Raw genomic sequence first — 120286 nt, forward strand, 5'->3', positions numbered from 1 at the left:
CCGTGAGCTCCAGACCCTACAAGGCAGCATCCCAATCCATCGGTTACAAGAGCAGAAAACACCAGGACTGGTTCAATGACAACACAGGCACAATAACTTCCATACTCAAAGGCATGCATAAAGCACACAGTGCTGTCCTCAACAATCCCACATCAGCTACACTCCGGCAACAATGGCAAGCATCCAGGAGAGAGGTGCAGTCAAAACTGCGTGCCCTGCAGAATGAGTGGTGGATATCGAAGGCAAATGAAATACAATCCCATGCCGATAGAAATGATATGCACAACTTTTATGATGCAGTGAAAACCATCTACGGCCCAAGAAACTGCTCTGTCTCCCCCCTGAAGTCTGATGATGGTACCACCCTCATAAAGGACCAGAAACTCATCACAAAAAGATGGGCAGAACATTTTGAGACTCTTTTGAACCAGCCCTCCCCAACAGATCCCTCGATCTTGGATGAACTACCTGTCCGCCCCACCAACCAAGACCTTGACCTTCCACCAACCTTTGAAGAGGTTCATTGTGCAGTTAGGTCGCTGAAAAATAACAAGACCCCCGGCCCTGACAGTATCCCTGCAGAGATTTTTAAACAGGGAGGCTACCTCTGCACCCGTGCACTTTTCCTGTTCATCTCACACGTATGGAAGAACGAAACTGTCCCTCAGCAGTGGAGGGATGCTAACATCATCTCCATATACAAAGGCAAAGGAGACAAGTCCCTCTGTGGCAACAGCCGTGGCATTTCACTACTGGCTGTTGCTGGAAAAGTCCTGGCCAAACTCATGTTACACAGGCTGGTAAAACACATCTCAGAGGAGCTGTTGCCTGAGTCACAGTGTGGGTTTAGGAGGAATAGGAGTACTGTGGACATGGTGTTCACAGCACGGCAACTCCAAGAGAAGTGCAGGGAGCAACATCAGAACCTCTTCATAGCCATCATCGACCTGTCAAAGTCTTTCGACACAGTCAACAGGGACATCCTATGGAACATCCTCCTGAAGTTTGGCTGTCCACGAAAGTTTGTCAACATCCTTCAAAGATTTCACGTGGGGATGATGGCACGTGTGACCATTGGAGGCCAGGAATCCTCTCTGACGACTGCAGCATCGACAGGGAGATGCAAAACCGGATTAAACAAGCGTCAACCTCTTTTGGCAGACTTAGGAGAAGGGTCTTTCAAAACAAAGACCTCAACCTCCACACCAAAATATCTGTCTACTTGGCAGTTGTCATCACGACTCTCCTCTACAGCTGTGAGGCGTGGACCCTGTACAGCCACCACCTCAGGATGCTTGAGGCCTTCCACATCAGATGCCTACAATGCATCCTGAGGATAACCTGGCGTGACCGAGTGCCCCATACTGAAATACTCCGCAAGACCAACTGCATCAGCATGGAGGCTACCGTCACCCAGCACCAACTTCGATGGCTCGGTCACGTCATCAGGATGCCAAAGGAGCGCTTACCGCGTAAAGTGCTGTATGGCCAGCTACATCTTGGCCGCCGCTTGGCAGGGGGCCAGAAAAAACGGTACAAAGACCAGCTGAAGACCATCATAAAGAAGTGCGGCCTGAACCCGAGCCAGCTGGAAGACACTGCCGCCCAACGCTCCATCTGGCGGCAGCTCTGTCAACAAGGGGTGCAAAACCTCGAGAAGGACCGCGGTGATCGACGGACCAGAAGACGTCTGAAGAGACATGAAGCCAGTACCACACCTACATCCCCAGTCAGTGATTTCACCTGTTCTGTCTGCGGCAGAAATTGTGGATCGCGGATAGGGCTTTACAGCCATAAGAAGACTCACAAGTGACAGAGGCAGGATTGTCATCATCGGACACGACGGACAACCTAAAGCAAGCAAAGTGCATGTGCGCGTGCATGCGCTCATGTGTATTAACAATATGCAAATGTAACTTCTGTTCCATTTATTTCCACAATCTGTGAATGAAAAGATTAGATTTCTGGCCCGACGCTGGAGAAATAACTACATTAACCATTATATGAATATAAGAACCTCTAATTTCATGTATACACCAGATTTGACAGTCATCCCTTTGTATGGCTAACAAATCCATCCAATTGTTTACTGTGAAAGTCCCGCAGACAATATTGACTTTCTTGTTAACCTTTTTGGCAGGAGTAAAAGTTAATAAAATGTAGAACGTAAATCTGTTGCTGCCAGACACATTTAAGCATCACTTATTCGGTTTTATGTCGTTTTATTTTGGTACTATCCGCTCATGTCATCTCTGAGACAGTAGCCATTGTATTTAGTTCTGTAGCATAAGGGATGGAGGATTGCAAAGAGGCCTCTGGGGTTTAATTAGACACTTTGAAGCGTTTACTAGAAAATGCATAAAGATGAATTCTTAACTTTTGCATGTGATTGAACAAACCCGATTCAGTGTGCCGTACACCGAGCGCTGCACAATGATCGTAGTGAGGTAATGACCATAGATGGTTCGGCCTCGAGCAGCTGGAGTGATACATTAGCTTTTTCTATACAAAGAAACTCATCATAAGCTATTTTTGATATTTCTTAAAAAGGTTCATCACTGAAAATTGGGAGGACAGTATTAAATATCACATACTAGTTTGCACCTTTTGAATGTTTGTTTTTCCATAACTGTCCTAAAAGGTTATGGGGGACAATGATGGTAACTTTTAACACGCCAGTTACTTTAATGCGTTCCAATTCATCTTGGATGAAGTCAGCTACAAACGGAAATTCAAAACCTTTGTGTAGTAGTTCAGAGGACCAAGAAAAAAGTGCCTTATGAGATTTTCCGCTGTGCAGACCTCTCACTCACTTAACAGTTATTTTTTAGTTTACTATGAATTTAACCCTTGATAGGACCAGCATAAGAAAATAACTATGCAAGAGTATGGGGATGAATTCCCAGAACCTCCCCCCCCGCAACCCCCCCCAAAAAAACTGGTGATATGTGTGATTTGGTTTTTGCTAAGTTTTTAAATTGTACAGTGAAACTGATTTTACACGCATCTCTGTCACGTGGCTCAGTTCAGTTCAGTCAGTCATTTTCCTTTTTACAACGTCTCCTAGTTTCGTTCAGTCAGTTATTTTCGGCAGCCATTGTCTCCCACAGCCTGTCATATCAGCCCCAGTTCACGTCAATAATTCTGTTGTGTTTTCCGTTTTATTTTGAAGTCCTCGCTTGTCGTCATTTCCTGTTGTTCCTGTTTTATTCTGAAGTCCACGCCTGTCATCGTTGCCTGTGTTTCCAGTTTTATTTCGAAGTCAACACCTGTCTTAGCGTGTCAGTTCCTGCCCTTGGTTTTGTTATCGGCGTACCCGTGTATCCATCACCTTTACCGCATTCCCTCATTTTCTCTCTGCTAACATGGTGCCAAGCAAGCTGAAGAGGCACTTGGAAACCAAACACCCCGTCTACACTGAGGGAGACTTGGCGTACTTCTGAAGAGCGCGGGATCTGAACCAGAAGCAGCAAGACCGTTTGATGGATTGTGTGAAAGTGTCTGTTAAGGCGACGGAGGCAAGTTATATGCTAGTGGAGTTTATTGCAAAGCAGAAGAAACCTCACACAATAGCGGAGACACTCATCATCCCCGCTTGCAAAAAAAAAAAAATTGCGGGTGTCATGCTAGGTCCAGATGCCGCAAGTGCGGTATCAAACGTGCCTTCGTCTGACAATACAACCAAAAGAAGGATCGGCGACATGTCAGATGACACTGAGCAACGATTGACCGAGAAACTGCAGATGAGCAGCAAATGTTCTCTACAAATAGACGAATCCACTGACATCAGTGGGGCTGCCCAACTTCCGGCAAACGTCAGGTATGTTGATGGTGACGCTATTAAAGACACTTTTCTCTTCTGCAAAGAAATGGAAAGCCATACAACGGGAGGAGAAATATTCAGGGTAACTGATAACTATTTAAAAGAATAGTCTGACCCGGGATATGTGCGTCAGTCTGCACAGATGGTGCGGCATGCATGATTGGGAGAGCGAGAGGATTTATTGCCAAGGTGAAAGCACAAAACTCAGATATTGGGACAAACCACTGTATTTTGCATCGAGAGGCATTAGCTGCCAAAACCATGCCCTCGGAGTCGGCTGATCTGGATTAGGCTGTACAGATGGCGAACTACATCAAATCAAGGCTCCTGATGTCTCGCCTCTTCTCCAAACTGCGCTGAGACGGGGGCTGATCACCAAAGCCTTATCCTCCACATAGAGGTGCGTCGGCTGTCCCGGGGGAAAGTCCTGTCCCGTCATTATGAGCTTCGAGAAGAGCTTTCGGAGTTTTCAAGTGAACACAGCGTCCCACATAAGGACAAGCTTGCGGATGAGAGGTGGTGCGCCAAGCTGGCTTACCTTGCAGACATATTTGGGCAATCTTAACGAGTTAAACGCCAAGCTTCAGGGCAGGAATGAAAACCTTCTGTCATCCACAGAAAAGATTCGGGGGTTTATGGGCACGCTTACCCTGTGGCACGAGGCTGTGGAGCAAGGCTCCATGGACATCTTCCCACTGGCATCAGCCGCGCCAGAGGCAGCCAGGGGGCGCGCTGTATTTACCGCACATCTTCAGACATTGAGAGGTTTGAGCGCTATTTTCCACGTGTGGCCGACATCGAGGACTATGACTGAATTCGAGACCCATTCAATCAGGAATCCTCAACAGAAAAGCCCATTTTGAGAGAGAGAGAGAGAGGAGGGGGGGGATCTGTCTGGTTTAAATGGTTGTGTTGCTGCTCTTTTTGATGAAATGTTACAAAGTTCAAAATTAATTATTTTGTTAATATTTCACGAGTAATGTAGTTATCAAATTTTATTTGGCATTAGTAAATAAAACGTTTAGAGTGATAAGAGTGATAAGGATTACAGAGGCTATTTGCACGGATATGAATACAGGTGTGCCATGAGATTGTGGCTTGCCCCTTTGGTGTGTTTTGGGCAGAAAGTCTGAAAACCACTGCCCTAGTGCTTTTTGCCCTGCCGCCCCCCCAGTGCTGGTTCGTCTGGTCTGTATTTATTTGTGTAACCCGTGTTAAACTACCCAACTTGGTTTTCCAAGTATCGAGTTTCCAGTGGTTTTGTTCCTAGCTTTATTTTTCCCTGACCTTGCCTTTGTCTTTCCGTATTTTGTCTGTCTCATCTTTTTGACTTGTATCTTGTGGCAAGTATAAGGTTGTTTTACTAAGTGTTACTGAATCTCCTTGTCTGAGTCATGCGTTTGGGTTCTCACCTGTCTGTTTACCCCAAGGACACGTACACATAATACGATTTATTCTGCAAATGTGTACATATCCTCTCATCTCCACTATGTCCTTAATTAATGTTAAGTATTGCTCAAGTGTAATGGAGCCATTCCCCTTTATCTGTTGGATGTAATGACGATCATCAGAACAGACCATTTCCTCAGGTATTTTCGACATGTGGACATCAGCTTTACTGCCAACAATTTGATCAACCACCCCAAGTCAAAGACCCATCAAACCACAAAACTGTCAATAGGGGAGCCTCTGGACATTGCCAAAGTGAATAACAAACCTTGACCCAAAGAGGGCAAAGATGTCCCTCGCCTAGGTTAATTCTTGTGACAAATGTAAAAACTAGCCTGACATTTATTTAAACTTCATCGCAACTTGGGTGTTTGACTTCACACATAGCACAATGTAAGGCAAGCAAATCAGAATGTCAGCAGGATTCATTTTCTTATATGTAGTGATAGTAATTAATTGACTCATGTCTGTGATTATTGGGGAGAATCTATGTAAACCCTTTGATACAGCCTGAAATAAATACGCCATAAGTCACAACATCATTCAGTTCCGAGCAGGACCAAGACCAGTGTTACCATTTCATGGTTATGTTGTACCACACAGAGGTCACGGTGACAGTGGGCAAGTTAGTTAAGAGGATCCATACTGCTCTGCACGGCATTCCTTCACTTATTAGTGCAAATATGTTTGGCAATGACGCAACAAAACAAGTGCTTTAAAGCCCACTTCATGTTTAGAGACGTAGTGTAAGCATATTTCACACAGTGTAAGCATATTTCACACAGACACTTTAATTAGTACAATTACAACATATGGAACAGAATAGCCCTTTTAAGCAACATTTGACTTGTGCGTTACATTTGTTTTTAGGAGTTATACTGACAGCCTTTGGAGAAGTCCCCTCACCCCTGCTTCATACTACAGTAATTCCACATTGATAATGCATACAATTACTTTTTCAGTGAAATACCAAATCTTTTCAACTAGTTACCATATCATTCAGTGTAACCTCCAACTGCAGAGCAAACTTTTGTTTGCTTTTGTGCATGCTCTGACAAATAGTGAAGTATGCAGATGGAGCCTTAATGCAGCAGTGGTGCAGCAAGCCTACAGTAAACAGTGGGACTTCTATATTGTTCCTATCTGTAAATTTGAACTTGGTTTATATAAAACAACTTACATAAATGTCAAAAGTAAAGGTGCTCACAAGTGTAGGACTGACTCTTCTCAGGTTGAGCCCAGGAGAAGTATTTAAAAATGAAATTTAGAATGAAATGAAGACTACAGCATTTAAAAATTAATTTTCAGGCTGTCGAGCACATTGCACATTCTTAACTAACCCCTAAACCTATTCTTGGTCTCTCATCAGTAGCAAACATGTCATGTACAATTCATGACCTCTGACAGACTTATTGCAATGATAAAAGATTTCACCATTTCCTTTCTATTTAGCCTGCAGTATGGTCTTTTTAGGTTTAATTTTAAAAAAGAAAATGGTCAAATCGCAATATTGCCCACATGTCTAAAAACCAGTGGGCTGCAGTGTTTCCATAGTGTGAGAGGTGTTTCAGCCTGCCTCCTCGGGTTAAAAAGTTTCATTTTTTTCAAATTGAGAAAGTCCTGAGCCATAACTTCGTATCCCACACATATATTCTTCTAAACATTTTCACAGCACTGACTCCAAAGTTGTGTCCATATGAATAACACATAACAATCCCAATATTCAGTGAAATAATCACGTAACCTTTTCACAAAGTATGCAACAGTACTGCCAAGTCAGGTGCTGCTGTGTTGTAGACTGAGATATTTGCACTGTTTGTTTTGAAATAGCCATCAGCCTGCATGCGTTAGTTGTTTATACACACACATTTCATAACAACATGGAGTATGGCGATATTTAAATTAATATGCTAATTGGAAATGTTGCAGTCCCATTACCCTGGGCCCTTTAAACTGCACTATGCAGTTACAGCAATGCAGATTCGAACAAGTGGAAAGGCATCAAGTTCGCTGCCTGGTTTTAACTTCCACACTACCAGCCAACAAGTACACATTAGTCAAACATCTAAGTTCCCACACGTCTTCTTTAAAACTCCAGGTATTTTATAGTTTCTGGATTTGCACGCTTTGCTTGATGTTTCAATACATATGCAGACATTGTCTGAGCAACATGGATGTCGACATATCACCCTAACTTAATACTATTTTGTGCAACAACAAAAAAAGAATCTTAAAGCATGTGAAATGAAGATGAATGATACTGTGAAATGTTTCGTAACGTGTATATCTGGACTCTCTCAGCATTGTCACAAGTCTGATTTAGTGATTACCACATTTAGAGAAATTATCAAATTTGTCCTTATTTGCAAATTGTTTCGAAATTGCATAAAATAGGATCCCTGAACACTAATAAAACCAAAAACGCAGGCTAACAAAACCCTGGTCTACTGGGAGCTTAAAGCTGATCTCCGAAGACCAGTCTGGACTTTCCAATTCTGTAAGGATCTCCCAGTCTTTCATAAGCAGAGAGGTTCTTTCTGCTTTTAAGTGCTTTCTGTTGTCTCTTCAATAACATATTTTGTGATTTGTGTTACTAAAAAAACATGGCTAGGGCATCTGGGTGGTGTGGCGATCTATTCCGTTGCCTACCAACATGGGGATCGCCGGTCCGAATCCCCATATTGCTTCTGGCTTGGTCGAGCGTCCCTACAGACACAATTGGCCGTGTCTGCGGGTGGGAAGCCGGATGTGGGTATGTGTTCTGGTCGCTGCACTAGTTGGTCGGTCGGGGCGCCTGTTCGGTGGGGGGGGGGACTGGGGGGAATAGCGTGATCCTCCCCATGCTATGTCCCCCTGGCGAAATTCCTCAGTCAGATGAAAAGAAGCGGCTGGTGACTCCACATGGATCAGAGGAAGCTTGTGGTAGTCTGCAGCCCTCCCCGGATCAGCAGAGGGGGTGGAGCAGTGACCGCGACAGCTTGGACGAGTGGGGTAATTGACTGGATACAATTGGGGAGAACGGGAGGATAAAAAAAAAAAAAAGGCTAATGAATGGAGTCAGTACCTTTAAACTGAAAGAGTTAACGCTAAATAAAATTGTTACAGATGAGAAACCACAAGAACTGGAAGCCAAGTACAAAAATATGTGGTACTCAAAACAGAAGATTTTGTACACACCATCCATACAAAAATACATAGCTTTATTTCATGTCTTACTCAACACCTTTATCTTTACAGTGACATCCAGACAGACAGGGGTCAGATCTGTTGGGGGCAGACAGATTAAATCCACACCACTGATACAGATGTAGGCTCGAACAGGTGACATTCCTCTGAAGTGTGTGGTCACAGCCTCTTTTTCTTAAGAGAGCTGTTGTACAATCTGCCTCTATATCTACAATATGCCAAATATTGCCTTCACACACACACAAACACACACACACAAAACACAGTCGCTTTGACAAAAACCATCAAAAACATAAATAATGGGAAAGATTACCACATTTTAGTGTGTTACAGGATCATCACACTCAAGATAATGTGATTGCCTCAGAAGAGCAGGGAGTTGGAGACAAGGACTAACCAAACTAATGGTCATTCTTGGGACTTGGTAATTAATAGATATGTCTTGTAAAAAGTGATGGCCCTGGTTGAGACAGTCAGCCCTGAGGAGGCTCTCTGCCCATCACTGTGGATGTGGAGTGTTTAAAAAAAAGAAGCACTGGAGACCATGATAAACTATATCGGATCACCTAAATGACTGTACATCTCAAAATCTCACATTTCCAGACGTGACTTTCTTGACTGGATGTGAAAATTGTTTTCAGGCTCTGATATGACGTATATGCTGATAATAGCTGGAAAGGTGCCCAAATTATGCAAGTCTGCTCTGTAACTGGACATAATCCTCAAACAATAAACATAATGTGTGAAATAAAGGTGGGGCATTAACTATACAGGTGTATAGTGTTTTTTATTAGGAATATGTGTTTTGAGGGACTGAACAACATTTTCCCCAGTGTGTTAGAAACCTGATGGGGTATGGACTTGTCACTAGAAGGCTGAAAGTTTTGAAAACTTCAACTAACACTAAAACCACAATGAAATTGAAACAGCCCCCCACTTCCTTGACAGCTAGTGTTGCCCTTAAAAAAGGCACTTAACTCCCACTGTTCTATTAAGGAGCCCAGTGCAAAACAGCAGATTGTGGCTATGCTGGGCAGCTCCCAGAGACTGTGAAAATTATGAAGTTTGGGTTGAAACAGGCCATACACGTCAATCAACTGTTCAGTATAAACACAGGTTGTTTTTTTTTTGTTTGTTGTTGTTTTTTTTTTTTAATGTCTACAGCTATCTTTTTATGGGGTTTAGTTTAACCCTGATCAGGGAAAAGCTCTAAAGGCGACATAGATGTAGAATTTGGCATTTCGTATATATTGCACTTTTAAAAGGGGGGAGATGGGATTTTGCAGTTGAATACTAGAAAAAAGAAATAGGATTGAAGACTGATTGTGCATACAGCCCAATGCTCAGCACCTAGAAATGGAGAGACGGGTTGGCACTGGGTGGTAAAAGAAGATACATGAGCAGAGGAGGGAACAGGTTAGGTGCAGGAGTGGATTTGGTAAAAGCGGAGTAACCTCACTTCCCATTGAGGGTACTTAGCTCCAGGTCGTCCTTGCGGCGTTTCTGTTGGGTGAAGAGGGAACTGAAGGGGTAGAGCTTGGCTTTGGCTGGGTAGCGCTGGCCAGCAATGTCTACCTCATAATCCCCACGGTTGATGAAGTCTGCGGTAATGGGAGTGGGGAGCCCATCAGGGCCTGGTGGTGGAGACACGAAGCCGAGGCAGACGTGGCGCTCCAGAGTGTAGCTGTAGGCGCTGCTGGTGGTGGTGCCTGCCAACTCACCATTGCGATAGATGGGCTCTCCCCACCAGGGCCACAGGTCTAGCTCAGTGTCATGGTCCTCCAGAACCAGCATGACGAAGCGCCGAGACACACCATCCTGACGCTGCTGCAGCAAGGCCTCACGACCCAGGAAGTCTGTGTCCTGATTGGGGAGAGCAGCATTGGAGGTGAGGTGGTAAAGAAATAGAGCGGGAGGGAGGGGTTGAGAAGAAAGAAACAGAGAATAGGGAGGTGTGGCAGAGGAGCAAGGAAAAGGAAAGAAGGGGGGAGAGAAAATAAAGGATGTTACCTCAGTCACACTTTATTCATCATCTTGATAAATTCAAATAAAATAACAAACGGCGTTCTTTTCACTGCTTATTAGAGTGACCGTTCAATTTTAATCTTTAGATCTGGGTGGGTCATCCTCTGTGTGGAGTTTGCATGTTCTCCCCGCGTCTGCGTGAGTTTCCTCCCACAGTCCAAAGACATGTAGGTCAAGTGAATTGGCCATACTAAATTGTCCCTAGGTGTGAATGTGTGTGTGTCGGCCCTGCGATGGCCTGGCGGCCTGTCCAGGGTGTCTCCTCGCCTGTCGCCCAATGACTGCTGTGATAGGCTCCAGCATCCCCGTGACACTGAGAGCAGGATAAGCGGTTTGGATAATGGATGGATGGAGATCTGGGTGGTGACTTTTAGACAACACAATTTTAACTGACGTCCAAAAAAGTCTGGGTTAGCATGAAGGGTCTAACACTACATTGATTCAGCTCAGATCACTCAGAAAACTTTCTGTCTCAATATGCTTTTTTCCATCCACTCATTACATGATCAGCTCTTCAAAGTTCAGTTTTAGGTTCCATACCATTTTCCTATATACAGTTAGGTCCATAAGTATTTGGACAGTGACACAATATTTGTAATTTTGCCCCTGTACACCACCACAGTGGATTTGAAATGAAGTAACCAATATGTGATTGAAGTGTGGACTTTCAGCTTTAATTTAAGGGGTTGAACAAAAATATTGCATTAACTGTTCAGGAATTACAGCCAGTTCTATTATCGCTACTCCGTAGTGCTATATTTACATATTGCCCTCTGACCTCGCCTCTGGCGACGCTAGGCTCTGAAATTCACCGCTCATGCGACAGCATCCCCTAAGCCCCGCCCACAACTGCACTTGACATGCGTCACCACATCACTCGTCAGTTCGACTAGAGCCTCCTTCAAGGGAAGATGTGTCGCGCTGAGCTCTGTTGCGGGTTTTTTCTTCATTGCTAGCTAGCTTAGCTATTTTCTCTATTTTGACAATAGTGCGGTTTTCTCCGTCACTATGGCTGGTGTTAACGTCGACGTCGATGTTCTTTTCACCGAGTTTTATAGTTGTTGCCACAGGAAGAAGGATGCTGGCGATTTCCATCCCTTTTGCAGTGACCATCCTAGCATGGCTCATGTTCGGGAGACTGCAGCTAGCCTAGAGGCGCCACCATGCATGGTGTGCGCTTCATGGCCGCTCAGTCGACGGATGAGCTGGGTTTCACACGCCTTTTCCACTCAGGTTGGTGGCGGTGTGATCGAGATCCCTCCCCGGCCGGGCTCGTTGGTTTCTGCTGTGCTACCTGGGAGCCAGGACCACATGTGCCTGCTGGCGGTTCCGCAGGCTGCTACTCAAGATGGCGGATCTTGCTCCTACAAAGTCCCTGAGGAAGGGTCCGCGGAGGAGGCAAAGTTCGACGACTTTTTCCCTTTTTTTCCTCGAGAGGGCCTTGGCTTCGACGGGGACCACAGGGATTGCCCCAGTCCATGCCTCGGTGACGCCCGGAATTGATCAGGCGTTCTCTGCCTCGGTGGAGGTGCGCAAAGACCCGAAGCACATTCCGCCCTTCACCCCCATCACGGAGTCCATCAAAGCCACATGGCCGGAACCAGAGAAGGTGTGCTCCACTGTTAAAGTGAACACCAAGAGCCACCTGATGGTTGCCGGCTGGTCTCCTGCTTCTATGCCGCCCCCCACTGTGGAGAAATTTCTTTTTCCCCGGCTCTACCCTGGTAAGCTACGCGAACCGGAGAGCAAGGAGGCGGCGATGAAGCTCAAACATCCCTCGCCAGACATAGCGTCCATGGATGACCACGCGCGCCAAATCTGGTTCAGTGTTCTCCACTGTGCAGCGGCCATCTCCACAGCTGGTCTGGCAGCTGGTCATCTGGCGCGGGCAGTGGACAGAGAACCAGGGGGATGACGACACCGATGCCTCACGCCTGGACGAGGCTTGGAGGGCTTCTCAGAACATCGGCACATTCCTCCGTGATGCCGCGGTGAACCTGGGTGTGGCTCTGTCCTCCTCAGTCCTGCTGAGGCACGAGTTCTGGACGAAAGACTGTCGCTTGGAGGATGGGGTCGTTAAGATGATCCGCAAGCTCCCCATCAACACGGACGGCCTTTTCGGTGTGGATGAGCCAGCACTGGAAAAGATCCGTCATGACCTGGCTAACGCGGAGCTGCTGGCTAAGACCTTCAAAGAGAAGGGTTCCGCACAGCCTCCGGCACGCGCTCAAGGCTCTCCGAAGCCCCAGCCGCAGGGGGGGCAAGGTCGAGCCTCGAAGCGCCGCAAGAACTACGACAAGAGCCAGTCGGCTGGCCCCGCGCCAGCCCCTGGGGCTCACAGTCAGTCCCACCACGCTGGCCGAGGCGGCGCGGGGGGTCCTCAGCCTGACGTGAAGCGGAAGTACGAGCACCAGACCAGGGGTGCCAGCTCGGGAGATCCGCGCCGCCGCTGACGGTGCGCGACAGACCCCCACACCCCCTGTTCGAACATTGCAGGTATTGATGTTATGGCTACTGGTGGCAAGGTTGTACCATGCAATGAGGGGAACATGTTGATGAATAAAGATTTCAGTTCTGCATTTTATCCTTCGTGTTCCTCGTCTGTAGATTATTCTACGGTGGGTGGTCTGTCATATAATGTTGGTGATGTCGATGCTACTTTTATTCCACACGCACATGGTGTAGTGAGTAATGTTGTGTCACATGCCACCGGACTCTGCAAGCAAGTCAGAAGAAACGAAGATGTTCCAGATATGGCAACGGGTTCACTAGCTTCACAGGGTGTAGGCTATGTGAATTATACCGCTGAGATCAGTTCTGCTTCAAACCGTACACAAGGTTATGGGTTGTTGAACTCTGTATCTATGCCTGTCTCGGATAATCATGAGCTGTCAGATGGGAATGAAATTAGTTTATCCCATCAGACAGGCGTCCAGAGTTACGCGCTGGGTTTTCCCGTGCGTAAAGCAGGGTTACCGGACCGCATGACTCGCTGTCTGTGGCCAGTCGGAGAAGGTGCTGGGCGCGCGCATGCTGATGCTGATTTTTCCGCGCTCCCACCTTCTGTTGGGCAAAATCCTGCACATATTCGGTCCCCATATGGGATGCGGTCCGCCGTGGGAGCCTCTCAACACTTCCGTGGAGAGCTCGGAGGTTGGACCGGAATGGCAGCGATACAGCCTATTTCTCGACAGCCAGACACAACGTGTCACGCGCCCTCTGTCTCCTCATTTCGCACGCTGGCAGGCGCTGCCGGGTGTACCAGAGTGGATCCTCCGGACGGTCAGGCATGGGCACGAGATTCGGTTCGAGCAGTGTCCTCCCCCTTACACGGGCATACGTCAGACGCTGATCCATTCACCTGCCGAAGCAGAGGTGTTGCGGCAGGAAATATTGGAGATGCTGTCCAAAGACGTGATACAGGTGATGGAGAGAGGCACAGAGGAAATAGGGGTTTATTCGAGATATTTCCTCGTGCCCAAGATATCGGGGGGCATGCGGCCGATTCTAGATCTGAAATGGTTCAATACTTGGGTGCGCAAAGAATCATTCCACATGCTGACGGTCCCCCAGCTCCTAGCCATGATATCGAGCGGAGCCTGGTTCACATCTGTGGACCTCAAGGACGCATATTTCCATGTCCCGATAGTGGGTCACCACTGGAAATATCTCAGGTTCGCGTTTCAGGGAACGTGTTACGAGTACAAAGTCCTCCCGTTCGGCTACAGTTTAGCCCCACGGGTCTTTTCGATGTGCGTCAAGGCGGCTCTCACTCCGCTATTCGCCCAGGGTTACGTTATAGCCTACTACTTGGACGATCTGCTTCTGATAGCCCCAGATCACCGGCTGGCTATGGAACGCACGAGTCGCCTGATCTCGCACCTGTCAGACCTGCGTCTCACGGTAAACTGGAAGAAGAGCGCTCCCTGGCCGTCACGCAAAACCACCTATCTGTGACTAGCGTTGGACTCAGGGAGGATGCTGGCTTCCGTCTCGGAGGAGCAGTGGCAGGGGTTAGAGGACCTTCTTGCCAGTTTTTGCCCCGGGCCGGTCGGTGACAGTAGGACAGTAGGCTCCTGGGCATCATGTCCTCTGCTCACCAGGTGGTGCCTCTGGGTCTGCTTTTTATGAGGAGACTCCAGTGTTGGCTTATTCGAGAAGGCTGGTTCCGCTGGCTGCGCCAACGGCACAGGTTAGTGGTCCCGGAGGGGGTGAGCTTGGACCTGGATCACTGGGCAGAGGCCTGCAGATCCAGGGTTGGGGTTCCCCTCGGACCCAGATCGGAGGAGGTGATTCTATTCATGGACGCATCCCTGGGAGGTTGGGGTGCGATCTGTGGCCACGGCACAATCAGAGGAGTATGGCCCGTGAGTCACAATGCGCACATCAACGCGCTGGAGCTGGAGGCAGTGCTGTTGGCAGTGCGTCATTTCGCTCCTCTCCTACGACATCGACACATTCTGGTCAGGTCGGACAGTACCACTACGGTGGCGTATATCAACAGGCAGGGCGGGATGCGGTCGGCTGCGTGCCGTGCGTTAGTCTACGACCTGTGGAGTTGGGTGCATCAGAACGCGCAGTCCATTCGGGCAGTTCATGTGCCTGGCGGGCCCAGCTGGGACAACTGGTCCCTCAATCCTCTTATCGTGGAGATGATCTGGGCGAGGTTCGGAGTGGCGCAGGTGGACTTGTTTGCGTCCAAGAGGAACGCCAAATGCGCACGATGGTATTCGCTCTGCCCGAGCGACAACCCGCCTATGGGGGTGAATGCGCTGGGCATCGAGCCGTGGCCACGCGAGCTGCTCTATGCTTTTCCCCCTCTGGGTCTGATACCGGCGGTGGTGGAACGGATCAGATGCACGGGTGCGTCGGTGATCCTGGTGGCTCCCAACAACCCAGGCGCGCCGTGGTTTCCGAACATGGTTTCCATGGTGCGCGCGCCACAGTTCCTCCTCCCGATGTGGCTGGACGCTCTGACACAGGCAGATGGGATTATCCAACAGGAGCCCCTTCTAGGGGGGTTCCAACTGGCGGCCTGGCTTCTGAGAGGGCCAGGCTGAGAGAGGAGGGCTTTGATGAGGCCACGGTGGCCACTATACAAGCTGCGCGCGTTCCGAGCACATCGGCGCAATACGACTCCAAGTGGAGAGTTTTTGCTAGGTGGTGCGTGGGAGAGGGCGTGGAACCTCTGTCTGCATCCTTGGCCCACGTTGCAGGGTTCTTGGAATACAAGAGATCGACTGACAATTTAGCCTACGAAACGATCAAGGGGTACTTGGCAGCGATCTCAGCCTTTATGCCTAGGCTGGGTGGCGACACTGTCTTCTCTCACCCCCGGCGTTCCTCAAGGGGGTGAGGAACAGGCAGGGTGTTCGGAACGACCACAAGGCCACTTGGGATTTATCCCTGGTTCTGTCGGCGTTGTGTTCTGCGCCATTCGAGCCTTTGGAATCGGCTGACGTTAAGTGGCTGTCGGCCAAGGTGGCGCTCCTACTGGCCCTGGTGTCTTTGGGTAGGGTCAGCGAACTGTGCACGCTTTCCACGGAGGGCATCGAATTTGCCGCGGACAGTTCAAAGGTGATAGTCTACCCGAATCCGTCGTTTTGTCCGAAACATGTCACCGCACGTTACCAGCGGGTGCCATTGGTGTTGTCGGCCTTTTATCTCTCTCCCTCTTCGGAGGAGGAGAGGAGGCTCCATCTCCTCTGCCCGGTTCGTGCACTACGGGTTTACCTGGAGCGCACTGGTCCTTTCAGAAAGACTAAACAGGTCCTTGTCTGCTACGGGGCAACGGGCAGGAAAGGAGAGGCGCTGTCTAGCCAGAGGCTTTCTCATTGGATTTGCTCCGGGATCTCCCAAGCCTATGTGGGGGCTGGTAGAGAAGTACCCAGGTTTAAAGCGCACTCCACGAGGGGCACAGCCGCTTCGGTGGCTCTCTATGCTGGTGTGGCGATGGAGTCTATTATGTCAACGGCAATGTGGTCTTCGCCACATTCGTTCATTAATCATTACTTAACTGACCAGTCTGCTATGACAATGACTGGTGCTGTGCTTGGCACAGCGAGGCACACTGATGCGTAATGCGCTCCGGCCATACGCAAGTGTCTCCCGTCGGGAGCGCGGACGTTTGCACATAGTTCATTTAAAAAAAAAAAAATTATATATAGGCTATAGCCTATGTGTATATGTATATGGAAAGTTGGAACGGTTACGTTCCCTTTTCTCTTTTTTCCCGCCCCCTTATGCGAGCCTCCCCTCTACGATATACTAGCCGGCCAAAGGGGGGATTTGAGTACTGGGTGTGAGGTGTTGTTCCCCTTATTGTCCTCAGCGCGGGTGGCAGGCGAGGGGCATTAGTCCGCCGCTACTCCGTAGTTGGGGCAATATGTAAATATAGCACTACAGAGTAGCGATAATAGAACTCCTGGTTCTGTAGAGAACCTAGGTTCTATGAGCTATGGAGTAGTGCTATATTTTCCTGCTCGCCTGCTGAGGTCCCTTGAAGGAGGCTTTGGTGGGTCGAACTGACGAGTGATGTGGTGACGCATGTCAAGTGCAGTTGTGGGCGGGGCTTAGGGGATGCTGTCACATGAGCGGTGAATTTCAGAGCCTAGCGTCGCCAGAGGCGAGGTCAGAGGGCAATATGTAAATATAGCACTACTCCGTAGCTCATAGAACCTAGGTTCTCTACAGAACCAGGAGTTTTATATATGGTCACCCCATTTTCAGAGGATCAAAAGTAATTGGAAACTTGACTAACTAGTGGTTTCATGGGCAGGTAAGACCTTTTCCATCATTATTCCATGACAAATTAAGCAGATAAAAGGTCTGGAGTTCATTCCAAGTATTTACATTTGGTAGCTGTTCATCAGAACTCTCAACATGAAGTCTATAGAGGTGTCAATACAAATGATGGAGGCCATCATTAGGCTGAAAAAGCAAAGGAAATCTATCAGATGGATAGTAAACACTTCAGGAGTGGCCAAATCAACATTTTGGTACATTCTTAAAAAGAAAGAATGCACTGGCAAGCTCAGCGACACCAAAAGGCTTGGAAGACCACGGAACACATCTACAGTGGATGATTGCAGAATTCTTTGCCTAGTGAAGACAAACACATTCACAACATCTAGTGAAGTCAAAAACACTCTTGAGAGGCAGGGGTATCACTGTCCAAGTCTACAATCAAGAGACACCTCCATGAAAATAAATACAGAGGGTTTACAACAAAGTGAAAACGACTGGTGTCACTTAAGAACAGGAAGGCCAGATTAGACTGTGTTTAAAAACATCTAAAAACCTACCCAGTTCTGGAACAAGGTTCTTTTTACAGATGAAGCAATGATTAACTTGTACCAGAAGGATGGGAAGAGGAAAAGCGTGGAGAACAAAAGGAACAGCTCATGATTCTCAGCATACCATATCATCTGTCAGACATGGTGGAGGTAGTGTTATGAAATGGGCATGTATGGTTGCCAGTGGAACTTGGTCATTGGTGTTTATTGATGATGTGACTACTGACAGAAGTAGCAGGATGGATTGTGATGTTTATAAGGATATACCATTTGCTCAGATTTAGCCAAATGTTACAAAACTGAGAGGATGGTGCTTCACACTGCAGATGGATAATGACAAAACAAGCTGAGAAAGCAACCCAAGAGTCTCAAGGCAGAAAAGTGGACTATTCATCAGTGACCACGTCACTCACTTGACCTCAACCCAATTGAGCATGCTTTTCACTTGCCGAAGATCAAACTAATGGCCAAAAGACCCACAATCAACCAGCAACTGAAGGCAGCTGCCGTTAAGTCTTGGCAGAGCATTTCAAAGGAGGAAACTCAGAATTTGAAGATGTCGATGGGTTCCAGACTTCAGACAGTCATTGACTGCAAAAGATTTTCCTCCAAACATTAAATATAATTGTTATAATCATAGTTATGTTTGTTTTTCCAATTACTTTTGAGCCTCTGAGAATGGGGTGACTCTATATCCATGGCTGTAATTCCTGAACAGTTAATGCCATATTTTTATCCAACCGCTTAAATTAAAGCTGAAATTCTACTCTTCCATCACATCTCAAATACTTCATGTCAAATCCACTGTGGTGGTGTACAGGGGCAAAATTACAAATATTGTGTCACTGTCCAAATACTTATAGACCTAACTGTATATGCTAACACTTGACAAATTGTATTGTACATATTATAGCAGAGCAGAGTGAAATTAGCACTGTGTATGAACACATAAATAGAGTCAATTCCCTTAATCAATCTCATGATAGTCATGAATAACACCTGTAACCATAGCCATGTTTAGTACACACCAAAGACGGCAACTTCAGCAGCTTTGGAAAATGTTTTCATCTCACTTGATCATTGTACAAAAGAGAGTGGCTGTCACATTGTGGCATTTGGGTGCACTTGTTGAGTACCAAGTCAAGTCAAGAGTACCAGACCTATTCTTTCTGTGTGCTTATGTTATAGGTATAATGATGTGGCCAACTACTAGTTGTCCAATGCCATTCTGGTACTTAAGGTAGAAATCAACTGAAATGCAGTTGTCATTCTCTTTCAAAATGAAACTGTGTCTGAACTTGATTGGATTTAGCACTTCCGTGAGGGTTGACAACCATAAAACTGCTGTGTCAATGTAGCCAAGTTAATTCTATTTGTACAGCCCAATATCACAAATTACAAATGTTTCTGAAGATTTCTCTCTCTGAGAAGATGTGACATGTATGGCTATGGCCAAGCAACTAATAAAAACACCTTGTGGAGTTAAAATAACTGGTGTCACTTTTTTTGCAGCCAATAATATTATTTTTCAGCTACTGGCAATTTGTTTCACAATGAACTTAGCACTTGTGGCTGCAAACATTTACAAAGCATTCGAGTGCTAAGAGTTTTGCCAAGCAGTGAAATTCCAAGAGAATTATTTGACTCAACATTTCTAAGGAGGTATTCCAAATGATAAGGCTAAATCCATACCAATGTTACATTAAGGGGGTAAATAATACAGTGTGAATGTGACAAAGCAAGTGGGCTGCAGTGAACTGGAAGACTCATTGGTATTTGTTAATATAATGATGTGCTGTAGTCATACATTTTTTACAACAGACCTTGTCAAACTTGACCCTGAACTCTCGCCCACACTCAAGTGGAGTGGTGAAGGCATCCAGGTCTTGACCCCAGAAGGCAAAGAACTTCTCAATGCGGAGGCTGCGCAGGGCATAATAGCCTGCATTACGGATCCCATACTTCTGACCCACCGACATCACCTCATTGTACACATGCAGTGCATACTGGTGGCGGTAGAGAGAAAAATAGTTAAGCCATGAGGTCATATGGGAAGGAACAGCCATAGTTACTAAGGTTATCCTTACTTTGGTTTCCATAATAACGCTAACTCCTTGTTTATGAAGGCTACTGTGAGGAGAAATACACGTTTATAATGAAAGGTCAAAGTAAGAACATTAAGATTAATTTGATCTTAGAATGCCAGTGGATAAGTGAATGCTTGCTGTTGTGTGACCATGTCAATCAAGCTCAATGAATAAAACAAATCATACTGATACTCTTAGTTTCAGGAAAAACTGAACAGCATACCTCTAGGACTTATCCCTGAATATTTGGACAATCTATAATTTCTATATGAAACCACCGACTTAAATGTTTTATTTTTTGTGCAAGTAATTTTTATGTACTATTTTGAGCTTTACTTGGACTTAAAAGCCTACATCCACCAACTTCTATGGTTTGTGTTCATTATGTTATGTAAGCTAAACAAGGAGATGATTAATCAGCAATGGTCCAGATTTTCCATCTCCAGACTATCATGCAGTTTATTTCCACATCTAATTTTAGGGCAGTAGGTACATTCAGTTTTCTGAAGTAAAGCAGTTGTGACCTAACCTCACAAACAAAACACAAGCAAAAAAAAAAAAAAGAAGAGGAAAAAAAGTGAGATCCAACCTCTATAGGAATGTATAGCATGAAGCCTGGCTCCCCAGTGTGAGTCATGCTCATCACTCGTATCCCGTTGGCATAACCCACGCTCATCTCCTGTTGATACAAACACACACATGTGCATACACACAAATACAAAAAAATGGACAGGGCTTATATTCTATTCACTGACGGTATTTTGTGCCCCCTGTTGGTAGAACAGCCATGGTGTTCCTTTTGCTGGTGGTTTCTGTTTTAAACAGGTTTTTACACCTGCAAACTTGATTATGGTCTAACTTCCTACCTTACAGAACATTGAGGGGAAGTGGTCAGGTGTCATGGACACATAGGACAGCTCAGCAAGGACATCCATGGAACGAGGGCCAATCAGATTCAAAGCTGTAAGTGGGTTGAAGACAAGGATTAAAAACTCCACCAAAAGACCTTCAGACTGCCAAAGTTATAGCAGATAAAATCACCGTAATGCCAAGAATCTTTCCTTTCCTACCCAACAATCACTATATACAAGGTCTACAGGTACATGAGTAATTTTAGCTGGTTAGAAAAAAAAACCCAACAACACTCAAGCAGGTTACCTACTATCATTTGGAGGTTGTATTGTATCTTAAAAATATAGTTAGCTGGTAGAATAGTGAAAGGGATTGAGTTTGAGAGGTACCAGCCATTGTGACTATTGGACCAAAGGATGGTCAGCTAAGTAATAATAATTATCATACTACTTGGTGTCAAAACACACAGAATGTGCATACTCTCTTGTATATTTTTACCTTTGAAGATATTGGTCACAAAAAATATCTGTACTTCCACATATGGTGCAGAAAAGTGACTTTCTCCGAAATACTGGGGTTCATTTTAATGCTATCTGTTAGTTACACATTTAGCTACACATTTTGCTTGACTGCGGTCAAAGGATGACGATGAATGATGATGATAGTTACACAGGCTTTCCACACTGAGGACTTGAATTCTAAAGAAGACGTGCTAAACCCTAAACTCTCAAGATGTATCAGTGGGGCCTGGCTTCACGGGAACCTGTGTACTAACAGCTTCCCTCTGCTGAAGACTACATTACACACCAAACAAGAGGCATCAAATATCTAGAAAATCACCGGTAATGGTTTTGCACAAAATTGTTTTTTTTTTTTTTAATCTGGTTAGCAAGATAATAGATCAGTTAGGATTCAAGTATGTTTTCTAATGGTTTATAAATGAGCACCACAGTGTATAAAAGCTAGACAAAAGGGATCAGGATAGGTTTCCATTTATGAACCCTTGGACAAGGGCCAAGTTGGTCTTGCGTAGTCAAAGTAATGTTAATACTGATTCTTACGGTAATGTTATAGTAAAATTAAGTAGTTTGTGTGGTTATAGAGAAATATTGACGGTAACATGAGTAAAATGAATAGCAATCGTATCGTTTGTGCTATAATAATAGCAAAAGTCACAAATTTGTGCTAGTGTTGGTTTGTACTGTAATAGTAAAATAACAGTAAGACTAATGTCAACATTAATGGTAATAACGTTTACTTGTATTACTGAAGTAACAGAAGCAAAAATGTGGCATTGCTCTGTGTTCTACAAGTAATAACAACGTTAACAGTGTAAAATTAGGCATTGATAGTAATAGTGACTATTTTTTCTGACCTGTGTATTTCCAACTGACATCCTCTAGGTGAAGGTGCGGGTCATCGGGCATGTATTTCTTGATCCAGGACCAACAGTGAACCTGCTGATCAGTAGGAGAAATAATGAAGAAACTAGAGGGGGAAAAAAAGGAAAAGGGAGAGTGGAGGACAGAAAGAGTGAGAGAGCAGAGGGGAAGGGCAGATAAAGCAGAGGATAAATGATGTGACCATGTGATGTTCTGTGAATCACGTGTTTGCTCTGAATAAACAAAATTACAATGTAAAATTTTTTTGTTTCTGCTATAGGTAGCTACTACCCCCTAACATTCTATGATGGGGGTTTACTTTTATTTTTCAAGATGACTGTTGGTACATCAATTACTTCATACAGTAAGTGATGGCAGAGGGCTGCAGACAGACCTGTTCTTACTGAGTCGGACAACGCTGCAGTCATTCTCATAACCACCCCTCTCATTCAGCATGCCTGTGTGGACGATGTGTCCCACCGGAACGTCCAGGTCATTGGCACACAGGTGCTGTAGCAGCTCCAATGCCTGGTCTCCCATCGACTGAGACAGAAGAACAGGGAGGTCAGACAGGACTTGGGGAGCAGGCCAGAAAATATTTTGTCTGCAACGGGGGCTGACATACCCTACAAGCCACCAGGCTATATTGTGTTATTTTACTAACTGTAACTTCAAAATACATAAAGAGACTTCCACACAATGTTTGACAGAGTAGCAAGAAATTATTATCACTTAGTTTTTGGCTGGTGGTACATGAAACTCAGGGTTCATACACTCTTTCACCAATGATTTTCAATGACTTCTCCACAACCTTTAACTGAGTTTCCATGACCAAAAAAATGACTTCATTGTTCACGGAAAATTATTTATTGTAGAACCAAATAAAATTAGGTTTGCTTTTCAAACACGTGGTGCCTCTCTAAAACAAATCTTTGCAGTGTATTTCCTTGTATTCCCTTTAACAAAATAAATACATAATACTTATATCTACAATGAAATAAAACAATTCTCCCAAAAACTAGAGATGGAATATGTGTCACTCAATAATGTGAAATAAATTGTAAACAGTTTCACAGCAAATATAAAAAAATGAATAAAACACACTAAATAAATCTCTCTTGCGATGCTGTTGAAGATCATCACTTTTGGGACAAACAGAAGATCATCACTTTTGGGATGAACTGAGGATCCTTGGAACTGTTCTTCACGGCCTCAAAAGACTTAACCTTAGGATCCGGTAGATCACCCTTACGCACCATCTCCACGTAGGTTGTCATGTGGGGCCAAAGCTTCAATGCTTGGTCAGACACCAACATTTTCAAGCCAACGGTGTCTGCAGAACTTGAGCATCACAGTGCTGCATCCAGTGGTGGTGACCAAGTCCTCATGATGAGCGGGACAATCACGGAGAAGCCAGTATCGCCTCAGGAGTGTATGCTCAATGTCCCAGCCGGTAGCTTTGCATTCATCTCTGAAAACGTTGTGCACGATATGCAAATCGCAAGATCCAATGTTGAGAAGTGATTTGTTCACCTGCTTCTGCACCTCTTTCTGTATTAGTTCAGATGCTTTTCAGTTCACATTTGGCCCATCCATAGACAGCTGGATGAGGTTATGAACGCCTGTCTCAGACAGCACTTCGCTTATATTTTTGACGATATCAACTGCAGTGGAATGTCCCAAAAATTCTAAGCCAATGTATTTAGTCTTAACCTGTGCTCCTTCCCACAGCCTCACATGTAAATCCATTTGTTTAGACTGAAAGTTGTGGTTTAGACTCTCATCAAATAGCACTACATATGCCATTTGTTGGGACACTTCTGCTAGTAAAAGACTCTTAAAATACGGAGCAAGCCCAAATGTGCAGACATCTGGCTGTCCGGGAACATGGCTGCGAAAAGACAGCTTGTGTCCTTGGATGACTTGAATGAGTAGTGCGAATTCATGATTTTTAATGCCTACATTATCTCTGCTTTGAGGACTTTGTTTTTTGTTGAAACATCCAAAGTTGTCTATTTGTTCATTGTTGAAGCTGCAGCAGCTTTGCTGGATGTATTTGATACAACAGCGTTCATAAACTCACTGATGGGAATTGCGGTGCCAGCAGTAGTGGCCGTTGTCTCATGCTTTTCCCCTTCATATAGCTAACAGGCACAGCCTCACCCATAGTCGAAATATCAAATGTTTTACAGCACACCTTACATTTAGCACGTTTTAGGTCAATGTCTTTTGCCAGCCACAATTGGTACTTATCCTTATAAAGCCACGCATTATTGAAGCTGCACTTCCCTGGCATGTTGGCAGAGCAGGTTTACCACCTGCTACCTTAGCGCACCGGAGGGCTAGTGGGCGGGCCTGTAAGCACAGACTGAAATAACTTCTAACACGCCACCGAAATACCATGATGGTTATGTGCCAATCAAGTTTTATTTTTTTATGCTTGGATTAATTAGTAATTACATTTGATACAAATTTAGCTATATTTCCATGACTTTTCCAAAACTTTAAAGAAAAATATATATTCCGTAACTTTTCCAGGACCTTGAAATTGCATTTCAGATTTCCGTGACTTTTCCAGGTTTTTCATGACCGTACACTGCATTTTGGTGTTTTTTCTTAAAAATTATATTCCAGTACTGGAATAGAGGCCTGCACAAATTTGCACAAGACTGATGACAATTGATGCTGATGAGGCATCATCATCTTCATAGTAAATCTTGACAATTACTTTGTAATGCTGAAAGAGGGTTTGCGCTGGGACAAAATGTTGGTAGATCTGGCCCTTAATGTCTTGTGGGTCCCCTGATGCCCAGAGTCGGATATTTTTCTTTTTCCTTTTGAGCTGAGTTATATTAAAGCTTCTTGAGGCTTCTCCATCTTACTTGCGTAGTATGCATCACATCTATGCAACTCATCCATCCATCCATTATCCAAACCGTTTATCCTGCTCTTAGGGTCGCGTGGATGCTGGAGCCTATCCTAGCAGTAATTGGGCGGCAGGAGGGGAGACACCCTAGACAGGCCGCCAGTCCATCACAGAGCAATTCATAATGTTGTGTATTCTATCAGATATACATATTTCCTCTGGTGTTGACTGAATACATACTCCCAACAGATGTACTTTAGCTTGAAATGCCTTGAAGTTGGGCTTTTGATGACTATAACTAGGCCGTAAAATAAACTCCGATCAAAAAGCCTAATACTGGTACAGCAGCTTAATACATTATTCAACAAACTTGGCCAGTGAACTGAGCAGGAGAGAAAAATCACATAACATCACCCATCTAACCATTCCTAGTGAGAGGCATGCTGCTGGCAGCATTATGTTGCTGTTTTCAGCAGCAGGGACTGGGAGAGAAATTAGGATAGATTGAAGAATGAATGGAGCCAAATTCAAGTGAGTTCTTGAGGAGAACCTGCCTCAAATTGCAAATGCAGGTTTTGGGTGAGCGTTTAACCTCGTGAGGACAAGTATCCTATGTCTAGTAAATTAGTCTACTTTAACAGCCACTTCGGTAGGTAAGCAACCATCATTTGGAGGTTATTTTTCTTTTCATTAAGTTATATTTAGTTGGTGTATTAAAGTAGTTGATTAATCTAACAAGCTATCTACCACCATGGAGACAATGACGTTAGTTCACTACCTTAGACAGTTCTGTATTGGAAAACTAACCATAATAATGTAAAAATATGCCTGTTGATGGTGAACATGGCATGTGAAAGCCAACTATAATTTCACCTATTGAAATAGTGCCATATCACTCACACTCAGCTCAAATTTGGTGAAGGAGGACATGTCGATCACACAGACGGCCTCCTTGCAGCACTTCACCTCCGCTCCGACGATGTCAAACCAGTCAGGCTTATAGAAGGTCTTACTCTGGTCCAAAGACAGCAGATCTAAACCCCCCACACACACGCACACACAAACAAAAATGATTTTGGTTAAAAAACCTAAATGCCCCAAAATGTTTTTACATGTGCTTGAGGTGGAAAAGTTAGCATTCTGATAAAAAGAGCATGCGATGAAAGGTGATGGAAACTAAATTTTCAAATAAATGATAACGTTATATGGCCATAGTAAATTGTCCCTAGGTATGAATGTGTGTGTGTGTGTATGTCGGCCCTATGTGATAGTCTGGTGGCCTGTCCAGGGTGTCTCCCTGCCTGCTGCCCAATTACTGCTGGGATAGGTTTCAGCATCCCCGTAACCCTGACAGCAGGATTAGCGGTTCGGAAAATGAATGAATGATAACGTTATAGGGGATGGCATGCAAGTCTTAAACTCTCCATTTCTCTCCCTTGGGAGTTAGAACTTGTTAGCTGTTGTCCTAGTTGTTATTGAACAACCATTGTCACCACTCTATTGATGATTTAGTCTTGTTGCACACAATCATGCTGTTCGCACAACACTAGTTGATGGAAATTCACACCGATTTACATTGTCTTTTGTTGACTTTTCAAGAAGGTGCTTAAAATTTGCCCAACATTTAGATGGGAACATAGCTAGTAGCTCTAAGCTTTAGTTCAGTCATAAGACATTACAGTCATTCTCATAGTCACAGCGAAGGGGACCTTCTTTGATATTATTGCCATAAAGAGCAGTGGACTGTTTGGATAAGATGTATGGGGTCAGGTACCTTTCCCAGCAGGGACAAAGTATTTTGCCCTCTCAAAGCCGTGTTTCTCCATCCAGCGAGCTCCCTGGGTGTCCAGCCGGTCATAAAGAGGACTGGTCCTTAACTGACGCCCCGTCTGAAAATCCCAGCGAGGAACCTTCAGCTCATACAGCAGAGCTGGATGAGGCAGACAGACACACAAACACACTTTCACAAAAAGCGGCACTTATTCAAGCTGTTTACAAAATGAAACCTTTTTCAGTTTCTTGAAAAACTCACATTCAAAATATTTTTGATTTACACCTCCGAATAACATTTGATTATTGGCTAAAGTCTTGTTTTGTAAACTCCTGAAGTTTGCTAAAGTCTTGTTTGGATAAACTCCTGAAGTTTGCAGATGAACCTGCATACCTCTTTTTAAACCAGATGTGCAATACAAATGTACAATTGTAAAGACACATACAACTGCTATATAATGGTTACAAATTATTATTGTTATTGTTATAACACAAGTATATCTTATAGTATAATTATATAATACATAATCGATAAATAGTATTTATTTTAGTATATATTATTAACCAAACCACTGAGGATGCACAAGCCAGTGCATTCTTAGTGCCAGTCCCAAGCCTGGATAAATGAGAGGGCTGCGTCAGGAAGGGAATCCCGCATAAAATCTTTGCCAAATCAAATATGCGGATCATAAATAAGATTTCCATACCGGATCAGTCGAAGCCCAGGTTATCAACAACTGCAACCAGTACTGTTAGCCAGCAGGGTGCCAGTGGAAACTATGCTACTGTTGGGTGAAGGAAAAGCAGAGGGGGAAGGCATGTCTAGAGGCAGTGAGAGAGGAGGAAGGGTAGGAGTGTGGAGGTGAGAGTTGGAACTTTGAATGTTGGCACTGTGACTGGTAAAGGGAGAGAGCTGGCTGATAAGATGGAGGAAAGAAAGGTACATATACTGTGTGTGCAAGAGACCAGGTGGAAGGGGAGTAAGGCCAGGAGCACCGGAGGTGGGTTCAAACTCTTCTACCATGGTGCGAATGGGAGGAGAAATGGGGTAGGGGTAATTAACTCAGTTTCCCCTCAGGGATAAATAAAGTATTCTGATTCTGATTATTCTGATTCTGAAGGAAGAGTATGTCAAGAGTGTGCTGGAGGTGAAGAGAGTGTCAGACAGAGTGATGAGTATGAAGCTAGAAATCGAAGGTGTACTGATGAATGTTATCAGCGCATATGCCTCGCAAGTTGGGTGAGATGGAAGAGAAAGAAGAATTCTAGAGTGAGTTGGATGAAGTGGTGGAGAGTGTACCCAAGGGGGAGAGAGTGGTGATTGGAGCGGAGTTCAATGGGCATGTTGGTGAAGGGAACAGAGGTGATGAGGTGATGGGTAGGTATGGTGTCAAGGAGAGAAAGGTGGAAAGACAGATGGTGGTGGATTTTGCGAAAAGGATGGAAATGGCTGTGGTGAATACATATTTCAAGAAGAGGGAGGAACGCAGGGTGACGTACAAGAGTGGAGGAAAGTGCACAAAGGTGGACTATATCTTATATTTTAAGGTGTGATTTGAAAGGGACTGGAGACTGCAAGGTGGTGACAGGGGAGAATGTAGCTAGGCAGCATCGGATGGTGGTCTGTAGGATGACTTTGGAGACCAAGAACAGGAAGCAAGTGAAGGCAGAGCCAAAGATCAAATGGTGGAAATTGAAGAAGGAAGACTGTTGTGTGGCATTCAGGGAGGAGTTAAGACAGGCACTGGGTGGTAGTGAAGAGTTGCTGAATGGCTGGGTAAGCACTGCAGAAATAGTGAGGGAGACAGCTAGGAAGGTACTTGGTGTGTCATCAGGACAGAGGAAGGAAGACAAGGAGACTTGGTGGTGGAATGAGGAAGTACAGCAAAGTATACAGAGGAAGAGGTTGGCAAAGAAGAAGTGGGATAGTCAGAGAGATGAAGAAAGTAGATAGGAGTACAAGGAGATGCAGCGTAAAGCAAAGAGAGAGGTGGCAAAGGCAAGGAAAAGGTGTATGATGAGTTATATGAGAGGTTAGACACTAAGGAAGGAAAAAAGGACTTGTAACGATTGGCTAGACAGAGGGACCGAGCTGGGAAGGTTGTGTAGCAAGTTAGGGCGATCAAGGAGAGATGGAAATGTGCTGACAAGCAAGGAGAGTGTGCTGAGAAGGTGGAAGGAGTACTTTGAGGGGCTGATGAATGAAGAAAATGAGAGAAAGAGAAGGTTGGATGATGTAGGGATAGTGAATCAGGAAGTGCAGTGGATTAGCAAGGAGGAAGTGAGGGCAGCTATGAAGAGGATGAAGAGTGGAAAGGCAGTTGGCAGTTAATGACATACCTGCGGAGGCATGGAGATGTTTAGGAGAGATGGCAGTGGAGTTTTTAACTATACTGTTTAACACAATCTTGGAAAGTGAGAGGATGCTTGGGGAGTGGAGTAGAAGCATACTGGTACTGATTTGCAAGAACAAGGGTGATGTGTAGAACTGTAGCAACTACAGAGGTATAAAGTTGATCAGCCACAGCATGAAGCTATGGGAAAGAGTAATAGAAGGTAGATAAGAGGACTGGTGACGATTAGCGCACAGCAGTATGGTTTCATGCCATGAAAGAGCATCACAGATGCGACGTTTGCCATGAGAATGTTGATTGAGAAGTACAGAGAAGGCCAGAAGGAGTTACATTGTGTCTTTGTGGATTTAGAGAAAGCATATGAAAGGGTGCTGAGAGAGGAGGTGTGGTATTGTATGAGGGAGTCAGGAGTTGCAGAGAAGTATGTAGGAGTGGTGCAGGATATGTATGAGGGAAGCATGACAATGGTGAGGTGTGTGGTTGGAATGACAGATGGGTTCAAGGTGGAGGTGGGATTACATCAAGGATCAGCTCTGAGCCCTTTCTTGTGTGCAATGGTGACAGACAGTTTGACGGACGAGATCAGGCAGGAGTCTCTGTGGACTAGGATGTTTGCGGATGACACTGTGATTTGTAGCAAGAGTAGGCTGCAGGTGGAGGAGAGCCTGGAGAGGTGGAGGTATGCACTGGAGAGAAAAGGAATGAAAGTCAGTAGAAGCAAGACAGAATACATATGCGTGAATGAGAGGGAGGGCAGTAGAATGGTGAGGATGCAAGGAGTAAATGTGACAAAGGTGTATGAGTTTAAATACTTGGGGTCAACTGTAAAAAGTAACGGGGAGTGCAGGAGAGAGCTGAAGAAGAGAGTGCAGGCAGGGTGGAGTGGGTGGAGAAGAGTATCAGGAGTGATTTGCGACAGAAGGGTACCACCGAGAGTTAAAGGGAGGGTTTACAAAGGTTGTGAGACCAGCTATGTTATATGGTCTGGAGACAGTGGCAATGATGAAAAGACAGGAGGCGGAGCTGGAGGTGGCAGAGTTGAAGATGCTAAGATTTTCATTGGGAGTGATGAAGAAGGAAAGGATTATGAACGATTATATTAGAGGGACCGCTCAGGTTGGACTGTTTGGAGACAAAGCAAGAGAGGCAAGATTGAGATGGCTTGGACATGTGTGGAAGAGAGATGCTGGGTATATTGGGAGAAGGATGCTGAATATGGAGCTGCCAGGGAAGAGGAAAAGAGGAAGGCCAAAAAGGAGGTTTATGGATGTGGTGAGGGAAGACATGCAGGTGGCTGGTGTGACAGAGGAAGATGCAGAGGACAGGAAGAGATGGAAACGGATGATCCGCTGTGGTGACCCCTAACGGGAGCAGCCGAAAGTAGTAGTAGCAGTTAGTATATATTATATTAGTATATAATATATAAGCATAATAAAGTTATAGATATATAACATAATATATAAACAATATAATATATAAGCAATATAATATATTAGCATAAGTTATTAATTATTCAGCCATAACAAAACTGTATAGCTGTGACATACCTGTTGTGCATACATACATAACTCCCGTATTCTATTTACTATTTCATTTATATATTTATTTTTCTTTGTGAGTGATCTATGCAAGTACTAGAAGTTGCTGTAAACCAGAGTCAAATTCCTCATATGCATAAGCAAACTTGGCCAATAAAATTGATTGTAATTCTAATTGTACTGCAACAGACCACACAGACAAGGTCTGGCTGGTAGTATTTTGTATCTCATTAGTATTCTTTATTAGCATTCTTTATTATTATTTAATTCTTTATTAGTATTCTTTGAGTGGTCGGTAGACTAGAAAAGCGCTATATAAAATGCTATCCATTTACCATTTATTCTCAAATAAAGAGGAGTAATCCGCATCAACTAATGTAAAACAAGGTAGTATTGATCTCCACAAGAACCATCATGTCCACTGACAAAGTGCCTTTGTGTGAGGCATCCTTACCTGCTCATTATAAATTGTTCTAGATTACAAAGTCCATGCAAACTTATAGTACGTACGCATGACTTCCATCACACGGTGTCTAAGGAAGGTGCGGCTGCTCTGCAGGTTACCAAAGCGTTTGATGTCCAGTGGCCAGACGTTGGCTGTGGGGTAGCCATAGGTCATCCATTCTGCCAAGTACCTGCACACAAAAACATATACCAGGTGAGGTTACACAAGTAATCCAAAAATATCAAAACACCAATATCTGCAACTGTGAAATCAAGGACTTTTCACTCCTTGGTAAAGAAGTTTTATATGACTGCCAAATAAGGTGCTGTAATGCTGGGGAAAATCCCTGAGCTACTTTTTGTAGTGGAACAAAAACATCTCCAACTCCCAAGCCTACCAGTGCAGAGCAGGTTGGTGTATCTTCCTCCATCCAATTCTTAGCTGAGCAATCACAAATTATTCTGTTTTGTTTAAACATGGGCTGGGTTTTGGGGAAGTCACTATGTCGACTGTTAATATTTCTCTTACAATTAAGTGACTTAAATTAAATTTGTACCATTTTGAAAAATCCCTTCATGTGACAAAATGATATTTTAACTTAAATATGAAATACTGATAAAAGTTATCAAATTTTATTCAATACTAGGGTTATAATAATTCGACAATAACACAATATAATAACATAACTTGAGTTTCTTAAATACTTAACAGTGAAAATTCAGCTGACAACTCCCCCCCCCCCACACACACACACACACACAGTACACACTGCCTATATGCATCCTACTCTTTTTGTCCACTCAAATAACCCACCTGTTCACAGCCAAATAACTCAGTCAAATGAAACCATCCTTACTTGCCAGCCCCTCCAGCAAAGGACAGGCCAGAAGAGTTCATCCCGGCCAGGACATAGTAGCCATGGACTCCTGGGGTCTCTCCCATCAAACAGCGCATGTCTGGGGTGAAGGACTCAGGACAGTTGACCAGCTGGTGGATCTCTGCCGACTCCAAACTGGGCATCCTTCTCAATAGTGCGTTGAGCATGGGCTCTGGTAATGAAAACATTTTCTATTAAAAAAGAAAAAAACTAATCTTTTTTACAGATCTTTACTTATTCGAACAACATTATTATTAATAATGTCTGCATTGCGTATATAACCTCTATAACAGGCATCATGTCTTTATTCCCCCATTGGTTAAAGATTAAACCCCGCCCGGCTTCCTTCCCTTTGTCCCTCTCTCAGATTTTCTAAACTGCCTAATTAAAAAATGTGGCAGGACTGCCAAGTCTCATGTATAAATAATAATGTGATGGTTTATGGATTCCCAAGGGGTAAGTATTTTTGCTTCCCCCACTCCACAGGATGTTTAGTGCACAAGGACAGCAACATGACATCATCCCTGAAGCAGGTATAGTAGGATTTTGGTGTCTTACACTAGGACTCTTTGTAGTGGTATGATGAGTCAACTGAATTTAGTTCTGGCTGTCTCAATGAAACCCTAGACAGCGCATAGGTAATCCCAGCATGCCTTCTGAGAGCACTGCAAAGACAATACAACGTTTTCACATCTGAACCAATAACAAATAAGGTCATACTAAAAGGACTGTAAAGGCTCCCAGGGAATGTGTGAAGTACATGTCTGTGAATTTTCTCATTCATCCAGGTCATGGTTATCCAAAGGAGTTGAATCAAGTGCAACTGGACTTGGTATATATCCGTGAAGTACAATGTAGTCTGAGATTATTTCCTCCATAATGGTTTAGCCCAGTTCACACTAGGTTACATTTTTACATTGTCCCAGTTTAATTACAGTTTCAGTTCATGAGAAAAAACCAAAACATTTTGGACATGCACTCCCTCCAGAAGAACTCACACATGGATTAAAACTTCCAATGCCGACCGAGGACAACTGAACTCCAACCACTCAACCAAAAAACAAAAAAAATCTAATATTAGACATTAGTTGTATATAATTCTGATGATCACATCATATAAAATGACAATGAATACAAATAAAATATGTGTAGAATTTCAAACAGAGTCAAAAAAATTTTCTCCTGGCTTTTCCCAGGTGTTTTGTCCAGTTATAAAATGCCAGTTCACCAGGATTATCAAATTATTTTTTCATTACTGTATATTAATTCCAGTGCTGTGTAGTCACAGGCAAAGCACTGCAACAGACATTGTCCCACAGAAGGGTGTGAGGGCTTGGCCTGGGCCAAGTCAAAATGTACTAGCAGGAATTACACTTATTTGAAAATGTTAACCATCTAATATGTGGTGACACTTAAACCTGCACCTGTCAATGAATGTACAGCACACTGTTGGCTGCTGACACACAAGGTTCCACACACTGTTGTACATACAAAAACAACACACAAGAACCTCTTTTTGGCTTCGGCATCCTCTGACCAGATAGCTGAAATGACTTTGTGCAGGCTTCACGGGCTGTCAGACATCATAATAGCGCACCAGCAAACCCTTAACACACAAACACACACTGCAGGACTGCAACATGGTCTGCTGACTTGACACCTACAGTTCAACCTATTATTTTGAAAGTTGCCAACCAGTGTTAAACTGTCCTAACAAATCTTGGGTAGCTTAAAATTAAATATTCTGTGAATCTGTTACTGTAATCCACTGCTTAGACAAGCGGAGAGGTGAGAACGATCCTTCAACAGGACCTCGGTTCAAGATCCTGTGTCGGCAAGCATATGTCCTGCTTAATCTGAACCTGCCTGCCTCATCGTTCAGAGTCACTGGGTCACAGAGAGCAATACCGACCTTGTCAAAGTATCCTTGAACAAGACACTTAACCTACCCTTTTTATTATAAGTCACTCTAAATGAGAGCACCAGCTCCATGTGTACATTTACATTTATGATATATAGTTTATTCACAAAAAACATCCATTTTGGGAAAAAGGACTCAGGTTATGTAAAAGAGGAAGATTCTAAATCAAATGAGAATTCTCATTATTCTGCTTGATGATTATTGATGACAACTAGTCATCTCAATGATTCGAGAAACACAACAGTTTAATGACACAACCACTCACTGACGAAGGAGATCAGGGTGGCTAAAAGAAGCTACACTGTAAAGCTGATAAACAGGTGTTCAGCCAACGACCCTGCGTCAGTGTTGAGCGGCCTGCAAGACATCACAAACTACAGAAGACTATCCCCTGAGGACCTGAATGTCTTCTACTGCAGGTTTGAGAGGGACAAATTCGCACCACTCACCCACTCCCGCCCAATGACGACAGCCCCCATCACACCTCTGGCAACCCCCCTACTCTCCGTCCCTAATACTCCGGCTGCACTCAAGATATGTGTAGAGGATGTAGCCAGGTTTTTCAGAGACAGAAGACCACGAAAGCAGCAGGTCCAGATGGTGTCTCCCCATCCTGTCTTGAAGCCTGTGCTGACCAATTGGCTCCAAAATTCATGCTGATCTCTGGAGCTGTGTGAAGTTCTCTCCAGCTTCAAATGCTCCACCATCATCCCAGTCCCAAAGAAGCCCTCCATCACAGGACTGAATGACTCCAGGCCTGTTGCTCTGACATCTGTGGTCATGAAGTCGTTTTAACGACCAGTGTTGGCTCAACTGAAAAACGTTACAGGACACCTGCTGAACCCCCTGCAGTTTGCCTACCAGGCAAACAGGTCAGTGGATGATGCAGTCAACATGGGACTGCACTACATCCTGCAACACCTTGACTGCCCAGCAATATATGCAAGGATCCTCTTTGTGGAGTTCAACTAGGCATTCAACACCATCATTCCAGAAATCCTCTCCTCCAAGCTCTCCCAGCTCACTGTATCCCTTGCTATCTGTCAGTAGGATCACCAGCTTCCTGACAGGCAGGAAACAGCAGGTGAGGCTGGGGTAGGTCACTTCTGGTATACGGATAGTCAACACTGGTGCTCCCCAGGGATGTGTCCTCTACTCATTGCTCTTCTTCCTCTACACCAATCACTGCACCCCCAAGGACCCAGCTGTTAAACTCCTGAAATTTGCAGATGCCACTGCGGTCACCAGACTCATCCAGGATGGCGAGAAGTCTGCATATTGGCGGGAGGTTGAGTGGCTGGTGCTCTAGTGCAATCAGAACAACTTGGGAGCTGAACATGCTCAAGACTCTGGAGATGACAGTGGACTTTAGAAGACACCCCTCAGCACTGCTCCCCCTTACAATATCCAACAGCCCTGTGTCAACCGTGGAGCCCTGCAAGTTTCTGGGAACTACCATTTCCCTTTGTGGGAGACCAACATCAACTCCATCCTCAAAAAGGCCCAGCAGACGACGTTCTTTTTGCGGCAACTGAGGAAATTTGGTCTGTCATAGGAGCTGTTGTGCCAGTTCTACAACACAGTCACTGAATCTGTCCTGTGCACATCCATCACGGTCTGGTTCAGAGCAGCAACAAAACAGGATAGGAACAGACTGCAGTGTAAAAGACGGCAGAAAAAAAATCATTGGCACGCCCCTGCCCACCCTGCAGGACTTGTACATCTCTAGAACCCAGAAACAGGCAGACAGAATCAGCACAGACCCCCCCCCCCCCCTTCACACACACACACACCCAGGACACAGTCTGTTTGAACTCCTACTCTCTGGCAAACGCTACAGAACAATGTGCATCAAAACCACCAGACACAGGAACAGTTTTTTTCATCACAGGCCATCTCTCATGAACACTTAATAGCATGGTGCAATAATGGACACTTATGTAAATGTAACACTCTGTAAATAGCTCACTCTCGTCAAGATGTCTCACCTACACATCTACGATGTGCACTGCCTCTTTTTAAACTAGATGTACAACACAAATGTATAATTGTAAATACACATACAACTGCTGTATACTAGTTACAAATTATTATTATAACATTTGTAGACATAGGGTGGGCCACTGGATGTTGACACTGCACTGTCTATTCCACTGAGAGTTCAGCAATTGTCACTGTTTGTCCCTCACAGGACACTGTATTCTGATATGTGTTCCATGAGGGATGCCATCTGGCCTTTGTTTGTTTGACTACCTTGTAAGGTAAGCATGGTGGCCCACAGCATCCCTAAGATATTTAAATTAAAAACACCCATCCAGTCCATCTGTTCAGCTGGTTTGTTAATTTAGATGTCGAACTACATTTTGGTGTGATTTTGAGAAGTGGGCAGCTGTGATTTCTATGTGAATATTGGCCGTAATGTTTGCTAGCTTGCAGTGTACCACTGTAGCGCCCACTCAGTGGAAACGGTGCATGGTGAAGAGTTAGCTTTTCAGTTGTCTTGTTATATATCTTCTGTCATTTAATTTACTTTTACACTAGATCATATGTTATGAGTGTCTTATTTAATTTAAACATGCATTGATTTGTTATTTTCAGTGTTAGATTATTATCTTGCAAAAGAACATGTTTTCTGAACTTGGAGCTTGTTTGACTACCTCGTAAGATTATGGACCAGCAGCTGTTGTCAGCAAATAAAGTGTCATCCGGTCTCAACCACAATTCAGAACCCACGTCTGGTGCTTCCTTCTCTCCGCACAATACCCCACTACACACAAAGAAACACAACGCAGAGTCCCAGCATGTGTAGAGAGGCTCCAGCACCAGTGGGTTATATACACACACACACACACACACACACACACATATATATATATAATATAAGCTTAAAGTTATAATATTAGTATAAAATATAATATACAAACAATAAGCATAATACGTTATTAATTATTCAGCCATAACAAAACTCTGTATAGTTGTAAAATACCTGTTGTGCATACACAGTAAAATCCTGACTGTTAATGTTACTTCCTGGGTGTTAATTTAACTCTGAGAGTGTACAAATGGACTCGAAAGGATCCATTTGTACACTCTCAGAGTTAAATTAACACCCAGTTTTTTACTGTGTACATACTTACCTCCAGTATTTTATTTATTATTCCATTAATTTCTTTTGTTTTTGTTCTTTTTTTGTGAGTGATATATGCAAGTACTACAGACTGCTGTAAACCAGGGTCAAATTTCTCATATGCATGAGCACACTTGGCCAATAAACTTGATTCTGATTCTGAACACCTTTCAGAGGCTCGGTTGGGAGTTCAACAGTAAACTAAAAATAGATACAACTCACTTCTACTATGAAACCATGACCTGGATTCCACCCAGGATTTGAAAGGAGTTTTGCAGCTGCGAGGTTCTTCAATGACCACATACTGATTCTTCTTCATATGTCAAATCTGTTGCACCTGAGCTTTCCATAAGTGCCAGCTGCTGGCATGCTACTTGCATCAAATTCAAAACCTTGACGCTTGCTTACAAAACAGCAACCAAAATGGCTCCTGCCTATCTAAATTTCCTCATTCAGAGTGTCTGGCACTTCCACCACAACGGGGCCCTAAGTCACTAGCCAGACTTTTCTCTTCTGTAGTTCCCTGGTGGTGGAATGAGTTACCAAACTCCATTCGATCCGCTGAGTGCCTCCCCATCTTTAAGAAGAAGCTAAAGACCAGCTCTTTCACGAACACCTCCACGCCTGATGGTATTAATAAAAATACATAATGTTTCTATGCACCCTATGCAATGCCTTTGTGCACTCCCTTTGCACTCTGTGCACACCTATGTCCAATCGGACTTCAACCTAGTTTTTTGGCACTTACTTGCGTTGTCTCCTGACTAGATCCTTGCTAGTGTTGTATTAACTCTCAGATGTACGTCGCTTTGGATAAAACCATCTGCTAATGAAATTGTAACATTGTTCTCACTAAAGTCCAGCCGGCTACTTTAATATATTAATTTTTCATTCTATCAAAATAGTTTTGATAAACAAGTTGCAATTCTCTGTGCTTGTATATTTACGACCACTAGCCTCCGCTTCAAAACAATGCAAGCATGATGACAGAGAAATATGCCTATCTGTCTATCGCTCCCGCCCCAACATGCTCTATATGAATGTGTGTGTGGGCGCGCTCAGCTGAATATTAGCAAAATAATTGATGACAAAAAACATTAAGAATTGCATCGATTGCACAGACAGAGGACATCCTCATTAGACAAGCTACTTTAGAAAACACCCATGGCACCAAATTGATGACTGCACAGTAAGTATTAAAAAGTCCACTGAAAGCGCGGCATTTTCCATGTACGCCACACATACGTTTATGGGTTTAATGAATGAATGAATGATCCTTATTTACATTGCACTTTTTATAGCAGAGCCATCTCTACAACCCATTGCAAACACATTTGACAATGTTTCATTTCATTTTTTAAAGATGTCTGCCAACCCTCCCTCTTTCTACCCCATGGCATCTCATCTACCGCCTCCCCCTGTTTCCTCCCTTACCAAAGTGGTCCCAGTCCTCCTGCATGTTTTGGATTTCCAGCTGATTCCGGCCCTCTGTAAAGATGGGTTTGGGGTTCTTCTCAAAGCCACCTGACAGCAAGCCTCCCTGCCAAGGACGCACATAGATCCTTCCATCCATATCCATGACCACTGGAGACAAGATACACGTCAGTTAGACCAACTCGGGACATCTATTAGCCTCAATCACTTACCGGCAGGATAGTTTCTTTGAAAACTTATTTTCTAAAATTCTCATTAGGGTTGACAGCAGTGCTTCCTAAATAGTCATCATCTGACCCCTAAACATAAAGCAATGCTCATGTTTAAGGTATATAGGTACAAATGGTGACCTTTTACACCAAGTGTTTTTTTATTCTTCTTGCTATTTGACAGAATAATTATTGGAAGATGCTGGGATGATGCAAATATTACACAACACAAAGGCAAATTTGCCTTTGTGTTGTGTAATACTTGTAATATCTTAATATTGTGATAATATTTTTATTGCAAAAAAAGGCACATTTTGCCTTTTTGTTGTGTAATAAATCAAAATATTAGGCTCATAATACAAAAAAACAGCAATATGATCATAATAAAAAACTTTTTTTGAGATTTTATATATAATATGTCAACCCCTTGGAGGAACCCCAACATAAAAGTTTATAAATCACTGCTGTACAGGATATGGACGGGCTATGAAACCATCTCCAATCAATACTACTTCCACTGATAGACAAATGGCACTAAAATGTCCTCTAGTCACAGTACAGTCTAGATCTTTTGTAGCCAGGGGTCAGTTCAGGTGAGCATTTTTATATAAATCAGAAATGAAGAGGGGTGAAAATGGTCACCAGCCAACAGTTAAATGCTGCTAGCATTCATCCACAGCTGCAAAGTGTGCATTTGAACAGCCATAACTAATCATCGTATTTTTTTTTTTCTTTGCCCAGAAAAACAGTATTTTGAACCTACCAAATTTTGGAATCTCTCAGCAGTAGAGCCCTGCATGTGGCAAAAACTCAAGCCCTAGCCCGGCCCTGACCCATGGTGTTCAAGCCCTAGCCCGGCCCTAGCCTGACAAAGTCTGCATTTTTTCAGTCCGAGCCCGACCCGAGACTGACACCAATATCATTTTAAGCTCTCTCTGATACACGTAAATGCACACACACACACACACACACACACACACACACACACACACACACACACACACACATGCCATGGTCAACTGTCACGTGTAATGCAGACATACATGTGTATGTATAATATTTATAATATAATCAATATAACAATATTTCAGAAAGTGGCCTATGTGTTCTCTGCACATATATGGGAAGTCAAACGAGCCCGAGTCCGACCCCGATCTATATTTAAAAAAAAAAGAAGAAGCCCTAAATGACTCAGCATGTTGGGACTTGTCGGGCTTGCCAACCTCTACTCAGCAGTGCCCACTAGATGGATGAATGTTAGCTTCCTGCCCTGGTGGTGAGCAAGTTTAATGAGTGATATTGCCCGTTGATGAAAATATAGAGGGTGAGTGGTGTTTGAGACCTGGTGTGCTGGGTGGGAGGGGTTCCTGGAGAGGTTTGGTGAGAAGGTAGAAGTGTTCACAGCCGTGCAGAGGAACCGACACCTTCAGCTCACTAGCCTGGCCGAGCTCATAAGCCCACTGTAGTTCAGACACAGAGAGAGAGAGACTGCTGACAAACTGGAAACGTCTGCAGGATGCTCTTAAAACAGCGGCTATATATATATTCTTATGTACAAAGAAGGGATGAACTAGGCATACTACCATTTCTCTAGCTTATCTCATTCCATCTCATTATCTCTATATATAACTTTCCTTTTAAATTCTCCTGCTCTTCTTTCTATTAGGGCTGTCCCAAATACCTTTGAACATCGAAGCTTTGGTACGACTATCAAGCAAAGAACTGAAGCCCCCCCCCCTCCCTCCATACACTAGTCACTGCTCTACCCTCTTTGCTGATCTGGGGAGGGCTGCAGACTACCACATGCTTCCTCTGATACATGTGGAGCTGCTTCTTTTCACCTGACAGTGAGGAGTTTCACCAGGGGGAAGTAGCGCGCGGGAGGATCACGCTATTCCCCCGTTTGCCCTCCCTCCAAACAGGCACCCCGACTGACCAGAGGAGGCACTAGTGCAGCGACCAGGACACATACCCACATCCGGCTTACCACCCGCAGATACAGCCAATTGTGTTTGTAGGGATGCCCGACCAAGCCAGAGGTAACACAGGGATTCAATCCAGCAATCCTTGTGTTGGTAGGCAATGGAACAGACCGCTACACTACCTGGACTGAAGCTTTTCTTGAGGGGGCAGAGACACAACATAAGCCGTCATATACTTTCTTTAAACTTGCTTTTATTTATCTATTTATTTATCTATTACAAACAGCTCTGTTGAGTAGTCCATTCCAATTGGTTAAATAAGGCATTCTGCGGTCTGTTATTTCTTAATAGCAGACTATTCTTAGGACGCTTGAGTCAGAATGTGAAACCTGCTTCACACCCAGTGTTTTTAAAAAAAAAATAATTTATTTCTAGTTTTTCCCCTTATCCCACCCGATTAACCCAAATGACATATGGCCGGAACTCTTGTCGAATAACTCCCCTGGCTCATGTTTCCACAGGAAGGAGATAGTCGTAACACCAGCTTCCTTCAAACTTGTGTTGGCTGCTCTCGCCATTTTACACACTGAGGCCTCGCATGGATTGCATCACCTTCAAGCCGCGAAGGAGACGTAGGGAGAATGCTTTCGGTTGCTTGGCTGCAGGCGCCCGGGTGGGCCAGAGGGGTCGCTGGAGAACGACGAGTGCCCGAACACTACACCGATCTACACCCACTATCTCTCAGGTAAGGGTGGCCTAATGAATGCCTTACCCCGCGGACGCTCTGGCCGTGACCGGTTACGGAAAGTCTGGGATACGAACCTCCCAGCCACATGACGAGCGGGTTGCAAGAACGGCACACCCAGTGTTATTACTCAGCACAAAGTCTGGTCAGTTTGCTGCTTTAGGCTAACATGCTAATTTACTTGGCAACACATTTTGAAATGTTCAATTTAAAGAGTAACTAAACCCTAGAACATTTTAGTGAGCTTGCTGACATCTATGGGTTAAAAACCATGTGAAGCCTAAAAAAGTATAAGGTTAAAGACCTGGGTGCTCATTTATAAACACTGTGGATGCACAAAAGAAGCCATATGTCCCTGTCTAAGCAAATTCTAGGATTTATTAAAAAAAAAACTTGACGAGAGAATGTGTAGTCCTCCACGGAAACTCTAACCCATGCATACCCACATAAACTGGAGAAATGAAAAACTGCGACTCTGAAGGCAGAAGGGTGAAACGCGAGAAACTGTGTGAAATTGATACCGCTGTGCAAAATGAATCGAAATATTACCTCTCACGTATCATTTATGAAGAGTTCATTTGCAAAAAGGATTATGAAAGCCATTCTTATAGTGAATGAATACTTGTTTGATTGATACTGCCTGGGGTGCACATAAAAACATGATAAATACAAATGGAGATGTCTGTTTTTGCAAAAGAACCCCTCAAATATGTTTTGTAATTATTAAACAATGCTTGCGTGCTATGAAATTTATGCTCATAAATAACGTAAACAGTAGGACAAATTATAGTTACACTGATGCCATTTTTGAAGCCTAAGTCGGGCAGATACGAGTACATAGTTTCATATATTGTTATCATACATTGATCAGCCAAAATATATATATATATAAAAAACACTGACAGGTGAAGTGAACAACATTGATTATCTTGTTACAATGGCACCTGTCAAGGGGTGGGATATATTAGGCAGCAAGTCAACAGTCAGTTCTTGAAGTTGATGTGTTGGAAGCAGGAAAAATGGGCAAGCGTTAAGATCTGAGCGACTCTGACAAGAGCCAAATTGTGATGGCTAGACAACTGGGTCAGAGCATCTCCAAAATGGCAGGTCTTATGGGGTGTTCCCAGTATGCAGCAGTCAGTATCAACCAAAAGTGGTCCAAGGAAGGACAATCGGTGACAGGGTCATGAGCACCCAAGGCTCATTTGCTCCCCATGAGCCTTTGCTCATGGGGAGCAAAGGCTAGACCATCTGGTCTGATCCCACAGAAGAGCTCCTGATGCTCAAATTGCCGAAAAGTGAATGCCGGCTATGATACTTAGGTGTCAGAACACACAGTACATCACAGCTTGCTCAGTATGGGGCTGCATGGCTGCAGATCGGTCAGAGTGCCCATAATGACCCCTGTCCACCACCAGAAGTGCCTACAATGGACAAGTGAGTGTCAGAACTGGACCATCGAGCATTGGAAGAAGGTGGCCTGGTCTGACGAATCATGTTTTCTTTTACATCATGTGGACGGCCAGGTGAGTGTGCATCGTTTACCTGGGCAAGAGATGACACCAGGATGCACTATGGGAGGAAGGCAAGCTGGTGGAGGCAACGTGGTGCTTTGGGCAATGTTCTGCTGGGAAACCTTGGGTCCTGGCATTCATGTGGATGTTACTTTGACACATACCACCTACCTAAACATCGTTGCAGACCAGATACACCCCTTCATGGCGATGGTATTCCCTGATGGCAGAGCCTCTTTCAGCAGGATAATGCGCCCTTCCACACTGCAAAAATTGTTCAGGAATGGTTTGAGGAACATCACGAAGAGTTCAAGGTGTTGCCCTGGCCTCCAAATTCCACAGATCGCAATCTGATCGAGCATCTGTGGGAGGTACTGGAAAAACACCTCTGATCTATGGAGGCCCCACCTCACAACTTAAAGGATCTGCTGCTAACGACTACTGGGAAACCTTGGGTCCTGGCATTCATGTGGATGTTACTTTGACACATTCTACCTACCCAAACATTGTTGCAGTCTAAGTACACCCCTTCGTGGCAACAGTATTCCCTGATGGCAGTGGCCTCAGGTAGTTTTAATGTTTTGCTGATCAGTGTATATCACATATTGTGTTTTATAATGTGTTTTATGGGTTTTAGTTTGTTTAATCGCCGTTTTAAATGTGTTTTGTTTTTAATGTAAAGCACTTTGTAACTGCGTTTCCTCCCACAGTCCAAAGACATGTAGGTCAGGTGACTCGGCTGTATTAAATTGTCCCTAGGTGTGAATGTGTGTGTGTGTGTGTGTGTGTGTGTGTGTGTGTGTGTGTGTGTGTGTGTGTGTGTGTGTGTGTGTGTGTTGGCCCTGTGATGGTCTGGCGGCCTGTCCAGGGTGTCTCCCCGCCGGCCGCCCAATGACTGCTGGGATAGGCTCCAGCATCCCCACGACCCTAAGTAAGGATAAGCGGTTTGGCTAATGAATGAATGAATGAATGATTATCACATGTTCATTGTGCAGAACTGTGGGAATTAGCCTGATTGTAAATTGTCATTTACAATCAGGCTAATTCCCACACCTGTAGATACAATTCTAAAGGGTGGGTATAAAAAGGCATGCAATCAAGATGCATAATGACACACAATGGCTGATTTGGCACTGTTGGAAGATGCGGCAATTGGAAGACTTCAGAGGGAGCGAATCTTCAGAGACCAGCAGAATCTACTGGCCAATGATGATGAGTGGCTTATGAGCCAGCTCCGACTTCCACGAGCTGTTATCTTGGATCGCTGTGCTGTATTGGGCCCAGCTTTACAGAGAAGCACCCGCAGAAACCAAGCCGTGCAAGTCCCATTTCAAGTCCTGACAACCCCAGGATTTCTGGCAACCGGCACTTTTCAGAGAGAATTGGCTGACAGGTCAGAGATATCTCAGCCAACCTTTAGTCATATTATGCCAGAAAAGTTGGAATGTGTAATTGGTTTGTTGCATCTGTACATAACGTTTACTTACACGGTGGGTGAACAGGCAAATAAAAAAGCGCAATTTGCAGCAATATCCGGTTTCCCAAATGTAATCGGGGCTATTGACAGCGCTCATGTTGCGATAAGGGCACCGAGTGAAAATGAATTTGCTTTCATTTATCGAAAGCATTTTCATTCGATAAACGACCAAATCATGTATGATACGGACATGCTACTGAGGAATGTAGTGGCTTGGTGGCCTGGGTCACCGTCAACCCATGACTCATTCATATTGAGACACAGCAGTGTTGGGCACAGACTTGAGGCCGGGGCTGTGTGTGATGGCTGGCTTCTAGGTATGGATGATGATCGATGTAGAAATCCTAAATAAATTGCAATTTTTCTCTACTGCAGTGTCCAACCCATTCACTAACCTTACAGACGATAGTGGATATCCCCTTAAGCAGTAGCTGCTCACTCCTTTCCCCAACCCACAGAGTGCACAGGAGAGGAACTACAATGTGTGCCACAGCCAGGCACATGCTGTTGTGGAGTGCACCATCAGCAGATGGAGTTGCCTCGATGTCACAGGAGGAAAACTGTCATACAAGCCCCGAAAAGATGTGCGAAATTGTGAGGGCGTGTGCTGTGCTAAATAATGGTACACTAAAAATGGCCCAAGGTTTAGTCAAATAACATTTTATCTTGCAGTGAGGCTGGCGATAGCACAGCTGGAAGCACATACTGGCAACACAACTAAGCCATTATCTCTTCTTGTGGAAGTTAGTTAATGGCAGTAGACAAGCCATAGTGTATTAGGGTTAATAACAATAGTAAAAAAAAAGCATTCAATTATCAATTTTAGTGTTGATTACTGTGGCAATGGTCAAAGCTTCAAAGCATTTGGGTCAGCTCTTTCTATTTATCTATCTATCCACCCATTTTCATATGTTGCTCCAATCATTCCAACAGTGGGCACAGGGACAGAGAGGACTGCCTCTCTTTGGTTTTCCTGATCCTTGAGGTTTACCTGTCCAGCACAGCTGACAAAGTATTCACACTCAATGGATCCCCGATCAGATTCCACAGCTGTCACATGGCCCTTCTCCACCAAAACCTGTTGGACACTGGTCCGCTCCAGAATCTGGACCCCTGGAGAAGAGGACCGGTATGAGAAGGAGAGGGCCAAAGAAAGAGTGGGATGGTGAAAGAAAAGAAAAGATCTTCTTTTCTCTGACTCTTTTCTCACTATCATTAAAGTTTCTATACCCTACACAGTCGATGTCACAGGTCTTGAATGGTGTGTTAGATCTGTATCTGGTGGTTCAATTATAATAACCTAGTGTTACATGTGAGCACATAAAAGTGTAAATTATGAAACCAAATTATGTTTTGGATTTTTCTTTGTTCCAAGAAAAGTCCATTTATAAAAAAAATTAAAAAATTAATTAATTTGCATTGTTTTAATTTGGAGATTTGTTGCTTCCAAAAATATTCCACAACTCAATGGGGGGCCCTAATTCCAGTATGAGGTACGGTGAGGATGGTGAAAGAGAAAAGTTCTTTAGCTCCGGGCAGGCAAATTCTTTGCAAAACATTCCTAGTCATGACAGAATTATATAAACTTAAAGTTTACTTTTTAACATTTTGGAAAAATTTAAGTAACAAAAACTACAATCTACTACTACTACTACTACTACTACACAATAAGGTGCATTGTCATTGGCTGAGACTGGCGGCCTGCCCAGGGTGTCTCTCCGCCTGCTGCCCAATGGATCATTGGCTGACTTAAAGCAAATAAATCTCAATATGCACAGGCCTCTGACACTATAACCTCAAAATCATTCAAGATAAAAGATAGAAAAGGGCTTACAAGAAGTACTTTCCATTTGAAAAATTAGGCAGGGTAATGGTGGAAACACCCTGTTTTAGCCCCTCTGTCAACATTACTTCATAAGTTTCTGTACCATATAACCTCTTTATTGACTCAACTTTTCCACCTCAAGCAACCAAGAAAACTGTTTTTGTTATTTTGACTTTTCTCTCAAATTTTGGCATTGCCAATCAGCTTTTCTAATTTGCAACTTCAAAATTCACATGAAAATAGCATGATGGAAGAAAACGGCTTGTGTTCTATCATAACAGGTGTCTGAAATTCAGATTTGACCAGAAATGTAAAACGCTTTGAGTGGCTGTTGCAGCTAGAAAAGTGCTATATAAAATGCAACTTGACTGACTGATTGACTTGATCTAATGATAAATATAAAATGTCTCCTCACAATGGCTAAAATAGAACAAATTAAATATCCACCACTGATAATCCATGGGCTATAAATAAAAGTCAAGTTATGAATTTAAGTCTCCTGACCTTGTCCCGCAGCGGCCACTGCCAGAGCATGGTTCACATCAGGAGGAGAAACCATGGCATCTCCAGGGAGGTGGAGCGCCCCCACCAGATCATGGATGTTAACCAGTGGGTGGAGCTTAGCTATCTCCTTAGGCTTAATGATGTTGCAGCTAATCCCCATTACTCTGGAGAGAGAGGAGACAAAGGTAGAGACAGAGCCAAAAAAAAAAAAGCGAAACAGTTGGAGGGAAAAATGAAAAGAATGAGAGGAAAAGATACAATAAGAGAGAGGGAAGTGGAGTGTTGAGTTGTAGTGTTAAGTTGGAATGCTAGGGTGCTGGAGGCCACAGCTAGGTTGAAAGTCAGCACTGTTAAACTCATTAGTTAACACTTGTAATCCAGTGTGACTAACAAGGAATTGCAACAGTAGAATAATCTTCACCTCCTAGAGCAACAAAATTACAGGCAACCAATCGTAAGAAAATATGCATTAACGTTTCATAGAATCACAGAGAATAGATTGAGAACTACTTACTTTAGCCTGGATGCCAGGCGCTTCAGAGAGAGAAAGCGGTCTTGATTCTGGGCAAGACAGAGGGAGCCTGTCCTCACGTAACCTGAAAGAAAAAACAAAAACCCACACACACACATCACATACAAAACAGTCATACACATGTACACATGGATAATTAAATGAACACACATACACACACCAAAGTACTTAAATCTCAAACCCACAGTCCTTCCCTACTTGTTTTGACTAAATATTTCCCCATCAAGCTGAGGCAAAAAGTTTTCAATTGAAAACATGTCAGCAAGATCAGAGGAAAGCCAAGTGGGTCAGGCCCTCAAGATACAGACCGCGGAAAATTCACACCATGCTGATCAGGCTAGCTGCATACAGTGGTGGTTAATGTATCACAAACACTTGTTCAGTACAGATTGTTCATACATATAACTGATACAACTCGTAAACTGGGTGGAATCAGAAACCTATTTTTCTTTTCCAGTACATCATAAAACTTAACAAGGCACTTTTCAGTGGTTCACCAGCCAGCTAGATTCAGGCAAAGGGACAAAACGGCTGGCAAAGTAAAAGTAACTTAGCCAAGGCAAATTTTACCAATTGCCTGGGTGTAATCTCCCATCCTAGATGGCATGAAGCATAAACAAAAACAAACTTAAGGGAGTGTCTGTATTCACAAAGATCAGTTTCTTCACTCAACAACTCACACAGCACTAGTCAGAAACACATTTTTTTTCAGCATTTGTTCCATTTTTCTATTGTGTCACAATACATGAAAAGGAGAATAAATCAAAGAGGCTGGAACTGACCTGTCTTGACCCCCGTCTCCTCCTCCAACCGTTGGTACAGAGAGTTGGAGTAGTCGGCCATTCGGCATTCAATAGAGATAGGCTTGGCGACACTGACAATACCAGCACATAGCCGTGTGGTACCTGCACCAAGCCTGCCAGTGTAAAAATAGGACAGTGAAACGTTAGAATAGTATAGTAACATTACTCCATACATAGTTTCCTTTAAATTTCACATTTTGTGCATCACTAAAATAAGCATCAATATCTAAAATTGGGGAAAAACAACTGCAAAGACACATAAAGGGTCAGAGTCACAATACTAAGACAACAGACAATATTTGACTTGTCATAGTGGTATTATTTTTACACCAGTGTTGCCACCTTTTAAAAGGTCTATTCCAGTGACTTTAATTGATTAAAAAAAACCCTCAGAAAACACCCGAAGTGACAGTGCCAGGCTTGACACTTGTTCATTAAGTTTGAGCTAATTCACTATGAATGAAATGTTGGTGCCTTGCTGACTGTCCATTATCCAAACCACTTATCCTGCTCTCAGGGTCACGGGGATGCTGGGGCCTATTCCAGCAGTCAATGGGCGGCAGGCGGGGAGACACCCTAGACAGGCCGCCAGGCCATCACAGCCCCCCCCCACCACCACACCACACCACACCACACCACACCACACCACACCACACCACACCACACCCACACCCACACCCACACCCACACCCACACCCACACCCACACACCTAGGGACAATTTAGTATGGCCGATTCACCTGGCCTACATGTCTTTGGCTGTGGGAGGAAACCGGAGCCCGCAGAGGAAACCCCCGGCAGACATGGGGAGAACACGCAAATTCCACACAGAGGATGACCCACCAAGGTTCGACTACCCCGGGGCTCAAACCCAGGACCTTCTTGCTGTGAGGCGACCACGCTAACCACTGCGCCACCATGCCGCCCTTACTGACTGTATCTTATTACAATTATGGTTGACCGAAGAGCTGGATAAGAAAATAAGTGTGAAAAGATGCAAGGAGAACAAAAGATGAAAACATATCCTCTGTCACAATTACAGCTAACTAAATAAAGGAAAGCAGCTGGAGTTAATTTTTTTTTTTTTTAAATAGCAAGGTAGCATATAATCCTCAACCTCTACCAGTGGAGTTTCATATTTGTCCTCCAGGACAATGGTATGTTCAGCCAAAGTGATTCTAGTAACTCAGATAGATAGTAATTCTCCGTTAAGGTGGTTTTGGCACTTAAGTAAAACAAAGCCTTGTCTTTACCCCTGCCTCCCACTCACATTGCCTCTCATTCCATTTATTGCAATAAATGTTTAATTTAACATTAAAGTATGATGTCTGTTACAGAGGATGTTTTTACCAAACTACATTATCAACCCATATATTTTCAAAATCACTCATCAGGTAAGTGGACCAAATTGTTTCACCTAACTTCTTGCCAATTCTCTGTGAAATATTCCTTATAAAAGCATTTTCAGCAGCAAATGAAAGTCACAATGGAAACTGCTGCAAAAACAAAATCAGTGAATACATTACAGATTAAGTCTGATTATAGTGTTGGTAGAGAAGAGAGCTTCGGTAAAGTGACATTTTCTATGCATCTATGCACATCAGGTAGAGTTATAGCTTGGACAATACAATCCCTGTCAGTGATGGTAAAAGGATGACAGCCATGGCCTTTATCATATAGATCAAGGAACATAATGACCTCCCATGAGTGTGAGTAAGCACTCATTTTCAACCCGTTTCTGCCTAGATACACATTTTAAAAAAGGTGAAAAGAGGTGGAGAGCAAAAGAACAGTTATGATGGAGTAAGGGAGGGCTGAAGGTGGCAGTGCCGTAGTAGAACACCACAGCCCAGCTTCTCACAAATATACCCAAAGAGTTTAACTGGCTAACGCCATCATATTGCCTTTCTTCTCAGCTTAACTAGACAAATGCACTGGACCCCCACATGTGTCGCCTACATCACACATACCTCAGTATCTTTAATGCCCCATATTAATTAGGTAATTCGAAAAGGGGTTAATCTTATTGGGAGTTTTCCCCCATAAGTAAGAAAAGGCATTGCTTTTCTCCATCAAAGCAACTGTGTGATTTGCCTCATTCTTTTTATTGAATTCATCATGGAGTTAAACAGTTTTACCATCATATGCCTATACCAACACATTTTCAGCTCAAAAAATTTTTTTTTCAAAAAAGTTGACCATCCTTTTAACCTTTGTTACCTACAGTCTTTATTTCACTTCTCCCATCTTTGTGCATCATGACCTTAATTAATTAATTTGGATACAATCAGTATATATCTGTTCTGTGGTTTGAACACCTTCCAACTAACACTATTTATTTGACCTCTACAGGGAAATTCTGTTTGCTCACAGGGAAGTCAAGGCAGAGGGGCCAGCTACAAAAAAGGTCGGGCCTGGGTGACTCACCTGGACAACTTACACGCTTTCCAAACGAATGAAATAATGCATGTGTTAATCTCCCCTTACCTGCCCTGTTCCAACAGAACGACATCATTCCAGCCCAGCTTCGCCAGGTGGTAGGCAACCGATGTGCCCACAATGCCCCCTCCACAGATGACCACTCGGGCTTGGCTGGGCAGAGGGAGAGGCTGGTTGTCTGCAGTGATGGCCCAACACCTTGGAGAGGTCCCGAAGCCCCGGCGGGGGGACATTGTACCCCCAGTACACGCATCGGACAGCAGCAGCCGGGGGAGCAGTACAGGGGACAGAGCCCTGGAGCTCCGCACATAGCCGCGCATGGCTGTGCTTCCCAGCAGCCAGCGAGACAAACAAACACACACACGCACACACAAACACTTAAGACATACAGAGAAAAGACCATACATATACAGTTAATGACCGGTAGCCCCCACATTTGCTGAAGTATTTCGTCTTCAATGTGTAGTCTACGACACTTGAGATTTCGGGCAAATCATATGCACTGCTGTCAAATCAATGCTTACGAGTTGTCGTTTGGCAAGTTTTGGCTTGTTTTAACTTCCGTTACAAGACACTGTAGTATCACGAAAAGCTGGCTTGGTTGAACGGCGAAAGGTTAAGTTGACTCGAAATAGTTATGAAGGTCATGAGAGAGATCTGTATTCTAGACTGTGGTTAACTAGACACCGGAAAGCAGCGGTAGTTCATTAAAAGTAGCTAACGCTGGCTAGATTAGCTAGAACTTCCTGACACTGCTAACTTTCGTGTTATATCGCTTGTTTAATAATGAATCCGTCAGAGTGCAGTTTACCTGAACCGCTTGTCTACAAGTGAAAACTTTTCCCAGTTTTTTTTTTAATTTTGATTTATTAACTTAGCTTTAGCGAGTCTGTTGCTAGATGGCTTTGCCCCGCAGGTAAGGCTAGCTAATGTAAATGTACAATTGTAACCGAAGTTAACAGCCATGTTTCTCAAGACTGTGTACAAAAACTTACCAATTCAGTCAAAACTCTGATGTTATGATCTGTCAAGTAGAACACAAGAAGGTAGCGAAAGTGAACGCAGATATCGGAGTGAAACGCCTGTGTGTTTACAGTTGTGGCGAACGGGCATTTAAACTTCCTGTCTCGATTCTTACACTTCCTGTATCAATGTAAAAGTCCCCGTGAAGGACTCGCTTCTATGAATAAAACAAGGAAATTATATGTTGTAGAGGTCGCCCGTCCGACACGCTGAGTCAATTTGGGCCATTTTCTTTTTTTATAGATCGGGTTCGAGTTGGACTCGGGCTAATTTAACTTCCCGTATGCGTACAGAGCACACATTGGCCACTGTATGAAATATTGTTATGTTGATTATACTATAAATATTATACATACGCATGTACGCGTGCATTCCACGTGAGTTGACCTTGGCGCGCACGCGCGTGTGAGAGAGCGCGAGACCGATAGAGAGAGCGCGTCAGAGGGAGTTTAAAGTGATATTGGTGTCGGTCTCGGATCGGGCTCGGGCTGGGGCCGGGCTCGGGCTCGAGTTTTATGTCGGTATATGTAATATGTCGGTGAATTCAGGAATACAAGCGTCTAAAATTAATTGTACAACCTTTATAACACAGAATGCTTTTCTATATTTGTTTCATCATTAGAAATAAAGTTGAGATAGATAGATAGATAGATAGATAGATAGATAGATAGATAGATAGATAGATAGATAGATAGATAGATAGATAGATAGATAGATAACCCACAAAATGTCTAAAATTAATTCGCACTTTCAATGCATGCATTAACGTTATCAAAGAGTGGGGCCCAGCCAGACTCCGTGAGAGAACCCCACTCTGAAAGAACTGAACGACGGCATGAGCCATACACTGGTGTTGGTACTGATTCTCTACCTTCAATAACCAAGCAGGAGATCAGGGTGGGGCAAAAGGAGGATCCCATCATTGGTCCTGCTCTGCATTACTGAACACCAAGCCTCGCAGAAGCGAAAGAGGAAAAGGGAGGGAGCGAGACTCTCTTCTCCTAAGAGTGGAAGAGGGGCATCCTCTATCGCATAGTTCAAGACGGTCAAAGGGGAACCATTGAGCAGTTAGTACTGCCTGAAAACCTGCAAATGTTGGGGGAAACAGCCCTCCATGACGAATCTGGTCATTTCAGAGTTGAGCGTACATTTACATTAATAAGAGAGCGCTTTACTGGCCCAAGATGTTTCAGGATGTGAAAGCTTGGTGGGAAAAATGTGAGGGGTGTCTCAGAAAAAAACCCCACGGCAAGCCTCAGAGCCCTCCTAGTCAGCATCCATACAAGTGCCCCCGTGGAGCTAGTTTGTATAGATTTTCTGATGCTGGAAAGGTCGGTAGGAGGGATTGGAAATGTGTTGGTGGTCGCCGATCACTTTTCCCGTTTTGCCCAGGCTTATCCAACCAGAGACCAGAAGGCAAGTACGGTCGCCAAGGTGCTGTGGAAAAACTTCTTTTGCCGGTTTGGATTCCTAGCTAAACTCCATGCTGATCAGGGGCGCAACTTTGAGAGTTCAGTGGTGGGACAACTGTGCAAGATCACTGGCATTGCTAAGACGCACGCTAGTCCATATCATCCCCAGAGAAATGGAATTACAGAAAGGTTCAACCGCACATTAATGGGTACCTTGACTCCTAACCTGAAGCCTCGCTGGCATGAGTGCGTTGATGCCGTGGCTCATGTATATAACTGTACCAGGCACGACTCCACAGGCTACAGTCCATATTGTAGCGAATTCGGGGGGCAGTCCGGGAACCGCCACAGCCGGGACGCGAACCCATGTCTACCACTCCGCAAGCGACAACGTTAACCAGTCGACTAAAGGGTCCGACCCGTTAGTCAAGGACCAACATGTCTACACTACCCGCCTCCTTCGGGAAGCACGTCCTCGCGCTTCAGTCCCTCACGCCTCTGGGCGCACGCGCTTCCGATGACCCCACGGTCTCACCATCCCACTTCTGACACCAATGTAGCAAATTCAGGGGGGTAGCCCAGGACCGCCACAGCCGGGACGCGAACCCGTGTCTCTCACACCGCAAGCGACAACGTTAACCAGTCGACTAAATGGTCCGACCCGTTAGTCAAGGACCAACGTGTCTACTTATCCAAGTACGTTACAATATTATCTAATGTACGGCAGACATCTCCGACTCCCAGCTGACCTCATCTTCAATCTGTCATCAAGTGATCAACCTTGCAAACACAATGAATCTGTTCAGACCCTCAAGAATTGCCTGACATATGCCTACGAGCAAGCCAACAAGATGTCCAGACAGGCCAAAGAACAACAAAAGAAGCACTATGACTGCGCCGCACATTCAAGCCAGGGGACAGACTCCTAATGAAAGTTTGCCACATGGAAGGCAAACAGAAGCTGGGTGACAGGTGGGAACCACAGCCCTACATTGTGGTAAAGTAACAGCCTGGGATTCCAGTATATGTGGTTCAGTCAGAGGATGGCGAGAATGAAAGGGTCGTCCATCAAAACCGTCTTAACCAGTGCATGATCGGAGTGCGCCCTACTTAGCTTGCTGCCACCGCGACCCTACCCCGGAGAAGCAGCTGAAGACGAATGAATGAATGAATGAATGAATATATTATTATTATTATTATTATTATTATTATTATTATTCTCATCTCTCATCTCATCTTCAGCCGCTTTTCCGGGGTCGGGTCGTGGTGGCAGCAAGCTAAGTATGGCACTCCAGACGTCCCTTTCCCCAGCAATGCCCTCCAGCTCCTCCTGGGGGATCCCAAGGAGTTCCCAGGCCAGATTGGACATGTAGTCCCTCCAGCGCGTTCTGGGTCTACCCGGGGGTCTACTCCCAGTTGGCCGTGCCCTGTAAACCTCCAAAGGACTGCGCCCAGGAGGCATCCTAATCAGATGCCCGAACCATCTCAACTGACTCCTTTCGATGCGAAGGAGCAGCTACTCCAAGCTCCCTCCGGATGTCCGAGATGTAATATCATTATTATTATTATTATTATTATTATAAATTAGATGCATTTATTTTAAGAATATCATGCCAGGCCAGAAGTCTTCTCCCTGCTGGCATCCGTTAAACTACGAGCTTCCGCTGAGCTGTGTTAGTGCTGCGGGTGTGTTGTCACGCCTCGATGTTGCATTAGCAGTACTAACCACTGGGGGGCGCTGGAGACCGCAGTTATCTGCCACCTGGGCCTGCAGGCTGTCCCTTGTTCCATGTATACGTTTATATCATTTCCTGCTCTACAATTAAATAGTATGAAGGTGCCAAAAGAAACGTACAGGGTGGTTTCATTGCTCGCTGTGTTATTTTGCATTTGATATGGAATTTGACTTGTCGGGCTGCCAACATCAAAACACACGAGTCATATTACAGTATTTTCAAAGTAGTGAGAAGCAGGGAAGGGGCATATAAAGGGATTTCGGAAGTAATGGTCAAATTAGCTAAAAGTATTCAATAGAGCTGTGAAGAATCAATCATACAGCACTAGTCAGAGGATATATTCATAAGGACAACAAGAACTGATCCGTACAAAGCACACAGAATGGAATAATTAATTTAAAGTGCCAATACAGAACTCGTTTTTTATTTCATCATGAGAGACTGCTGGGAAAAGCATTTTAGACTTTGGTCTCTTTCTGAACTGAACAAACCCAGAGAGGAATTTCTTTTCATTGCTACTAAATTCTTTTACCTTCACTGTTAATTCGACAGCTTTTTGTTTATTTTTTTTGTTTTTTTTTGTTTTCATCCTGAGCTGCTGTAATGACTTTTAGTGTACTCTGAGTTTTCCTCAAAATGAAAATTGCTTCGTCAAAAACACGTATTGTCATGATCTCTGTCGTATACAGTCATTCAATTTTTCTGAGATAAAGTGAAGTAATGGACCCACAGAGAAAAAAGCGTCTCATCATAATATGTTGCATTTGTTCATTTCATTAATGGACGAAAAAAAAGCTTTTATTTCTACGTTTATATTATGCTGTTTTACAATGCAAATTTGTTTAACACAATTGTTGATGTTTCTGAAATAATCTATCAAAGTTGGACTTTGATGACTGTATACCGCTACATTGTAGCGGGGTTCTTCTAGTATCCTCTATAATCCAATAATACTGGGCCTCAGCTGGAGGTGGCAGAGTTGAAGATGCTAAGATTTTCATTTGGAGTGAGGAAGAAGGAAAGGGTTAGGGACGAGTATATTAGAGGGACCGCTCAGGTTGGACAGTTTGGAGACAAAGCAAGAGAGGCAAGATTGAGATGGCTTGGACATGTGTGGAGGAGAGATGCTGGGTATACTAAGAGAAGGATGCTGAATATGGAGCTGCCAGGGAAGAGGAAAAGAGGAAGGCCAAGGGGGAGGTTTATGGATGTGGTGAGGGAGGACATGCAGATGGCTGGTGTGACAGAGGAAGATGCAGAGGACATGAAGAGATTGAAACAGGTGATCCGCTGTGGCGACCCCTAACGGGAGCAGCCGAAAGTAGTAGTAGTAGATTCATTAGTCGTTCGTACGTACAAATTTGTTCTCATACGCCTATGGGATATTTTAGCTCTCAGAATTGTCTGACAGGCTTGAGCAAAGCCTGATGGTTATTTGCAATTCCTTCTCCATAAGATGTATTGTCTGGCTCTTGTAACGAGCCCAGGCTTACGAAGACATACTGCCATACTATAGCTAAATTGTCTCTGAGACAAATCTCTGGGCTAAAAAACCCCATGGGTGTGTAAGAACAAATTTGTACGTACGAACGATTGACAATGTGTTCATGGTAGTCTAGTAACTTCGGTGTATAGAAATGTGTTCTTGATCAATTAGCATAGTTAAATACAAGTTATATAACGTGTGAACAAACCACTTCAAGACAACGAATCAGTTGCTGCATGAAAAGCCACAAAGGAAATAGTAAACTATCTTTATTGACATGTTATTTACAGATTATCATACTGGGCAACAAAACTGATTCACATTGTAACAGTTTAAAGGAAACGAACAAACTTGTTTTGTTTGCTCATACGCTATGCTGTCATCTGTGCACAAGAGCCAAACATAGACCATGGTCACTTTTCTGACACCACATTAGTTTTGCAGACAGATCCTTTGGAATGTAATATTGTAGTTTTTGTTGTTGTATTTTTCTTTTTTTTTTGTTGATGTTGTTTTTTTTGGCTTCAGCATGATATTTTGCACCAGGACAAAGGGAGGTATGTTGGTAAAACCTGTTTCCAACAGGAGGTGTTTTGGCACAGTGCTAAATCAGTGTGTTTGTGTTGAACTGGGTAGACTCCACTAACGAATGTTTACAGCATGACAGAGAGTGTGTTCTTCTACTTAACCTAAAAACAGCAACATAATAATGAGTATGGTGCTACTATGTCATAAACACAAGGTATTTAAATCTATCTAATCCCACAAATCCCACTAAAGGGAGATCCCATGATCTGACAAGATTTGGTCCCAGGACTCTCACAATAGAAGGTTTTCATTTTGTTTTTGTTTTTGCCCCCCCCCCCCCAACATGATTTTGAAGACAGTGAAATACAGAAGGGAGAGATACAGTAGTTGGGATCAGAACACAAATCATGACAATTCACTTCCTGCTAACATTTGCCAGATGAAAAAAAATGCAGTGGTGTTATGATTCCGTGATAATCAAATGAAATATAAGCCTTTATCGCTTACATGTAAAATAAAAGGTTCAGGTGGGAAGAGGGAACTATAAAACACCCATCACATACAGGCGTACGATAATAATATTCTAATCTAATAATGGTAATCTAATAATATTGTGAAGAAAATGAAGAAAACAAGTTTTTATTTTTTTTTATTTTGGTGTTCTGGAGCTATTCCAAAAGGAGTCTCAAATAGCAAATCACATATCCAGATTTTGCTGAAATTCTCATTCCTGGCTTAGATTTTGACCCTAATGCCATGTTATCAGAGTGGAAAGTAAATTGTTGTACAATAGAGTAGACCCTTTTTTGTGGTGGTGTGGTTAGAGCATTAGGCCGGTTTGGACAAAGTGCTGACTTGAATATGAAATAAGATCAGTGAGTATAATTCAAGGTCATCATTATGCGGTAAAGGTGCAATCTGCTAAACTTCATTCTGCTGAGTAAGGTCCGCTGACACGCTGTTGAACTCGGTGGCGCGAGTGCTCATGCCCAGATACTGCTTCAGGAACTCACTGAAGCGTTTCTGATTGTTCCACTTGCGGGCTGACTTCCGCACACCGATAAAGCCACCGTACCTCTTTTGGTACGACCGCCCAGGAGAAATCAGCTTCTTGTAGCCGTGCCTCCCTTTGAGGAAGCCGCCGAACCGCTTGGAGATGCTCAGCCCCACTTCATCGGGCCCTCTTGCTGCTGCTATGTCATCACCCCCCTCCTCCTGCCCTGCCTCCTCCTCCGCTTCTTGCTCTTCCTCCAAGGAGAGGGAATTGTGGGCATTATAGGTGGCGCTGAGTTGGCTCCCCCTGATGCTCAGGCCTGGCTCCTTCAGCCCGAGGGCCCGGGTGGCATGGTCAAACCTCTGTAGGGCAACGGATGGTAACAGATCTCTTTCTGCCTGCTCATCCCCCTCCTCTGGAAGCATGGCCTCCACCTCCTCCTGGGATCTCTTCAGCGTGGCACCCACTATGGAGATAGAGGAGAACGGCAAGAGCCTCAAGGCCTTGGTACAGAGGTCCCATGAAAGGGCTGGGGAGACGTTGGCCTCACACTCGACGAGGCACACCTGATAGAGAGACAAAAGATGTTATCAGGCTTTGTACAATAACACTTCATTTGAGAAAAATTCATTCACAGAAAAGCTAAATAACCATTTTAGAAAACATCACCTGCTGAAAATGCATTCTAATTCAGTCTGTATGCCAACGACCTTTAACCAAAAACTTTTACCACTTCAAATATTTTAGTATTTGCTTTCATTTTATGTTCACAATCATTTTACAATCTCATATCATAATCAGTTGGGTCTGGACCAGAAAATGCATGGTTTGCAAATTAAACATGCGGTTTGTCATTAGCATTTTTTTTAACTTGAAGACTTCGCTGTGTGTGTGTGTGTGTGTGTGTGTGTGTGTGTGTGTGTGTGTGTGTGTGTGTGTGTGTGTGTGTGTGTGTGTGTAAGAGGGTGTTTTTGTTCTAATGAGTATAATGCCTCATCTTTGTACAAAGGACCAGCTGCTCTCAACATGAAATAGACTGAACAATTGACTCCAGGGGGAAACTATGTATGATTCCTGACTAATTTCACTGCTTGAATCCACCTCAGTCAGGATGGGGAGATAAAGATAAAGAGGAGATGAAGGCTTGGAAAAGCCAACAGAGGCATAGATTGTGTAAATTGGGGTATAACTAATCATACAATAGTGCTTTTTAATGTTTTTGCCTTCAGTGTCTTTTTCTTGTTTTATTTTGTTTTGTTTTGTTTTTTTGTTTTTTTTGCTCTCAGTGTAGACAATGCATGCCAAAGTGTAGTGTAGTGTAGTGTAGTGGTCAGCGAGTTTCTTTGCTTTTCTTTAAAAGAAAAGCCTCATACTCATATTTATTTCCCAAGATATTAAAGCAGGACATAAAATCACTATCCGCTCAAACATCATAAGTCAGTTAAATGTCACTATAGTAAAAGCCTAAGTGAAAAAATATTGGCTGCGTGGCTTACTACTGAATTCATGGTGCACGGCATCATCTCTTCAATCATCTAAATGTTCCCGATTACAAGGGGTTCATAAATAGTGAAGGTAGTGGTGGAAAACTGATAGTCTGCTTTGCTAAGCAGAGCATTTTGCGAAGGCTCAAGGAGCATTGATATCAGTCTCATACAGCAGCTACTCTTATCACAGAGATAATCCATAATGTCACTCCTCGTACACAGGAGGAGCTGGAAATCTAAAGCAACGGTCTAAAATAATTTCCCATTGAAAGCCCTGTGTATACAGGTTTTCATTCCAACCAAACAGTAATATGGCCATTTAGTTACCACCAACATTGTAGTTAAAGGTTTGCTGATCACTGAGGGCAATCAGCCAGTGTATTGTTAGGTGGAAATGTAACCTGCAAACACTGGCTTAAAGTTAGGATGCTTGTGATCAGAAGGGCTTTTAGTTTGAATTTGAGACAAGTAGAGAGTGTATAAAAATGTGTATTTATCTACTGTATGTAATTTGTTATTTAATATCTCGTTATGCAACTAAAAACTAATTTTTACAAACTGGTCTCAACCTAAGTGTTGGTTACTATTTTATGATTTACTCTCTCTCTCTCTCTCTCTCTCTCTCTCTCTCTCTCTCTCTCTCTCTCTCTCTCTCTCTCTCTCTCTCTCTCTCTCTCTCTCTCTCACACACACACACACACACACACACACACACACACACACACACACACACACACACACACACATTTTCTTGCCTATTTGACCTTTTACCAGCAAAACCTTTTAAAGACCTCTGGCCTTTCCTGGGACCTACAATGCTAGAAACATTGTTAATGTATCACTTATTACTGACACTGTTGTTCACAACAGTTTTAAGACAGCTGTGGTCAAACCTCTAATTAAGAAACTACACCTCAATCCAGGGTCTCTCAATAACTATCGACCAGTCTCTAATCTTCCATTCTTTTCTAAAGTGCTAGAGAGAGCTGTGTATCAACAACATTTGACCCATATTGAGGAGAACGACATATATGAACCTTTTCAATTGGCTTTAAGGGCCTGTCACTCCACTGAAACTGTGCTGACCAGAGTGGTGAAGAATCTTCTAATTGCTATAGACTCTCCATCTCTCTGCTTCTACTGCTGGACCTCAGTGTAGCCTTTGACACCATTGATCACTATTAGACAGAGTACATTGTAATTTTGGTGTCTCTGGCTTAGCTCTCACTTGGCATAAGTCCCACTTATCTGGAAGAACATAGTGTATCTACTATAATAATATTACATTGAAATTCTCTGACATTAATTATGGCATACCTTAGGGCTCAGTTCTCTGCCCTCTACTTTTCTCTTTTTATATTTCACCTCTTGGCCAAATCATACTCAGTCAGGAAATAAATTTCTATTGCTATGCAGATGATACTCAGCTGTATGTGCCTATAAGTAAAGGCTGATGATCGTACACAAATGACGAATTTAGATGCCTGCTTGGCTGCTTTAAAAAATAGGATGTCACTACATTTCTTACTTTTAAATTCGGATAAAACTGAGATGCTGGTTTTTGGCCCTGCTAGACACAGACACCAATTTAAAAATAAAAATCAACAACTCTGTGATTTCACAAAGTGTGGCAGCCAAAAATCTTGGTGTTACATTTGATCCCAGCCTTTTGTTTGATAAGTACATTAAAGAAATCACCAAGACTGCCTTCTTTCCCTTATGTAACATAGCTATAACTCAATCTTTCCTTTTCATGGCTGACACAGAGACTGTAATACATGCATCTATTTCATCCAGACTTGATTACAGTATGCTCTGTTTTCAGGTCTGCCACATGCTAGTATTAAAAGTCTTCAGATGGTTCAAAATGCTGCAGATAGAATCCTAACTAAAATTAGAAAATTTGACCATATCCCACGAATTCTTGCATCACTTCATTGGCTTCCTATCCATGTGAGATCAGACTTCACGGTGCTCTGCTGACTTATAAAATCCTAAATGGGCTAGCACCATCATACCTGTCTGATCTCCTTAGACCGTGCATTCCATCTCAAGCCCTCCACTCTCCAAATACAGGGTTCCTGTGTATACCCAAGGTTAGTCAGCTGATGGCAGGGCCTTTTCCTATCAGGCTACATTCTTGTGGAATAACATGTCTGCTGCCATCAGACAATCAGTCTGTTGACTCTTTTAAGTCCAAACTTAATCTCATCTTTTTGCCTTAACCTACAATTAGTTTCCTTTAAATTGAGTACTTCATGACCTTTACCACATGGCAGGTTGGTCTCTTTCTCAATTAGTTTACTAAGCACTTTTCTGCTGAAGAGATTATAGAGTACAGATTATTTGACTATTGCAAACTGTTCTCTTCTCTCATATGTCTTTTCTCTCTCTAAATTATGTCTTCTTTTTCTTCTCATGTGTAGGTGAATGATGTGATGTGAGTCTCTCCCGTGTGCATGTGTAGTGTCCTCCTCCCAGGTCTCCATGGTGATGGTGGCCGCCACCTGAACACTGCTTGGCATCCTCCTCATCGCATTTTTCATATATCTTATAAATCCATATAATTTTGTTATCCTGTTTCAATGTTGTATATTTTCTCACTCTGATGTGTGACTAATGTTTTTTCTTGTCTCTTCCCCCATGTATGTGAATGGTGGGATGTGAGTCTCTCCTGTCTGCATGTGTAGTCTGGCTGCCAGGTCTATATGGTGACGGTGGTCATGTGGCTCAGGTCCTAGGCTGTTCCGATGGCATCTGGACACTGATTGGCATCCTTCTCATCATATTCTTCATATACCTTATAATGCTATTATAATTGTTATCCTCTTGCAATGTTGTATTCTGTAAATTGTGGGGTTTTTTTGTACACACAACAACCATTGTACATCTGCCTGTCTTGGGAGAGAGATCCCTCCTTGGTTGCTCTCCCTGAGGTTTACTTTTTCTCCTTATTAATTTAAAAAAAAATTTTTTTAGGGAGCTGTTCTTTATCCAATGCTAGTGTCTAAGGACAGGATGTTGTATTGCTGTAAAGCCCACTGAGGCAAATTTGTAACTTGTGATATTGGCCTATACAAATAAAATTGATTTGACTTGATTTAAGTACTACCAGAATGCTAAGTAGCATCATACAGATTTTCACTGCCGGACATCAAACCACACCTATTCCCATTTCACAATCCCATTTGATTCTGATTCTGATTAAATTTACACTTCTATACAACACAGCAGCTGGCTTAAAGCAGGTCGTTGTGGTTAAACGTATCCTTGTATGCCAAAGACCAAGTACACACACACACACACACACACACACACACACACATGCACATATACACTCACCGGCCACTTTATTAGGCACACCTGTCCAACTGCTCGTTAACGCAAATTTCTAATCAGCCAATCACATGGCAGCAACTCAATGCATTTAGGCATGTAGACATGGTCAAGACGATCTGCTGCAGTTCAAACCGAGCATCAGAATGGGGAAGAAAGGTGATTTAAGTGACTTTGAACGTGGCATGGTTGTTGGTGCCAGACGGGCTGGTCTGAGTATATCAGAAACTGCTGATCTACTGGGATTTTCACGCACAACCATCTCTAGGGTTTACAGAGAATGGTCCGAAAAAGAGAAAATATCCAGTGAGTGGCAGTTCTGTGGGCGAAAATGCCTTGTTGATGCCAGAGGTCAGAGGAGAATGGCCAGACTGGTTCGAGCTGATAGAAAGGCAACAGTAACTCAAATAACCACTCATTACAACCGAGGTATGCAGAAGAGCATCTCTGAACGCACAACACGTCGAACCTTGAGGCAGATGGGCTACAGCAGCAGAAGACCACACTGGGTGCCACTCCTGTCAGCTAAGAACAGGAAACTGAGGCTACAATTCGCACAGGCTCACCAAAATTGGACAATAGAAGATTGGAAAAACGTTGCCTGGTCTGATGAGTCTCGATTTCTGCTGCGACATTCGGATGGTAGGGTCAGAATTTGGCGTCAACAACATGAAAGCATGGATCCATCCTGCCTTGTATCAACGGTTCAGGCTGGTGGTGGTGGTGTAATGGTGTGGGGGATATTTTCTTGGCACACTTTGGGCCCCTTAGTACCAATTGAGCATCGTGTCAACGCCACAGCCTACCCGAGTATTGTTGCTGACCATGTCCATCCCTTTATGACCACAGTGTTCCCATCTTCTGATGGCTACTTCCAGCAGGATAACGCGCCATGTCATAAAGCTTGAATCATCTCAGACTGGTTTCTTGAACATGACAATGAGTTCACTGTACTCAAATGGCCTCCACAGTCACCAGATCTCAATCCAATAGAGCACCTTTGGGATGTGGTGGACCGGGAGATTCGCATCATGGATGTGCAGCCGACAAATCTGCAGCAACTGCGTGATGCTATCATGTCAATATGGACCAAACTCTCTGAGGAATGTTTCCAGTACCTTGTTGAATCTATGCTACGAAGGATTAAGGCAGTTCTGAAGGCAAAAAGGGGTCCAATCCAGTACTAGCAAGGTGTACCTAATAAAGTGGCCAGTGAGTGTATATTTAAATAACTGTTAAAAGAAACACTCAACGGTAGGGAAAGTGCTCAACAAATAAGGAGCAAAATAATCCAGTTAGTCAAGTAAACTCTTTATGAGACAACTGGATTATATATTTAAATATATATATATATATATATATATATATATATATATATATATATATATGAATATTAATTATTATTAATTAATATAATAATATTATTCCGCTCCTCATTTGTTGAGCACTTTTATTAACACCATTGATGGTTTCCGGGAAGAAAAAAAAAACGCTATATATATATTTAAATATGTCTTCTTCTTTTGGCATGTTCCCTGTTTCTCAGGGGTCGCCACAGGGAATTTTGCCCTCCATAGCTTTCTGTCTGATGCATCCCTCTCCCACAGTCCACCCCTCCTCATGTCTTCATCTATCTGGTCACTCCATCTTTTCCTTTGTCTTCCTTTTTCTTTTACCAGCTATTTCCATGTATAATACTTTATTTCACACATAGTCTAAGTCTCCTCTCTGTAAATGCCCAAACCATCTCAATCTTATCTCTTTCAATTTCTCATTCATTCTTTTGATCTTGATCGTGGCTCTCATTTCTTCATTTCTCATCCGGTCTTTTCTAGTCACTCCAAGGACCAACGCTGCATGTTCATCTTTGCTACTTGTAATGTAGATTTCTAGCCTCTCTGTTGTTGTCGCCGCTTCCATATTTCAGAGCAGGGCAGGCCTGACTACTGATTTGTATACCTTACCCTTTACCCTCAATGGCATTTTGTCATGAAGTACTCCACAAATTCCACCCAGATTGTGTCCTTTTCTTGACTTCCTTCTCACCACCACCTTCTGGCTGTATTGTTGAACCTAAGTACTTGAATTCATTAACCTCTGGGACATCTTCACCTCCTAAGGTCAATCCTGGAATTTCTACCTTCTTATTTATACACAGGTACTCAGTCTTTTTTCTGTTGATCTTTAGTCCTCTGATCTCTAGTGTGTCTCTCCAATTTTCAAGATGTCTCCAACCTGTTCTTTTCTTTTATTATTTTTTATTTTCCCCCTTTTTCTAATTAATTGTTCCGGCCAATTACCCCACTCTTCTGAGCCATCCAGGTCGCTGCTCCACCCCTCCTGTCAATCCGGGGAGGGCTGCAGACTTCAACATGCCTCCTCCAATACATGTGTCACATGTCGCCAGCCGCTTCTTTTCACCTGACAGTGAGGAATTTCACCAGGGGGATGTTGTGCATGGGAGGATCACGCTATTCCCCCCAGTTCCCCCTCCCCATTGAACAGGTGCCCCGACCAACCGGAGGAGGCGCTAGTGCAGCAACCAGGACACATACCCACATCTGGCTTCCCACCCGCAGACACAGCCAATTGTGTCTGTAGGGAAGCCCTCTCCAACCTTTTCTTGTCTTTGTTTGCCAGCGCGATGTCATCAGCAAACATGTTCCAGGGTGGCTCTTTCTTAAGATGTTCTGTGAGGCTGTCCATTAGTATCACAAACAAGAAAGGGCTCAACGGCGATCCTTGATGCAGTCCGACCTTTACCTCAGTCTCAGTTGTTATTCCCACTGCACATTGAACAACGGTCTTACAGTCCCTGTACATGTCCCTGAATTATGCTAATGTAATTTTCTGCCACTCCCTTTGCTCTTAGGCAATAAGACAACTCTTCTCTCAGTATTGTACCATATGCCTTCTCCAAATCAATAAATACACAGTGCAATTCTTTCTCTCCTTCAATGTATTTTTCAGCTAAGCTCCTGAGAGCAAATATCGCATCTGTGGTACTACTTCCAGGCATGAACCCAAATTGTTTTTTCTCTATAGTCACTTCCTTCCTAAGTCTCACTTCAATTCTCTCCCATAACTTCATTGTATGGCCCATCAATTCTATCCCTCTGTAGTCATTTCAGCTTTGAGCATCACCTTTATTCTTGTAAACTGGTACCAATATGCTCTTTCTCCACTCATCTGACATTTTCCCCACTCTGTATTATGTTGTTGAGGAGTCTAGTCAGGAACTCTATGCCACTATTGCCTAAGTATTTCCAAACTTCTGCTGGTATATTGTCCGGTCCCACAGTTTTTTCATTTTTCATTTGTTGCAATGTTTTTATCAACTCATCCCTTGAAATCTCTCCCACGCCCTCTTTGTTACTTGGTGGTTCATCTATCCTGCTTTCGCTGTTATTCTCTTCATTCATTAGGTAATTGAAATAATCCCTCCATCTCTGTAAAATATGCTTATCTTTTGACAGTACTCTTCTATCAGTGTCCTTGACCAGTTTTACTTGTTCAACATCCTTGTTTGCTCTGTCTCTCTGTCTATTCTATATATATATCCTTCTCTCCTTCTTTTGTACAGCTCCTTGTATGTTCTTGCCCTTGTTATTGCTACCGCTCTTACTTTTTCTTAGTTTCCCTGTAGTCTTTCTTGTTTTGCTCATTCTCATTTATGGCCAGTTTGGCGTTGACTAATTGTTTCTTCTTTTTGCAGTGCACTTCTTCCTCCCACCACCAACTTTCCTCTCCCTTATTTTTTTCTTCCTGGAAATTCTCCTAGCATTTACCTGCATGCTTTCATTAGTCCTTCTGCTGTTCTGTCACATTCCAGTGGCAATCTATCTCCCAACAGCTCTCTTACCTTCATCCTAAAGGTTTATCTACAAGGATCCTCCTTCAGCTTCTGCCATTGAATCTCCCGTACTGCTGGTTTTTGTACTCTGAATTTCTTTCTTGCCTTTATTTGGTAGATCAGTGGTCTATGTTGCTTTGTTACACACTTGCTTGGTATTACTTTGCAATTCACAGATACCCTTAACTCAAAGACAATCACACAGGTAACCATCAAATGTGGCATATACCCAGGTGATGCACTATCTCTGCTGCTGTTCTGCAGATGCCTGAACCCCCTCAGTCAGATCATTACAAAGAGTGGCTATGGATGCAGGTTCAGAAGTGAAGTAACCATCAGCTGCCTCATATAAAAATACACACACATACACATAGAAAATCTCCCTCTCACCCTTTTTTGGGTGGTGTGTCTTCCTTAAGCTGGGGTTCACTACCAGAGGCCTGAAAGGTCCTGCAGAGTATCTTAGCTGTTCCTAAGACTGCACTTTTATGGACAGAGACCTCAGATGTTGTTCCTGGAATCTGCTCGAGCCACTTTCCCAGTTTGGGGGTCACAGCCCCTAGTGCTCCAATTACCACTGGGATTACTGTGGATTTCACATTCCACATCCAATCTAGTTCTTCCTTCAGCCCTTGGTATTTCTCTAGCTTCTCATGTTCTTTCTTCCTGATGTTGCTGTGGCTGGGGATTGCTACATCGATCACTACTGCTGTCTTCTGTTCCTTGTCGACAACCACAATGTCTGGTTGGGTAGCCAGCACCTGCTTGTCAGAACTTGAAGTCCCACAGGATCGTTGCTCTGCCATTCTCAACCACCTTTGGCGGTGTCTCCCATTTGGACTTGGGGACTTCCAGTTTGTATTCCATGCAGATGTTCCTGTACACTATCCCAGCCACTTGGTTATGCCTTTCAGTGCACGCTTTCCCAGCTTGCATTTTACACCTTGCTACGAAGTGCTGGACTATCTCAGGGTGTCTTTACACAGCCTGCATCTTGGGTCTTGTCTGGTGTGGTAGACCTCTGTCTCAACCGATCTGGTGTCACGTGCCTGTTCTTGTGCTGCTATGATCAGAGCCTCTGTGCTGTTCTTTAGTCCAGCCTTTTCTAGCCACTGATAGGATTTCTCGATATCAGCCACATCTTCTGTCTTCAGCCTAGTACATCCTATGGAGGGGCTTAGTCTTCCATGATACCTCCTTTTCTTATTCCTCCCCACTCTGTCTTCTGCTGCCTGGAGTACTCACTAAGCAGTATAGATACAATCCAGTGAGTCAAGTAAATTCTTTATGAGACAGTACAAGCCTGTTTCATGCCATAAGCAATTATCTGCTTGCTTATGGTATGAAACAGGCTAATACTGTCTCATAAAGAATTTACTTGACTCACTGGATTATACTATATATATATATATATATATATATATATATATATATATATATATATATATATATATATAACTTTGTTAAAAGAAACACTCAACGGTAGGGGAAGTGCTCAACAAATAAGGAGCAAAATAATCCAGTTAGTCAAGGAAATTCTTTATGAGACAGTACAAGCCTCTTTCATGCCATAAGCAATCATCAGCTGTCAATCAGCTGACGATTGCTTATGGCATGCAGGCTTGTACTGTCTCATAGAGAATTTACTTGACTAACTGGATTAGATAGATAGATGGATAGATAGATATAGATAGATAGACCTGATGCTAAAGGCAATCAAGGACAGTCGCAGACAGGCAGTAAGTAAGAACATTTTTGATTCCCAAATGAACCAAGTGTCCTGTTCAATCGTCCTCACCCCTCCACCTCCAAATGCATTTTAAATCACTCTAGAAGACAGCAACAGCTAACTGCCTGAAATGTTGAAATCCAGTGGGCACAAGGACAAAAACAACAGTGAAGAGATCACCAGACATAAAATACTGACAAATGAAACACTCACACATCTGTCCTCAGGAATCAATTAGCCAGCACAAATTAAAACTCCGATGCCACAAGGGTAATTTGGTGAGTCACATATGGGGAGGGTGATGGAGGATGGCGAAGATAAGGCAGTAGAGGGGGATGGGGAGGAAGGTATAAATACTTTCCCCGGCATCTCCTCTGCTGTCAATGGACTGTAAAATGTTGAAAATAAATCATGTTGCACTGATGTGGAAATTAACATGTCTAATTTGCACAGAACCTCACATTGGCATGTTGTTAATGCTGACATCAGCGTCTTCTATTCTTAAAGTCAGCCCACAGAAAATAGATAGCATTTATTAAGATTACCTAGGCTGATGACACTCATCAGCCTCAAGTTTAAAATGCTCTAAAACAGGGTTTGATAGACAGGAAGGAGACGAGACTAATAGTTTACAGTGTCACTGTAACATAAATTTGAAATTAAACATTTGTCATCAAACCTGAATCTGTTCTGTTTTAGCTAAAAGTATCATAAACTGTATATTCACAATTTGTATCTCTGGCCCATTTGTAATGTAATTGGACATTATTTTTTTGGCGGAAAATTCATATTTTAATTAGCCCTCCACAATGGCACCTGCCATGGTTGCTTGGAGATTTATATGACGCGACTAGGTACAAAGCCTCCAAAGGTCATGTGGCGCTGCAGGAGCCTTACCATGGTGTTGAAGCTGACTTGTTGGGGTAGGATCTGGCTGCAGGAAAAACAGTCTCCCTGACAGTCACAGTGTCCAGGAACAGACAGACAAAGCAGCAACAGAGCCAGGAGAGAGGTCTTCATGGTACCACTGCCAAAATAACACAAGGGAGGAGAAACGAAAAGGTTCATACAAAAAAAATCAAATATCCACTGATTGAAGGCCCTCCTTGTGTGAGTAATTGTGTTTTTGGGATTTACGTACATGTCAATGCTCCAGAAACAGAAGTTGACAGTTTTTCCTGCCGACATCGCTCCAGAATTTTGATGCAAAATTCCAAAATTTGAAGTCAGCACTGAGATTTGTATGTGTTTGACTTCCATTAATGCTATATTATTTAGCAAATGCTTGATCATGCTGACGGAGGGACACAGATGAGAACCCAGCCTTACATGTATGAATGAACCAGGGAATAACTGAGTTTTGTGTGGGGCTTGACAAGAGGGGGATATTTGCTGATATATCCTGGTTATTTCTCCTCACATAGACCACGTGTTAGCCTACTCCTCCCCCTTTCTTGTTTGTGATCATAGCAGACTCCCCCTCAACAAAAAATCCCATTTTGAGCATTACTCACAGGTGAGAAAGGGGCAGAGCACAGCTGAAACTGGGGATGATCTCTGTAAGACGTCTTTCTCTTAAGGCTATTATGATCACCTTAATACACTCGTGTATTAAGGTGTTATTTGTGAGGTAACAAACTAGTTGACCATCTTTCTGATTTTCAACCATCAATGTTTTGTATGTTGGCTGTACTATGCACTTATTGTATCGATATAATACACATAAGCACAGGAAAGATTACTGAAAAATAAAATTCTTATTGCAAGATGAAAATATCTGTTCTTTGCCAGAAAGAAAAAAATGTCAAAGGTTAGGTCTCAGTTATGAAATGAGCTTTGCTCAATGAATGAAAATTTGCACAAACTAACAAGTGTTGCCAATGCAAACAGACTGAATGATCTCCGAAAGGATGTTGGCCTGTGACGGGGTAATCTAGAGATGAGCAATATAAAGGTCAATGTAGAGAAAAACAGAAAAAGACAGAGACAGAAGGAGGAAAAGTCAAACAAAGCAAAACATAAAGGGTGTGAGAGATCATGATGGAAAGAAATTTTCGGAGAGCACAAGTAAGTCAAATTAGACGCTGCAGAGAAAAGAGGAGAGAAGAAAAAGAAAGCGACTAAAAAGAGAGAAAGAAATGGAATGAAAAGGGGAGGATAGAAAATCCTTTGACCTTTTAGTAGAAACAGCCCGGTCTGGAACTATGATGTCAGGAGCACAACTTGTTTTTTTTTCACTCTTGAGACAAAGTCGTTTACTCTTTTAATTGATGCCTGAATTAAGGTCCCTGGACTGCAGCTTGCTGCAGCGCAGCTCTGAGTCACTGCTTATCGTGACTTAACAAACATGTTTGTCCATCCATCCATTATCCGAACCGCTTATCCTGCTCTCAGGGTCGCGGGGATGTTGGAGCCTATCGCAGCAGTTGTTGGGCGGCAGGCGGGGAGACACCCTGGACAGGCCGCCAGGCCATCACACAGGGCTGACATACACACACATTCATACCCAGGGGCAATTTAGTATGTTCAATTGTTTGTATTGCGCATAAACGTTTCCAGGCTTACACAGACAAGCACGCATGCACACACGCATGCGTGCACACGCACACACATAAATCAATCTTGTGCATAAATGGAATGGATGGGGCGTCCGGGTAGTGTAGCAGTCTAATCCGTTGCCAACCAATACGGGGATCGCCAGTTCGAATTCCCGTGTTACCTCTGGCTTGGTTGGGCGTTCCTACAGATACAATTAGCTGTGACTGCGGGTGGGAAGCCGGATGTGGGTATGTGTCCCGATCGCTACATTAGCGCCTCCTCTGGTCGGTCAGGGCGCCTGTTCGGGGGGACGAGGAACTGGGGGGAATAGTGTGATCCTCCCATGCACTATATCCCCCTGGCAAAACTCCTCACTGTCTGTTGAAAAGAAACAGCTGGTGACTCCACATGTATCAGAGGAAGCATGTGGTCGTCTGCAGCCCTCCCCAGATCGGCAGAGGGTGTGGGGCAGCATCTGGGATGGCTCGATAGAGGGGTAATTGGCCAGATGCAATCGGGGAGAAAAGGGGGGGGGGAAATATAAAATAATAAATAAAAATAAATAAATGGAATGGATTTTTTTGTGTAAATGCTTGTACAAATACCCAGCACAACCAAAGACTGACACAAGTGTACAAACGTAGTCCGCTCATACAACATATGCAGTCAGAAACTCACATACTCATTCCCCCACACACACAAACCACACTCACAAGCAGTCATGTAGGAAGGACACGTCAGAGCGAAGCGTTGTCATTATATATTAAATTCATTCTGACATGAACGCAAGGTAAGGCTAATTACTCTTCAAACTCTCTAGCGTATAATGTTCGGGAAATTTTTAGATCATTAACATCAATTAGGTGTTAATGAGAGCTATTTAATTATAATTCATCTCAATCACTACCTAGAAAAATGGCAAACCTGCAGAGCAGCTAGTGATGAGTCAGGCCTCTAGAGTAAAAGAACATTTTTCTTCCTGTCTGCCTGTGTGCTCCCCTGCCTTTCTCTTACATTCTTACCCAGTACTTTTTGTAGTTACCAAACTCTCAGGGAACATTTATTTCCGCTATTGTTTCTGTAATCACTGGTGCTGGTAATGTTGGTGATCAAGGAATTGAAGCTAATTCCATCCATGCACTTACCGTAAGTCCCTCTGGATAAGAGCGTCTCTAAAGAGTGAACATAAATGAAAGCAGCTTCTTGACTGCTGAAATACTGCATAGCCGTAAAGCACTTGTGGCTCTAACGATGTCTGCATGTCTCATTTTGTCTCTAGCTTTTTTTGCGTACAGTTGGGGAGGAGATATTCTCTGCTGATTGTGAGTACACAACTGCGCGTGCGCGTGCACACACACACATATGCATGCATGCACGTACATGCACACGCAATTTTATTTTATTTTTTTGTTGGATTTTTCCCCCTTTTTCTCCCCAATTGTATAAGGCCAATTACCCCATCTTCGAGCCATCCTGGCAAAGCTGCGGGAAGTAGGAGTGTTGGGAGTGCTGCAGCACCCCCTGGCGTGGAGCCCAAGAAAATCGTTGGGGGGGGGGTTAAAATAAGTAAATACAAAATTTTAACAAAAAAAATCATTTTATTCATTCGTCTATTCATTAAAATTCGTTGGAAACATTAATGACTTGACTGTAAAAAGTAAGTGGCCTAAGCCACAATGACAACAAGCAACGTCTCATGACGGCACCCGTCAGTGACTCAGTCAGGTCAAGTGTCTGAACACCAGTCCAAATGGCGCAAAAACGCATTTCTGAGTTTTTTTGGGAAGCCCAAAAAAGACAAAAAGAGATTAAGCCTCGAGTTGGCGGATCAAGCGGAGGAGGAGGAAGCAGACTTGGAGCCTAAGCCGAATAGGCCTACAAGCAGCAGCTGCCGCGCCTCCGAAGCGACCGCCACACCTGCCCCAGGCCCAGGAGCCGCCCTAATTCAAGCTAACGTCGCAGCAGTGCCAGGACAAAATGCTAGGGTTAACATGGTTTCAGTCGAGGCAACCAACCAACTTCAGTTTTCAGGGAAGGCAGTTTGGAAAAGAGACGTTTTCTCATTCATTCAATGCAAACTGGTTCAACAAATGGAGGTGGCTGCATTATATTGAGGGAGGTGATCACGTTGTCTGTTTTAGCTGTGAAAGCAGTGGAGAAACCTTTCATCAATGAAGACAGTGTAAGGTTTGACAGCAGTTTTGTCAAAGAGGCTTCACAAACTGGCAGAAAGCCATAGAAAAATTCAGTGAGCATGAAAAGTCTAAACTTCATAGTGATGCCATTCAAAAAAATTGCTGCTCTACAAAACAACCCCATTACTGTCCTTTCATCTGACGCTGCCCGCCGAACTCGAGACACAGCAAGGCATGTTTTGGAGCTGATGTTCAGGTCAGTGCTCTTCCTGGGAAAGAAGGGGGTGGCTTTTCGGGGTGACAGCACCAGTGATGGTATTTTGTATGAACTGATGCTTGAATGTACCTACACCCTCCCAGGAGAGAGACAGTGGATTGAGGGGAGAGATAACTGGCTCTCGGACACAATCCAGAATGAAGTCATTCAACAGTATGCCTGCGCTATTCAACGTGAGATTGTATCCCGTGCCAGAAATAGTCCGTACTATGGACTCACAGCTGATGGTACCACCGACTCCAGTACAACAGAGCAGGTGTCATTGACGCTGCAGTATGTGGATGAGAAACTGGAGATTCGCTCTGAATTCATTGGATTTTACAATGCCCCCGACAGTAGTGGAGAGACCCTGCTCAAGTGCATCAAAGATGTATTTCTCAGGCTGAACATCCCAATTGAGTGTCTCCATTGATATTGTTTTGATGGAGCTTCTAACATGTTAGGACGGTTTTCAAGTGTTCAGGCACAGCTAAAAGAAACATGCCCTGAGTCCCTCTTGGTCCACTGTGCCAACCATTCATTTGACCTAGTTCTTCAGGAGGCTGCGCGTGAGGTGGGTCTCATCGCTGATTCAGTGAACTTTGTTCAGGGCATAGCTGTGGTAATCCGTGAATCAGCAAAACACAAGGAGCTCTATGAGTCCATTTTTGGCTGCAATGAGATAGTTACCATACTGGCCATATGTCCAACAAGATGGTGCATACGAACAATAGCTATCAAACGTGTGTGTAGTGCCTACAGAGAACTCATCAAAACACTGGAGCAGCTTAAGGATGACAAAAGTGTGAGGGGAGAGACCAGAGCTAAGATCGGAGGCCTGCTCAAGCAAGCAATGAAGGCTAAAACCTACTATGGCCTCCTCTGTTGTGAAGCAATATTCGAGCCGTGCGAGTCGGTGGCCAGGAGTTTGCAGCATACCAAAGCCAGCGCACTGGGCGCCCTGAGTGTGCCGAACTGCTTGGAAGGCGCATGGAAGCCCTTCGGGATGATACAGTGGTGGATAACATGCTACAACAAACTGTACCCGCAGCAGGACTTAAAATGCCAGGTGAGCACAGGGTGACAAAAACCCCAGCCCTTTATCGACACACAGCAGAGCCAGAGGCAGACGCACAAGTTGCACAACACTCATGGAGACGAGAGTTCTAGGAAGCTGTGGACTTGGTCACAGCAGAAGTAAAGAGGAGGTTTCATCAAGATGGTATGAAAACAGCAGCTCTCGCAGAAAATGTGCTTATTAAGGAAGCCAACAAGGAACAAATAGTGGACATAGATTCCCTTCACCTTCCCTTGCACTTTGACAAAGCCCAACTGGAGATCAAAATGATGGGAGACCTCTGCAGTGATTCTCCCAAGACAGTAAAAGACATCGCAACAACCATGTCTAAACTCCATCCACAAACAAGGGCTTTTTTCAACGAAGTTGAAAACCTCATCAAACTGCCGAAGTCTCCCCATCTCAGCTGCTTCATCGGAGAGGACATTTTCCACTCTCTGCCGTCTGAGGACATGGTTACGCACACCTATGGCACAAAAAAGACTGACCCACCTTGCTCTGATCATGTTCATGGAGATATATTGGACAGTTTGGACACTGATGCCCTCATGATGAGGGACTTTATCAGCGCCAACCCCGGAGAGAATGGCCACGTTTGGAGTTCTGCATGCAGGCCGGCAGTAAGACGAGACAATTATATATTTCTTGATTGGAGATTGTGGCTGATAGGTCTATGTGTATGGGTTGATTTTTATATGCTGTCGCCGTGCAGCCTGCAGTTGTGTTTTGGAGATTGTGCTTTGGCTATAGGCGTACATATTACGTGTTTATGTGTTTGTTCTTTTTATGCGGCCGCCGAGCTGTCTGCATTTGTGTGGTGATGTGCTTTTATGTGTCATGCATAAATGAGTGTTGCTGTTCAGCATCATGGTCAGTGTACAAGCACTCCGCATAGAAAAGCAGCGCCCATATCATTAGGCCTGGCACCACCGTGTGTGTGTGTGTGTGTGTGTGTGTGTGTGTGTGTGTGTGTGTGTGTGTGTGTGTGTGTGTGTGTGTGTGTGAGAGAGAGAGAGAAAGAGAGAAAGAGAAAGAGAGAGAGAAAGTCTATTTGTCCCTCAGCAGCAACTAATCTCGCATTCTAGTCATTTATCAATGTTTTACTTAAGTGTCAAGGCATATGCACAGTCATAACGTCAATCCTGGCAAAACTCGACGCCTCCCTCTTTTTTCTTTCTCAGCCCCCCCCCCTGCTCAAAATACTGTAGCGAATTCGGGGGGCAGCTCGGGAACCACAGCAGCCAGGACGCGAACCCGGCTCTCCCACACCACGGGCGACTACGTTAACCAGTCGACTATAGGGTCCGACCCGATAGCCAAGGGCTACCGAGCCTATTCATCAATGATCGTTACATTGCCCCCTTCCTTCGGGAAGGGCGTCCCCGGCCGGTCCGTCACAGCCGGGGAGCGAACTCGTGTATTCCGCACTGCGGGCAACAACGTTAACCAGTCGACTAAAGGGCCCAACCCGTTAGCCAAGGGCTACCGAGTCTATTTATCCGTGCACGTTACACTACCCGCCTCCTTCGGGAAACACTTCCGATGGCCTCACGTCCTTATCATCCCACTTCTGACACCAATGTAGCGACTTCGGGGGGCACTCTGGGAACCGCCGCAGCCGGGACGCGAACCCGTGTCTCCCGCACCACGGCGACTACGTTAACCAGTCGACCAAACGGTCCGACCCGTTAGCCAAGGCCTACCGAGCCTATTCATCCGTGATCGTTACAATACGTTCCCGCGACTATGCATCCCGGTCGCTGCGCCACCCCCTCTGCCGATGCGTGGAGGGCTGCAGACTACCACATGCCTCCTCCGATACATGTGGAGTCACCAGCTGCTTCTTTTCACCTGACAGTGACGAGTTTCGCCAGGGGTGTAGCGTATGCGAGGATCACGCTATTCCTCCCAGTTCCCCCTCCCCCCCAGAACAGGCTCCCTGACCAACCAGAGGAGGCGCTAGTGCAGCGACCAGGACACATACCCACATCTGGCTTCCCACCCACAGACACGGCCAATTGTGTCTGTAGGGACGCCCGACCAAACCGGGGGTAACACGGGGATTCGAATTGGCGATCCCCATGTTGGTAGGCAACAGAATAGACCGCCACGCTACCCGGACGCCCCTTCACGCAAATATTTTTGAGATAAATTCTCCCTCACAAGTCAATAGCAAGTCAGATATTGTAAGCAAATATCACAAAGTCTAAAGTCAAAAAATCAGGTCACAATTCAAGTCCAGCTCCCAGCATAACGAGTCAGGTCCAGTTAAGCCAAGTTAAGCACATCAACTCAAATCAGGCGAAGTCTAGTTTAACACCACTGGGATGTTGGGAGGACAAGAGTAAGGAAGTAGAAAGATCAACCTTGCCTTTATTACATTTGTAGCCATGTTAGGATTCAGATTCCTAGTGATGCTGAAAACTAAACTCAAACAATTGGCTTTTCTTGACTCGCCATCTCAAAGTGGTAATTCATAAACAGACCAGGGTGATGCATATTTCACATAAGTCAATTCATTATGCACATTTTGTTCCCAATTCAAAAACTGACAATCTTTTTCCCTAAATTTTAGAATGATCTGATCAACAGAATGAATTCTCTATCATAGCTTTGTGAATTTCAATTCATTTTTCTAGATGAATGAAATGAGTAATTTGAAAGTAAACCCATCCATGATACAAAAACATAAAATCACCTCCAACGTGAACTGTAAAACAAAAAAGAAGAATTGATTGGGTTTCATGTCTAAAATACATGCAATGAATGAGGTCTCAAGTCACAAAAAAAAAATCAAGTCACAAATTGTCTCCCTCTATCCCAAGACTGTAGACGTCAGCATCGCTCGAGCATCCTGTCATCAACGTTAGTCTGACGTCTGCCGAAGTCACGATGGGTCGAGTTCATCAGATCATAGACACACACACACACACACACACACACACACACACACACACACACACACACACACACACACACAGAGACTCATGGAAAACCAGATGTGCACGGGCACCAACTCAATCATACCTGGACATGCAGAGAGAAAACACAGTCACCGGACGTCTTTTGTCCTTTTTCTGTTTCTCACTGCTGTATTTCACCGCTTACCTACCCCCCCCCCACCCCCGGAGGTCTCCTCTGTGAATGAATAATCAATTATGTTCCATCAGTTCCATTCTGTGGAGCACACCTGCGTTACATCTAAAAACCTCATCGGCCTATAATACGTACAATCAATATTAGTCTGAAGGATTGCATTATTGAATGTTGCTGGGCGCAGGACAAAGGAGTACTTTTAAAATAGCATATCAACTCACAAGCTAGCTCAGGGTCATTTGAGCCTTAATAGACAGGTGAATAGAGTACAGTCACGCTTTGTCCAATAAATTGACATGCAGTAATTCTTACTAGATTGACACCTATTCAAACAAGCCTACATTAGATATAGCTGGATAGAAACCGGTTATTATCAAAATAATACTGTAGATATCAAGACAATTAATATTGACATATACACTAGATGGGCCATCATAAAGGAAAGCCGTTTTATTCAACATGGAATTATTACAACGAATTTTATTTTTACAATGAATTTGTTCTCTGCTTTTAACCCATCCTATTACATAGAAGCAGTGGGCAGCTGCAGCGCACGGGGATCAACTCCAGTTCTTCTTTCCATTGCCTTGCTCAGGGGCACAGGCAGGAGTATTAACCCTAACATGCATGTCTCTTTGATGGTGGGAGGAACCCGGAGCACCTGGAGGAAACCCATGCAGACACGGGGACAACATGTAAACTCCACAGAGAAAGGCCCTGGGACGGCCTGGGGTTCAAACCCAGGACCTTCTTGCTGTGAGGCAACAATCTAACCACTGGGTCACCGTGCCAAAATAAAGTAATAGTAGTAGAGAATACTGAAATGCTGCAGATCCAACTGAGGACTGCTGAGGACTGTTTTCAGTAAAGCAATGTGGGATAAACCACAATATTTGTGCTTATACAGGGCTTTAGAAGGAAATCTGACTAAACTCAGAGGGAACTTTCCAGTGCTTCTGTCATGTCTGGCAGATTCTCTAGAGGGCCATGATGACCCAATCACTGTACTTAATTGAGTAATTAACCACCAAATAAACCAGTTAATTAAGTCATTACAGTCCAGCATGGCACAGAAGCACTGCCGCCTGAGGTGTCGTTTATGAATAGAGAATATCCTTGTGGTGCGAGAAAGGCTCTGTCCAGAGAACTTTTCCTTTTAAAGCTTGGCTGAGGATCAACAGGGACATTTCCTTTACCTGCAAAACCCCACAAGACAAACTCTAGAAGAATCCATATTTGTTTCAGAAAAATAGAGACCTGTAATCAGTCCTACTTTTCCATATTTTAATGTCTTTACAGTCAGAATTATTTGTTTCACATCACAAGCTGCCTTCCACTGAACAGAACATACAGGGAACATTGAAGCACTTAGCCATACAATTTTTTTTTTTTTTTACATGGTGATGCTGGTCACGAGGCTCGGGTCCTGGGCTGTTCTGGTGGCGTCCGGACACTGCTTGGCATCATCCTCATCATATTCTTCATATGTTTTATAATTCCATTATAATTCAATTATCCTCTTACAATGTTGTATTTTGTAAACTGTGCAAACACAACATCCACTGCATTTGCATGTCTGTCCATCTTGAGAGAGAGATAGCCCTCCTCTGTTGCTCTCCCTGAGGTTTCTTCCTCTTTTTTCTCCCTGTTAAAGGTTTTTTTTTAGGGAGTTGCTCCTTATCCGATGCAAGGGTCTAAGGCAGGGGTCAGGAACCTTTTTGACTGGGAGAGCCATAAAAGCCAAATATTTCTAAATATATTTCATTGAGAGCCATATAGTATTTTTAACGTATAATAAATTAAATATGTCTTACTTTTAATGCAACTTCTGGTGCTGCATGGTTTTGCTGATGGCCTTGTAGTCTGGTTCATACGTGGTGAGGTTGAGCTTCATGCAGGTGTTGAGGCTTCCATCAGTTAAACGTGAGCGTAGGTTGGTCTTAATGTTCCTCATATGCGAGAATGACTGCTCACATGCATATGTAGAGCCAAACATGGTCAATACGGCAATACTCACACGCTGCATTGTGTGGTACGTCACAGGAAGCTCGTTCCAAGTTTTAAGAATCAGCTGGTCTTCAGGTTGAAGATTTTTCATTTCTGTCCACTTGTGTTCCCTCGCCAGCTCTGCTCGCTGTCGCGCAAGACTTTCCAACTCTCCATTAAGTGACTTGAACTTACTCATCCACATGGCTGATACCTTCAGGTCAGCAACTTCCAGCTCAAAGTCTCCGATAGAGACCCCGGGGATGCATGTCAGGTCGATTTTGTCCACTGCACACTCATGTGGATGAGTGATGAACTTGAAAAGACCAGTGCGCGCACGAAATTCTCCAAAACGTGCTTTGAATGACTGCAGGAGATTGGACGTAAAGCCAGCTAGCAGCTGGAGATCCAGATGTTGAGTGGAGTCACTTGCTAAGCATGCATCTCTAAATTGTTGCAGTCTTTCGAAGTGCAGAAGACGACCTGTTTCAATGTCCCTGAGAAAGACTTCCAGCTTGCTTTCAAATGCAAACACTGCTTGTTGAAGGGATGAGATTGTATTTCCAATACCTTGCATTTTCACATTATGCTGGGTCAGATGGCCAGTTATGTCCACGAGATAGTGAAACTGCAGGAGCCAGTCATTGTTGTCTAGCTCAGGATGCCTGACGCCTTTCATTTCAAGAAAAGCCCGGATTTCACTCAGGCAAGCTGCAAAACGGCTGAGCACCTTCCCCCTTGACAACCAACGCACGTTGCTGTGTAAAAGCAGACCGGGATAATGATTCCAAACTTCTTCTAACAGAGCTTTAAACTGGCGATCATTTAAAGCTCGGGCAACAATAAAGTTGACCACTCGAATGACCAGAGACATCACCTCACCAAGCTCCTGGCCACACGTCTGAGCGCAAAGCGCCTCCTGGTGCAGGATGCAATGAAAACTTAGGATGGCTCTCTTTTCATGTTCACGGAGAAGCGCTACAAATCCTTTGTTCTTCCCCAACATACAGGGTGCACCATCAGTACAGACAGAAATAAGTTTATCCATCGGTAGTTTGTTTTCTTTAGCAAACTCCATGAAAGACATGAATAAATCCTCTCCTCTTGTTGTCCCTTTCATTGGCAAAACAGCCAAGCTTTCCTCACGCAGTGTGTCACCTGCAGCATACCTGGCAATGATACTGCACTGAGATAGATGGCTAACGTCTGTTGACTCATCTAACGCGAGAGAAAAGTATGTCCCGGCGTTTATGTCCTTAATTTGTGTTTCCTCGACTTGATTTGCCATCATGATGCTACGATCGTGCACAGTTCTTGCTGACAGGGGCATGTCTTTTATTCGTTTGATTATCTTGACTTTATTTGGGAAGTCATCAAACAGTTCATTGGTCACATCAAGCATGAATGTGTTGGCATACTCGCCATCTGTGAGTGACTTTCCATTCCTTACTATTGCCAAAGCCCCCGCAAAGCTAGCGGAATTCCCGTCACCTTGCTTGGTCCACACACGTAGTTGCTGCTGACTCGTCTGCACTCTCCGCTGTAGCTCCTCGCATGCCCTTTTCCTGCTGTCCCCCGCTGGATATTTCCATGCAAATGAAGCATGGTGCGTATCGAAGTGCCGCTTTATTTGACCGTTTCATCGATGCAATTTTATCATTGCATATTAGACATACCGCAGATCCTGCTCTCTCCACAAATGCAGATTCCTCTGTGCACGCAGCCTGGAATGCACGGTAATCATCGTCTTTTTTTCTTTTCGCCATCTTTTCCGTTACAAGGGTTGAAGCGGATAAACTAGTTGGCTATCTGATAAAATCGATTTCTTCACCTTTACAATGACCCGGACATGCTCGCGAGCCATTGGTTCCCGACCCGACCCACGGGTGACCCGTGACCCGTGAAATGTATCTTCAAAACTAATTTCTGTTTACTTTAAAATGACACAGTATTATTAAGAAATATCACAAGTATTTTAAAATCAGTTCCAAACTGATTTTTTTTTAATTTTCAACTCAAAATTGTCTGGGAGCCATATGCCGTCACCGGAAGAGCCATATATGGCTCGCGAGCCATAGGTTCCCGACCGCTGGTCTAAGGACAGGATGCTGTCTTGCTGTAAAGCCCCATGAGGCAAATTTGTAATTTGTGATATTGGCCTACAGAAATAAAATTGACATGACTTGACATAGACACTTATACAGCCAAAACACCAGGCTACATAAAACATGCGACACAATGTTTACCACTGTTCTTCAAGTGAAGGGCCTGGACCCTCATTGTAGGAAAACAGCCATCCTGCAAAAATGCCCCTGAGAAAGGAAATGGATTCCCAGTTCGTGTCCCTGTTCTGCAGATTACCCTGCACTTTGACCTCCATGGATGTGAGCAAGACAAAAGAAAATGCAAGATATTCAATTAAAGACATTCTTAGTCTGCAAGGTAGGGTGTCATGTGAGCGACTGGCATTGCGGATGTTTGGCTGAATTAGCCCTAAGGGACATTCAGAAGCTGGTGGTTTCTTGGTGGGGGAAATGAACTGCAAACAATCTCCCCTCCCTCAACAACAGGTAATCTTGAGATGCCCTTTTGCAGCCAATAGCAGTGGACTGTGCTTGTACAGGGCTGGGAGCAGCACTGTGAGTGTAAACTGTGCGTTGTGTAAAAAAGAGCGTGCAAATGAAACAAAATTTAAAATAGTATGTGACTGTGACTGTGGGACACCCCTTCCATAACAAATAAACCCCCCTCTGCGCACAGCCCTTATTAAGTCTCACAATGTCTCCATTTAGGTTATCAACTATTTCCCCGGTTGATCTTTTTCATTAATGTAATTTTTTCAGCAAGCAGAGGAAATGTAAAATAAATTACTTCCAAATTGAAGTGTGAGTTAGAGCCGGATTATTCACACATGGTTGGATTGAGCAGCAGTGTGCATCTGTCTTTATGCTTTTTATTTGAAAAAGCCCCACTGTGGATTATGATAGCACTTAAATGTAATAATCACAATATTGTTAAATTTGCTATGTCAGAACCCATAATAAAGTATGTACCAAAGTTGTAGCCATGGGGTAAATGTTACTTTCTACTGCATACTTGATGACTCAGTATAGCTTGTCTTCATCCCCAAAGAGTTGGAGAATGATTTTTTTCCCCTCCCTTTTAAACTGATAAGACCATTCACAAGACCATTCCACTTCATGGAATGGTCTTGTGAATTGTCCATTAAATAAGTATACCAGGTGAAAGACTGGACTGAATACAGACTGGAAGTCCCCAGGTCCAAATGGGAGACATCACCAAAGGTGGTTGAGAATGGCATAGCTAAGATCCTGTGGGACTTCCTGTTCCAGACTGACCTCAGGTGCTGGCTAACCAACCAGACATTGTGGTGGTCAACAAGGAACAGAAGTAGTGATCAGTAGTGAGCAGTGTAGCAATCCTGAGCGACGGCAGCATCAGGAAGAAAGAGCATGACAAGCTACAGAAATACCAAGGGCTGAAGGAAGAACTAGATCGGATGTGGAAGGTGAAATCCACAGTAGTCCCAGTGGTAATAGGAGCACTAGGAGCTGTAACCCCCAAACTGGGAGAGTGGCTCCAGCAGATTCCAGGAACAACATTTGAGGTCTCTGTCCAGAAGAGTGTGGTCCTAGGAACAGCTAAGATACTGCGCAAAACCCTAAAACTCCCAGGCTTCTGGTAGAGGACCCGAGCTTGAGGAAGACACACACCACCCGAAAAAGAGTGAGAGACCAGCAGCCTGTGATAAACACTTTAACATATCAAGTGCACAGGGTGTTTAGATGGGATCAGTGTGCAGAGGTGCATGGCATGCAACACCTGAACACAACAGCAGTCTACCTGATGACCACTGTCGCCGCCCCTCCTCCTATTTCAGTCTTATTTAAATGACATAAAAAATGAATACCTAAATATTTTGAACATTTTGTATTCTAATTCCTGTAATATCTATCTATAATGTTTTTATTATGTGGTTTCATGGTTTTTATGTTTTTCTGTGTGTTCAGTGGATTACAGCTTGTGTTAGTGTTTTCATTTTTGAAAAAAAAATCTGACTTAGAAAGCTGACTTCAAAGGAAAAAACCTGATTATTTTGTTTTATCCAATTAATGAATTTAGCGCTTTCTCTATACATTTTGGGTCCTCTGCTGAACAAATGTTTCATCTTCAAAGAGCTTTAGAAGGAGACGATTGCCTCATACCGTGAGGATGTTCTCTCTTAAAGCTGCTTGACTGTCACACCTCAGGCAGCGCTGCCTCTGCACAGCACAGGGCCATAATTACTCTAATAAAGGAAAAGCATTCCTCCAATTTATTTTTTTTCCACTCCATTTCCTTCCAAATGTGTCTTGATGATTAGTATCTCACAATCATTCTGGACTAGCGAATACTGGCACTGAGGGAATCCCCAAGGCACGCTAACTGGATAACACTGTGGTGTAATATGTACAACATACCAGTACCTTCACCTGGGATGAGGCCTGTCCACATAGTAGTCAGAAGTGGTCAATGGGCCGTGTTCTCAAGCTCAACAGAGGGCTGTTGCAGAATGTATGGAAAGTGTTAATGACGTTATTAGTTGCTAATAATGGTAAATAAAGATGTACGCACCGGGGTGTGTGCGGGCACCACAGCTTTTCCTAGTCAGCTTAAAGCTGAATTCGGTGATTTCCCAGTTCTGTGCCTTCCTCTCTCAGTGAGAACTACAAACAAGATGTAGCTTGAGACTGTCAGCTCTGCAGTAAACAGTTCCCACCCTCGTGCAGTGAAAATGGCATCCTTGGACCAAAGCTAATGCGGGTGATCTAAAATAGTAAAAGTAGTAGTTCTGCTGTAATTTTTTCCCCACCCTTTTTTCTCCCCAATTGTATCCACCCAATTACCCCACTCTTCCGAGCTGTCCTGGTCACTGCTCCACCCCCTCTGCCAATCTGGGGAGGGCTGCAGACTACCACATGCCTCCTCTGATACATGTGGAGACGCCAGCCGCTTCTTTTCACCTGACAGTGAGGAGATTCGCCAGGGGGACGTAGCGCAAGGGAGGATCACGCTATCCTCCCCCCCCCAACCGATGCCCTGACCGACCAGAGGAGGCGCTAGTACCCACATCCAGCTTGACCCATAGACATGGCCAATTGTGTCTGTAGGGATGCCCACCTAAGTTGGAGGTAACATGGGGATTCGAACCGTCGCTCTCCATGCTAGTAGGCAATGGAATAGACCGCCATGCCACCCAGAAGCCCATTCTACTCTAATATTGATTGTAAATCTAATAACCTGACCAACAGAAGCATCGCCACATCCTTTTTCTTGTTGGAGCAGGAACGTGTTTGCTGCTGCACCAGCTTTCGTCTTACCCAGTCAAACATCTCAACAGCGTTATATAGAGAGTGTCTCTCCAAAAGTGCCAGTTGGCAACGTATTATGTAACCTGTCTCTGTGGTTCAAATGGAAAGATTACCTATCAATCAGCGGATAAAAATCATCGGATTTCAGCTGTAATTTGCTCAGGACAGGTCAAATTGGATCTGTGCACACATGAATGACACAGTAGACAGGAAGAGCCGCGGACGCACAGATATACAACCACTTTCTCCCATCCATACAGACAGTCTGCAGAGAGTCTTGTTAGTTTTAACTGGTTATTTTATCGCCGTTGTTTTCAGCCCGTGTGTGTGTGTGTGTGAAATAAAGGGCCAGCTGTTTTAACTGTAACACCATTGTCTTCTGTGTCTTTGTGCTGGCAGACCCCTGCAGAGCCCCATTGAGGGGTTCAGTAGTGATGGGGGGGGGGTCTTTCACTGTTTGCTATTTTACTGATCACCTTCTTTCATCCGCGTTTGTCTGCAACGAAGTCAAAGCTCAAACTCAGCTACACAAACCCATCACTGGGGGTGGGAGGTATGCAGTCGTCGTCTTGCTGACAAAAACCGCAGGAGGGTGGATGCTTGTTTCCACAGGGAGACACAGAAATGTGAGGGCAAAGAAGAAAAAAACAGAACACATAAAAAAAAATGTGGGATCGGATTCAAATTACACGAGGAGGCTGGAAAATTGATCAATGAGTAAGTTTTCCTTTTCTTGTCACCCCCCCCGCATTATATTTTACTGCAGAAGTACACTTCCAATATGCAAGTATTAACACTGTGATTTTTTTTGTGTGTGAAATTCTGACTCTTTTTGTACATTTTTTTCCCCTGTTGTTCCACTGTTTAGGATGTTTATTCCCCTGGAGGCAAAAGTAAACCACTGACCTGAAATAATAACGGTAATAGCAATGGTAGCAGTAATAATAATAAATGGTCCTATTTACATTTGCACAGCTCATTCATGCATTATTTTATGCTGCTGTAAGCACAGTGTGTATGAGGATATTTTCCTATAGGTGCTTTAATTTCAATTAAACACTAATACCAACCAATCCTAAAAAGAAAGATAGATGCAAACTATTTAAAATAAATGAATAATTAATGATGAGGGTATTTGGAGCCTCAGGCCTGCTGCGTGTCAGTTTGACAGGTAATTAAATGTTGTTTTGTTTTCTGCTTGGGGACAGATCACAGCACCCTGACAACTCCGGCAAAAAAGCTCAGTTTGATTGACACTTGCCCGAGCCCACACAAAATGCTCCGTGTGCTCTGTTTAAATACTGAAAGCTCTCTATACTCATAACAACAGCAAAGATGAAAGAACAATCATTAATTTCATTCAATGGCAGGCGGTAAATCTATATAACAAGTCAAGCTTGTGAAGGATTAAATTCTCACACTATTCCTCCTTCTCTGTCTTTGTCTTTCACTCTCTCCATGTCAATTGGTCTTTCTGTCTGAACCCATTGCTTTGGTGGACATAATTTGTCCCTGATGGCCTATGGTCACTCACCCCCCCCCCCCGCTTCTCTCCTTTAATGAACCACTACCGCTTACCAATATGGTCTTTTTTCTCTTTTATTTGTCTGTCCCTCTCTGGACTGTAATTTCCTCTCAGACACATACTCACATTTCAATTCATCATATTTATTTTCTCGCCCTCTCTTGCCAACTGATGGTTTATCTGTCTCCACCATTCTTTCTGGCTTGTTGACACATGGGCCATATCTTTTTTTATTATCTGAAGAGAAATTTCTCTTTTCTATTTACCCTCCACCACTGGGGAGGTCTGGGCCAAAAGAGGACCTGTGAAGTTCATAAGAATCTAGTGGGCCGGGCCAAGCTACTCTGAATGAAGGATGGACTCCCCCACCTACTGCATCACCGCACTGCGTAACAGTGTGTCTCCCGTTTCCTTCAGGCCCACTGGAGTGAGCGAGTTTGCCGATCAATGAGGCAGATGGTTCTTTAGTCAGAGGTAACCTTCAGTCCTTATACCTAAATCAATGGGCAGTTATGGGGAGGCAGATCACAGCAAATGTTCCCCGTCTGTCTGTCTCAGCACAAGTTCTACTTATGTGTCATCAGGCATTCACACACACACACACACACACACACACACACACACACACACACACACACACACACACACACACACACATGCACACACGTATGCATGCAAGCACACGCACACACACACACACACACACACACACACACACACACACACACACACACACACACACACACACACACACACAACGAATCACACATTTGTTCCCCCTCTTTCATTGAGCACACATCATTAGGACCCGTCTCTGCTGAACCAGCCTCAGCACTGCTATGACACTGTTTTTATTTACCCTTATTCTTAATGGCACCAGGCGATTGCTCAGTTACACAGTGTCTTATTTTGTATGTTACTTCCTGTCACAACCTGCTGTGCTATGTTTTTACGTTGTTTGTCAGACACTTTCAAGTTATTGATGCTGACATTCCCTGGCCAGGCCTTCCTTGAAAAAGACTATTACTATTACTACTTTTGGCTGTTCCTGTTAGGGGTCACCACTGCGGATCATCCGATTCCATCTCTTCCTGTCCACTGCATCTTCCTCTGTCACACCAGTCATCTGCATGTCTTCCCTCACCACATCCATAAACCTCTTCTTTGGCCTTACTCTTTTCCTCTTCCCTGGCAGCTCCATATCCAGCATCCTTCTCCCAATATACCCAGCATCTCTCCTCCACACATGTCCAAACCATCTCAATCTTGCGTCTCTTGCTTTGCCTCCAAACCGTCCAACCTGAGCTGTCCCTCTAATTTAATCGTTCCTAATCCTGTCCTTCTTCATCACTCCCAATGAAAATCTTAGCATCCTCAACTCTGTCACCTCCAGCTCCACCTCCTGTCTTTTCATCAGTGCCATAAAACCATAAAACATAGCTGGTCTCACAACCATCTTGTAAACCTTCCCTTTAACTCTTGCTGGTACCCTTCTGTCACAGATCACTTAAATCAAATATGCGGATCATAAATCAGATTTCTGGTTGAATTAGATAAAATAACACACACACACACACACACACACACACACACACACACACACACACACACACACACACACACACACACACACACACACACACACACAAAACACTCATGCATGCAGGTTGCAAGTGTGAGAGTTGTGTTGTGTTGTGCTGTGTTGATTATTGTACCATTCTCAATAGTATTGAGTTTTGGCATCCAGTTTCTGATGATCATTTGACTGTTTCATTTTTCCATTTGACGTGAGAGTTTTACCTCATAATTTCCATTTCTTTTTAATGTTTTTTCTGCTGTGTGCAAAAACCGCAAACACTGTTACACACTCAATCAAAGAAAGTTGAATCAGTTCACCTGGACACAGTGTTTATTGGGAGAAACGTTTCATGACTATCTAAGTGACATCTTCAGTCTCGACTGACTGCAGGTATCCCCACACTTATAAACAACACAGTTGCATAACGACCAAAAACAACCACCAGTTTCACATGCAAATATGGCCGTGAGGATTAACTAGAGTTTCAATGGCCATGTGTACTGTTCACAGAAGATTTGGGAATGTATGCAATCACAGTATTGTAAGATGGTGACAGATGTGGTCTAACGCACCCACCCCCACACCCCTGGTTCAGGGGAGGGCCTAAGAGTACCTGGCCAGATAGAGCTTTTGAAACTAAAAGTCTAGATGTCGACAAACATAATGAGACAATACAAAGAGGTAACTTTTTACTTGGATAACAGTATGACTATTATGTTGATGCATGGTCACCATGTATTCCAATCAGTTAGGGCCTCTGTCAGTCTGTCTATCTATCTATCTATCTATCTATCTATCTATCTATCTATCTATCTATCTATCTATCTATCTATCTATCTATCTATCTATCTATCTATCTATCTATCTATCTATCTATCTATCTATCTATCTATCTATCTATCTATCTATCTATCTATCTATCTATCTATCTATCTATCTATCTATCTATCTATCTATCTATCTGGCTATCATGACTAATTATGTTTGTGTGCCGCAGCAGCATTTGGACAGTGCGTGACGTGGGGGCAGATTACTCGGGAGGGCGACTATTACAAGAAGCTAATGCCTCGGAGACACACTAGGCTAAATCAATTTCTCTCCTCAATGATACTAATCTACTTAACGAGTATATTTGAACAACTTGAATGGATTATGTTTAGGGTAAAATGCATCTCATTTATACAAATGTGAGATTTACTTAGTCTTCCGTTTCGTTTTCCAAGACCTTCATTACTGTATTTTTGTCACCAAACCTAACATCTCATCCCTTAACTACACAAAGCTCAGAAAAACACAGTGTAACAATATTGGAGAAGACAAATCACAAACAAACTATGAGTATGTCAATGTGAAGTTTGAAATGTCTAATTCGTGTGCATTTTAACCGTGGCGCTGCTGTGGGCACAGCTGTCAACTGTTGTTATCCAGTCACGAAGCACATGTGGCCAACATTGGGAGATGGAGAAGAGGAGGATCCAGATTGAACTCAAAGGGGTACAAGTAAGCTAGCTAGACTTACCTCCGGCTTGGAGGTAACATGCAGACCCGCAGACACAATTGACTGTGTCTGCGAGTGGGAGGCCGGATGTGGGTATGTGTCCTGGTTGCTGCACTAGTGCCTCCTCTGGTTGGTCGGGGTGCCTGTTCGGGGGGGAATAGTGTGATCCTCCCACGTGCTTTATCCCCCTGGCGAAACTCCTCACTCCCAGGTGAAAAGAAGCATCTGGTGACTCCACATGTATCGGAGGAGGCATGTGGTAGTCTGCAGCCCTCCCCGGATCGGCAGAGGGGATGGAGCAGCAACCGAGATGGCTTGGAAAATAGGGAAATTGGCCAAGTACAACTGGGGAGTAAAAGAATGAAAAATCCAGAAAAAAGGAAAAAAGATGCTAAACCCCAACCTTCTCATCGTGCCTATAAATGCTAAGAGAATATGGCCATGTGAGATATAAGGCAGTCCAGCGCAGAGATTCACAAATATATTTGAAATATTAACATTAGTATATTTATGCAAATGATACAAATCTTAGAAAACCTGGAATAAAAAAAAATGCATGTAATACAGTTCCACAATGACACAGGGACACGTGTCCCTCTCCAAAAATTGAATTGAGTGTCACTTTAGCCCAGGGTAGCAGTTTCTATGCTGCAGAGGAGACAGATGAGTGGCTAATGGAAGCAGCAGGGAGATAAGCTGGAAGACCACTGAAACACAAAAAGACGGACAGGGATCCCGCTACGTTGAATTCATTGTCCCACTGGGATTAGTTATAGCCCTTATCTACGATTTCGGAATGACCACTCTGACTGCACACCACATGGCTATGACCATTGACCTCTGGGTAAAAGAGTTCAGCATATAGATATCAAGGCTCCTGGGTTCTTGACCTTTTTCACTATCCAGCTCTCCACAGGGAGACACATCTTCCTGATGTCAGTGAGGCTTTTCTACAGAGATTATTATGAGTTTTTTTTTTTTCATGAATGGTATCATCCTTCCCAGAGGCCAAGAAACAGCGGCAATATTTGAGGAAGAAAATGATAAAAACTTTAACTTTTAGGTCTTGAGACAATTCAAAGACAAATAAACCAAAGGGAGCTGGAACTAAATATTTCAAGTGTGTACATATTATCGCTGAAATCCCAAATGCAAATGTGTGAAATTGCAGCTGCATTTGAACAGAATGCTTGTGCTTTTCTACTGATAAGGGTGATCGACCAAAATTAATTACTTGAACAACATTGGGTGCGTGAAATTTTGTTTAGATGAAGCGGCAATATTATTTAGATTTTGTGTGTTTATAAGGTGCTTTCAACCACTCAGAGCTTGACAAATGAAATTTGAGCTGCTGAAAGGGTTTGTGGAGGGTGCAAGCATCTCTGAATTTCAGCACAGAATTATTACTGGTACTTCCTAGAAGCTATGCAGACACTTTTATGTATTCATATGTGATGTACGTAGGTCTGGCCCCGAGTCTGCTTTGCTTGGAAACTGGATGCAAAGCCAATGACATTTTCATCCCTTTCACATGGATGTTTTGGCTCTGCGGTAGGTATAATGTACATATCACAGGCTCCTAACTGACTGAATGTAATCTCAGGCTGTGGTCATGCTATGGTCTCAGCTCTGTCTCGCTTCAATGAGACAGTCAGTTAAACTGACGAGACCCTGCAGTGTCTGCTCCCGTCACACTCTAACCTCTTTCTGTACCCCATGTTGACGAAGCAGTCCTTACCTGACCTTTCTCTGACAGTCACAAACCTATTGGTCATGTCCTGATAATAAATTTGGACAGTTAAGTGGGAAATGACTGGAATGAAAAATAATGGGACTTACACAATCAACTTGTATTTAAGTGAAGGAATTAGCTTAAAGATCAGGCTACAGGGGGCATCCAGGTAGCGTAGTGGTCGATTCCATTGCCTACCAACACGGGGATTGCCAGTTTGAATCCCCGTGTTACCTCCAAAAATAATGGGACTTACACAAGCAACATGTATTTAAGTGAAGGAATTAGCTTAAAGATCAGGCTACAGGGGGTGTCCAGGTAGCGTAGTGGTCGATTCCGTTGCCTACCAACACAGGGATTGCCAGTTCGAATCCCTGTGTTACTTCCGGCTTGGTCGGGCCTCCCTGCAGACACAATTGGCCATGTCTGTGGGTGGGAGCCTGATGTGGGTATGTGTCCTGATTGCTGCACTAGTGCCTCCTCTGGTCGGTCGGGGCGCCTGTTCAGGAGGGAGGGGGAACTGGGGGGAATAGCGTGCTCCTCTCATGTGCTACATCCCCCTGGTGAAACTCCTCACTGTCAGGTGAAAAGAAGTGGCTGACGACTCCACATGTATCGGAGGAGGCATGTGGTAGTCTGTAGCCCTCCCCGGATCAGCAGAGAGGTTTGAGCAGAGATCGGGACAGCTCAGAAGAGTGGGGTAATTGGGGAGAAAAAGGGGGAAAAAGATTAGGCTACACTTTCTGTAAACATGAAAAAATTAATGGAAAATTTGCCAAATAAGATGTGCCTAATTAGCAGCCCTACAAACCTTTTCTAACAAGGAGCTAAGATTAAGCATCCGACCAACATCATGAAATTCTTAATACTATAATTAACTGCTGGTGACTGAATCTTTTTTACGCAAAACTCCAGTATCTGAGATGGAGATCTGTCTGTCAGTGCACCTGTAACATGGTGGGCTGGATACTTGGCTTACCAAGCAGGACACAGCAGCAAACAATATCCTCACAGCAGGTTTGTGACGAAGCAAATAAATTCCAGCCAAGCACCACAAAACACAAGGAAACTTATCTCAGGTCAGGGCTGCACATGTTCCAACATGATTTTTGGGACCTTATTCAAGATCAGATCACTATATGTCCACCGTTGCCCTGTAAGTAGTTGAACCACATCGCCTAAAGTTATATTCATTCAAATATGTGTCTGCATCCTCAGACATCGCATCACTTTTCCCATTCTCCATTTTTCTGACATGCTTGAATGTTCATTGTGGCTTGATTTGTGGAAACAGTACTCAGTAGTGTGACCAGAAAGCTAAGCTTGCTCACTTCCATGTTCAGTTTTAAGAAACTGCAATCTGCAAATATCGCTACAAAGTCAAATTTTTGCACATTCACACCTGTCACTTATTGCATTCATGTGTGATCACTTAATTGAAATTGCACTAAATCAATTAGGTACCACTAGTAAAGATGATGTTTGTAGGGTGGAGTAATCCCCGTGGTTGCAAGGGCCACAGGGAGTGTGTCAGCTAGCTGTTGCCAAAAGAGGGCAGAAAGTGGAAAGAGTCAAATTGAGCCACTAATATGACCAATGCCACCCTAACCTGTCAGAATACATACTCTTTCTGTACACCAGGAAGGTGTACAGTCAGGGTATGTATCCCCCCACCCCCACGCTTCTCTCCCCTTTCACCTCCATCTCCCCTTCATGACTCAATTGGATTTTAAAAGAATAAGAACAAAATCGATAAGAGACTGGAGCTTTCACTCCTGTTGAACATGATATACAGATAGTTCTCCTTACCCATGTATTATTGCCATCATTTCAGAAAATTCTGGCGTAGTCGTGACTTCTGAATACTTTGTCGACCTGCCTCTTATGTATCGCTCTAGTCACGCAGCCAACATGGCAGTGCTAGAATACAATAGAAAGCTAATTAAAGATTCATTTCACAGTTTACCGAAATCTGAGTCGTGCTGAACGGAGGCTTTGAATTCTCGTGCCCTGAAGGTAAAAGAGTACAGCTTCTAATTGCCTCTGAATCACTTTTAAAATCAAATTTATACATCCTGAGTGTTATCTGTAGATCTACACAAACAGCATTATCTTCTTGGAGATGTAAGAGAATATCCTGCTACTTTGTATATGAACCAAGCCTGTGCAGTATCAAATCGCCCATAAAAGTAGTAGTTGAGACTTTCTGTTCATAAAAGATAACTTTATTTGAAAAGAAAAAAAATCCATTTTGAACAGTGCTCTTGTTGTTTGGAGCTTTGTCGTATTTAATTTAAAAGAGCCCCAGGCCAGAAATAAACCCTGATAAGTTATTCACTGTGAAAATTACTAGGTAAGCGCTAATTCTACATTTGCTGGAATTTAGAAGAAAGGAAGACATTTTAGACTCAAGAGACATAAGGAGTGTGAACATTTAATGTAAAGACAGGCTTATTGGCATAAACATGAAAAAATACCTACAGGCACAAGATGTATCATTGTTGTTGTATTTCATTTATACAGCAATTATCTAAACAGGATGCCATTCTGTTTACTTAGGTGGATATCAGGCCAGTTTCCCAAGGTATCATCTTATAAACGTGTAGTAATGTAGTTAATTCGGGGGGGCAGTCCGGGAGACCGTCGCCACAGCCGGGACGCGAACCCGTATTTCCTACTCCGCAAGCGACAACGTCAACCAGTCGACTAAAGGGTCTGATCGTTTTTTGAGGACCAACGTGTCTACTTATCCATGCACGTTACAATAGTGTACATTGATGGGTTGTTTTTGTTGCAATTTTCAGATCTTTACCTACTTGTTTTATGCTAAAAAAATACATATTGCACTTAAAAGAAACTTATATCCATTACATGGCTTTGTTTGACTCTGAAATGTGAAATGTGGAGTTATCTGTATTTGAAAAAAAACTTTAAATTTGAAAAAAAAATCAATAAAGTTTAATTTTTTATGTTACCTGTATTTTGTTGACTTATTTTTATGTAATAAAAACAACCCAACTGCAGTTTAATTGATATTGCCTGGAATGCACAATAAAACATGATTTAAAAAATAAGAGATATCCGTTTTTGCAAATGACTCTTCATTTACATCCTTGTTTCCATATTACGGATTTAACTCACTTGGATATCTGAGTGATAACTATGGGGAAATCACTGTGGGAAATTACTGACTGGTATAAAGCTAATTTATACTTTCCTCTCTCCGCGTCTGCGCGTCGACGAGGGTCCGCTTTGGCCCGTGTGACGTATAAGTCGTCATCCGCCCTATGTTCGCGAGGATGCGGAAGTCCGCGCACAACCCAAAATGTATGACCACGCAGGCTATGCGCATCGCAAGCGCTCTGACTACGCGTGCTCCAATAACAAAATTGATACTCGTTTTGAAGACAGGTTGTAAAGAGACCCGCCATTAAGCACATTTATATAATTTGTCTTAGAAAGAATACAAAGACAGCCAAATGGCGTTGAACTCCAGGTTAGTAATTGCGAAAACGCTTGGGAGAGATGAAAATGCCTGTCGTCAAACGCGACGACAAATGTGACAAAACAACGTTATGGTGCATTACTGCCACCAACTGGATGGAGTGTGGAACGGGAACTGTGGATGCCTGGAATGGCAGACCGATGCAGACCTTCAGTTGTAGTATGAATGGAACCGTGCATGTCCGCGTGATTACAAGTCCACAGTTGTCTGTGAACAAAAAAATAGATTGTGACTAACATTTTGGAACAATAACATTCCTTTTTTCAGCCTTTATTATTATTATTATTATTATTATTATTATTACTCAGGCACGGTCAACTGAGAACACTTTCTCATTTCCAACCGTATTACAGATACGGAGGGGTTTTACACGGCCTTTTCAAGGTGGGAATGCCTCGCCGTTCTATGAAACGGGTATGAAGATGGAAGGGGGTGGAGCGGTGGCACTCACAATGCCGAATGCCGAATTGATGTCAGTGTAAAAGGGACAGTCGGCAGGATGGGACAGCAGGCACTGCTGCGTTACACGTGATGACGCCTCTGCTTCTGGACCGCCGGTATGCGATGTAAAAATCACACACTGGGGCGCGATTATGCAGCCTTTGTTTGGTTTAGTGTAAAAACAAAGCTGACTTAAAGACGAATCCCCCGTTATCGTGGGATGTCTGTGTAAAAACGCCTACAGTTATGTCTCCTTACCAGTTGCACAGTACAACCTGTCAACTCAAGTTTGCCACTTAGCAGCTCTGAATAAGGAGAGTGCTTTTCACTTTACTCTCCCTACCAAGGCACTCAAACCAACAGTCCTTCAATCACAAAGTCATATCAGTAAGATACTGGTGCCCCAACAATCACATCACCATCAGCATTAAAAGTGTAACCTGTTATTTTCTTGCCCGGTGCGGGATTCGATAAGGAGTGTACTGCACCACAAGGCGACATCAGTAACCGCTCGGCTAATGGGTCAGACCCGTTAGCTGGGGGCTAATTTGTCCTATTAGTAGTTTACAGTCGTCACCCTCCCCGGAAGCGCGCCCTCGTGCTTTGTTATTCCCGCGCTCCGAAGAGACTTCTGAGGATCTGCACACTTCCGGATCCCACAGCTGCCACCAATGTAACCGGTTATTTTCTTGCCCGGGATTCGATACGGGGTGTACTGCACCACAAGGCGACATCACTAACCGCTCGGCTAAAGGGTCAGACCCGTTAGCTACGGGCTAACGTGTCTTATTAGTAGTTTACAAAAATAACTAGCTAGTAAGGAGCGAAGAGGTCAGAGTCAAAGCACCCAGACAATAGATGTGACAAATATTCTTGCGGTCATAAAATGACCACTTATGACTGAGCAGTGATCTCACTCCTATTCAATGACTGCGACACTACTAGAGAGCTTGGCAAACATGCCAGCAGTTAATTTTTTTTTGTCTATGGACAGAATCATTTATGAGACCTCTAGTTCAGTCTGATCCTTTTCTTTACCCACTTATTTTCAGGGTCATTTACAGAGCAGAGGCGCCCTAGATAGCTTGCTAGTTCATTCATTCACAACATATATCCACCCATCCATCAATTGTTTATTCAGGGTCACTGGGGTAGTCTCTGCCAGGGGGCAGAGAGCAGGGAGACACCCTGAACAGGTGCATTAATGCCAGTGCATCAATTAACAACACACATACTTATGGGAAATCTAGTGCCTGGGTTGCCTGATATGCATCTCTTTAGATTGTGGGAGGAAATCCCCACACACATGCAAACCCCCCTGAGATGGAAACCAATTGTACAGACAGAAGTCTCCTGATGTGAGTCGACAGTGTTGAGCCACAGTGCAGCTCTCACAACTCTGGATTTCAGACAAATGTGTTTTCAGTCTTTTTGGGGTATTAATTGCTGCTTCATTACTGCTTTCTTGTTTTCCAATGCACACTTACAAGTTACATTTTAGACATAGAACTGGAAGAATGTTAAATATAGCCCTATAACAAGACAGGCATACAACAGTGCAGAGCTCTAGCTGTAAGAAAGTGTACCAATGTCAGAGAAATATCTTCATGTTTTGTTACTTTAGCCATCTCTCTATCCAGCTATCAATCTGTGTTCAGACAGCTGTGAAAAACAAAAAAACAAAAAAACAAAACCATCAGTTAAGGAACGAGCATGATGTGTATAGCTCATTCCGTCTAAAAAATAAAAACTATGACTAAAAAGATTCTATAGGTCAAAGGTCAAAGCAGAAACAGCCAGTGACCCATCCCTCTTCCTTTTGGCTCCTTTCCCCCAGCAGCAGCTGCAGGTCTTACCTGTGCGGGATGAGGGGCGTGGGTTCAGGTCCCTTTGGGTCCTTGCGCAGCGTGCGTGAAAGTCTCTGAGATGACTGTGTATGTGTCCTCTCCTCTGTCTCAGCGTGGTTCTTTAGCTTCGTGGAGGCTGGAGCCCGCTCCTCTTATAGGAACATGCCCCTCCCTTTAGTACTAAACACCCTCCTCCGACCCCCGCCGCTGCTTCCCTCTCCACTAAAACTCCCTCTTTCATCACATAGAAGGAGGGAGGGTGTTGGGACACAGCCAGTGAGGAGGATGAAAAGAGAGTGAATGGGAGAGAAAGAGAGAGAGAGAAAGAAAGAGAGAGGGGGGGGGTAAAAATGAGAAATAGGGAGCCAGAGAGGCAGGCAGGACAAAGAGTGGAGGGGGGAGTGAATGGGAAGGAAATGGGAGAAAGGGGGAGGTAGAGAGACAGAGAGTGAGACTAGAGGCAGTATGGGGGGGTTGGAGGGTTGGTGGGCTTGTTTGGTGGAGGACGGGACCGACACACGTCAGTGAGCACTGTACGTCACGGTCACATGGCCTGCACCTCAAACTGCGACAGGTTAAAAATATATCTCACCAGAACCAATTTCCCTGTTCAGCTCCGCCCTGGAGTAATCTATCCAACTATCGATCTAACCACCCATCAGACAGCAATCTGTTCCCTCAACCAAGCATCCATCTACCCATCTTTTCATCCAATCAACCATCCATCCACCACTCTATTCATACAACCAACCATCCATCCACCCATTTATCTATACAACAATCCATCCACCCATACATATACAATCATACTCCCATCCCTCCTTTTATCCATACATCATCAATCCGTTCACCCAACTATACACCATAAAACCCAAACTCTAACCATCCTTTCATCATTCATCCGTCCCATTCTCGTTCTCTCTTCATGCGATCATACACATTAGTTTCAATCTATTTTTCTTTGTACATTATGAAACCTCTCCTTGTCTCCAATATACTTTTATATTCAGCAATATAGCACATTGATTTTATTCCAAAAATACTGCACAAAAGGTGAAACAGTTAAAAAGATGCTTATGTGAATAAAAACTTACTTTTGAATTTGAGTGGTTACTGAAACACAGTTTTCCGCCTGTCTGAGTCCGCTATACATTTTGGGAATAAAATGAATGGGGATGGAGAGTGGAGTATCTCTGTGATAGAGGAGCACACATAAGACTCGTCACAGGGTGCTTTCTTTAAGGTCTGCAGCCTTGTCAGTTTAAACTACCTGCTCTGCTGGGTTCATGTCAAGCCATAAGTGAAGTAGTCAAGCCTTTTGTGGCTGAGGCCATGGAGGTGCAAGAAAAATGGTGGAACAGAGTGGTGTTTTGTTGCAGTTTATTAGAGATGGGAGTCACAGGTAAGTCTCGCATCTCTTCACGTCTCGAATTGAGTCTCAGTAAAGCTACCCGGAATCAAGTAAATCAAGTCACGTCAGGGTCCCATTTCAAGGCGAGTCTTAAAAATCAAACAAGTTGAGTTGAGTCACAGCACAAAAACAGTCACACGTTAGAAAGTAAACCATTTTCCACAGAGAAATAAGAGGATGTAGACCTATCCATCACAGTGTTAAAAGCATAGGATTTAAATGTGTTTTTCAGCTAAAAAAATCTGATGACAGGGGAGAACCTTTTTTGTGTGGTGTGTAGCACATATTTGACATTATTAATGATAAACATCATATGAAAATGTTAACAGGGAGCACCCACAGTGCAGAATAATAGCATATTGCAACATAATACCTTGCACCCAATTTAATTCCTGGCAGTGTCTACATTTGCTTGTAACATAAAAAGGATTAACATTTTTGTTAACATTTAAGAGTTATTGATTTCAAATTATATCAACAACTCCATCTTTTTTTAAGATGAAGATTTCAATATGCAAAATGTTGCTCCCAAGGCCTAAACTCTTGTGCTGTTGTGTGGTATTTAACTATAACAGTGACATCGCCCAAATAAAATACAACTCAGAGAACAACCAACTACAGGGTATGAATTTCAGGGTATGAATATCTGCCTCCACCATTGTGAGGGCATTAAACTGACTAAATTAAGATTAGTAACGTATGTTAAAAGGTCGATTCTTTGCATGCTGCAGTTATTGATCCCACTAAATATCATTAATCCATTAATCTCAACTGTTTGGATAGCAAAATGGTCACAGGAGCCTGCAGGATACATATTGGCAGTTCAGCCAAAAGTTAATTTCTTTTTTCAAAGTTTCACAGATGGCCTCTGTTGACTTTATGAACCTCTCTGCAATATTTCAGAATAAGAGAACCAAAGTTCACTGAGTTGTTAATATTTCAATTGCAAGTTAATTGTCTAGTTTTTTTCAAGTAATAACCAAAGAGAGATACTCGAGCTTTATGGGGTTTTCAAGTTTCCAGTATATTCAGCATGAGTCCTCAATCTGTCTGATTCATTCAGTGTCTTCCATAGTCCAGTAGAGGGCTCACAATTCAGCACGTACAGCTTTCAAGCTGTGCATTCAAGCTTTCGACTTTCATCATATGCATCAGTAGAAGTGGAGTCAGTAACTTTAAAGGTAGCACTTCAGAGTCAATATAAATCAAACTCAAAAATAATTAATTCATACACCGATCAGCCAAAACATTAAAACCACTGATTGGTAAGTAAATAACATTGATTATCTCATTACAATGGCACCTGTCAAGGGGTGGGATATATTGGGCAGCAGGTGAACAGTCAATTCTTGAAGTTGACATGTTGGAAGCAGGAAAAATGGGCAAGCGCAAGTATCTGAGAAACTCTGACAAGGGCCAAATTGTGATGGCTAGATGACTGGGTCAGAGCATCTCCAAAATGGCAGACTTGTGGGGTGTTCCTGGTATGCAGTGGTCAGTACTTACCAAAAGTGGTCCAAGGAAGGACAACCAGTGAACCAGCGCCAGGGTCATGTGTGCCCAAGGCTCATCGATGCGTGTGGGGAGCAAAGGCTAGCCCATCTGGTCAGATCCCACAGAAGAACTAGTGTGTAGGCCTCATTAGCCGATGATGCTAACTATCCAACCAGATAAACACTCAAAAAAAAACTCCATGGCAAGAGTATCGACTTTCATGAAGTTTACTGAGAATCTTGTGAAACTGTAAGCACGACACAGACAGGGTATCAGAATTATGAAACAGTATTAAACGAAAAACATGGAACAGGTTACGGTAAGTATCTAGGCAGATAACATAGAGGTACGGAGCTAGCCTAGCGTAGCCACAATCAGGTAGCATAGATACAGAGCTAGCCTAGCTTAGCCACATAGTGCCACGGCTACCGTACAATATATTGTAACGTCACGATCACGGATAAATAGACTCACTAGCCCTTGGCTAACGGGTCGAACCCTTTAGTCGACTGGTTAACGTTGTCGCCTGCGGTGCAGGCGATCCGAGTTCGCGTCCGGCTGTGAGTCTGCCCCCCCCCCGAATTTGTTACATTGGTGTCAGAAGTGGCATGTAGCGAGGACGCGAATCCCGAAGGAAGGGGGCAATGTAGCGAATTCGGGGGTCAGCCCGGCCAGACCGTCACAGCCGGACGCGAACTCTGATCTCCTACACCGCAGGCGACAACGTTAACCAGTCGACTAAGGGTCCCGTTAGCCAAGGGCAAGCGAGCCTATTTTTCCGTGATTGTTACATTGCCCCCTTCCTTCGGGATTCACGTCCCCGCGAATCGCGACAGCCAAGACGCGAACCTAGGGCTCCCGCACCACAAGCGGTGACGTTAATCACTCGACTAAAAAACCTGACTCGTTAGCCAAGGGCTACCGAGCCTATTAATCCGTGATAGTTACATTGCTCCCTTCCTTCGAGATTCGCCAGTCAGGATGCGAAGCCGTGTCTCCCGCACCACGGGCGACTACGTTAACCAGTCGACTAAAGGATCCGACCCGTTAACCAAGGGCTAACGTGTCTACTTATTCATGTACGTTACAATATACTTCGACATTCATTCGGACACGAATTATCCTGCTGGTTATATTAACATATATTGTCAGATGAACTGTACTTACAGAAGTTTCTTTAGCTAGCAGAATATAGAAGAACGGCATTTAAACTGAAGAGCTCATGACCGATGGCGGCGCGTATCTTGAACCATGAGTTTACTTCCGGAAGCCTTGTTGCTAAAGTCCGTCTCACACAGGAATTAAACAAGCAAGAAAAGACCTTGTACATGAACTACCGCAGGGCGGTGCTACTATAAAAGATAAACAATTTAAACACATTAAGCTACCGTTGTAATGGCAGAACACTCCCCGCTTAGCATATTTACATATCCCTTATCAGCTAACAAGACTGTCTTTGGAGAGAGAAGCAGGACTACTCCTGTAATAGGACGAGAGAAAGTATTTTTAGTTCCGCCTTTGATGACTTTTGCTTCAATTTTCCGCACCAATCCATCTCCTCCTGTAAAAGTTTTTGTGACGATGACCATGGGCCATTAATTTCTTCTCGCCTGATTGTCTTTCAGAAGAACAATGTCCCCTTCTTGAAGTTTCAAACTTTTCCCTTGCCACTTGTGGTGAAGCTGCAACGTTTTGAGGTATTCGTGCCTCCACCTGTTCCAAAAGGTGTCAGTAAGGCTTTGAACTTGTTTCCACTCCTCTTTGAAGAGATCTGCTTCTTCGAAGCTGCCCGGAGGGGGGGGAGGTGCAGAGCCTGTTTTGACGGTCAGGAGCATTGCTGGGGTGAGAATGAGAGGCGATTTTTGGATCTGATGACACTGGAATGAGAGGTCTGGCTTTCATGACTGCCGCTACCTCAACCATAAGTGTTATCAGAACTTCATATGTCAGATGGGATTTTTTCCATTCAAGCAGCATGTAGTCCAAAACACGATGGGTGATACCAATCATACGTTCCCACATGCCACCCATGTGGGATGCATGGGGTGGATTAAACACCCAGGTGCAGTTCTGTGTGCTCAGGTACTTCTCCACATTATTGAAGCTCAGACTTTTATTGTCCATCTCCAGCTGTCTGGAGGCGCTGACAAAGTTTGTGCCACAGTCAGATCATATCTGTTTTGCAGGGCCCCTGACTGCAAAGAACCTTATTAAAGTGTTGATGAAGCTGCTGGCGCTCATTGCCTCAATCATTTCAATATGTACTGCCCTCGAACACATGCATGAGAACATCACAGCCCATCGTTTAGAGTTAGCGTGTCCTCCTCTTGTGCGATATGATAATGTCCCGCTGCCCAAGGACACCGACACCTACGTAGGTGAAGGGAGGTGCTACTTGCAGTCGTTTGGTTGGTAGGTCCGCAATCTGCTGATGTTCTGTTTTTCCCCGCAGCTTCCTACAGGTGGCACATTTGAAAAGTAGACTTCTGATATGGCGTTTTGCTCCTACCAGCCAGAATCCAGCAGCTCAAATAGCACCCTCAGTGAAATGCCTCCCCTGGTGTTTCACAGCTTCATGATGATGGCACACCAGCAGGGCTGCTAGATGGTGCCAGCCAGGAATGATGATAGGGTGAGTATTGTCCATGCCCAAACTCGACCATCCTATGTGACTTCCTATTCCCAGAAGTCTGTTGTGGTCTACGACAGGGTTCAACTTCCACAGGCTGCTGGAGGGTGAGATGTTGGACCCCGAGGCTACGCACTTGAGCTCTTCTGCGTAGCACTCATTCTGGACACTCTTCACAATCCACACTTTGGCCTTCATCAGCTCTTCCTCTGTAGGATGTCAGATGTGCCACCCCTGACACTTGTCTTGGACAGAACAGGTGCAGGTGTGAGCTACGTGTATCAGGTGTGCCACAGCAGTGACAAGAGTGCTAAACTTGGAGAAGTGTTCAAAGCGTTGAGGGTGTACTACACCTGTGGAAACATGTGTGAGACTTGTAGTCACCCGAGGACGCACCTCAGAGTCAGAAGCAGGGTCGATGAGGTCGTAAATCTCTTGTAGCTCAGATGGGTAAAAAGATGCATTCTGAAGAAAGCCTGGTCCTGTGAGCCATGTTGGACTGCTAAGGATGGCTGATGGCACGGATCTTGATCCAATGTCAGCAGGATTCAGGTCAGAACGGACGTACTTCCGCTGGCTAGGACAAGATGATTGATGGATACGCTGAATCCTGTTATGCACATAGACACATCAATTTCTGTGACTATCAGCTCAGCGATCTCCACTGTGAGTACAGCCGCACACAGTTCCAATCTTGGGATCGTTAGGCCAGGCTGGGAGGGTCAACTTTGCCTTTCCAAAGATGAAACCGACTTCAGTTTGTTCTTCTTGGCTCATCACCTTCATGTAGGCTACGGCTGCCATCGCTTTCACTAAAGCATCTGCAAAGACACAGTTCTTTTCTTTGTGTGCCTGTGGTGGAGAAAGATGTGTAAGGGTGCGACATCTGGAGCACCTCTAAGTCTTGGAACCACTTTCTCCATCTAGTCCACTTAGTCTCCATGTCTTTGGGGAGTGGGGAGTCCTAATCCTAATGATTCCTGAGTGAGTCATAATGATTGGATTAACCTCTCTGGAAGTGTCCAAGTATGACAGGCCTGGGTGATAGCCATCTTGCTTTGCGGCTTCCAGCTATGACAGCAGGTCTGCTAGATCCCGGAGCCTCCATGGATCTTTCACTGTAACCTTATGGAAGCCTTCCAGCTTCTTGAAGAGAGCCTTTTCGACGACCTCAGGTGAGCCATATGTTTTATCGAGCTGCTCCTATGCCATCCTCAGTCCAGTAGGTGGATGTTTGATGTTACTAACTGCTTTGATTTTTCATACCTGTTCTGGAGGCCTTGCTGCATACTTCAAAACCCAGGTCTAATAAACCAGTCTCTAATGTTTTCGCCTCTGCTATGGCAGCATCCCTTTCTTTTTCGTCATTTGATGCATCAAGTGAGGCTGAAATGCGTGCCCGCTCAACCTTCAATTCATTTTCCTTTCTAGAATTCGCTGCTCTAGCTTGCGCTGAATCAGCTTTTGCTCTTGCTACAGCAACCACTAAGTTAGCCTTTGAGCTGGATGATGATCAAGATGCCCGTGAGCTTAGAGTGTTTATCTTCCTTTCTTTTGTTTGTGTTATGTTTCTTCCATTGTGACTTATTGTGTCTTTAATATCAGAAGGTTAAGCTGGCGTTAAGACTGTTTGAATGTCTTTGTGCTAACCACTTAGCTCTAAGAATTGCGTAGCTCCACATGATGGCTGTCTTCATCTCCACCGCTGGCTGTGTAGCCGTCTTTTCACTGTGTAGGCTTTTTAGCCGATGACGCTAACTATCCAACCAGATAAACACTCTCAAAAAACTCCACGGTAAGGGTTTCGATTTTCATGAAGTTTACTGAGAATCGTGTGAAACGGCAAGCACGATACAGACAGGGTATCAGAATTATGAAACAGTATTAAACGATAAAAATAGAACAGGTTACTGTACGTATCTAGGGCAGATAGCATAGAGGTGCGGAGGTAGCCTAGCGTAGCCACAATCAGGTAGCATACAGAGCTAGCCTAGCTTAGCCACGTACTGCTACGGCTACAGTAAAATATACTTCGACATTCATTAGGACACAAATTATCCTGCTGGTTATATTAACATATATTGTCATATGAACTGTATTTGCAGACGTTGCTTTAGCTAGCAGAATACAGAAGAACGGCATTTAAACTGAAGAGCCGATGACCGATGGTGGCTCGTATCGTGAACAATTCCGGAAGCCTGGTCGCTAAAGTCCGTCTCACACAGGAATTAAACGAGCAAGAAACAACCTTGTACATGAACTACCACAGGATGGTGCTACTACACAACATAAAAATTTTAAACACATTAAGCTACCTTTGTAGGCGCAGAACAACTACTGTAGTTCAAATTGCTGAAAAGTTAATGCCTGCTACGATAGACGGGAGTCACAACACACAGTGCATTGCAGCTTGCTGCGTATGGGGCTGTGTAGCCGCAGACCGGTCCATAATGACCCCTGTCCACCGCCAAAAGTGCCTACAATGGGCACGTGAGTGTCAGAATGGAACCATGGAGCAATGGAAGAAGGTGCCCTGGTCTGATAAATCATGTTTTCTTTTACATCATGGGGTTGGCCGGGTGTGTGCGCGTTAAGTGGGGAAGAGATGGCACCAGGATGCACTATGAAAAGAAGGCAAGCCGGTGGAGGCAGTGTGATGCTCTGGGCAATGTTCTGCTGGGAAACCTTGGGTCCTGACATTCATGTGGATGTTAATTTGACTACCTGTTATGTCTGCACACATCGACAGTGCTGCATTTGATTTGGTGCTGTTCTATTGTGCTGGGATCGACTGGTGATGCCTGCGGGCTCTGGGTTGTTTGATCGGGTCTGCCTGTGATGCTGTGTCAGTCTAAATAAAGAACGCAACGTAGCGGTTGTGTCGAGCGACAGCGCTGTGTCCTGACGTGATTTCTAAATACAATATTGGCGACGAGGATGGCTGATATCTCTCTCCCACCACCTGCCCCCTTCTTGGCATTACCTGGCGAGCCTCCGGTACCATGGACTCGCTGGCTACATAGTTTTGAAAATTACATCATCGCCTCAGGGCTCGACGACGTGAGCCAGGCTAGGAAGACGGCTCTGTTGCTACACTGCTTGGGAGCAGAGGGTCATCGTGTGCTCGGGACTCTGGGGAACGTCACAAACTTTGACGAAGCTGTGGGACTTATTAGCACCCATTTCGCTGCTCCACAGAGTGCCCTCCTTCGGCGATTTATATTCCGTCAGCGACACCAACTGCCTGGTGAGTCTGTGCAGCAATATGTAGCTAATTTGCGAGGGCTAGCTAGCTCATGCAAGTTTGGCGCGCTTCAGGACGAGATGGTTCGCGACCAGCTAATCGAACACACCAACAACGCAAAGGTGCGTGAGACTCTCCTGCTGGAAAAAGACGATCTGCTGCTGTCCAGAGCAATTACCATCGCACTACAGGTTGAGGGAGCAGCTGAGTGTGCTGCTATGCTAAATACACAGCAAGTGGCCACCTCCAGTCAAGCTGCCAACGACTCCTCCCTCTACTCACGGCTGCCCCTCGGGAGGCAACCCAGCCAGAGCGAGGCGGGCGCCGACTCCATTGGGGACGTCTTGCAACTGCAACGACGGCGTTCTCGGCCCCGCCCTCAACAGTCCTGTGGTAACTGTGGATCTCGGTCTCATGTTTCAAGGGCTCAGAACTGCCCTGCCCGTGGCCAGACATGCCGTAGCTGCGGTAAGCACAATCACTTTGCCAACGTCTGTCGATCTTTCCCGGCTGGGTCAGAGGGCCACACCCCCCAGTCTTCAACCGCCGTCATTCACAAGGTGAGCTCTGGGCCAGTGTCATTCAAATCATGCACAGTCAACATTAATGATGTGTGCATCCCCCTGCTGTTGGACACCGGTGCAAGTGTGTCTCTCCTGAATGTTGATACCTACAGTCCATTTTTCGGTTCACTGCCACTGTCCGCACCCTCAGCTGTCCTCTGTGGGTATGGTGACTCCAAAATCGATCTGGTTGGCTCTCTCCAAGTGACTGTCCGCTATGGAACCAAGCTGGTGCCCAATGCAGTTTTTCATGTGCCACGCCGTGGGGCCAACCTGATGGGCCTGGACCTGTTCTCCGCTCTGGGGTTCTCCCTCTTAGACACAAGGGGGGCAGCAATCCTGACTGTTGCCACACCTTGGCAGCAGAAGTGGCCATCGCTGTTTATGGGGCTGGGCTGCCTCTCCGCCTTCGCCCATCAACCTCTCCTCAACCCTGCTTTGAAATCTGTCATCCAACCACTGCGCCGCATCCCGTTGGCTCTCCGTGATGGGATCTCCGCGGAGCTGCAACAACTGCTGGAAGCTGGCATCATTGAACCGGTGGACACGTCACCTTGGGTCTCAAACCTCGTGGTGGCTAAGAAGAAGTCGGGGGGCCTGCGTGTCTGCGTCAATCTACGTGCAGTAAATAAGGCAGTGGTCCCTGATAAGTATCCACTGCCCACCTCAGAAGAACTCACTGCGCAGTTCTATGGCTCTGAGGTGTTCTCCAAGCCCGACCTCAGACAGGGGTACTTACAGGTGCCCCTCCACCCCAGCAGCCAAAACCTCACAGCCTTTGTGACACATGCAGGAGTGTTTCGCTACACCAGGATGCCTTTCGGTCTCAGCTCCGCCCCTAGCTGCTTCCAGAAAATCATGGTCTCCGTGCTGGCTGGCATACTGGGCGTGGCCATTTACCTGGACGATATAGTGGTACACGGGCCCACCAGTGAAATCCACGACAAGCGCCTCAACATGGTCTTCGCAGCCCTGTCCAAGCACAAGCTAACTCTCAATGCTGAGAAATGTGTCCTCTCTGTGCCAGCCATCGAGTTCGTGGGGTTCCGGCTGTCAGCGAGCGGTGTAACTCCACTACAATCCAACGTGGACGCCATTCAGGCCATCCCTGAGCCCAGCTCGGCCGCCCAGGTCGCCTCCTTCCTGGGTATGACAAGTTACTACCTGAGGCTTCTTCCCCAGTACTCTGAGACCACAGCCCCCCTGCGCCAGCTGCTGCGTAAGGACGAGCCATGGGTGTGGTCAAAGGCATGCAGTGACGCTGTGCGTGATCTCAAGACTCAACTGACTTCACCACCAGTGTTGGCTCACTTCGACATCTCCAGCTCCACCTTTGTGACCTGTGACGCATCAGCCACAGCGATAGGGGCTGTGCTGTCTCAAACCCAGAACGGTGTGGAGAAGCCCATTGCCTTCGCCTCCCGTGCCCTCAACCTGACCGAGCAGCGGTACTCCGTGGGTGAGCGTGAGGCGTTAGCCTGTATCTGGGCTTGTGAAAGGTGGCACCTCTACCTCTATGGCCGCTCCTTCACCCTCAGGACAGATCACCAGGCCCTGACAGCGCTGCTGTCCACATCTGGGACAGGCCACAAACCCCTGAGGCTGCACCGCTGGTCTGACCGCCTCCGCCAGTACAACTTCAGCCTGCAGTTCACCCCAGGCAGAGACAATGTTGTCGCCGACCTGCTCTCTCGCTCTGTCTCCACCCCAGCTCCACAGACGGACACTGACTGTGTGGAAAAGGACATTGTCCAAATGCTACACACACCCCTCCAGGCCACTGTCTCTCTGCAGGAGCTGAGGGCAGCCTCCGAACAGGACCCTGTCCTCTCCCAGCTCCGCACCTACATCCAGAACGGCTGGCCTCACAAGGTCCCAGAGGAGCTGGCTGCGTTCGCCCGAGTCAGACAGGAGCTTTCCTGCTGGAACGACACCTGCGTGGCACATGGGTTTTGCACAGTGGTCCCAGCTGCTCTCCGTGCACGTGTTTTGAATACGGCGCATGAAGGCCACCTGGGCATTGTGAAACTGAAACAGCGCTGCCGAGACCTGGTGTGGTGGCCGGGGATAGACAGAGATATTGAGGCTCTGGTGAAGGACTGTTCTGCCTGCCTTGTGAGTGGCAAGACTGGCCACCAGGCTCCCCCACCCCTGCAACCTCTCGCCTGGCCCTCTCAGCCCTGGGAACACCTGCAGTTGGACATTTGTGGTGAGATCCATGGAGTTCCCCACCACCAACGCTTCATGGTGGTCGCCTACGATCTACACTCAAAATGCCCTGAACTCACCACTTCCGGCACTGTGACCTCACAGATCATCATCGACTTCCTGGACTCTCTTTTCTCTGGCTGGGGCCTCCCAAAGACCATCACCACTGACAACGGCCCTCAGCTGGTCTCTGCTGAGTTCACTGCTTATCTCGAAAGCAAGGGCATCCGTCATATACGCACTGCGTACTACTACCCCCAGGCCAAAGGCGGCGTTGAACGTTTTCACCAGTCACTGAAGAACGGCCTCAGAGCACACATGGCCCAAGGGTGCTCTTTCACGCAGGCCATCCGTCACACTCTGCTGCACTATCGGGCCACACAGCACTCGACCACAGGCGTCTCCCCAGCCTCTCTCATGCTAGGCCGGGAACTGTGCATGCCCCTTGACAGGCTCCGCCCCTCCACACCTCAGGCACCTCCCTCTGGGGTCAGAGCCTCAGTCACTCATCAGCAGACGCGGATGAAGCAACGGTTTGACCAGTCAAAACGAACCAGGGTGCCAGACATCAATGTGTCAGACTGGGTCAGGGTCCGCAGGCCCCACAGGGACAATAAAATGGCTTCATACTGGTCCTCTCCTCTCCAAGTCACCCGTCAGCTGGGCCCAGCCACTTACCTCCTCAGCGATGGCACTCGGTGGCACTCCAGTCGTCTACGGAAGGTGTCAGCTCCGCCACACACAGCTGGTGACACAACCATAGCCATTCCCTCAGCATGGCGAGACGCCCCGGGGCTTCATGCAGCTCCTACACGGGCCCCAGACATTCCTGGGCCTCAGCTTCCCCTGCCTTCTGCCTCCCCACCTCGGCCTGCCCAGCCTCAGGCCACCCCGCGACCTGTTCGCACACGTTTACGCCCTGGCCACCTAGAGGACTTTGTGTCAACCTTTCATGTTTGAAATCCTGCCGGGGGGGGGGATGTTATGTCTGCACACATCGACAGTGCTGCATTTGATTTGGTGCTGTTCTATTGTGCTGGGATCGATTGGTGATGCCTGCGGGCTCTGGGTTGTTTGATCGGGTCTGCCTTTGATGCTGTAGCAGTCTAAATAAAGAATGCCATGGAGAGGTTGTGTCGAGTGACAGCGCTGTGTCCTGAAGTGATTTAAAAATACAATACTACCACCTGCCTAAACATCGTTGCAGACCAGGTACATGTGTTCATGGCAATGGTATTCCCTGATGGCAGTGCCTCTTTCAGCAGGATAATGCACCCTTCCACACTGCAAAAATTGTTCAGGGATGGTTTGGGGAACATAAAGAGTTTAAGGTGTTGCCCTGGCCTCCAAATTCCCCAGATCTCAATCTGATCAAGCATCTGTTGGATGTGCTGGAAAAACACCTCTGATCCATGGAGGCACCACCTTGCAACTTACAGGACTTTAAGGATCTGCTGCTAATGTCTTTGTGTCAGATATCAGAGGACCCTTCAGAAATCTTGTGGAGTCCACGCCTTGACAGGTCAGAGCTGTTTTTACAGCATGACCTACACAATATTAGGCAGGTGGTTTTAATGTTTTGGCTGATTGGTGTATATGATTCATTCATTCATTTTGCCCACCAATATCCACTCACCAAAGTTCACCACACTGGCAGAATGACTTAACAAGCTGGCAAACAGCATTCTTCTTCTCACTTACAAAGTTTAATAAGTTTGGTACTTAGGTTGGCATCACTTTTATTTGGCTAGAGAATTTTCATCTGAATGGATATTGTTGAATATGAAGTTTGTATAGCTCACAATGGTACATTCAGCCATTCAACTGATGAGATAATAACTTGCTCAGGGTCCTGAGGATATCCTCAAAGGCAATTCCCTTTCTCTCTTTTATTTCATATTTTATCATTGCCTGTTTTTATATGGCTTTGGATGGTCCATTTATTTTGTTCCTGCTGAGATTTATAGTGGAGAAATACAGGAAAAGCATCCATACGTTTATGAAAATATTTATAAATTTCAAACCCAAACCGTGTCATGTATGTCAAGTTTTAGTCAACTTTCAACTCATGTATCAAGAAGTCAAAGTGGTCTTTTTAAAATTTTAGTTAAGAAAGTTCAGAGTCATCAAATGTGCTTTGTCAGCCTTTTTTTTTTTGAGGCCTTGATGTCTATTGTATATTAGGAAGGGTTCTAAGTAAATTTACTACGTGTTAACTTTTTCTGTATGCTATGTTAAGTTTATCCACAAATGTAACCTGCTAGATATTTGCATTTTTTGACAGCAATCATCTCTTGGGGCCTGTAGGATCTATTTATAAGTACCTCCTATTGACTGTCATATAGTTAACTGATGTTTGGTATCCAAGCCTTCCTATTGCACATGGGGAATGTGATTGGTTGTAGGTGTACAGCCTCACCCTATTTAAAATGGGTTGCTATTGTCACAAACCATTTTCCTGATGAAAGTCTAGCACCAAAACGCCACAAATTAATTAATTAATTAATCGTAAGTTTGACAGTGTGCGGGAGTTTGTTTGCAGCTTTTGATTTGCTCGTCCCTCTCCTATGCACCTGTTTTATGAAATAGATGTGCGAAGTGTTCTTTTCTGAGTCATGGCTGATCTGGCATTTTTCTTCAGCACTATTTGCTTGCATATACAAGACTTTAGTCTAGCCTCATTATGAGTTCTTTTCAAGAGATCAATGCACTGATGCATCACTTTGCAGCTACATTTGAATTCCCCTGTGAGGACGTGTGAAGAATTTTACTCCCTGCCGTCCAGATGGAGGGCATGGAGTTTTCCGAAGATCAGAAAGTTAAGTTGGAAAGACGGTATTTAAAAGAGGCATGCCTTATTATGCTTGGCCCGACATTGAGCGAACACTGGAGAAACAAGAAAGTCCCCAGGGGCCTGCACAGAAGGCCTCGACAACAGGGAAATGAGATGATAACTTTATCAAACGATGGGGAACATTTTTTAAATAAATGCTTCCTTGACTGATATTCGTCATTATTTATTAAGTGTCAATGAAGCAAACACAGTTAAAGATGAGACTGAAAAAGAAGAGTAGAACCTCAGAGAACATTTTGGATCCATCTTTCCTTCCATTGAGAGTTCCATAAAATACACTGTTTGTAAATACATCGAGAAGCTACTCAGCATCAAGCTGAAAAAGTATAACCCTGACACTGAAGACTACCAGAAAAACGAGATTTACCATTGGGAACTCAAGGAACAAATGTCTTCACCCCAGACATCTGCAACTACACAATCATGAATGGCTGCACCAAGGACATGAGTTGCAAATTGACAAAAATCCTACCGCCAGAGAGAACGTGTCAGCCAAATGACTCCTCTATGGAAAGTGATTTCACATTCGACAGTGACTCTGGAATCCCACTGAGCAAGCCTTCTTTTTTAACCAACTTCAAGAAACCGGACCGAAGAGGACGAAGAAATGCAGATGGGACAAACACACCTCCAAGCACCGGACACCGTCCGTGGACACGCAGTTACTCAAGGACATGGTAATTAACATTTCCTCTGAGGAATTATCTAATGACCAGATATCTCTCCTGTTGAAAGGGCTGTCTTTCATGCCTGACAGCGGGCCTAATGTTTTTGGCCTAAAAGTGGATCTTTTCAACTGCTTCAGATGGATTAAATTGTCACTTTTTTTTCTAAAAACATGTGTCCTGCTACTGATGCTTATGTTCCCATTTTCAAAGCCTCAAACAATTCATCCATAAATGCATTTTGTAGCATTGTGAAGGGGGATATTATGCAGAGGGTTGTCAAACCACACACCAGCCAACCTGAAAGAACTGCCTTGTATGAATTGATGAACGCTGTAGACATTATCCTCACACCGGCTCATAAGGGTGGTGGTATTTATTTCCAAGATGCTGACAAATATAGGCATGAAATTCTTTCTCAATTGTTGAATGACAAATTTTACAAAAAGTTAAATCATAACCTTACCATTTCTTTTCAACATGAAACACTCTCTTATCTTGAAGATGCTAAAAAAGAGGCTGGATTTCTGAATCAGATTTTGATTTCCTATATTACAAACACCCTATACGGCCTGTAATGTACACTTCGCCCAAATTACACAAATCACTCATCAACCCTCCAGGCCATCCCATTGTGGCACAGAAATATCCCCTAGTTTCTCTATTGTCAAAGTTTGTGGATTATTTTTCCAATAAGCTGTTTGTCCAGGCCCTACCAGCCTACATCAAGAACTCAACTGTTTTCACTGATAAAATGTCTTGGTCGTTCTAGTGTTAACACTAATGATTTGTCGGAGGATGTCCTTCTGCTAACCCTTGACATCACAAGCCTTTATACTAAAGAAAGAAAGCCACTGTTGTTTTGTCATTGTACAGTTGTTCAGTTACAATGAAATTTGTTTTCTCCATTTAACCCATCCTATTGTATAGAAGCAGCGGGAAGCTGCAGCACCCAGGGACAAACTCCTGTTCTTCTTTCCATTGCCTTGGTCAGGGGCACAGACAGGAGTATTAACCCTAACATGCATGTCTTTTTGATGGTGGGAGGAAACTGGAGTACCCGGAGGAAACCTACACAGACACGGTGAGAACATGCAAACTCGACAGAAAGGACCTGGGATGGCCTGGGGTTCGAACTCAGGATCTTCTTACTGTGAGGCAACAGTGCTAACCACTGGCCCACCGTGCCACCAAAACATATATACCACATGAAGGTGGTTTGGAGGCCTTAAGCTTTTATTTACAAGATCGCAACAGTACATCCAACCCTCCTAACCAGCTTTTCACCAACTTGGCCAAATTTGTTATGAAATATAATTGTTTCAGCTTTGAGAATGATTTCTATTTACAGGTTTCAGGTACAAGCTTGGGCACCATTTGTGCAACTAATTATTCCAATTTACACCTTCAGAGGTCTTGTGGAGTCCATGCTTTGATGAATGAGAGCTGTTTTCACAGCATGAGGGAGACCTAAACAACACTGGGCAGGTGGTTTTAATGTGTTGGCTGATCAGTGTATATGATTCATTCATTCATTTTGCCCACCAATATCCACTCACCAAAGTTCACTACATTGGCAGAATGACTGAACAAGCTGGGAAACAGCATTCTTCTTCTCACTTACAAAGTTTCATAATCAGTTTGGTACTTAGGTTGGCATCACTCTTATTTGGCTAGAGAATTTTCATCTGAATGGATATTGTTGAATATAAAGTTTGTATAGCTCACAATGATACATTCAGCCATTCAACTGATGAGTAAATAACTTGCTCAGCGTCCTGAGAATATCCTCAAAGGCAATTCCCTTTCTCTCTTTTATTTCAGATTTTATCATTGCCTGTTTTTATATGGCTTTGGATAGTCCATTTATTTTGTTCCTGCTGAGATTTATAGTGGAGAAATACAGGAAAAGCATCCACATGTTTATAAAATTATTTATACATTTCAAACTCGAGCTATGTCCTGTATGTCAAGTTTTAGTCAAGTTTCAACTCATGTATCATCAAGTCAAAGTCAAGTCTTTTTAAAAAGTTGATCAAGAAAGTTCAGAGTCATCAAATGTGCCCCTTGAGCCTAACTTGAGTCAAGTCACGTAACCGGAGGCCTCCACTTCTGGATTTCAGTTTAGCAGAGTGCTGGAACTACTACTGTTTAATGTAAGCACAAGTTTATTACACAATAATACAATATTTTCAAATTTGGCTGCAATTTGTATGCTAATTATTGTCCACAATGAAAAATCTCTTTCTGTAATATAAAGCAACATAAAAAGACAAGCTCTTACAATTTGTCCCTCTTGAATGTGTACTACATGAAGGTATTGCAGTAAACTTTTACTAACGGAAAATGTGTGCTGCGGATAATGATAGAGATTCAAGACATGCACTACTTTTTAAGCTATCACTATCAATAGCTTGTCTGCAGCCTTACCCAAAATGAAACATGACACCTTTCATCTCTTGTTAATGGCTGCAACAATTTATGACTTAAATCAAATTCCTATGCACTCACACAACACCACCACAGCATCTCTGGTGTTACATCACAGATCTAGGTGAAGCCAGAAGTCCAGCAGGGTGTTCAATTAACAGCTGGCAGACATGTTAAAGTCATTTTTAGAAGGAATACATGTCACCATTTTTTATAAGGCACACAAACAAGTCTACAGCTGTGATTTAAGATAACATATTTCACATTAAGACCTTATACTATAACATAGCAATATTGTATAGAGTTAAATGACCTGTAGCAAAGATAAACTAAAGGGAAAAATATCGAGTTCAAAACAAAGACGACACTTTTATCACCCCTCAGCTGGAGGACAGGGGTTCCAGGTCCCTGTCAGCAAGCATTCAATCATTCAATCAATCAATTTGCATTTTATATAGCACTTTTCTAGCTGCAACAGCCACTCACATTGTAGAAACGACCTTAAGCATGAATCAATTCATAACCAACACCAGAGGCACTTTTATGTCCTGATCTTCAAGTTACCTGTGGAAGGCAGCTTAAGAAAAGGTTGTTTAAACATACTATTATGCTGTTATTCATTTTTTGTGTTTTCTGTGCCATTGTTCTCCATTTTGAGCTTTGGCGTCATTATGCCAGCAGCCATATCAACATGTACCCTGACTCTACCAAATGACTGATGCTAAGCAGATATGGGTTTGGCTAGTACTTGGATGGGAGACCTCCCGGGAAGACCGAGTTGCTGCAGAAAGTGGTGTTGGTGGGCCAGTAGGGGCAGTCTTCCCTCTGGTCCTAATAAAAAACAACAAATATCAAAATCCCAATGCCCCAGTGCAGTGACAGGGACACTGTGCTGTAGTAGATGCTGTTCTTCGGATGAGACGTTAAACCAAAGTACTGACTCGCTGTGGTCATTAAAGATCCCATGGCACTTAGCACAAAGAGTAGGGGGTTTCTTGGTGTCCTGGCAAAATCCCCAACCTAGCTGTCTCCATCTGGCTACCTAATCATCCCCCCAGGTACTAGGCTCAATTACCTGGCAGGATGCCATGCCTCCCTCTCCACCTCAAACTGATGTGTGGTGAGCGTTCTGGTGCAAAATGGCTGCCATGCATCACCCAGGTGGGTGCTACACATTGGTGGTGGTTGAACTGAGTTAACCCCCGTCAATGTGAAACACTTTGGGTGTCTAGAAAAGCACTATATAAATGCTATTATTATTATTGTTGTTGTTGTTGTTCTTCTTCTTCTTCTTCTTCGAGCTAGTTTGCCTGTATCTATTTGTCGATGTTTTCTCTCAGGGAGGAGATTTTTTTTGTTTTTTTCCACAAGGCCTACAGGTTTCTGCGTCTCACAGCTTTGCAAAGTCTATCTTCTCTCCCAATCATAGGGTCAAAATCCAACTCACTGTTTCCTGGAAGGCAAATGGGATTAAAACAACACTGCTGAGGAAACCCTTTCGCCTTTACATAATATTTAATGTGAAAAACAGAATCCTGTATCCCAAACAGTCACTTTAAGTATCACTGCCTTAGCAGGGTAATACTGACTAGGAAATAGGTTGGTTGGCTGGTTGTCGATGTTCATTAACATGTCCACGACAAGGAATACTGATGGATGGGTTGACAAATTTGGATGGAAGGAATAAAGACAAAAGGAAGAGGGATGAAAAATCGGGGAGGGAGACACAAAGACATCTAGATAGACAGTCAGTAGCATGGACTAAGGCACAATGAAACAGGAACACAGGCAGGTAGAAAAACATCATACAGAGAAAAAGGAAGACAAACAATCTGAGAAACAGATGCACAGACAGGCACGTGGGGTTGGTAGACAAATAGAAGGACAAACAAGTAAACATGCAGACAAACGTACAAACTGATGGACAGGTGGCGACAAAGACAGACATGTAGACAGAAAGTGCAGTAGACAGTGAGACAGACAGCAAGCATACACACAGATTAGCAGGCAAAACAACAGATGGACTGTTGGACACAAAGGTTTGTCAAAAAAGAGGTAGACAGATGGATAAACATACAGAGTCAATTTATCTGCAAGACATACAATTTGCAAGACAGGCATTGAGTCAGGAAGGCTGATGGACAATCACATAGAAGCAGATGAAAATACAAATCAGTAGACAGATTGACTGACTGACAGGAAGGCACGAGGACAGCCAGGTGGGCAGACAGACAGTCAGAAAGACATTCGGAGAGACAGACAGTCAGTCACTACAGTTGAAAGTTAGAGGATGTTGTTGAGATAGGCCTCCAAAGGTCAATAAGCCATTACCCTGCATGTCTCCCCCCTGCAGTCGGCTTGTTAGAAGATAGCTATCAAGAGAGGAAAAACACAAGCAGTCATGATGGGGACAGCCATATGAGGGTGCAGGTCCTGCCGCACAGGAGGGACGGCCACTTAAAAGGAGCAGCAGGGTCGCCCAGAAGTCTGAGAGCCTCTAATGTTACTGGAAGCTGAGTGGTTCAATTTGAGCGATATTTTTTAAATATGCTCATGAGCCACAGAGCGAGGCATACAACCCACTTGTTCATTCAGTGTTAGTGTTGGGTTTAAGACACACACACAAAAAATAATTTAAAATAAGAATAATGAATTTATAACAAGTTATTTATCTCAAAAGTAAGGTTTTTACTAATTATTTATCATGGGAAGTAATTTGTTGAGATCACCCGTTACATTACTTAATTACCAGCAACAAATAAGCAGCAGGAAAGTAAAAAGAAAGCATGAAAAAATAGTAGTACTACTGTGATGAGTTAGCAAATAACGTCAACACCCAACGCCACTCCTCATTAGACCCTCTGGGTAATTACCAGGAAACAAGGCCTTCAGTCCACTACGCTGCAAATGTAATGGGAAGATTACGAACTCATTTTTTCAAAATTGTAGACGATTTCATCACCAACCCACAGCTATTTTCGGAATAATTATCTTACAGTATACTGAATCTTATTAGGGCAATGTGCTTTACACTCAAGCTGGCAAATGCCTTGATATTTTTAAGTATTATGTCTTTCTAACTCTTCCAAAGTAAAATCTAAGGATACAGTAGGTTAAAATGATTACCATTCAAGGTTGATGGACCCAGGAAACAGAAGTCTGTGTAGTCTGCCAACTGATCTTTTCTTTCAACTGATACTCACAAGAAGAAATGTCATAGAACCCTTAGTAGTTACAGACAGCACATTATAGTGATGATGTGTAGCCGGGTGGTACATCTGTTAAATATGTTAAATGATTTTCCACTTAAATTTAGTATAGTTTAACTGTTAATATATGTAATTGTTACACTGTCAAGCCATGTAAAATGTCATTTGATGTATTTAAATTGTAAAGCAGATTGTGAGTGTATTTTTATAGTTTTTTTGTTGTCATTGCATGTTTTGACCAGTAAGTGGCTGTGTTGCGGACTTTTATTGTAACTCCGTGCAATTTATCCAAGTGCATCTTGGGTACTCTTTCTTTTTTACGTGTGAACCACCTGGAGATTGCGGTGTGACGGTGCTCTGACTCCGTAGTAAGTAGGTGTAAATATCTTGTGAAATATACCTGTAACATTATTCCAAACAATATTGTATGTCGGTAATTTGACACGATGGTTTGATTTAGACGCTACTGGAGTGGATGTTCGGTGATTTTGGGCGCGAGCCGTCGACCACCGTTCGCCATTGCATGCATGACAAGGTAATGTTGGCGTGCATAAAGCCACACCATGCCATTGTATTTGGGTAGTAAGGGAAATGTAAAGGTTTTATGTGCATTTTAATTCTGTTTAAAGGTAACTGACAGAGTGAGAAGTTGCGCAATCTTCAGGAAGTTCCACATGTCTTTGTTAAACCCTGTTTAACATACATAGTCCACTGCCGTATTTTGCACCGTATTTTGTATTTTGTATTTATTATTTTCCTTTTAAAATCTTTTCTGTTAAACTTGCCACATCTGTGAACATTTATGAGCTGTTTGCTCGAAAGACACAGGAATTTATGCACTCAGTAAAACGATCTGCATTCGAAGGTTCAAACAATAAAATTAAAGCTACAAGAACCCCGGAAGTAATTGTGTCCTGTTTGGTATCTAATTCCACGGGCTACAGATGTATTGAAGACAATTATGATGTGATGATGATGTGATGAAGACAATAATGATGTTACGATGATTGATGATGACAACAATGACGACAGCTGTGATGATATTATTGATTATGACTATTAGCTTAACTGAGCAGCTCAAAGTATACAGAGGAAAAGTTTGGCAAAGAAGAAGTGGGATAGGGAGAGAGATGAAGAAAGTAGACAGGCGTACAAGGAGATGCAGCGTAAAGCAAAGAGAGAAGTGGCAAAGACAAAGGCATATGGTGAGTTGTATGAGAGGTTAGGCACTAAGGAATGAGAAGAGGACTTGTACCAATTAGCTAGACAGAGGGACCAAGCTGGGAAGGATGTGCTGCAGGTAAGGGTGATCAAGGATGGAGATGGAAACGTGCTCACAAGTGAGGAGAGTATGTTGAGAAGGTGGACGGAGAAGGGCTGATGAATGATGAAAATGAGAGAGAGAGAAGGTTGGATGATGTGGGGATAGTGAATCAAGAAGTACGGTGGATTAGCAAGGAGTACGTGAGGGCAGCTATGAAGAGGATGAAGAATGGAAAGGCAGTTGGTCCAGATGACATACATATGGAGGCATGGAGGTGTTTAGGAGAGATCGCAGTGGAGTTTATAACTAGATTGTTTAACACAATCTTAGAAAGTGAGAGGATGCCTGAGGAGTGCAGAAGAAGCATACTGGTACCGATTTTCAAGAATAAAAGTTGATCAGCAACAGCATGAAGATATGGGAACGAGTAATAGAAGCTATGTTAAGAGATGACGATCAGCGAGCAGCAGTATGATTTCATACCACGAAAGAGCACTACAGATGTGATGTTTGCTTTGAGAATGTTGATTGAGAAGTATAAAAGGCCAGAGTTACCTTGTGTCTTTGTGGATTTAGAGAAAGCATATGACAGGGTGCCGAGAGAGGAGGTGTGGAGAAGTATGTAGGAGTGGTGCAGGATATGTATGAGGGAAGTGCGACAGTGCTGAGGTGTGTGGTTGGAAAGACAGATGGGTTCAAGGTGGAGGTGGGATTACATCAAGGATTGGCTCTTAGCCCTTTCTTGTTTGCAATGGTGATGGACAGCTTAATAGACGAGATCAAGCAGGAGTCTCCGTGGACTATGATGTTTGAGGATGACATTATGATTTGCAGCGAGAGTAGGTTGTAGGTGGAGGAGAGCCTTGAGAGGTGGAGGTATGCACTGGAGAGAAAAGGAATGAAAGTCAGTAGGAGCAAGACGGAATACATGAATGAGAGGGAGGACAGTGGAATGGTGAGGATGCAAGGAGTAGAGGTGACTAATGTGGATGAGTTTAAATACTTGGGGTCACGTGTACAAAGTAACAGGGAGTGCAGGAGAGAGCTGAAGAAGAGAGTGCAGGCAGGGTGGAGTGGGTGGAGAAGAGTATCAGCAGTGATTTGCAACAGAAGGGTATCAGCAAGAGTTAAAGGGAAGGTTTACAAGATGGTTGTGAGACCAGCTATGCTATATGGTCTGGAGACAGTGGCAATGACAAAAAGACAGGAGGTGGAGCTGGAGGTGGCAGAGTTGAAGATGCTAAGATTTTGATTGGGAGTGATGATGAAGGACAGGATTAGGAATAATTATATTAGAGGGACAGCTCAGATTGGACAGTTTGGAGACAAAGCAAGAGGTAAGATTGAGATGGCTTGGACATGTGTGGAGGAGAGATGCTGGGTATATTGGGATGCTGAATATGGAGCTGCCAGGGGAGAGGAAAAGAGGAAGGCCAAAGAGGAGAACTATGGATGTGGTGAGAGAGGACATGCAGGTGGATGGTGTGACAGAGGAAGATGCAGAGGACAGGAAGAGATGGAAACAGATGATCCGCTGTGGCGACCCCTAACGGAAGCAGCCAAAAGAAGCAATAGCTTAACTGAGCAGCTCCCAGATGTGGAAGTTGGGAACTGTAGGAAATTAATAAGGGCAATTCCAAAAATATCATGCATGCTTTCAGGGAATAAACATAAACAAAAACAACTTAGCTGACCTTTTTGTAAGTGAAGGCAGCAGGGCTGTAATGGAGAATGTCCCATGTC

General features: G+C 44.1%; 2 protein-coding genes across 2 annotated transcripts; both read right to left on the minus strand.

Annotated features, from left to right (window-relative positions):
* Positions 1 to 6049: 6049 nt before the first annotated feature.
* pdpr (pyruvate dehydrogenase phosphatase regulatory subunit) lies at positions 6050 to 51495 on the minus strand. The gene is made up of 18 exons (XM_056278388.1): positions 51396 to 51495; positions 50449 to 50777; positions 47942 to 48075; positions 47142 to 47223; positions 46628 to 46791; positions 45290 to 45411; positions 39983 to 40100; positions 38432 to 38581; positions 31929 to 32121; positions 31138 to 31262; positions 26740 to 26895; positions 25866 to 25999; positions 22494 to 22642; positions 22093 to 22205; positions 20732 to 20826; positions 20455 to 20544; positions 19602 to 19784; positions 6050 to 10321 (listed from the first exon to the last, which is right to left on the minus strand). Exons 2-18 carry the CDS (start codon positions 50718 to 50720, stop codon positions 9914 to 9916), a joined length of 2688 nt encoding a protein of 895 aa, XP_056134363.1. The 5' UTR covers positions 50721 to 50777; positions 51396 to 51495; the 3' UTR covers positions 6050 to 9913.
* A 6011-nt stretch (positions 51496 to 57506) lies between these two features.
* On the minus strand, positions 57507 to 69004 carry pnoca (prepronociceptin a). The gene is made up of 2 exons (XM_056279209.1): positions 68882 to 69004; positions 57507 to 58145 (listed from the first exon to the last, which is right to left on the minus strand). The coding sequence occupies exons 1-2, from the start codon at positions 69002 to 69004 to the stop codon at positions 57507 to 57509; spliced, it is 762 nt and encodes a 253-aa protein (XP_056135184.1).
* Between the last annotated feature and the right edge of the window lie 51282 nt (positions 69005 to 120286).

The sequence above is a fragment of the Lampris incognitus genome, chromosome 4 (assembly GCF_029633865.1).
Source record: "Lampris incognitus isolate fLamInc1 chromosome 4, fLamInc1.hap2, whole genome shotgun sequence".
Classification (NCBI taxonomy): domain Eukaryota; kingdom Metazoa; phylum Chordata; class Actinopteri; order Lampriformes; family Lampridae; genus Lampris; species Lampris incognitus.

Bases quoted from the DNA above. Each gene is read 5' to 3' on its own strand.
- pdpr (XM_056278388.1), bottom strand. From the start codon at position 50,720: ATGCGCGGCTATGTGCGGAGCTCCAGGGCTCTGTCCCCTGTACTGCTC. The intron at 31,263-31,928 runs GTAAGGATGGTT...TTTTGTGTGCAG, and splicing joins TTTGCTGGAGGGGCTGGCAA to GTACTTGGCAGAATGGATGA. The intron at 20,827-22,092 runs GTCAGAAAAAAT...ACCCACTTACAG, and splicing joins TGTCAGTTGGAAATACACAG to CTTTGAATCTGATTGGCCCT.
- pnoca (XM_056279209.1), bottom strand. From the start codon at position 69,004: ATGAAGACCTCTCTCCTGGCTCTGTTGCTGCTTTGTCTGTCTGTTCCT. The intron at 58,146-68,881 runs GTAAGGCTCCTG...TCTCTCTATCAG, and splicing joins AAGTCAGCTTCAACACCATG to GTGTGCCTCGTCGAGTGTGA.